Consider the following 127028-nt stretch of genomic DNA (forward strand, 5'->3'; position numbering starts at 1 on the left):
CAAATGCTCCGAAAGAAAACAGGTCCTTACCTCCTACTTCTGCACTGTATGTAAAAACCTGGCCTCGAGTCACAGCAGATCCAAGTGTACACTGTGGAAAAATGGATTCTAAACCGAACACTTCACTCTTCCATTTTCATCCACCACTCAACGCTACAACACAGCAGAGGGTGTGAAGAAAACATGGCACCGAGCGTTCGTTGCAAGCGAGCAAAGCAAAAAGAACCGATCCGGGATACCAACCCTCTTTTTCAGCCCACTCCAGCATTAAAACACTCACTTCGCGTCGTTAGGTCACTAAATTTCGACCGGCAGCCGTTTAACCTGCGTTATGCATTGGGAACTACGACCGAACATTCGAACATTACAAACTATTCTAGAAAAGCAGCAGCAAAAACACCAGAATTCGCTGACCCACACGCAACTTTCTCGATGAAAAACACACACACACGCATACACATCTATCTGTCTAAATTTTGTCCTTTCAACTACCGTATCCTTAACGACACAAACACAACGTAAATTTCGCTTCTGTCTGCGCTTGTGTGAGTGAGGTGCTACGTTGGAAAATCACTGTTCTTTTCCGTTCCGTTTCAGGCGCCGGCCAATGGTTGAATGCTGTGACATATTCTATTGAGCAGTATCATTGAACTATCCAAAATTAACTCGTTCAAATTAATTTCAGTGCGTTTCCACATCTCTGCAGACACTTGTGGTGTGTATCTTCCTTTAAATTTTGATAATTTCCAAGTAAAACATCGAACACCTCGAGGTACAATAAATCATCGCACTTGAATCTGCAATAATCGCGCCTGCTGTCAAATTTGAATTGGTCAGTGCACACGGTAGTCAAAGTGTAAAATTTCCTTAGATTTGTCATCAATCTAATTATCAGATTTGTAATACTCAAATATTAGGAACAATATTACTGCAAATCAATAAATTTTTGTATCTTGATGTCCACAGCGTGGTAAAATATTACCCAGCGGAATCAAGGTACAGGCAGTCCTCGAGATACGTGGTTCCTTTATACGCGGAACAGCGGCCCTACGGTAACTATTGCGATTATTGACACGGCGCTGAACGTATTTAACAGTTTTTAAAAAATGCCTCGCATACATTTCATGGAAAATAACCGTGAATTTCATACCGAATAATAAAAACGCTACCTTGTTCGGAAACGCCTTGATCGGAATTGCTCGCAATTGTCAAAATCAGATGTCAATGTATGTTCCATGATTGTACCAGCTGTCCGAAGTATTTAATTTTGAAGACAAAACAAACACAAATTGAATGCAAAACAGCCTCGAAAACGCCGGGATGGGACGACTAACCCCGTAAATTTATCACCCTCATTCCTTAGTAGTGTAGTGTTGTACACCCGATTGTTTTTCCCGGTTAAAAAAATGGTCGTAACGATTAATGCAAACAATTTTAACTTGTAAGTCGGTTATCCAGTGCGTCAGATCCAGTCCCGGTAATGTCTTCCTTGCGCCAGCACGCCTTGGTTCAGGTAAGGGAAACAAACGCTCCGAAATTGTTTCTCCACTAACCACTGATCACGCCCTCCACAGTATGCACTGCTTGTCGCTGCCTCGCTACTTTCCTACGGCGGTGCACTGTACGGAACGTTCGTGTTTGACGATTCGGCAGCAATCGTAAAGAACATGGACGTACGTAATGTGGCCACACCGTTTCACACCCTGTTGCGGCACGATTTTTGGGGGAATAATTTAACCGACCCGACCAGCCATAAATCCTTCCGTCCGCTAACGGTACTAAGCTATCAGCTGGAAAATCGTCTCCTAGGTCTAAATGCCGGCCACATGAAAAAGGTGAACCTTGCCCTGCATACGATCGTGTGTCTGCTGGTGTTACGTCTTTACCAAACGTTATGGCGCGATACCGGCTCATTCCGTACATCGTTTTGGGCCGCCTTTGTCTTTACCGTTCATCCAGTGCACACCGAAGCGGTCGTTGGTATTGTGGGACGAGCCGATTTGCTAGCATCGATCGGATACATTACCGTCCTGTTGTTATACCAACGTTGGTTAACGAGCGAACGCCGGTACGGTGTGTTGGTGTTTATGGTTCTTTTTCTCCTTACCATGGTATCAATGCTGTTCAAGGAGACGGGCATGACCGCTCTGGTGGCGTGCGGTGCAATCGATTTGCTGAAAAGAATCAATTGGAATTACGTGCGGATGCCTATGCGTGAATTGTTTCAAACGCATCGGGCTTGTTTGGTACGCGTAGCTACCCTGGCCAGTCTGTCACTGGTTGCAGTCACGGTGCGCTTTTGGATTATGGACTTCGAAAGTCCAAAGTTCCATCGAATGGATAATCCAGTGGGGGCGACCAACAGTACAACCACACGAATACTTTCCCAGAGCTATCTGTACTGGCTCAACTTGTATCTTTTGCTCTGTCCCGATTGGTTAAGCTTCGATTGGGCCCTTGGGTCCGTTCCGTTGGTGGAAAGCATTTTCGATGGCCGGATGCTTCTCATCGGACTATTTTACGGAACGGTAGCAATACTAGCGTTCCGGTGCAACGAATCCAAAGCAAGAGAAATCAAAATATCGCTAGCGTTAGCCATTGTTCCTTTTTTGCCGGCATGTGGATTTGTACGGGTTGGTTTTGTAATTGCCGAACGGTTACTGTATCTTCCATCGGTCGGATTTTGCTACCTCCTAGCGGTAGGCTACCGTCGGCTGATTAAACGATCCGTTGTATTCTACATTCCGCTATGCTTCCTGTGTACCATGTTCATCCTGAAGACACAATCCCGTGCATACGAGTGGACCTCGGAAGATGTACTGTTCCGTTCGGCGTTGCGTGTCTGCCCAAGGAATGCCAAAGTGTACTACAACATTGCTCGACTTGCAACCGACCAGGGCGATCGTGAAACTGCCTTCACATTCTATCGGTACGCGATCGAGCTGCATCCGGAGTATGAAGCAGCCCACATGAATCTGGGCAATTTGTATCGGGAAATGCATAAACTGGATACGGCCGAGCGTCATCTAAGGAAAGCGATTGAAATACACGAACCCTTTCCATCGGCCTGGATGAACCTGGGAATCGTTCAGGCGGCTCGAAAAGACCACCAAGCAGCACTGATTAGCTATCAGCGAGCATTGGAGCTAAAACCAAACTATGCGAACTGTTTGTACAATTTGGGTAACTTGGTAAGTGATAATGGGATCGATACGGTGCATAGTTTTGCATTCAACCTTTTATTTTTGTTGCTTCCAGTACATCGACAAACAAAACTCTTCAATGGCGCTGCGGTACTGGCGCGAAGCAATACAGCAAAACCCACGCCATAGCAAAGCATGGGCCAACATTCTGGCACTGTACGATAATCGGGGACGCACGGAGGACATTATACGCACATCAGCACTCGCGCTTACTTTCCTGCCGAACGACACCGCCATCCTGTTTACCCGTGCCAATGCGTTCGGCAAGCTGGGGCAGTATGAAACGGCTGAGGTACTTTACCGGCAGATCATTGCCGCCCGGCCGGATCATGCTGTGTACCGTGCCAATCTCGGCGTCCTGTACCACCGGTGGGGCCAACGAAATACCCAAGCGATCGAGCAGTATCGGGCTGCGCTACGATTAGATCCTAACCTGCGCAGTGCCAAAACGAATCTTTTGAAACTGATGGACTCATCGTAATAGCTCACGTGCTGGCAAATCACTCAAACTAGCTGTAGTGACTGTGAAATAGACTATTTCAGTCTATTTTCTATGTTACTAATGGCAGATATTTTTAATCCTGTTCCATTATTTATTTCTCGAAGGAGTGGTGTCTAACAAGTAGCAGTTTATACAAGCTATTTTCGAAATTTTTAATCGTAACCCTCGTTTTACGTTCACAGTCAAATGTTTTGGCGACGTTTGAAATGGATGAAACAAGCTCACGGGAGGGTCACTAGTTAAGTGAAAACCTCCTTTTACTCGTGTAATTTTAACTATTACGGTACCACGTCGTACTCGAAAAACAAGCAATAACTTATACATCGAATCACGAATAATGCAGCGAAATTAAAACATAATCACGTATTTTACACACAAAAACTCGTGGAGCGGAATATTTTTATTACCGAACTTATTATTTATTCGAGTAATTACATTTGTTAAGAGAGAGACTGCCATGTTGCATCATGAAGTGTTCTTCTTTCAGCATATTTAAATAAGTAACGTTTCCGATTACATTTGACGAAACACTTCAAGTTAAGACTGGCCAACTTAGGTGTGTTTAAGGTAATTTATTCTAATTCCATCGCAGCCAATTCCAAATTCCATTTGAATAATAACAAAAGTCCTTTTTTCGAGCCTCTGACAGTGTATTTCCCTTCAAGATCCGTTCGATACACGGCTAGTTTTGTATACATGAACTAATTGTACTTTTTATCAGTCATTCAGTATCGCGCATAGTTATTGCACACGGCAAATCCCTTTACCAATCATCGGCCCATCAGTTGCCGCTCAACCAACGGTTCTTCGTCCACGGGATCGTCTTCCACCATGAAACCATCGAGACCCTCTGTTTTTATCATATAATCGCTAAAGTTAACAATGGATACGCCTTCCAATTCTTCCGGTGCGATCGTTACCCCGGATGCTGTTGTCCCCTTGTCACCATCCACTACCATGGGCCATTCGACCGTGAGCAATCCACTACCGGAGTCTGGATATGAATCGACAAGTACAACAGTGTCCGATTGCTGCTGTCCAAGCAGGATACTGTTCTCGCGCACCTGATCGTCGTTCGATGCTATTAGCTCATCCTGCAACAATTCGGAATACACGACGTGCGTTGTATCCTGCTTAATATTGCTGTTTTCTACTTGTAGTCCATCAGCATCATCCTTCGCTTCTACGGTCGCAATAAGCGTTTGTGTACTGTGCGTGTTGCAGTGGGATTTTAAGTGATGTGATTTTGTGAACCGCTTTCCACAGATGGGACAACTGGAATGCAAGAAAAAGTTAAATACTATCAATCATCGTGCCGTGTGAGAAAAAGTTGGATAAAATGGTCATAATATCTTACCAGTACTTCTTCACGCCCGTATGTGTGAGACGGTGACTACTTAGAACGTGAGAGTAGGAAAACGCTTTGCCACAAAAATCACACGCGTATGGCCTGGGAAGGAAAGAAATGTAAACGAAGAATAACATTTGATTGCTGGTTGTAACATGAACTCTCAGAAAGTGCTTTCCTACCGTTCGCCCGTATGCGTACGTTCATGTTTCGTTTTGCTGCCGAAGTCCGAATACGCCCGATCACAATACTGACATTTGTACGGTTTTTGTCCCGTGTGAATGCGCACGTGACGCTGCAACTCGAACGCGACGACAAACGATTTTTCACAATATTCACACTTATGTGGCCGATCGCCCCGATGCCGTCGCATGTGCGTATCGAGCGCATGCTTATGTTTGTACGTTACGTTACAGATCTTGCACAGAAACGACGGTTTTGGACCGGCAAGGTTCCGTTTGATGCGTATTACTGTCTCCACACCGGTACCGTCTGTGGCTGGCTGTGAGGTAACCATTTCAATCGTAGGTTTCATCTCGTTCGGTCGGTTTGTTTTGCGGATGGTTTGTAAAGTTTTTACACCTTCCTCTCCCATGGGATGATGACGCTTTTCGTTTAATGCACCACACTTCACCGTTGCTTTCGTTTGGTTTCCAAAAAAGGATTCCTACAATGAGTAATGAGTATTAATTATATGCAACGATATAAATTATAAAACTCACGACTGCATCAAGACTTTTACCTTTAATTCAGTATTCCCTGCTGCCGTTTCCACGACATCCGGATCATCTTTCAGATAGATCAGATATTCGACGTCATCGTTTTTTGATTCTTGTTTCGAATTAGGTAATGGGTCAATCATCATCTTTGTTTTAGTATCAAACTTTACCATTTCTGCCTGAGTGCCTTCTTCAGTATCATCGAAAACTGTATCACTTTCATTGCTCGCTGTGGTTTCTTCGCTGCCTATAAACGATCTAGTCAACTTCACATTCAAACCGGCCGGTGGTTTGTACGTGTACATGACTCCGCTATCGAGATGTATTGCGATCTGGTCCTCATCCTCTGGACCAGATTCTAGCGGCATAACGATCGGCGATAAATCTGGCTGCTTCTCTTCAAGGCAATCGAAAGTGTCCGATCCGTGCAGTAATGCACTCGCTTCCAGACAGTTCAACTGAAATCGGTACGCCACATTAAGATCTTCAATGCATTGCGAACAGATTCGGTTGGGTAGATCGTCCTGCACACGGATGGTCACATTTACACACTGCATCACTTTATCCGCGTAGGAAAGCTGCAAACTTTCGTCCTGCTCGAAGATGGAACGAGATACGCCAGACTGTAAACACGTCCGGCACATGTTGTTCCATTCCGAGCTTGGTTCAGAGCCCGCACTTTCGGACAGTAGCGTTTCTTGGCAAGAGCTCATGGTTTTTCGACGTCGCGTTCAACACAAGGCCAACATTATTATGCCAAACTACGAGATACGATTGTTCGCGCAGAGCAAAGCTACGCAAAATGTTATTGTTTTCGTTCTGGTCGTTCACCGGTGTCAAATGGAACCTGTCTTTATTGCAGGGTTCGGCAACAGTATGCTGAGAAGTTTGAAATGCAGAAACACCAGATTAGAACATATATTTCGTGCGCCATATTGCTTGCAGTTCGTAATGAAAACCACATTGTTTCGGAGCGGAGCGGTAAATATACATTGGCTCCTTCTCAGAAAGACGAATTTAAATCAACATTTTACCCATTTCCACATTTAAAAAAAATCAAACGGCACACTTTGTTTCCAGAGCACCACGCAGAACAAACATGAACTGTCAACAGTCAGCACAACTACCTCACCTGCTACTTTAGAGCGTTCTATCGCAAACGTAAAAAACGTAAAGTAAACTTTGCTGGACATTGACGAAAAGCGGAAGAAAAGGGAAACTAGTGACCTGGCACAGCAACGGAATCGCAGCAAGGTATTCGGTGACATCAGAAATAAGCCCACAAACCAGCGCTTTCCAGCAGACTGTGCGTGTGAGCTGGTCAGCAGAACACCACGGTACATATTTTCTCTGCTGGTCGCCTGCACGAAGTGATTTGTCCTGTGTGTTTTCCTACTGCCATCCACACCCGTTTTGGCAGAACCGTTTTCGAACCGGATTGGACCGTGGTTCCCATCGGCCACCGTCGTAGATTGTCGTTAAAGCACCACAGTATTACACGTCGTCGTCCACATTCATTCCGTCCTTCCTTCGAGTTTCGTACCACCGAGACCAGGTGAATCAGGTGTCGTGGTGCCTGTCAAATTCCACATTATCGCTGGTATCATTGTAAAATTCGTCCAGTTTCTACCGCAAAAACGATACGCTCAACCCGTGCATGGTCAGCTTACTAATGTTAGCAGTGAATGTTTCAGCGCGTGAATAAGTAACAATATATTACGGATCCCCGAGGTGAAAGAGCTGCAGGTTAATCATTAACTATTCACCACTTCAATCGGACGCACCGCCGTCAAGCTCTCGCTAATGTCAGACGATCAGAGTTCACTATCCTCACCAGGTAAAGGCGACGTTTTCTGTTTTAAAATAACGAGTACCAGTGGGGCACGTTGCCCGACAGGCCCGGGATGTTCATTTATTTAAACCTTACCTCAACAACCCTTTGGGCTTGGCTTATTCCCCTTTCAACAGCGACAACTCCATCATCAGCGCGTCCCTTCATGCCACTACCATTGGAATTCAACGGAGAGCGAAAGAAACCGTCCAAGAAGCTCAGCTTTCAAGGATGTCAGGGTGGACAGGCGCCTATGATACCGGATCCAACCCGGGAACGCATACGCATGCAGGCCGCGGCGGGCAAACTACAGATCGCACCGAACCAAATGTACGATTTCACCTCAGACGATCTGATCGACGAGGGTGAAATAGGGCGCGGTGCCTTCGGTGCGGTCAACCGTATGAAGTTCACGCACACCGGCACGGTCATGGCGGTAAAGCGCATTCGCTCGACAGTGGACGAAAAGGAACAGAAGCAGCTGCTGATGGATCTGGAGGTGGTCATGAAGTCCAACGATTGCAACACCATCGTCACGTTCTACGGTGCCCTGTTCAAGGAAGGTGACTGTTGGATCTGCATGGAGCTGATGGACACGTCGCTCGATAAGTTTTACAAATTCATCTGCGAATGTCAGCAAAGCCGCATCCCGGAACCAATACTGGCGCAGATCACATTCGCGACCGTACGCGCACTGAACTATCTGAAGGAAGAGCTAAAAATCATCCACCGGGATGTAAAACCGAGCAATATACTGTTGAAGCGTAACGGGGACATAAAGCTCTGTGATTTCGGCATCTCTGGACAGCTGGTGGATTCGATCGCACGTACGAAGGACGCAGGATGCCGACCGTACATGGCGGTAAGATGGGATCAAATCGATAACCGATAGTTCGATGCAAGATTGATAGATTTTTGTGTTGTCATGTGATCTTTATTTTTAACTCTTCAGCCGGAACGTATCGATCCCCAACGCGCCAAGGGCTATGATGTGCGGAGTGATGTGTGGTCGCTTGGTATTACGTTAATGGAGGTGGCGACTGGCAAATTCCCTTACCCGAAGTGGGGTTCTGTGTTTGAGCAGCTTTCACAGGTATTACAGGGGAATTAACCATAAGTTTGGTGGAAATTATCTCATTGTGTTTTCCCCCCCTCAGGTCGTTGAAGGTGATCCCCCTAGACTATGTACCACCTACAATGGGATGGAATTTTCTATAGATTTTGTAAATTTTGTAAATACTTGGTAAGTAACCTAAGGGCAGAAGAAGAAATCGCCACTGTACGCATCTAAATTTGTTGCTCTTCTATGGCTTTTAGCTTAATCAAAGACGAACGCGATCGTCCCAAGTACGGAAAGTTGTTGCAGCACGCGTTTATTCAGCTAGCGGAAAAAAGTGACACGGACGTTGCAGCTTACGTGAGCGAAGTGTTGGAATCGATGGCCAACAATGGTATCACACAATTTACCACCAACTTACCGGCGGAAGGTTGGAACGAAAGTTTCAATTAGGATGCGTTCGAGAGGGAGAAATTCCGCATGGCAGCACTCCCGTGTATACCATTCGGTTTGAAACTCCTTTTTTGTAATGGTTACAGGTTTACCACCACTTTCTACACAACTTCCTGTGCGATTTTTTTGGCTTTCACGATCCATTGATTTTTAGTAACTTTGACTCGTAAAACTGCAACCTAATAGACAGGGAAACAAAAAAAACAGTACAGCGCAGTCTTGAACACATAAAATTTACTTAGTTATTCGTTTTGTTTGCTCTCCGTAAAGAGAACCGAGCGCCGGATTCAAACGCAATTCCCAGCATTCATAGTTAAGGGGTGGACAATAATGAACTAGAATTTTGGCACAGCGAATTAGTAATTTTGGCTCTGTTCTAGGGTGTAGTAAAGTGGCAATTAAAAAAAAAAAAGAACCCAATTGAGATTTCCCATTAGACGTCGTAAAAAGCGACAAAATACCAATCTATATCTTTTTAACCACATAAAACAAAACACATAAACTCGGACAATACACGTGTATTTATCCTGACCGGGAATTAATGGCGTTAGGTCCACTAGTACTAAACACAACAATACTAGCACACAAACACACATACACTAATAGTATGTAAGTAGTAAAGGAAGAGTTAAATTCCTTGGATTATACATTTTTTTTGTAATCGTGCGATGTAAGAAAGCAGTGAATGTGAAAATGAATGCAGTGGAAAGTGGAACAGAGCTAGCAGATAAGACGAGTGAGGCAAAATAACATTCAAATGTAGAACACATCCTACCTAGTTGGTTGTTGTTAGTTGTTGAAATGAAACATTGGTCGAATGTGATTTGGTTTTCATTTGTCAATGAAAGTCATTTTGTGATGCAGTAAGCGGTATTGTAGTAGAAATAATGGAAATAGTAGCGGATTAGCTATCCGGTAGACAAAACGGCACGACGGCAACTCTATACCTAAAGAAAACTTACGGGGGGCGTATCTAACAAACAAACAAAAAACCCTTTCAACAGATTAAACTTTTTCACACCAGAACACACGTTCACTAGTAGTAATAGCAGTAGTAGTAGAAAAAAAATGCTAGCAATAGTAGGATGAACGATGTTGTCCGACAAAACAGAAGAGCGACAACTTAACACTAGTAAGGATTTTTTTTAGCTGAATTGAATTGTTAAAAGGAATACAAAATATGCCGGCTGTCGGGAATGTTCTTGGCGGAACATACCTTAATAACACTATCTTCCGGTATTACATTTTCACCTAGCAGTCCCTAGCGATACAGATAGCAAACAGCGCCCTCTAAAAACCAATGTTAAATGTTTAGCTGTGCTTTCGTGAAACAAAATTTTTCCCCATTAAATTTTAATCTAAAACCAGATCGGTGCATCCAAGCTAAATGGTTCTCAGCTAGGTGTACCCAATGAACGAACACGAGTCCCAAGCTACAAAAAGAAACACGTTCGTCCTGTTAGTTCATTAGTTCTTCAGCAATGTAATGCCCTTTAAGCAGCGTACAACACGGCGTGCCCCCGGTGGGCACGAGTGCGAAAGTGATGCGCACCTTTTCTACGCTACTACTTATCTACGCTTTTCTACTATGGTTGCCTTATAAAGAGATTAATAAGTATCTGTATCTGTGCGTGTGTGTGTGTGTGTGGAGGGGCGTGTATGGGGATCGTGTGTGTTGTGTGGGAAGATTGAGCGCAGGCAAGGCGCATACCGTGTCCGTAAACCCGAAACACAATAATCCGCAGTCAAAGTCCGCAACTTTGGTTCATCATTCCTTGTACGATTTTAGCATGCAGAGGCCCCTCGATGCATCCTAGATTGTTGGTTACCATTCGTGGTTGAGCATTGTGGAGAACTTGTGCACTGTGTCGCCCGGCAACGTGTCCCAGCTTCACGGTAGCGAAAGCCGCGGATAAAACACGACAGTACTGCACTATTTACACGGAAGTATTTAGCGATAAATACGAGATAAACAAGTAAGATAACACACACCCACAATGCAAGAGCTTTATCGTAGTTGTTTCGTCGCGAGTAATATAGCGGTAGTAAGCGGAACGTTTTTGGCGGGAATTGAACTGGGATGTGGGAATGTGTCCGTCTGCAAGGGATGCATACGAAAGTCAGAAATAGATTTTGCATAAGTTTTAACTGTGAAGAAAAGCTTGAGATGATATATTGAAGGCGGGATATGTTAAGTATGGCACCGTCATTAGTTATGCTGTGTACTAAGTAAGATGTATAACTTAAGAAGGAACGTCCAATACAAACTGCAAACAATATGACCGAACTACCGCGCCAGAGAGCATTCGAAGCGAGCAGCGTAGCAAAACTAACGAACCAACCAATGGGCACGGACACATTTAACGAACAATAATGAAATTGAAACTACTGCTAACGTCAACAAAAACTAACCTAGGAAAGCAACACTACAGAATACAATTCCCCGTTTCGGATCGGATCGTTAACATCACAAGAGCAAATATGTGTAGCGTATAAGAAAAAAAAAACCACACACCAATTAAACGCATACGTTGCCGCCAAAGGTGCAACAGCCGTTCGATTGGAGGAGAAGAAAAAAAACAAAACGGAAAATTAAAGAACACAACATTAAAATAAAGACACACACCCATACACACTTACAAACTCTCGAATATTATTGCTTTTGAAATATTATTGAATGTTTGCATCGAATGCAGCAAAGAATGTTAGCTCACTGACAGCAATTACAAGCACTCGTGGATAACAAAACCTCGTTGCTACCACCAAGGATCTGCGGCAAGGGGATAGGGTAGCTTGTCTTCTTTTCAACCTAGCGCTAGAGAGGGCCTTCGGGAACCATCTTCTATGAGTTAATCCAGATCCTGCCATACGGTGACGACATAGACATTACAAGTCTCCCACATATCGGAGGCTTTTCAAAGGATTGAGCAGGCGGCAGAAAACCTCGAGTAAGAAATTAATTAAGTTAAAAAGCAAGTTGATGGTGGTAACATCAACGACCCTGGTAACCAAACCTAACTTACGCAGAGGTGACGTACAGATAGGTGAGCGGTCTTTTGAAGTCGTCCAAAAGTTCACCTATCTTGGGGCAAAAGTCAAAAACTTTGATGTTGATATACGGAGTGCTAGCTGGCAAAAGCTCTATCTACAGTCTGAGGAATATTCTAAATATTCTAAATAGCTACAATGGTGAGCTCTATGAGCAGTACGGCGATCTTACTGTCGTACAGCGGATTAGACTCGCTAGGCTCCGGTGGGTTGGTTGCGTCATGAGAATTACACCAGATAACCCAGCCCGTAAAGGCTTTTTAGATCGTCCACATGAACAGAAGAGGTGTGGTAAGCCCAAATTGACATGGAGTGATGGCATTGATGGGTCCGCCAGACCCCAGACTCGACTGTGAGCGGTTTAGAGGTCTCCTGAAGCAAGTCAAGACCGGGAAGCAGCGGATAACTAAGTAAGTAAATAAGGAAATACAACTTACGAGTGAGATAGATTTAAATTTAATTCTCTGTTCACTCAGTTCACTCGCTATAATTCATTATTTCATAAAACCCACGTCGGATTTACCTTCGGAAGTTACGTACCAAGACGACTAATAACTCACTCACGTATGAAAACTCTCAAAACAGTGAGTTAAAAAGCTAGCTCACTGTTGTTTCACTCTCACTCTGATTTCACTCACTGTACTGAGTTGTTATTTCCATCACTACTAGATGAAATGTTTAAACCATTATAAACGAATAAGGACTTGAATAATCAGGCCGCTTTGGCATTACGCTATCGCAAAGCATTTGCAGCAATAATGTTCGCTTTGTGTTCGGTTTTGCGAAGGACACACGACGTTCGTTCGTCGTGTTCCTAGTGGGTGCGCGCGAAACCACACCACCACGTGTTCGTTCGGTTTTGATTCGAACCGTTCCGTTCAGTTGCGTTCCGGTCGTTGTCGGTGTACATCCGCAGAAGCATAAGGACAACTACCACTGCAAGGTGTTTAGTACTGCTGAAACCATCGTCACACCGACATGCACGTGGTGGCATTTTAAACGGTGCTCGTTAATATCGTGTGTGATCGTTCCTGCGAGGAGCTTTAGTTTTAGGTTTAGCCTGAATAGTGAAGAGCTCCACAGAATGCGCATCCACACGGCAACGCAGCGTCGTGTACCGTCGTCTACCATGTCGCTGGATAATTGTCTCGATCCGTCCCTGATGGATACGAGTGTACCGGCCGTCTTTCCACCCGCAATTAGACGCTACCCGCACAATGGACTTACTGCAGCGGAAGAATTCCAACAGGATTCATCTCAGCGAACACAGGAATCGGTCGGTCATGGTGTTTTGTTTGGCACCACGCGCACGTTACCAACCGTGTCGGAGCGTGTCGTTGGTTATGGCAGACGATCGAACGATTACGATGACAACGGAATCGAAGTGCAACAGTTGGCAAACGGTGATCTGGCACTGATCGGTAATCGACTATGCCGGGAAGATTCCGGCATTAGTATAAACGATCCTCATCAGCAGGAGGGTCGGTTTGAGAGGTTGAAGAAAATTTGCTCATTTGGAACGCTATCGTCTGGCGGTGTAGGGGGTGGTGGTGCTAGTGGCTCCGACTCGGTAGGATCGAATGGAATTAGTAGGAGTCAGCACTGGATGATGTTGATCACACCCGTAGTGTCGAGGTTAGTGCGCAGGATAGCCAATAGAATGTGGAGCAACGAACAGACCTCAACATCCCACTTTCCTTTCCGCTGTTTGGCAGCTTCTCTTTGGCTCTCGTAATAGCCGCAGTTGTTGGACCTCAGTGGTTACTGACGGAGGAAAAAATACCGATAACTACGTACAACAGCAGTACGCACGGAGTTGGCACGATGGCGGTACCGACCAGTGCCACCACCAACAGTCTCCTTCACAACCAGCAGCTCAACATACAGCATCCACACTTAATACCAGCGACGAAGGACGATGGCACCGGGGCTTTTCTGACCAAGTACACCAAATCCTCGCTCTGGGAACTCTGCAGTAAGTATAGCGGTAAGTCCGGTAAGGTTCCACAGAGACCAATATTTACCACCACGCTCTAACGGCTTAATTTGAATCTAGGTCTTGAATTACCACCATAGTAGACAAGAATTACCCAATCGCCTGCTCATAGCTTACTGAGATTTGAAACTGGAGATCCAGCAACGTGTGTTGGGGAAGTGTACGCATTAACACGAACTCCACTATTTCACCCATCATCGGTGAATGAATCGATGTCCTCCGGAAGTGAGTTCAAGAAAGTGATGGACGATGTCTTGCAGTGAAACAAAGAAAAAAAAACACACCCGCAAAGATAGTGAACCGTGCGCACACAAAGCTAATCATTTAAGGAAAATTGATTTTTGATTACATTTTGCCAGTTCTTGGGTGCTGTTTTGGAGCGAAGAGGAACCGCATAGTCCACTCCCAGCGAGTTATTGGTGTGTGTTGCCTTAGGTGATATCGGTAATATCTTGTCAGAACACTTCTCGTCGGTACGGCAGGAACATAAACCGCCGTGAAACAAACTTCTCCGATGCTTAGACGGCAGAACTCCACAATGATTCAATTGATTGTTACGCATACAGCAATTCTGCAGATTAGCGTTTTGTCTTAGAACAATCATCCCTGTAGTAATGCTAAATCATTTCCACCAATATTAACCTCGCAACCGCACGCTTGAGAAGTTCACAGTGTTGGTAGTAGAACAGCACCGGATGGATGAGCTCGCGCAATACGTTGGCCTTACACCATAAAACGGGATAAGGCAGTACACCAGTACACCGTAATCACCGGATATCGGAAATCGGTAGAAAAAGACTGTACACCGCGGGAATGGTTGGCAGTGGTTTGATTTTAACACCTGTAACGATGCAACGTCCCGCTGAAAGGACCTGCCCTGGACCTGGAAAGCAGAGTTTCTCTCCAGCCGGCGATAAAGATGGTAGTAGGCTTGAGTTACAAGCGTTTACCGCACCGGTACCGGATACAGCGCCCCGAACACATCGGAAATGACACTTTGACGGTGGGAGTTTTCTTTTCCATTTCGTTGGCCACATGCTTTCTTTCTGCACCTTCGGATGCTGTAGTTGAATTTATTCTGTGCTTCCTTCCTTGTGACCCCTTTGCCCCCCCCTAATATCCAGCTGACACTTGTGAGCTGAAGATTGAGAAGCTAAAAAAAAGAACGAAAAATAATAATAATCCCCAAACGCTCCGTTTCTAATTTGTGTGATTTTCTTGCTTTCGTTGATTCGATTTCTACAGGTGGTACGGCCGCCCCGGGTCCGTCATCGCAGCCACAACTGGTGGGGAACGAATTCCACTGCTCCAAAATCGATTATTTCCCGAGCGAAGGGTACAGCCCGGATCCGAACGATTCGACGAATGCAATTCCCTGTAAGTGTGCCCGGTGCGCAAGCAGGAACAGCATTTCGGACGGTGCATGTGTCTCGTCTCGAGTGCATCCAGAGCGCGTTAACGGTCTCGTGCGTGGCATTAATGAGCAGTAAACGGTAGTAAACTCCACCCGAAGCATTAGTTAAAATTCGGCAGCTTTTTTTTCTTTTCGATTGATGTTGGTTTAATGAATGCGCCGTTTTCTTAGGTGGCTAGGTAGTATTTTAACCCTGCATAAAGGGCAACTGGGTGGCATGATGGTAGCGACGACGGTCTGCACACGAACGGACCATACCAAAATCCCATACGGAGCAATCCTCCGTAACAATCAACTTGACTATCCGGATTCGTGGTAGCTAGCAGTGGCAGTCCTGCCATGACAGGCTATAACTTTAGATGGATTTTAATTTAACCACACGTACCTGCCACAGTCAACTCTGGTTCTTCGGAACTGGGTCCCTACGGTGTTAAAGCCCCTCGATACTACCAGTAAATACTTAATAGATGAATGTTTGTAGCAGCTGGAATGGTCAGTCCAGATGATGAGATTCGTGCCACGAGTCACGGTGTATTAAGACGAACTTTGGAGGACTTAGACAAGAAATCACGGAAATGGAACCCCCGCGGTTTACGTATGTCTTGATCTAGTGTTTGATCACCCTATGCATGTTATCGATTACTCGTGGGTAATGTTTTAAGTTCTACGGCTTAAAAATTACACATCTCCATCAATAACGCTCGCCGAACGCTGTGCGCCCACCTGTTACATCTTATGGTGGGGCCCGGTCCACTGTTTTCAAGCGCCACCTTACGGGACACAACATGCATCCCCTGGCTGACCTCATTATGATGTAATATAATTATCGATGGACACAATCCTTTTGATGTGTGGCAACTCTGGAACGGTGCGCACCCGGGGTTCGAGACAACGGTCCTTAAAGTAGGTGTGATGGTACGCTTTAGCCCACCACCCGGCGGCACCACCTTACGCTGGAATGACCAAGTGACCGAGATTTTCCTTTTCATTTGCTACCATCGGTAGACTTATGTTGCGCCACACCGCACCACATCCGCACCCGGATCCAGTTCGCTGTTCAAATGAATGCACCTGACTGTTTATGTGTCAACTCACACTCCTAATGGCACGATGGGCCATTCGTTTCGTTCCCTAGAACTCGCAAAAACACGTGTGGCGAATGATGATTCGTACGGTACGGCAGATCCTTATAATTGAGGACCGTCTGAGGCCCATCTTCGCGTGGAGATGAGATTAAACTGCTGTTTCCGGATACGATGCGCCCCGATGCATAACACGATAGTAGCCGTGATTGGAGCTAGAAAAGATAAGGATATCGTTAAACAGGCTATTATGCTTCGGATTTAGGAATTTTTAACACTTTTGCAAGCATTTGCACTTCACTTTTCTCCCAAAATGGCCCCCTTTTTTTAGTCACTTTTCAATCGAATGATCAAAGGGATTCTAAATATCACTACTGTCTCACTGTAGTAAGCTTTCAACCGTGTCATAAAAAATGGCATAGTTGATGTCAAGTTGATAGTGTCAAATTGACATCCCCCCCCCCCTCCCCCTCTTCCCCCCACCTTAAAAAAAAAGTTCCAGATCCAATGGGTAAGCATTATCGAACGATTCCCCAAAAAAAAGCTGCACACACTTTCGCTTGCTGCGATGTGGCGAGATGGCTAGTAGCATGCACCGATAATCCAATTATGTTTAGAAGGTTGAACGATTCCGGTGTGTATGCGTGTGTGTGTATTTATATTGCCCAAAAATCATCGTTCCCAATCGGAACTTCTCGTTCTCGTCGTTTGCATTCTTGCTGGGCCAGTGTGTATAGTCCAGAGACTAGCTGGACTTGCTTATGAATTTTGCACCGAATTTAGGACAAAATTCATAACCGACCTCGTTCGAATGCTGCAGCAGGAGCAGGGATCTCCACCTCCCCCCCTCTGGTGCAGTGTGTGCCAGGTGCGAAAATAATTATCGGCCACCTTATTTTGCAGATACCGTAACGCATTCGTCACCGTTCTTTCTCGCCTCGAACGGTGTCCTCATCGTAAGCTACGGTCTGTTCCTGGTGGCCATGTGCTCGACGAAGCACAAAATCTGCTACTTCGTCTCCGGGGTGCTATTTATAATATCCGGTAGGTGTCCCTTTTCGTGTTTTATTTTTTTCTTTTCGTTTTTGCTCTTCCCTTCATTCTATGCTTTCGCACTGCAACAAACTGACTTTCACTTGGTGGACTTTCACCCCTCCTCACGGTTAGGGTTGCTGATGCTGATTGGGCTGATAATGTACATCTCAATACTGAAGGCAGAAATAGGTTCGAAGCTGCGGCCAAGGTCGTCGCTGCAGGCGCCACAGTTCACATTCCGCTACGGGCAAAGCTTCCTGCTGTATGTGTTCGGGTTCATCATCACCGAGCTGTCGGGCATCCTGAATGTGCTGATCTACTCGAATGTGCAGCAGCAGGACGAGTACAGTGTGCACGACAGTGGCCACTCGGGCTACCACACCTACCAGAACCTTTCCGGTGGCATCCAGTACAATCTGCACTATCGGCGCGAGCTACCTTCTGCCGGTGGTGATGAGCTCGTCAAGGGCCAGAACGGCCCACCGATCGTTGACTACCGCTATCCCTACGATGGGCTCGACCGTGAGACCACACCGAGATACTACTTCGAGCAGCAGCAACAGCAGCAGGATGATGACGGCGAAGTCGATTGTCGTCTGCACAGACGCGCGGCGTTTGGACGTATGGCGAATGAGGGGATGTCCAAGAGTCTCACGGATCTGCTCTACATGGAACCGAGCCAGGTATATCCCGATCGGGAGCTCGCTCAATCACGTGTGCGTACCAACGGAGACGGACAGCGCACGGATCGTCCGTCACCAATCGCAAACTTGGAATTCTCACACTGGTCCTCAACGGGTAAGCTGACGCGAAGCGTATCAACCTACACAGATCTGCTACCGGTAAGCGATTTTGTCGAGCAAGACACGGTACGCACGCGACGAGCACGTTCCCGCTCACCATCGCGCAGTGATGACGAACCTGCCAATGAAAAACTGAGCAACATCTGTGGCCTTTCCCGCCACTACCTGTCCCGGGAGCTATCCAAGGAAAAGCTGTTCAACGAGTTCTGCAAAAAGGTTGGACCACGACCGAAGCCCAAGGACATCTACTACATCGAGAGCGATGGACGCAACGGTGACAACAGCTACCGTAGCGTGTTTGTAGTGGAACCACCGTCGTCCCCATTTGCAGCTCGCAACCGATCCTCACAGCGAAGGCGCAATTCGATGGCGGATACGCGACGCAGCAGGGTGACTGCTCACGAACCGTTCGCCTATGCGTCCAACTATCGTCACCGCATACATTCGGACAACTCGTTGGATGGTTTGGAGCACGACGCACAAGGCGGATACAAGCGGCGTCGGGATCCGATCGGGCGGGCTCGTTCGGTGGACTACAGGCAAACGTTACCACGCAACTTTCAGCAGCGCCACGCGGGAACCAGCGAGCCGGAGGACGAAACTGGAGGATTCGGCGAACGGGTAGCGCTGGAGCGGAAGCGTGTGTCCGCTAGTGGACTTTTGCTGGAACCCGAACGGTAAGTCAATGAACGTAAGGTTGAAATGTAATCGCAAATCTATAGGCTATACCTTGCTCTTCTAGGGTTAATGTGTCGCATGGAGAACTCTCGTCGGATACCCGAACTGGTCGATGGCACAGAAGTGGAGAACACTTTTCGCTGCACAATGATGCCGAAAGAGACATCAGAGTAGCGGACAAAACGCATTGCCCTAAATATCTGGATCCACCTCCACCGGCCTACACATCCGCGCTGTCCACCACTGGACAACAGCCACAACCGCAAAGAGATAACGTTGCATCCTCATCGCATATGTACCGGAGCTACGGTGATTTATCTTCCCAGCAGGACTTCCGCCGACCAACGATCCTATCGCCCCACGTCTTTTCACCGATCAATCAAACGACCACATCGCCCGCATTGCGTCCCATTCTTACTGTAGTGCAGCAGCAACCGCACCGGCACGTCCATCATCAGCACCATCGCCATACTTCCGTGCAACAAGAGCAGCAGCAGCAGCAGGGTTCGCCAGTGTTCGATCTGGATCGCATCGAGCAGGAAAGGCGCAAATCTCACTCGCAGCTTTTTCTCAACAGCCCAGCCAGCAGTTCGACGGTGGAGCAATATGATTTCGTTAACGGTACAGCCGTTTAGAGAGAGGGGACACGTAACAATCGACATGCGCCACGGAGCAAACCGTCGTAATATCGCTGTCAACGATAATCATGCTTAATCATTCCCTTACGTCTGTCGATATGTATTGTTTAAATTGAAGCTATTGCACTAGTCTATCATAAATTAATGTGAATAAATTCATTGAATTTGAAAACACTTAATTCGGATTATCTGCATACCGCAATGGCCGTTCGCTCCATTTTTATACAACATACAACATTTATTTATACGCATAATACACGTTGCTAACAGGCAAACCATTCCAATTTCAATGCACCACCTTCGCTTTGTAGCACTTTAGTTTTAGGCGGTCGTGAGCATATCGCTACTATATTCATTTAGAGTGCATTTGTACACACGTGGTATTTACCTTACGGAGCGTCTATTTATGTACGCATTCGAATGCCTTCTGCGCCGATGGTTATGTATAGTTGTGTTGCGCAACATAGCGCATACGCATATGGACGTGCTATTTACAATGCTTTTTCCGTCGCGTGGCGCACACCTTCCAGGAAAACAATATTGCAAATCGGGGTTTCGTTGCGACTAAGTGTAAGTGTTAAGTAAAACTTTTGGTGGGTAGGTCCGACATGCTGTGGCCAAGGCGTTCGCCTTCAGCAGCAAGCTTTACCTGAAAACTGATATGAATCGGTATCTTTGTTGATTATGCTCGAACGGATAATAATTTAACTCGGCTAAGAGTGGCCCCAAAATCATCGACTTAAAATGACACGGCTTCAGGTTTCGAAAGCAAATCATATTCTTCTGCTTGACTAATATGGAGACAGGGCTACGATAACTGGTTGATCTTATCATCTGCGACGTTTGTTCTGTTCTCATCATCCGCCGTATCATTTGGATTTTGTGTTTTTCAGATCATAATATACCATCATGGCGTAAGTGATTTTGTACAGAAATGGATAAAGTTTCTTTTCGTCCTATGTTTGTTTAGTAGCATGCTAATAACTCGTGTCTTTGGAAGTGCACTGATCCGGTACGCAATTTTGTTCTAATCACCACACAGACTAATTGAAAGGAAATCGTGGTGGAGTCACTGAACGAAACTTCACCGATCACTGGCAGTTCTAGGTTCTTAATCTTAACGACAGTTAAACGAATCCATCCCCACGTTAATTACACACTAATATCGATGCATGGCACTGCATGAACCGTTGTGAGGGTTGGCGCGTTTAACGACAGTATAGTGTAACGAACAGATATGAAGGCATTATTCGGCGCTTCAAGAGAGGCGTACACCATTGGTACATAGATACAAAATAATTGATTTAACCTAACTTTGATAAGCTTTTTTTTTACAACTATCAATGTAACTGTAACAATTCAAACCCATACACACCACAGAAGGAAAAGCGATGCAATATACGCTCGTTTTGTTTGTTATCTCTCTCACATTTGTTCGAATTATCCGATCAAATGCAAGGCTTTTCTCTATCTGACAATGATATCTATATTTTTACTATTCGATTATTGGTGTGGTTTTTGCTGTTACGTCTTCGTAGAGGCGACGCTATTGCTAGGGTTTATATTACCATGAGAGAACTACGATTACATCACATATCACATTTAAATAATCGAAAACATTGTTTGTGATTCTAGTTTCGCCTTTCAATCGAAACCGGGATTGATTGAATAAACGATGGAAACTAGTTGCACGTGCTGCTCTAGAATGCTTTTCTTTGAGCTGTGTGATCAGATGGACCATGTCTTCACTTTGGTGCAAAGTGAAAGAAATGGTAGCGATGTCGCATTCGATTGGAAACACGTTTCAGTCGTATTGCAAACATGCTTCGCGTGCAACGTAAATGAAACCCAACAGAGGAAAAAAAAACAACCTTAGTTAAACATAACAATAAAAAATGAGATAACCCGCATCACTTCGTAGGCGCATACACGCCTTAAAAGCTAAATAAGTTAGCTATTCGCCGGAAAACATTTCGCACACGGCTATATATCATACGCCGGTAAGAATCGAGAGTTGAGCTCGAGACTAAAATATATCTTTTCCCTTCTACTTTCCCATCGTACTATGGGAGTCTATCTTCCGAACGGTATATGCGCACAGGTTGTGCATTTTTCCGTTTTTTATTGAGCATTTTAATATCCACGACCCTTGAACAATCAAGGTTTCAATTTATGTAACGTTTGGAACTGATGTCTCGTACTGTTGTAGCTTAAGGCTATAAAAGAGAGCACGCGTTATTAATGAACCAGGCAAAACTTCCAGGCAAATAAGCGCAACAACGTGAGGACATCTAGGATAGTCAAAAATAAATACAACTCTACAGACGAAAATCATTGCGCCATGCTTACAGCCTAGATCATCAGTCAGAAGAATCATTTTGTTTAATTAGGGTTTTCGGAGACAGCGCGACTTTCCACATGAAGTTAGCAGAGTAAGCCTGAAAAGAGGTAGAATTTTCTACTGCAGACAAGCCTGGATTTTCTCGATCCATTCCTGCGCACTGGATGCTTCCTGGGCGTAGAAATTATACGTTCGTCGGCTAGTTTTGAGCTGAAAATAGTGAATGAATGTGTTTGTTATAATGCTACCATCGACGAACAAATACCACCGGTACTTACATCGAAAAATGCTCGATCATCAACCTTTTTCGAAGGAGCTGGTGCAGTTTGAGGAGGTGCTTGCGCGACCGATTGTACTTCCGCCAGTTCTGTAATGTAATGTATTAGCGAGAAGGTACAGTATGGAGGGGGGAATGTTTGCCCAAAGCTATAAAACAAGTCGGAAGCATACTAACCAATGTAACCCTTGCAGCTGCAATCATCCATCGTGTCGTAGTACCGCAACTGATGCTTGTGCGAGTCCAGCACAAACCAGCGTTGCTTCCAGTTCTTTAAGATCGCGCCGCGTTTGTACAGGTAGCTACAAAATAATTGTATTAATTATAACAGTGCTCCCAGGACTAACCGTAAATATCCTACACACTTACCCTTCGTGTGTACGATCGTCAGCAACCTTGCTATCATACTGTTCGTAATAATGCTGACTGTTGGTATTTGTTGTGTTAACACTAGACGTTACACTATTATTGTCCCCCTGCGTTCGAGCCAGCGTCGGTTGATTGCCACCTTCGACTGCTTTGTATTTGGTACAATTCTTCGGTACCGATTCCGCACACTTCTCGTGATAGGTGTTTCCACAATCAACGCATCTGTATCGAAAGGAAACATCATTAGCATGTCGCTTCAAAATAAGAAAACTATTATTGCCACATGGCGGATGTTACCTTAAACCATTCAGCAGAGGACCCCAGAGAACGTTACCACAGTGATTGCAATTGACCGGTGCCGAATAAACGTGCTTTTCAAAGCGATGTGGATGGAGGAAGTTCTCCTGATGAAATCCAGCCTGTCGACCGCGCATTAGTATTTCCAGCGTGGATCTAAGTGGCAAGTATCAGTGAAAAGAAACACCATCAATATATCGGTAGGCTGCAAGTAAATCCCTATATGAAATTATACCTTTTGTGTAACAATCGACCATGCGAACGGACCAAAGCACTGCTGAACGACGCATGCCGGGTCAGGGAATCTGAGTGCGGTGGTTCCAGTTTATCCCACACCTGGCGCCACTTTTGCGGCAATAAGCCCCGCTCTGCTTCGGCCGTTTTCAACTCATCCAGCAACTTGGTGAACGCGTCCGCTTCGTAACGGCTCAAACTATCGTAATTAACGGTCACAACACGCCGCCTTGGCTGTCGTAGCATTAGAGCACCTGACGGGCCACCGGTACTGCTCAGACTTCCAGCATTGCCCGCACCACCATTGCCACCGGTTGTTGTCGAATACATGTAATCACAGTCGTCCTCCATATTATCACTACCGACTAGCTCGGGATCGTACGGTGGTCCTTGGGCGAGTTCCTCGCCGAGATAGTACGACCAAATCTCCAACACCGAAATGGAACTCTGCGGCCGCAGCACTGTGCGTTCCGGATCGGGCGTGTACATAAAATTGTAGAACATTGGGGATTTCGCGTGCTGCCGCTCAATGTAGTCAAAGAGCGAGGGGCCAAACTTTTGCGTGTTTGTGTTTCTACCACCCCCAATTACTCCGCTACTGTTCGACGAAGATCCCATGGGGCCGCCGCTACTTCCAACACCGCCCGGAACGCCGTTACCACCGCTTCCTCCACCCATGCCGTGATAGATTAGATTATCGTCATCGGAAATCGTGAGCGCTTCTACAACGTGTTTGTGGTGCGAGTTGAGCGAGCCGCGCTTATCGTCAATTGCCGTTATGCCAAAATCAACCCTTTCCAGCTCACAATCGAACAGGAAAGTTCGAAACCGGCAAGACACATGATGGTACGCCAGAAACCGTAAGTAGAACTCATTGAACTCGAATGCGAGAGGAAATTGAAGCTGTATCTGATGAACCGCATCCAGAAACTGCAAAAACGTTGGTGCAAACGGTGAACCGGAGCTTGAATTCGGCTTCAGATTGCTCCGGTGTCCAAACCTGTGGCCGAACGCAAGCCATTCCTTCTCGATCAACACTCGGAAGCCCTCAATCGTGCGGTAGTACGGATCGAGACACAGCTGCGCTAGGGATGATATTTGCGCCGATACGTCCCAACCGTCTTCGAGCGCCAGTGTTACGCTAGATTCCTGTAAATCCATCAGATCAACAACGGCTCCCGATAACTGTAGCAAACCACGAATTTGTTGCAACCAATCCGACTGTTCAACCAGCTTGGCGAACGTTTGATCCGGCTCGTTCGTATCACATGACGGTAGACAGGCTCGCATTAGTTTCTTGAAGGCGGTTCGCGAATGTCGCACGTCAGTGTAATCGACCGGAATGAATTCTGCATACATTTCCGATAACTTCGCCGATTTGGATTGCGATTTCTCGCCCAGAAAGTAGAGCGGTACGCGCTGGAATGCGTAATGTGCCTGTTGCCCGGATTGCCCAGCACCACCACCATTGCCACCGTGATGCAGATGGTGATGGTGATGGCCGCCGGGACCGTCGCGCTCCCAATGATTCACATCCCGCAAGCTAGTGGAATCGGGACCACCTCCTACCGCTGTCGATGAGTTGCGGTTTGGTTTCAACGAAGTCCATTTGTTCGACTTCCCTATATTCGATCGCATCGCACTGAAACTCGAGAATGAAGAATTGTTGATGGAATACAGACCTCCACCGCCAGTGGAATTTAGACCACCGCCATTTCCACCACCATCATGGTGCGAGTGATGCTGTTGCTTACGGCCAACATCAGGCGTTAGGGTGGAGATATCCGAGCGCGTCATCGGATTGTTCGCAACCAGGGCGAGCGAATCGAGCGAGATATTGGAATCAGACAGTCCACCCCACGCTTGATGCCGAATCGTGCGCGTATGTGGTGTCATTTTGATCACCTGAACGAAGTATCGATCTTGCTCCTGGAAGCTCGTACTATCAGTGGAGGTATTCGCTGACCCTGGATGGCCTTTTAGCATCCCCATCACGCCCTTTGCTTGCGGTACGGCACCACGCAGCAGCGTGGCCCCATTACGATGTCGCCACGTCGCCACCGGTATCCGGTGCTGTTTGTAGCATCGTGCCATACATCGAAGCGAATCATCCGACACCTCCTTCGGGCAAACTATCATCGCCGGGTACGTTCGGCAGATACTGTAGTTGCTGTTTACGGGCGAAATACGATACCCTGTCGTCTGCACATCGCCCAGCCCCAACCGTAACCAGTCACGAACATAACTTCGCTCTTTCAACCGCTCCACATCCTTCACGTGAACACGTGGCAGCGTATCCGTACCATCGTCGGAGACGTCATCATCGTCGTTGTTGTTGTTGTTCTCGTTCATTCCACCACCACCTCCGCCGGAACTGTTGCCTCCACCTGGTCCACCCATACCTAGCAGCCCACCACTAGCGTATGCATCATCATAATCGACCGCACCGGGCAGTATATATTTCCGTTTCGTAGCGCCCGTCTTTTGCTTGAAACCTGCCTTCTTTGCCGTACGCAATAGCGTTTTCTTCGCAAAGTCCTTCAGTGTGGCATTTTTCTCCTTCACTTTATGACCCGGCAAAAGGGCGGGATGGGCCAAACCGTGCGTGGCAAACGCAAAATGCCCAAACTCGTCCTCCGGGTGACGTATCTTATGAACGGCTTTCCGAAATGCGTCCACCTGTTCCTGCGGCACTTCCTCATCGAAGGCGACTTTAATTAGCTGGAAGGTGCAAGATCTCAGCTGCATTCCTTCTGGCAGCACCTGCTCGAGATGCTGCAGGTATATCACCGTCAGCCGTTTTTCTTTTGTAAGCGATGAAATGGGAAACGCACGGACTACGCTCTGCTCGCAAGAATACGAATCGCACGGCGATCCTCGGAACACCACACGGTAGTTGGTTAGGAATATAGCTCCCTCAGCCGGGAGCATCGTGCCACTGCTACCTCCTTCCTTATCTTCCCGCCCGTCCGCCAACAAATACGCCCGCAGCTCACCAATGATCTTTTCATCCTGCAGCAAGACCGGATACTGCAGCTTCGGTTTCTGGATCGGCGGTATACGCTTCGCTTCGCGTGCAACCGCCTCGAGCGTCTCGATGTGCATCTGTATCGTACCGGGTACCATCTGATGTAGATTGCGCACGTGCTCCGCAGTCACGTTACCTTCGGTGCAAACGCGATCGATGAACTTGCACACCATCTTCGTAACCGCACTGCCCGTTTCACCGGGATCATGCTCTTCGAAACCTTCGTCGCTGTTGTGGTCGCTGTTGTGGCTGCGCGATTCGATCACGCTATTCGACACGCTCGTATCGTCCTCGAGATGGCGACCATCCTTGTCACGTTGCACCCGACCCACGGCACCACCAACGTCTTGTGGGATTAATAGGTACACCATCCGGTAAGCGTAGTGAATGGCATGGCTGTACAGCGTACTTTCCTCCTTGTTGGTAAGTTCCTTCTGCGTAACCGAATCCATCGTAGCCCACTTACCCATCTGATCGGCCGCTATCTCCAGCGCCGACGGTTCTTGAGCCCGCGTAAGCATCGAAGCACGGTCGAGTTTATCGCGCGAAATGGATTGTGAAAGTAGCGCGCTGCTGTCCGCAAATCCAACCGTCGCACTTCCACCGACACCGCTCGGTTTTGGCCAGTTTGCAAGCGGTAGATACAGTTCTTTAATCGCCGTCTGAACCTCTTGGTAATACGCATCCTCCCAAAACTGCTGAGACTTCCACACCGGATGATCTTGGATGCAGGTGTACGCAAACTGAATCACGCCCGTACAGAGCTTGCGACAAAACAGAGACGACAGCGGAAGCAATGCGGCCGCCACGCCATACTCGTCCTTCGCCGAATCATCTTGTAGCGCACGGTTCATCAGCTTAATTACGAGATCAAACTGCTGGTGATCGAGTTGCTTGTTGCCCTGTCCGATCTTTGCCAGTTCGCGGCACATAGTAAGCCGAGCTTCGCGCTGCTTTAGTATACGCAGCACCGCTGGGAAGCTTTTGCGTGCCTCCGTTATCTTATTGTCGAAGATGCAACTGATACAGTTTCGCAGCACCTCCAGTTTGCGTGCACTATTATTCACGATGGGGCGTGATTCTTGTGGGGCTGGTTTCAAATACGGTCCCATCGGTACGATACGCAGCTTAACCCGAACCGGTTGCATACGGGACTGCAAATCGTTCGCCTGCAGCCCATCGTTGATAACATTTTGCACTTCCTGCGCGTCAATCAGCGGCATCGGTGGTTGATGAATTCTAGCAAAAGCACCATCCGGAGGGCGCAAAATTTTCTGCTGAAACGATTGCTGATTCGGGTATTCGTTGGTATACAGCTGTTTTGCCAGATCCTGTATGTGACCCAGCACCAGCGAAGCGTCCAGCGATTCGGATTTCAGTAGATCGTTCATTGTGCTGTACAGCTCGTCCCATGCGTCGCACGCACGCCACGGTGGGCCACGTTCCGTCACAAACCCGGTAAAGAACATACTGTCCAACACACGCGACAAAAACTCACAATCAACTAGTTCCCGCGCCCCGAGGAAACCGGCTCGATGAAACTGGATGATCGGCTTGGGGTTAATCCGAATCAGCGTGAGGTAGGATCGATAGCCCTGCAGCAGTTGCGCGAAAAGTCTCATGAAAACTGCTCTTATTTCCTTATCAAGCATTATGTCGTTCTTTTGCTCGCGAAAACTGTACCCATTTGTACCGCCCACCGGCGCCAGGGCCATACTCTGGTTGATGTTGTTGTTAAGCCCAGGACCGTGAGCATTGCTACCGGCCGGAAAGGCGAGATCAGCCAATGCTAGTTCCGGATGCAAAACCATCCGTAGAGCATGTTCGGTTGAGTCCCAAAGCGAAGCCGGTAACCGCGCGATTGGTGGTACGAGTGACTCGGGAATGTGTATTGATCCTCCATCGAGATCGGCAACGATCACATCCAATATTTCGCTTATTTCCGACCGAAGCGAACTGTGGATGCCCATGATAAACGTTGTCGGCATGGTAAGTACTTCCAGCAGCGATGCAGGCAGTATCGGAATGTAGACAAGACTATACCGGAAGGGATACATTAGCGCCGTCAATGCCCGACAGCTGTCCGTTAGGCGCGTGTAGCTGGTCGAGTGAAACAGGATCTTGTGCTCGGTCATGACGGCACAAAACAGCAACATTACGTTCTTAATACCCAGCTGATGGAACAGCAAGCTGACGCAGGAACCCGTCACGGGCAATGTGTTTGAAATCGGTGGCTGCAGGATCTGTTTATCGCCCGCACCGATCGAAAAACGCACCGGAGGTCCACCGGGCGGTGGTACCTGTATACAGCCAAGGATGCTACCGATCAAATAGTGCAGCTGAAATTTGAGGCTCTCCAAGTACACCGTGTAGATCGTGCCGAGACAATTGCGGAACGCTTCTATGTACTCCAATCGGGACACGATCACGAGACATTTCGGTGCATACATAATGCTGTGGTGGGTGATCGATGGTGGCCCACTGTTTGCCAGTACGCCACCACCCGTTCCACCGCCCGACGGTGATAGATTGTCGTCCTCTTCCTCTTCGTCGATCGGTTTGCTCGGTGTGATGGCGATGGTTTCGTTGAAGCAAAGACACGCACAATAATGCCGATTGCCGTCCATGTCGGTGAGAACCGAAACGAAAAACTGTGGCTCCTGTCGGTTGGTAGAAAGGGACCATCCTTGCGGTTGGCAGAACTGAAAGTAGGAAATTAAAAACAACAGTTTAGGTTCATCAGACTAGCCAAATAAAGGGCGATTTATGGAATGCCTACCAGTTCTATTCCCTCTATGAAAGGTGTATCGGGCCAGTCTTTTTCAGGAAATCTTTGAATAATTTTACCACTTCTTGATCCAGTTCCTACAAAACAAAGTTAAATCAAAGTTGTACCATTAGTCAAATTGAACTATAATTAAATTAAGAAATTTAACTGGAATTATATCTTTACACAAAATTAAATCTTAGACAAAGTTCGTCCGACCGATTCGAATAGTTAAATCATAAGTATAACATTATTGAATCCCAAAAAAAAGGTTTTTACCGGTTCCAAAAACAGATTGATCGAGTTTAAATAAACAAAAGACTAAATCGATAGTATCCGTTCTGTTTCTTCGTCTTTCATCTAAACCCACCTTCACCTAACTCGCACAAACTGCACTCTACTCTCCCCGGTACTTGATTTAGATTTCACTCTCTATGCGGAGTGAGTGATCGCTATACCTTTCGCTTTCCATTTGCCCTGCTGCCCCGCGGCTCAGACACTAATGGTTTGAATTACTTTTGACACTGACCGCCGACTAGTCCGTTCCGATGTGTGCACCAGCGAAGATTTCCATTGGCTTGCCGCCAGTGCCTCGGCCAATAAACCATCAACCGCAGCTGATTTTCATTCATTTTCACTACTCTCCAAAGAGCGTCGGTGCGAAGTGCGTTTTCAGTCACAGTCACATGTTTCATCCACTCTTTGTGGTGTTTAGTTTTTTTTCCTCTTTCACCAAGGGTGACGATCGATGGCGAAAGTAAGCGCACCATCATCATCGATCAGCTCGATGGCTTATACACACACGCGGTGCTACGCTTTTCAAACCGAGTAGCGGCGTAAATTATATCTATGCGAGATTTTATGGTACTGACGATGAGTTACGGACGTAACAGCGATTGATACGGCAGATAGGGAATACAGTTGTTGGGGGCATCCTAAATAATGGCGTGTTTCTATTAGTTTAGAGCAATACAGGATTGTATGCTAGTGGAATGGTTTATTTTTACTAATTTGCTAATAAACGTTTCCCTATAAAAAACGAAACGGTAAAATAAACGTTTTCCTATTGGCGAAATTGATATTACACACCATTAACATTAACAACATTATCTCTATTCTGATGAATCAAAAAATTTCATAGATTTATGGATCTTCGAAGATTCATGATTCATCAATGTTTCATGAATCTTCAAAGATTTATGTGTTATTGTAGTTATGCTTTGTAAATCTTTTAATTATACACTAGTACAGTTGCTAGTAAAACAAACTCTGTTCAAGTCTTGCTCATAGGCACAAAACCTCTGAGAAAAAAAAATACTTGCATTATTTCACTACGACAAAAAATGTTACTTTTACGAGCTCAAAATCATAAAACATGAGCAAAATGCGGATTTGAGGACTCATGAGCCTTCGGGATCGATCATAGATCTATAAGCATCCATGAATCCTTCGCGAGTTGTATGATGATTTAATGACTCTCTACAAAAAATCAGTAAATACAACACTAAACATAACATCATTCTAATGCTAGTTGGCAGCAATGATGAAATTAATTAACTTGCTATTAATTAAATTTAAGAAACTCCACAATGCTTCGTTTCATCGGTTTTATCGGTCACCAGGACCGATTAGTTTAGCCAAACTGGAATGTAACGTAGACCGAAGTCGAAATGCAACTTTAAAAACAAGATGAAGGAAAATGAAAACAAACATATTGAGGCACTTTTTTGAAACCATAACACATTTTCTCTCTGTGGAAAGAGGAAGTTTTTTTATCGTGCATAGTTACGTTGTGTTGGCCGTATGTTGCTTTTTCGCTTTAAAGTGAACGTGAAGAAGGTGGAAAAATTGCTTGCGAAACGCAATTTTACGTCGTTAGTGGCCACGGTGGCGGAACAAACACACGCACCGGGGCAATGGCGAGTTGGTAGCAACAACAGCAGCAGAATATGCGATCCGTTACGATCGAAAGATCGCGAAAAGGAAATTCCATGCATGCACGGCCAACCGAACATCGAAGCAGCACCCACGTATGAGAGGGAGGACGATCGCCATCCACATCAGGTGCCGCGTGATATCGGAGTGAATTTATTACCAACTTTGACCGTCTATCAAACCAGCTACAATTAACGCACCGGTAATGGAACACTTTCGTGTTTATGTTCGATGTAATATTTTCTATAAATTGAGGTACAAATTGACCACTCTGATTGACAGTGTATGAAGCAATCTGTATTTAAAACAAAAAGAAAATAACTTTTCATTCTTATTTTTTTTTTAAACAGAAGCCCAGAAAACGAACAAACGCGTTGCAAATTTATAAATGCAAACATAAGGGAAAGTATGCTTCCTCACAGTGACATATGTGATGCATTCTTCAGCAATATTCTGGTATTGCTGTGTTTGTGTATGCCAACTGGAAACCAGACAAACGCAGAAGAATGTCAACGATTGATAGTGACTTGTAAGCGTACAACTAAAAAAAAAACACGATTGGTTTGATTAGTTGTTAGAAGCATGGCCTCGGGTCTGGGGCAACTGGGTCAAATTTAAATGCATTCCAGCGAATGGAAGAACGTAGCAGTGAAACACATGTGATGATTTTTCTTCCTAAGCAAACGATGAGGTCAGACCTACAAATTAACCGTTCTATCGTAGAACAGATCGGAACGATTGTCCGAATGGTACAAGCGTTCAGTCATAGATTCATTCTCCTGTAAAACTTCAAATTCTGTAGTAAGCCGCGTTGCGATTATCGCCCCATTACAGTCTGTTGCATGTCGCATTGCTTCAGTTCTTATCACAGAGGTACGGCGACAGAGGTATTCAGATTATCTTTCACTATCCCATTATCAATAGTCATACAATGTGCTGGCAATGGAGATAAAGGTCCGAGACATTTGCTTAGCAAACAGAAAACTGTTTTCCCAGTAATTACGGATAAACCATCCATCCGTTGGGTGGTATTTAAAGCTACTTCTTTAACGTCCAATACGCAGTGAGACCACCCAACGGCGGACAACGCTTGCACTGCGTGGAATGCAACAAACCATTTGCCGTTTGCGTTGGATGTTTGCTCAAATGTAACACTATCTATCGCTACGCGTTTGCGTTCTATCAGCGAAACGCTGTGACCAAAGGGACAGCTGGTCGCGAACGGCTAGGGATTTTAACTTTGCAAATGGCAAATGATGAATAATGTATCCCCCTTGTTGCGAACCCATAGCGCACCATCGACGAGTGTCCCATCAAGCGTCGAGGGGGGAGGGAGGCTTTACATAGCTCAACTAAAAAATAAACATAAATTATAAGCGCATGAGCATATTTGCAAATATATATTGCCTGAATCTACCGAACGAGAAGGACCGAGCACAAACTACGATAAGGTATATTTGAAGAAACTTTAGATTACATTTAGGAAACAGCGGTTTGACTTACGCTCTTTCTCATGATCGTATCCCACGATGACGAAGTAGTCGGCAAGCCGTGACATTTTCGATTCATTGCGCGAATTATCCATCGCCGCAAAACGTGGAAACCGTGTTACCTAGCACTGTGTAGAGAGTTGCTATCCGCTCTTGCTGATGTGTACGATCGCTTTCTAGCCACCGAACGCGGTACACCGGTGTTCTAGGTTGGTCGGACACATTGGGTACAGTCTGCTATGTATAAAACCGATACAACCAGGACGTCACCTACGACGCGGCTCAAACAGTGGCTCCACAAAGTATGACGAATCTTCTAAACGACGATGATGATTTAATTCTTCTTTCCTGCGTATCTCGTACGCATGAAGGCCACGAAGAAACGAATGTGCAGGCTGTTCTCGTGGATGAGTATGTATTGTTCTGGTTTCGTGTTTTTTTTTCTTTTGTTGGTGCTGCTGCTCTGGCCGATGTCGCTGGTTCAGTAATTAATGCAGACGCGCGCGCTTCTCGTTGCTTTGGTTTTCCGCTTCTCCGGTTGTTCGATGTTTCCGTTGCTATGACTGCACACCGGATTACAATATTTATATACACACACACAGATACACTTTAGGCACCAAAAAAAACAAACAGTTTACGGGCGTTTGTGGTTTCAGTGTGACTGCGAAAGATATTTTTCTCTATCCGCATACGTGTAGTCTTCGATTCGATCACTCCCTACGATAAGAAACAAATTTAACTTCGCATTAGAACACATTAATCACAACCATGAAAAAAAAAAAACACAATGAATGCAGCAAAAATTCAACCACACACACAGAAGGGGGATGTGCGTTTGCACTTGCGGACGTTCTGGGCGCACTTGCAAGCACTCGGGAAGAAAGTAATGCTGCATATCCCAGCAACAAAGGAACCTGTATTCTACGACTCCCAAAATACACCCTCCTCTTGTGCTTGTTTTCGTTCTCGCACACATAAAACACTGAACTAAACCGCTATTTCGGTGCTCGTTATTAGAACCAAAATATGCTAAATGCCACAACGCACAACAGGCCACTGCCCTCTTTTTTTTAAATAAGTGCTAACGTGCGGTTGGTGAAGGGAACGGTTTGATGCTGTTCCCTAACTGGTTGACACTAGAAATTCTTAACAACTGCACGCAAAATGAGATCACGCCGTAGCCGGGATGTACGTTTTAGGCGAACACTTTTCGAATTGCTTCGTTGTTCCAGCTATGGAACACGAAGCGATTCGGTTTCCATTCTGCACACCGCAGAGCAGATGGGCACGGCTAGCAACTCTTTGGAGCAGTCGGTGCGCGCTTGTTCAATAATCTGCCGCTCCTTATTGCTTCCTGTTACCCCTCTATTGAAAGTTGATTTGTTGTTGCTTCCTTAAATTCCTTGACACGCATGCACGGGTGGGCGCGCAGCGGGCGAGATTCCCTGCTCGATGTAATTTGGCTGCACAGCAACAGAGCGATAAGCAAGAATAATCGGCTTTCCCTGCAGCAACTGCACCATTTCTTCATTCACGGGGCTCTTCTTGATGAAGAATTGTCCGCGGCTGCTTGTTTGTATTGTCGATCACGACCGCACCCAGACGCTTTTGTCTTTCTGCTTTTTGGCTATCTGTGTTGATTTTGGGGCAGTAGTTGATGATTTCACATTCGCTAGAATTATGACTACCACTGCAATGCATGCCGTACCAGCACTAACGATGGAATGGAAGTAACACAGCAGAACAATAAAAATTTTCGGTCGTTCATCTAGCAGCGTTTTGCATTAGCACTGTTTTGACAGTTCTCCAGCCATCCAATTCGTGGCCTACTACTGTTGCTGCTGCTGTAGCGCTGCTGCTGAGCGAACGAGAGTAGGCAGAACAGAAAGATATCCAACCGTTCGATGACTTTACGATCCAATCACTTTTCACTACACTGCACTACGCTTAAATCCGCGCCATCGATTCTAGGGGACGAAAAGGGCAAGTACTGGAGATAGGGTAAAACAACTTTTGCTCATACAACGGTAACCAGCAGTTGCCCCTTTGTCCTGATTAGCTCGATCTGCCGCCACCGTTTTCACTGTACACATTTCATGCTGAAATTTACAGTACTCCAAGATGCACAAACTTACAACACTTTTTCCATGGCCGTTCGTTTATTCATCTGACGGCATTAGCACAGTATCAGCAAACGAATCGAACAACCAGCCGAGCGCTAGTTGTTCAGCACTACAACTTCACTCTCTCGCATGCCAAACACAATCAACACAGCCCATAGGAATGGCACGCGTCAAACCAGTCGGAATGCGCTTTTCGTGGAAACAAGTGTACGAATCGACGAACGCAATGACAACGGTTGCAAAGAGTGGAACGAAAGCACACCGTGTTGATTCTCCGACCCAGTGATTGGCAGAGTGTGAAATGAATTTATTCATGTTTCGCGTTTTTAATTCGCAAAAAATAAGCACATCACAATAACTTACAAAGAACCGTATCTTTGATCTACATTTTGTTTTTGTGGATTGACAAACGCTTCAAATGTTTGAAAAGTTGGACAAGTATGATAAAATGAGTACCTTCTCAATACTTGCGTTATATGAACTGATACATCGTGCAATTGAATTGTGTATGTATATTTGTTTCATCTGTTACTAGTTTTAATTATCACATCCCAAATAAACACTCAAGAGTACCCTCCACTGTGCTTCGAAGTAACAGCAACTGTCAAGTTGATCAGCTGTCAAAAAACACCGAGCCAAGTTTGTTTTTCTTCTGTGCGCTCCCACTCGATTCCACTTGCGGAAAAACTTATCGGTCCAAACGGATAACGAAGATGAGGCTGACTTTGCTTCGCTTTGCGCGGCTCAACCCGTCAGTCAAGGAGCTCCGGCTACACCTCTGCCAGACTGGCGAAGAATCAAAGGGTGTACGGTAAGTAGACTGTCGCATCGGACGACAATCGCCCTGGGCCCTGGATGAAGGGAGATCCAATGTTACACAATCGTCTACCGGTGATGGCATTTCCCTTATTTCCACTCTCTCTCTATCTTCCCACCGTGCCCACATAGTGATTTCGTCAACACTCGCTATGTACAATTGAAGCGGGATAATCCCTCACTACCGATATTGGTTCGTGAGTGCAGCGGTGTACAACCAAGAGTCTGGGCCCGTTACGGTAGTGTATCGTTCGTACAGTTTTATTCCCGTGTTGAGCTAGCATTGATCCAACTTTTCGAACCTTTCTAGAACTGGGAAAAGAAAAATCTGTAACACTAACAAACGCTACTGCTGAGGACGTCTCGAAGCATATCGAACAGCTGGGCAAGGCGCAATAGAGCCACCCATCTATCGAGGGTCGTTGGAAGATGTTAGGAAATTGAATGTAAACAACAACAGTACATGGAATAAATCATTTCAAAGGTAAAAAGCAACTTTTTTTTGGAAAGAATATGACCGAAGGCAATCGAAGAGAGTATAACGTTATTATGTATGCTTATTTATTTATTTTTCTTTATTTGCACTTCGACATTCCCAGGCTAAAATCATCGGCGAACTGGAATTGAGGTCACACATCTATTGCTCTTAAAATATGTTGTTGATTTACGTTCTGGCTATTACAGCTTTAAGTGTAATAATGCTAAATTTACTGAGATAGGAAATAGCTTTCCAACGCTTTGTTACATGCTTGCTTTTAAGTAAGGATAAAAAATCTTAATCGATACTCTCTATTTCATACTTTTCATATTTTTTCTTAGTTACACTTGATCAAAATTCTCTGTAACACGAAGTTTTTTCGTGTTCGAGTGTAAAATAAAGTCCACGATTGTATGTGTCATTAAAAGAAATAGAAAAAAAACACAAATGTTCCACCAAGCATTGCACTGATTTCAACGATTCAGTTTTGTTAACAAAATAAAAATAGGAAACAAGCAAAGTGTCAGATTAAATTTCTTCAAATTATGAAGTGCACGATCATAAATGGTTTAAATAGATAAAATTAATGAAATATTTCGTAGACATTATTGATGCGTGTGTAGCTCCGGTATAACTCATTCTAAAATATACCTGTTGTGGTGTCAATTTCCTGGACACCGTTCATACTTTTATGCTACAAAATTCAATGGAGAGATAAATAGACTTTCCGAAAACGGGAACGACAGCTAGCCCTTTTAGTTTAGCCGCTGCGCAATGGGAATCTTCTTACGACGGCGGTTCATTTGCGAACGTTCCCACAGCTCGTAGTATCGTTCTTGTTTGAGCCATTCTTGGTACTTGTACCACCACTCCTCCCACTTGATGTAATCTTGCAAATCGAGATCCCGCAAATACCCGCGTCCCTTGTAGTACTCGTATCGTACCCGTACGTCATCCCACGATGACAAACCACTCGGCCCAGTAGTCATCAACTCTTCGGGGAAGTGTCCGGCCGGGGCTGGCGAATAGCTGCAGGAGGAAAACAAGCGTTACAAATATTACGAGACCAAAAATTTCGATCGGCAGCTTGTACAGCTTGCATCATAGACATAGTTTGGTACGATTAGACGAAGAAGCTACCGTACATATGTTCTTATGCAAAGGCTTACGTGTATCGTGTCGGTGGTGCTTCAAGTTCCTCTTCGATCATCACTTTCAGATCCCCGCCGGACGAGTTCTTCGTGATGCGCATATTTTCCATATTCGATCGATCGACACTCCACTGGGCCATTTTACCAAAGCGCTCCGAAAGGGTCATGCGAGTGGTGGCCGTAAAACGTGGAAGGGAACTTTCGCTACTGCTCGATTCCTCCGAACCGCTTGACGGAGAGCGTGGTCGGGAACGACGTTTCGGCTCGCCTTCAATTTTCACACGGGCGCGCAGTTTATCTGCACTCTTGTCTTTATGATGTTTTTTGTGGGTCGTGCTCGAGGAGCTTGCTGCTGCTGTCGGAGCCGTCTGGGCAGATGACGGCCGGGATGCAGCATCGTGCCCATTTGAGCCAGCCACATCAGATGACGGAGCTGCCTGTTGTTTCGATGCACGGACCTTCGATGGTCGCGTTTCTTCCGGCGCTGGGACAGTGCTAGACGATTTGCTTGCATGCTTTGAACGCTTCGGAGGTGATAAAGCGCGATCGGAATCCGGTGTTTGTGGACGCCTTGTGCGTTGCTCGGAAGGCGGTTGTGGGCCCGATCGTGATGGACGATGATCACGTGAAGTCTGTATGAAATTAATACATCAAATAATCAAATGATCACACTAAGTTCCTGTGTAAACATAGTCTGTATTACTTTTTCTAAAACGCGATGCCCTTTCGGTAGCGGTTCGGGCGGTGGCAGATGCTTACGGCGTGGATCCACTGGCGGTGGACTCATCGGACGCATACGGCTATCATGATTCCCCGCGAGGCCCTCCCGGCGGAATCCTTTTGGACCGTTATTGTGCGGTGGTGATCGAGCCCTAAAACATGTGGGGTTAGCAAACAATCGAGGTGAACTTAGGGAACATTTACTTACAATAAGTAAAGAATTATTTGCAAAAAAGTATTAAAATTACTTTTACCGACGAACATGTTGAGAATGGAACAATTTTTACCGACTTAAGCTCAATATTGGAAACGGCACGAAAATTTAAACATTTAAACTGATACCAATCTTCCCATTTCGTTAGAATTTCAAAGAGCAAAGAAACAATATCCGATATAAGAACGATGATGTTGAAATAATCAAAAACTAACACCTTGTTATCTCAGCATGCAAAATGCTAATCGCACACGTTTTTTTATAATTTACCTTGAAGGACGACGGCGGCGACGACGGTGATCGTCAACCGAACAACCGGAACAGGAATCATCGGAACAGCTACTCATGGAGGCCGAACGGCTCATCTACATTCAGTGAAAGAACATTATTTTATCGTATAACAAATGTACTAAGATATGAAAGATTTTAGATCGAATCGAAAATCAATACATAAGCGAAATCATAAAAAAATGATAACATTGCTTCAAAGAAGTTCCAATAATATTAAACGTATGTGCTGGATTGTCGAATAATACGAATAATTATAATTTGGAATAAGTTGAAAATTGCGGTTTCGTTATACAAAGCTAAGAATCATCCTAAGAATTCTGTGCAGTTCTTACGGCAAGATATTGCATACATACATCCACATCTGAATGTATCTGAATTGGAATGAAGCTATGATTTAAGAGAATCTCCATTTAATGATTTATTAAAGGTGCATGAATCATATACATGATTTTGCATCATTCTAACTGAAACAATGCGAACAGTAGAGTAATCCACATTGAAAATCTATACGAACAATAATACTTACCCTTGGTGGTGGCGAAGGAGGTCGCTTCGAACGTGGTACCGGTGGTGGCAGCCGTCCTCCCTTCGACGGCGGAGGACCCAGATGTGGTGACATACGGCGAGGTACTCTGCGTGGTGAATCCGGCCCCATACCGGGCGGTGATGGACGCCGTCGCATTTCGCCTGGCGACATAGGGCGTCGCATCATCCCCATTGGTGATTTGCGGCGCATTCTTGGTGAGGGCGATCGGGGTCGTCGTTTCAGTTCAGGTGGTGGTGGTTTACGATTGATCGGTGACGGAGATGGAGACCGACGACGCATCGGGACGGGTGATAGCGGCGATATATGGCGTTTGCGCATTGCTTGCATCGGTGACGGTGAGCGTCGATGAGTCGGACGTGGTGATCGCGGCGATCTACTGCGTCTACCGTTGCCATAACGACCACCACCGGTACCACCACCACCACCACCTGGACCACGGTCTGAATCTGAGCTGCTGGGATCATCCTCAATATATAATTTTTTGTAGCCTGTATGGCGCCAACGGTTGGGATCCTTTTCTTCCGCTTCCAAAAGCTTTTTATCCCACGTTTCATTCGGAAAGGCACGGGCCTTCTTCATGACGTTATCGATCTCTTTCCGCTTGCCTGCAGGATGGCTTGGATCTGGATGAAGCGAAAAGCATACACATTACTATTGTTGTTCTTCATTTTCAAAGAGCAAATAACAACACTTACCAGTAATCTTGGCCCGGCTGGGATTCCGATCCATACGAAGTTTGCTGCTGCCACCGAGCGGACCACCGCCGCCTCCACCTCCCGGACCGCGCCCCGGGGGAGGACTTAAATCACGCCGACGTACTGACATCGCTTCACGACAGTTCACAAGTTTCGGTGCAACGAATCACACACGCGTTTGTTCGCTTAGACACGCGCGGCCACGGAGAAATGTGTGGTTCTCGTACAATCGCACCCGAAAGTCACACGATTTGACGAACTTGATCGTTCCGTGACTATTCGGATTCAGCGAAACTAGGACTGTTTTACTGGAACTGCAATAGTCGATGGATAGACCGAAACAGGTGTTTATGTTTTCTTACTGACCCACGGTTCACGGTACACTGAACCTTCCGGATCGACCACAGCATTCAATTCAGAGCGTGTGTGTGGCCAGGGTTTTGCGTGTGAGTCTTAGGATGAAGGATGAAGCGATGCGATAAAATAAGAAAAGCAAGCAGAATTAGTACCACGTCTCGAACAATGTAGAAAGAATTATAGATCTGGCTATCTTGGGGATGGTAGGATGTTCATATCCTTCTGCCAGAACTCCGCGCTCATTCAAATGCGATCCGAACGGCGCCGTTGCTATACCGTTTCCGGTCATGGCGCGAAACAATGAACACTCCTCTAGACTTGAATAATGTTGAATCGCGAATCCGGCCCGACCGCGCCGCGAATTGCCAGGAATCGTATAGGAACCGCACCGTGTACGGATCCAGATCGCGGCGTTTGACCGAACAAGGGATGCTTCATAGATGGTACGATACGATTCGATTATCCCGACACGGAACGCGTTAAGGATCAGGAATGCGAAAGCCAGCCCGATCAGTATGTGGCTCGTACAAAACCCGGCGACGGAATGTTTACACACCGAAAAAATGTCGATATCAGCATACAGCGGAATAAATGCAGCTTCTGATCAAACGGAACTGAATATCAGCGGGAAAAGAAAGAACGATGATCGATAGACGTACGAACGGACGGACGGACGGACGTACAGACGGAAGAACGAACGATAGTCGCTAGAGGAGATATTCAAAAACTTTCGTGAATGCGCACTGTTCGGATTGTCAAATTATCCAAATTCAAAGAGTATGCACCTTCCACACTTATTCCCATTACTTTCGCTAGAACTCGCTTCGGAATACCGCGATATCACCACTTCAAGCCCGAACAAACCACACCACACCACCATTCCGAGATGGGGCTTCATGTTTATGTTGAGCACTCCATCTTTTCGTGCGCCTTGCTTCAACCCGGTGATGTAGCGGAACACCGGAACAGTATCGATTCAGCGCAGGTGTTATCCTGTGCACTCGCACACAGTTTCGAACCACACATTTTCGATTTTATTCGCTGACTGCCGATTAATGCAACACGTACACGACAAAATTTGATAAAGATCCGTCCGAAGTTTGCGTTACTTGTTCATATTTCGACACACTTTATTTACCGCTGAGCAACTAGCACCGAACAAACAAATCTATGGGATAGAGAGCTTGCCTTATTACCTCGTTTTCACGCGCAGTAGAATCGTGAAGTGATTAATACGAGTGTTAAACGTTTTGCAATGGTTATCGTGCGTAAACTGTAGCTAGTTAAATTCGTTTTCGACCATATTTTACCGCAATAATTGCGTTAATTTTCTGCGATACTCGACGCTCTGCGTTGTCGTTTGCTTTGATACCGAAAAATACGCCATCTTTATTTGGGACGACCCGAACAAGGCGTTAGGTGCATTTTGGCAACTGGGTTGCGTTACATGCGTTACTGTATTCGTCGATTTGAATATTGTGTTCAACGCACTTCAATTTGTTCCTTCTCAAATGAATTTATAAAAAAAAACACTTAAACTTTATGCATTTACATTATTAAGAATTAAAAAATGCAACTGCGAGCCGAATAACCAAATGGCTGGTGAAATTTCATTGCTATTTCGGATGTCATGTGGGAGACCGTGTCCTCTTAATGTTGACATATTTCACTTCTTTTTCTCTCAATTCGTCTATCTCTTTCATGTGTCAGCTAGGGAATACCGCAACCAACTTCGTTTTGATCGCTGAACCAAAATACAACCTCGTGCCGCCGCAGTTTTGAAGCACGGTTTTGTGTAATTTACGTTGAATTAAATCATGAAAGAAAAAACAAATATACCGGAAATGTTTAGCTTGGCGGCTGAACGAAACACATTTCTTAAGATCTGTGCTCCGATGGTAAGATACAGCAAGTACGAACCTTTGTCCTTAAATTCATTACAATAGTATTTCTGGTAGCATGGTGATAATTTGAGACACATTCTTCTTCTACAGATTAGAGTTCCGCAGCTTAGTTCGTACATATGGTACCGATTTAGCCTTCACCAGCATGATTATGGCTGATTCTTTCTGTAAGAGTGAAAAAGCCCGGCTCAATGAGTTCACTACAAACAAAGGTAATAGACGGACTGGGGAGCAATGGAAATAGTTAATGCTTGATTTTACTATTTGTCCCGGTTTAGACGACACACCGCTGATAGCGCAATTTGCAGCTAATAACACAATTGATTTTTGGTCCGCCAGCGAGATGGTTTTTCCGTAAGTATTTACGTTTTCGGGATTTCGCTATACTGGTACTTATTGCGGTTGTTTTGTTTTAGTTATGTCGACGGTGTTGATCTGAACTGTGGCTGTCCACAGCGCTGGGCGATGGCCGAAGGGTACGGAAGCGCGCTGTTGAAAACTCCCGAACTAATAGCCGACATGTTAGGTACGGTGCGTCGCAACATCCCAGGGCCGTTCAGTGTGTCGGTTAAGGTGCGGTTACTTTCTAGCTCGAACCTTAAACATACGGTTGATATGTGCCGTCAGCTAGAAGCCACCGGTATTACATTCCTTACCGTGCACGGTCGAACAGCGGCCGAGATGACTAAGGTACCGGTACACAAGGAAGCGCTGCAGGAAATCAAACAATCCCTCACAATCCCTATGGTTGCCAATGGTGACATTTTTACGCTGGACGACGCAGAACAAATGTACTCCCAAACAAAGTGCGACGGTACGTATCCAAACAATCACAACTGTGTAATTGCAGGAGTCAGCTAAGGGGAAACATTGGAAATTTATTCAATTTTGTCGCTTAATCTAAGCTCATGTCTGACAATCTGTTCGAAATGGAGGTAAAAGATGAGGATCCGGACTGGTGTGCGTTATGCTCGTCGGTGGTATTAATGCGTTGGTTTAGCTCCGTGATCGATTGCTGGTGACTGGTAATTTTTTTGATTCCTGCAGAGAGATCACGAATCACTTGGAAGAATGCTTTCAGTTCCGGTATATCTTCCACTGCTTTGGTACGCTGTGCATCTTTCGTTACGACATGCAGCTGTTCGAGCGACTTTGATACATCAACACGATTATTGACATCATCGACGAGTACGATTTCGTGTGATGTTGTTTGCATTGCATCCGCTGACGATGATGCGTGAAGTTTCGAATGGGGCAAATTGTCCGAATTGAGACGTTCGCCTAGGTTTTCAAAAGATATGGATGAAAGTGTTGCTTGAGCGTTGACGAGTATGTTATACGTATCATCCAACTCCATCTGAATGTGGTTAATTCGTTGCTGAATGATATCTTCCTTGGAATTGTTCAGTTCCAACAAGGAAACGTTGGACGTTCCGGACTGCAGTTTGGTCGTGTTTTCCATTTCGAAGAGAAAATGCTGTCTTTTTGAATTAATAAAATACTTTTGTACTAAAGTACTCGTTTTGATAGCACTAGCTGTAAAAGTCACTTCAGCAATACGACCACAAGGTGTTCGACTTGCAGAAAAATAACTAACCGGTTGCCATGAGCAACATAGGCATATGCAATTTCGTCAAACAGTGTGCTTCATTCGCATGTTTGTTAATAATTTCTCAATTCTCGCCTATGCTATTTGTATAAATTTTCGTTTCAGTCATTACAGACCTAGCAAAGAATATTTTTAAATTATTTTGGGCATTTCTGTAAAGTATATTTTTTTGGATGATAACAAAATATTTCAACCACTTTGAAATAGTGTTAGAATAATCGATTGCGTTTAACAAACGAAGTTGCTCTATATTTCAGGCGTCATGGTAGCCCGTGGCATACTTTCCAACCCGGCCCTATTTTCGGGCCACAAAAACACCCCGGTAGAGTGTGTAAAACGATGGTTGAACATTTGCCAGCAAGCCGATACCGACATAACGTACCAATGCATGCACCATCACTTTTCGTTTATGACCGAATCGCTTTTTACCAAGCGATTACGCTTACAGCTAAATAATCTGTCCAAGGAGAAGCAAAATGTCTACGAATTCGTCAGAACGCATTTATCGTTAGATGATGTTGTTGACGATACGTTTATGTACGATTACCCACAAAAGGTAAGCTGCTCCTATAACGATCAAAACTATCGCCGGAGGGCAACGGAACATGAGACAAAGAGTGATAGTATTGCGAATGGTTGTGTATACGATCCGGAAGCGTCGGATGGTAACTATTTCCGGAGCAAACTAGATGATACGCAGTCTACGGATGGTGATGAAGAAGATATCGATGGAGTTAGCTTTTTGTTCGACGAGTAAATTTACAATAAATAACGAATTTGGTTACGTAGCTGTGCTGAATGCTGATTGGTAGTTATATCCGAATGTTATATCGTCGTCGCTCGGTATATCGCTCGGTTTAAATTGTTTCGGTACCAGCATGATTGAACGGGCCGAATGAATTCAAAATGAAACTTTGATTTCCCACCCAAAGATGGCGCTACCTGTTGCAGCAAAGGTACGTTTGGAGAGTACAGTTGCAATATTATTGATATTTTTTTAGAATAATTCAAAATTACCGTATTCTATTTGTATAACCTATATGATTTCCTATATGATTTTGTATAACCTATATCCTTATAAGGGATCAATATTTCCATGCAACGATGATCCCGGATCGCTAGGGATCACAATCCCAATACAAGGGATCACTATTTCCATGCAATAGTGATCCATTGCATCCATTGCAATGGCAGATTTTTGAAGCCTTGATCGGATCGGATCAACCGATCCACCTTCTCATCATTAGTTTCAATACACTAATACACATTACTTGTGGCATTTTTCACAAGTTTTTCGCCTATCGAGCAAATCAAAATGCTACTAAACCACCCTTTTAACGAGTAACATCTCACATAAAAGCTGTTTTTAGTTAGGTTTAGTTAGTTCTTAGTTTTTTTTAGAACGGTCTGGCCGACTTATTTTAATACGTAGCAGGATAGTCAGTCTTCTTGCTACAGGGGATTGGTCCGGATGGGATTTTGGTCCGGTCCGTTCCGATTTTGGACCGGTAGGGTATTTTAACCTGATATGGAATGTTCAGAAGCTGATCACTTCAATGCCATAAGAGAAGCAATAATTAACGTACTTCTGATGTTGAACACTGGTTCAAAGTGGGGAGTTTAAACGATAAATTCGAAAAACTTCTAACGAAGTGCACCGAAGAATTCCCTCGAATCCACCGAAGAACTTGTCGGCAACATTGCAAAAAAATAATTATTATTTCCTCATATGTTAGCGGAGCCATTAGTGGTTTCTCCATCAATATGGGTTTTGCTAGCCACGCTAGCCAATAAACAATGATAACTACATAAATTGTTAACCATTTGAAAATATGAATTGAATGTGAAATATGATTTGAAACCATTTAAATATGTACAAACGAAAATTGTAAAATAATAGCAATTTTCGCTCTGACCTATGCTTTATGTTCAGAGAGTTACTACAGGGTGGCATCGTAGAACTGATACACTTATTTGAGAGCCCCTGAATTGTGTTTACTGTTACTGTATGTCAAACACATGGGTATATTTTGAAAGATGAACTTGTTTACTATGAATGTGCAAACCGTACACTTCGTGTTTAATTAAAAGTTTTTGAAAACTACAATGGATTCAAGTCGCGAACAAGTAAAAATCTTGCATTTGCAAGGTTTGACAAACATCTAGATTAAGCAGAAACTGTCTCATCTCAAGTTAAGCCGATTATTCGTCTACCGGACCATCAAGCGATACGAGGAGACAGGCACGGTTGTTCCAAAGAAGAAACCGGGCAAAAAACGGACTGTCCGAACTCCAGCGGTGATCAAAGCGGTAAAGGAACGAATACGGCGGAATCCAGCTCGCTCGGGAAGAAAAATGGCGCTTGAAATGAATATGAGCCACTTTGCCATGCAAAACATTTTAAAAAAGGATCTAGGCAACAAACCGTATAAAAAACATAAAATTCACGGTTTAACCAGCAAAAATATTGCCGACAGGGTTACCAGATCTCGCTTGCTGCTGAAGACGCACGCTGGCCACAAAATCATCTTTTCGGACGAAAAACTGTTCACTTTGGAGGCACCCTTGAATAAGCAGAATGAATGTGTTTATGGAGCATCTCTTCGGGATATACCAGCAGATAAAAGAGCAATCGAACGGTATCAAAATGCGTCGTCGGTGATGGTTTGGGGAGCTATTCTTACAAGGCCACTTAAAACCATACGCTAAGAAGCTTTTTGGCAACGACAGCTTTTACTTGCAACAGGATTCAGCTCCAGCCCATAAGGCTTCGATCGTTCAGGAGTGATGCAAGGAGCATTTGCCATGTTTCATCAGTGCACCGGAATGGCCAGCTGCGTCTCCGGATTTGAACCCGTTGGTCTTCAGCACATGGGGATACATGCTAGGAAAGTTGGGCGACGTCTAACATTTGAATTTGGACGGATTCAAGACACGGTTATTGAAGATATGTGACAAAATGCCGGATGAAGTTGTGCGTGCGGCTTGCAACGACTTCCAACAGCGCCTACGGGCCGTGATCAAGTGCAAAGGCGAAAGATTTGAAATAAATTAAGTGAAATGTAAGTTTAGTACTAATAGATGTTATTTCAATCGATTTCGAAGAGAAATGCTATCGGGTTCCAATTTTAATCAAATTAACAACTGTCCTGCAATAAAATGATGCACCATTTGTGTAGATACCTCGTGTTTTTTTTCATAGTACTTTTTATTTAAACATTGGTTTTTCCATCTGCTGTTTTTCATACATACATCATCAACACACGCCACACTCGTTTAACACATATGATGTTGTGATATTGTGTTTAGCTTTCGGTTCTGCTATAGCCTTTGCAGCCTTGGATTTAGCCTTAGTTTCTATCTGCTATGCTTGCCTTTGCTCAGATGATCATTACCTTCCAAACCTGGCCAGGACCACACTCCCGTTTGAGCTCCATTTGAGACGTGTTACTGACTGTGTGTTAGTGTGTGTGTGTTTGTTCGGTTTTTGAAGGATCTGTTCTAATGTATTCCACTTTTACTTTTGGAACTCTCTGTTTTTTCTTCCACCCACAGCATCAAACCACTGTTTGCATGCTGGTGCCGTTCCGGTAACATTATTGTTTGGATCGAAAAGTTGTCTTGAGTTTCGACTCACAACGGGGGTGCGTATTTGCGTTTTACCCGGGGTGTGTTGGGGGTTGTTGATTAGAGTGCCTTTTGATTTCTACTGGTATCGCATTCTTCGGTTCCCTTTCGGTTCTGTTTGTTGGGTTGGGTTTTGTTTTATATCAAAATTGGAATTCAAGTATTCTCCCGTCTAGTAGCTTTCCCGTAACCTCCTGCCTCACCTGCACCTTAGGGTTAATGGGGTGGGTAGGGGGGGCGGGTGTGGGAGAAAGGTGCGCAGCAGTGTAACAACAGTATAGCATCAAAACCCTGGGAAATGTTAGCAATTAACCCATACATGGAGCAAACAGAACGCAACACAAAAACGGAAAACCGAACCCCAAGCGGAATATTTTGATTTAGCATGTGTACGTATTTTTTTTTGCATTAAACATGTTTGTTTCTCGAGTATAGTCTTGAGTGTAGTAGTGTATGTGTGTTGTTTCGTTTGCTCTTGTGGCGATTTAAATATTCCGTAGTTTGTGTCGCGTGGTATTGTAACTGTTGGATTATTATTGATTGCTGGACAAACTGACTAACAAGCAATTTTCTTTGCCCATTTGCGGAAAAATGTTACATCCCGTTTACATCTGTCGCTTATCCGCGGCCACCTCTCAGGACTATGCAGCAAGATATCCTTTACCACTTTCCAGTAACTTCGAGTTTTGTCCCTTTCACCGCATGTTTCACGCAAACTTTTCCAACCACCACTCAACACTCGATTGTGTTGCTGGGGTTGAGATAGAAGGGCCGGAACGGGTGTGTTCCTCATTGCTTCCTACAAGATAGCACAGATTAGTGCAGTGTCCGGGATAGCGTCGAAAAACATGCTATCAAATACATACTGCTAGAGCCGAAGCGGTCCCGCCGACTAGCTTTCGAACATGTTGCCTTCCAACTTGTTCCATCTTCCATCTTGGAATAGGGTTTGGCCTCTCCTTCTGAGTGCGAGTGTGTTCACGCTCTTGGCTTTCGCTTGCTAAAGGGCTTGTTGTTTAATTTAATTACACCGGTAGCATGTTTACTTTTGTTCTAACCATTCTTTCCACTCTTCCCAATCTTGTGTATGATCACCTATTAAAACTAATCTGTAAATGTTTACATCATTACACTTATATGTGTGTGTGTGTTGTGTGTTGTGTGTTGCGTGTTGTATATAAATATATTCATACTTATACATGATATATAATCTATTCTATGCACTCATTCTGTGTTTTCCATTGTCCACTTACAACTGTTCCAGCTTTTGTGTGTTTTCCGCTTTCCTGTCCGCTGTTAACCTTCCTAACGTAACGCCATGCTCTCTCGCTCCTTCTCTCTCTTGTTTCATTTCATTATTGTTTTGCCTTCTTTTGCTTCTTATAGTGTTGTTTGCCGTTTAGATGTTTAGTTACTAGTTTTGTTTACGTTTTCCCATCTTGTTTGTTTTTTTTTTGTTTGTTTCTCTATTCTTTATACATAGATTATATATATGCTGTTTGGGTGTGGGTGTGTGGGTGTGTGTGTGTGTGTGTGTTGGGTTTTTTCTCTTTTATTTCGCTTCTTCATTTAGTATGCTTTCTTTTACTGCTGCTGTGTAGGTTTGTTTTATTATTCTGCAATTTGAGTCACTTGTTGTTTTATATTTTCAAAATTTCATTTAATCTGTTTACGAGCCGCCAAATCATTGAACTCTATCGATAGTTGAGACGAGTGGGCATCGCGAAACCCATGTACAACCCAATTAAACTAGTGAAAAGTAAGGGATAGATAAGTGGTAGTAGTTAGTCACGCGTGTAGTGTAAAGGAGCACGAGCAGTACGAGGCCCCTGCGCTGCGCATTTCCAGCCAGTAGCAATGGTTGTAAAAAATGGTGAAAAAAAAACCAAAGGCGATGCACCCCCCATACAGGTGAAAGCTTTAAAGGAAGTTGAAGCCGAGTATAGGTGATAGGTGGTTTAGCGATAATGTAACGGAAAAACAGTAACATGATGCTTTCAAGCCCTATATATATATATATATATATGTGTGTGTGTGTGTCTGTGTGTGTCTGTGTAGTTCACTGACAAAATCAGCGTGTCAGATCAGCGTTCGGATAAGATTGTTCAGCAGCGCTGTTTAGCGAAATTTTCCCTCTTTTTCCCTCTTGCCAACATGATGCGCACGCATTGCGCCAGACATTCAACAAGTGCGCGCAGTGTTGCCAGCACCGATTCCTACCGACGTTTGCTGCCTGGGAAATTGGGAGTTCATGTAGATATCAGCTCTCCACGGCGGAGATACGCGGGTACGGGAGGGGGGGGGCGGGGGGGGGGGGATGGGGACAAGGGACTTAATGACACACTATCGATAAGATTTGTATGCATTTTTGCATTTTGTTTTGTTTTGTTTTGTTTTACTCTCATGTTTTTTTTTCTCTCTCTAACACCTATTTGTTTAACGCGCGTCGCAAAATCCTACAAAAATGGACGAATTTTCTTTGCCTAGGATGCAATTTTCCGACTGTAACCTCTTCTGAGTGATTGGATTGTGTGTTGCGAGTTGTTGTTTCAATTCTTCTACCTCATCATTTTCCCGCCGTACTGTCTTGCTGCTCTAAATTGGGTGCTACCAATGGTGGCCGCTCTCTGCCCGACCTCTCGTGTTGTTTGTTTTCGTTCCGCGTATGCACGTGGTTGTGCACGTTTGTTTGAATGTGCCAAAAGGACGTCTCGAAGCTTCAACCCTTCGCATCGCGGGGCGTTACCCCGGGGTGGGGGCAGGGGGGCAGCATAAATGGTTGAGAGGTGTACGGGCAATGATGGATGCATATATTGCCAATCAGTGCAATTGAGTATTTTCTTTTTGTTCGGTTTGTTCATCGCTGCATTAAAATAGCTGGGGCTGCGCTGGGTGAATTGTCTCGGACTACGGATCGGAAGAAGCTCTCTCGTGTTTTGTCGCCTGTTTGGGCGTACGTACTACGGCTCTATGCTTCGGTTGTAAATTATTGTTTTGGATAACACATCTGTTGCGATCCTTGCCGAGCCGGACAGCGGCTATGGGGCAATTGCGCAAATTCGCGTTTCGCACAATCACATTCGCTCACACATACACACAGCTGCATCATGATCAATAGTTCTCAATGGTCTGTCGAAGGGGGTCTATTTGCGCGATCTTTCTTCACACACGCGGCGGTTGGTTTACAGAGTGCGGGGCAAAGGGTTGGTTAACAGCGTTGGTTGGTTAACAACGTGGTGAATCAGGGTGTGTTGGGTGTGCTAAAAACCAAAAACAAAAAACAAACGGAACTCGTGACGCGACAGCTTACTGTGGGTGGTGACCGCGCGTTACGAAACCATCCTGATATTGGGGCAGGGACTAATGGATTTCTGACCAACATGCGAGCCTGAATGAAATGAAGTGCCTTGTGCACCACTTGACAACTGAGTCCTGTTTTTAATAATGCTTTTTTTGCCAACGCATTAACGCCGCTTATTGTTTCATGTGCCTTTTGCCCGATACTTCCGTCCCTTGACGCCACGGGTTGTAACGCTTTTGTTCTGGTTCACTTGTAAATATATTTATATATATATATATGTGTGTATAGCAGACGCGTTTGCCACTTATGCTTTTTTTTTGGTTCGTTATTGTTTTGTTTTTTATAAGGTAGTATAAATATGAAATTTCAAAGCGTATAGCAGGTGTGTATTACAAAAAATATATATGTATATACTTCAATAGCTGTTCGTTACGTTGCGTTACATACTGTTCTTAGGTAGTTTGTCGCCTTTTTTTGTTTGTTGTTTACTGTTGTTTGCTGTTGTTCTCAGACAAGTTATGCTTGGATTGAACTGTATGGTTGTAATTGTTTTGGCGTTTTGGCGCGTCTCTATTTTGTTGTTTTTGGTGTTACCTGCAGCGAACAATCAAAGCACCAAGCGCACCGGAACGCATGTGCGATGGCATATGTACGCACCAATGCACCATCAAAGCACCGCGAAGCGAATATATAGATCTAACTGCAATTGGTTGTATAATGTACGTTTATTTATGCATGTATATTCTTACAAGCTTATCAAATGAGAAGTAGTGTGTATTGTGTGTGTGTGTGTGTGTGTGTGTGTCTGTGTGAGTTGGCGCATTCTCGTTTCGCGGCACCGTCCGCCCACAGTCTCCACCCTCGACGGTGTGTTTGTAAGCATGGCTGTTTTGTTTTCTTAAAGGGCCCAGTGAAGAGCGTGACTGCCTGACTAACCTGAGCTGCATAACCGATCGGTTTGTTTTTGTTGTTGTTGTTGTTGTTGTTGTAGAAAATTAATAACTAATTAGCTACTTAGCTATCTAACTATACTGCGCCTGGGTCCTAAAGAAATGGGTGCCTGTCGGTTTCGGAATGGGCTGCTCGTGATGGGGGCAAAATGGGGAACCGGGGGTGTCCTTTTTGTTTGGGGTTTGTTTTGGGTTGTTATTGTTCCTGGAGCTATGTGGATGTGTGTTGCGATTTATGCCTTTTTTTTCCCCCCCCTTTCGCTTCGATCATTGCGAACGTTTCTTTGCTACTAAGTCTATAAGAGCGCAGCAAGAGCTTCAACTATAATTAGTGACTGTTGCTTTTTTTCTTTGTTTATTATTATTCTTTGCTTCTATTCTTTGGTAGCGTCGTGCTCTACGTCTGGTCTCGTACAGTCGAGAGTGATAAAGAGAGAGGCGTATAGGTTGTAAGATAGGTGAAAGGAAAGGTTTGTTTGTATTTCTCTTCTTCTTCTTTTTGTTTTTTGTTTGAAATGATAACTCGCAAAAACGTTGCCATTTTGGTTTTTTTGCGATCACACGCACGATCGCGCTATAGTAGTATCGCGCTCGGTTTGTTTGAATTTAATAGTAGCTACTTTAGATGCTCAAACACTCCCATTTCTCTATACACGCGCAAAAGGACACTCAGTGTGTGTGTGTGTGTTTTGGGTTTGTTTTTGCTTTTCCTGCACAAAACCTTTCACAAATGTAAGCATTTCGTGTGGGTTTAGTTTTGCTGTTACGAAAATTGTTCTTTGGGTGCAGCGAGTTGACAGTTAGTAGCTGTCGCTGACGTTTTACTTCACACATACCGCACGCACACACAAAACCCCTTCCGAGCGATCGTACTTTGTTGTGTTTGAAGATCGTTTTGAAAAAAAAAAAACGCGATGTTCGGCGTTTCGTTGTGCCTCGTCAAGAGCACTGAGACTGGGCATGAGTGGGCAACAAAGTATACAGATCAGTGTGGACAGAAAAAGGAACCAATCCTACCAACGTGTGTGCCGGTGCGTGTACGTGTGCGTATGTCACGCTGCAGCACAGTTTAATGTTTAGTTTTTACATGTTTCTTTTTGTTTTTTTTCCAAACCCAAAATGGACAAAACTACGCATATGCATAACTGTGTGATAGTTATGTTTTGGTATAGCTGGTAGATAGTTTGTTTGCAGAGCACCCAGTTGATGGTGGTGTGCCTTTTTGTTTTTTGTTAGTTTCTGTCGTTTGCTGTGTGTTTTTTTTTACGATGTGTGTGTTGCTGACTAACTTTGCTTTTGTCCTTTCTTTTTACCACGAATATCGATTTTTCACCTTCTAACTGGTGCCGCTGTTGGTTTGCTTGACTTGCTTCTGTTACATGACATTAATCGTACCGCTCAAGGATCTTAGCTCTCAAGTACTTATCTTCTTTTGTCTCCTTTCAACTCGCCCACTGGCAGGGGCCAATTCGAGTGGTTTGCGGCCCGGACCGACAATGAGTGGTTTGCATCCATTCTGTGGGAATTTATTCCTTGATCTCGAAGTACTTGTAGGTTGGATTTTCGTACCCATTAATCTGCATGTTGGCCACATGCCGTTCCTCTGGGGTGACCGGTGCACCGACCGCCTGGAAGAAGGGGGAAAATAGCTTTGCATTAAACAGCTGAAACGGTTCGACTGGGCTATACACCGATGCACCGTACCTGATCTACCTCGACGAATCCTTGAGCATGAGGTGACCGGGAAGCTTTCCATTTGGCAACAGCGACACCAACAAACACCGCAGCCATGAGGGCCACTCCGGCGAAACCGACCGTGAAGTACACGTTCTTGCTATCCCGTCCGCTGGAACTGTAGACTTCGCGTCGAACTGAGTAGCTCTGTTGGTGGGAGGGCAATAGTGCTCAATTATTTAGTGCTAGCGTTGGGTGAATCATTTCTATTTTGATAACACTTGTACAGTAATCCATGATTGTTACGAGATGAATACAATTAGATGACTGAATAGTTAGGACGAATGAACTACGCAGAATCTTTACTTAAATCTTAGAGATTAATTAATCTCTAAAGATTAAAAAAAATCATGTCCTTCAGTATGTTGGTATTTTTCTTGCTTCGTTTTCAAAATTAGGAAAGTGTGGCACTATTTTTTTAGAAATCCTGGACATTCGGGATATCTAAGGAATAGCAATTCAAATTTTCCATGCAAATAATTTGTCTTTTCATTATTTTCTTCACATTATGTGCAGGAAAATATTTTTACGTTAATACAATCCTTTATCGAATCCTTTAAAATGTTAGTTTTATTACTTTTTAAATGCTCACTATTTCGACTTCATTTCGACCGGCACTTTGCACAATACAAAACACAACATAATCGACTAAAAGTGCCAATGACCTACGAAGCACTCCGAAATTATCATCTGATATCATTTAAAACATGTGTAATCCTTCCGTTTGACAAATACTGCTTTTAGGAAAAAGAGTATTTGTACGTATCGGTGCAAATAGACATGCGGCGATTTTTCTCAGTGCGAAATTTCGCAATGCTATTCGATGAAATGCGATGATAAGTTCACATATAAAAAAACGGCTTGTCGATGTAATGATTTGACAGCCTCAGTAGGCGCTAAATTGTCTCGAAATGAGATGTGGGGTTTTCTGCAAGATTGAGCTGCTTCTGCGAAATTTCGCACTGAGAAAAATCGCTGCATGTCTATTTGCTCGGGTAATGGGATAAATATATGAAATATCTGAAGTATTGCACGATTTCGATTGCATACAACAATTTAGCTGCAGTTTTCCTAATTTCTATAAAATATAAAATAGAATTGTGGGTAAAAAAGGACAATTTTGGTAGATTCGATCCATTTTTTGGGTGGTATTGAGTCACATTGAGATAAAGTTGTTGGTTCCTCGAACATTAAGGCCTGTCAATTTTTCCAAAATTATCCACCTTTTTAGGTAATTGTTCCATAGCATGCGTAAATAGTGTGTTAAAATTGTATCTAATTGGCTTAACGAACAATACAGTTTTGGTAGAAAGATTTACGACACTTCTCGGAGACTTCGTATCAATTGGAACGGCGAATAGAGCTTAAGAGATTAGAGACCTTACGATAGCCTCGATCTTTTAATGGTTTTGGAAACTTTGAAGCTTTATCATGGAAGCTATAAAGCTGTATCATAGAAGTGCAAATAATCCTCAGAATCTGTGAAGGATTGCATTTCAAGTTAAATAAATGCTTCGACAATCGATTCACGATTCAAATGATTCTTCACTGAAGCTTTATGCTAAACGATTCCTCTCGATAGATATTACTATTTATAACTATTTATAATGCTTCCTAAATCCGGTCCTAAACGCGATAATACTATTTCTCAAGCATCATTTCCTGCTGATAGGTTTGTCGTTGCAATTTGCACTGTTTATCGCGCGAATGCTGCTAATGAGTGTAACGCAACAATTTACTGCCAACGGAAATTTGCCTCTTCTTCGTTGTATGTTTTTGCTCCTTAGTTCCCCCCCCTGAAACACCCATCATCACTTACCGGTTCACCGTGGCCAATGTCGTGGGCGAGAACGTGTTGCATCTTCGGTTCGGCTTCCTGATGGGCGACGGCCGCAGCAACCTCCTCGACGGCGCGCTGTACCGCTTCGTCGTCCACGGTCGGAAGAGCCGTCGGCTGTGGGCTCCTGTTACACGGCAGCGCGGCCACGGAGGAAACGAAACAAAGTGCAGTACAGCAGCACGCGAGTGATTAATTAGTAGGCAACAAAACGGGACTAGCAACTAGCAAAAGGAAGTCAATCGAGCTAATTACGGTTCGCGTTGCTCGCATCCTGCCGCGACCGTGCCAGCGACGGAAGCGGTGAGATGTTCCTTTTTGTTTCCTCTTCTCAATGTTCCCATATACTTACGTCACGGCCGCTTCCTCGGAGTAGTCCTTGGTGGTGTCAGTTTCCTTTTGGGCTTCCAGGTCCGGCTGTTGCTTTTGGGTTTGGGGTTGATCCGTGAGCGTCGGTTGCTGGGTTTGCATCGATTGTTGCTGCTGCTGCTGCTGCTGCTGTTGCGTTGCTGCAAAGGTGGCAGCAACCATTTGTGCCTGTTGCTGTTGAGCCTGTTGTTGCTTTTGCTGCTGTTGCTGCTGCTGTTGCTGCTGTTGTTGCTGTTGTTGCTGCTGCTGCTGCTGCTGTTTGTAAGCGGCCTCCATTTTCTTGGCCTCCAGGCGTAACTTTTCCTCGCGTATCTTCTCGCGCTCCTGCGCCCGTTGCTCCTTGCGCTGCTTTTCCGCCAATCGCTGACGCTCCTTTTCGCTGACCTTGCGCTCAATCTCCATGCGGTACTTGTCGAGAATGGTCGCCTCCGCTTCCTCCGTCATGGCCAGCATCGAGCCGGGCGTTTCGTCCTTGGAGCGCAGCGCCTGAATGTAATCATCCATCAGCTGGGACAGCTTCACCGACAGTTCCGGGTAGCGTTTGAGCATCGCCATCGATTGATTCACGGCCCGGTCAATGTCGACCAGACGCTCCAGCGTGCGGGGACGCTCGGATGCGGCCGCCTCCAGCCCGCCGGTACCGCCCGAACCGAGCAGATGCCGATAGTGCGATAGCGCATGGGCACGATCCTTGTGAAGAGCACGTAGCAGCTTCTGCAAACACTTTTCCACCCGATGGGACTGTTTTGTAGTGGACAAAGCAAGGGGGAAAAAAGGCGGAGAAAAATGATAAAATATACATCCATTGTGCAATGTGCGCCAATGCGGGAGGGGGAATTTGCAATCCAGTTCAATAAGGTTCGCGATCTGGCGCATTCCGTTCGTCATAGTTTAATGCTAAGTTTAATTACAGTTTACTAAGCGAATCAGGCACGAAATATTCGAAAAACATGTGGGTTTGAATATCGGTCGCAGAGAGCTGCACAAAACCATAGGCCATATTGTTGGTGCATCCCAACGTCCCTTTGCGCTATATTAAACCCCGGACAAAATGACTTCCCATCGCACGGCACGTTTCTAACTCCCATCACGTACACACATTTCGCCATTCGCCACTGGCCGCGAATTCGAAACCCCGAGAACAACAACTACAACACTCACACATACAGAACTTCATCAGTTTTTGTGGCCCGCTCGCTCCCCCGAAAAGAAAGTTCATTAAAATTGTGAAATAAACGGATTTCCATCAAAGTTGTACGGTGGTGCGGAACGTGCCTGGCTTCGTGCGGGCACCACGAGCACGTACGCGCGCGCACCGGACGACGGGATCGCCTTTCTCGATGCATCGACGACGATTTCCAAAAACCGGGCGGAAAACCCCGAGAACGGGGCCCATTAGTTATGAGTGGCATGGGAGTTGATATTTCTTTGCCGGTCTCGGATCTACCAAACAACCGCGGACATCCGCAAACACGGGGGGTGCTGACACACACACAAATGTCACCCGTACCGCACCGGTTCACCGGCTTTTTGCTTTGTGAGAACTTATGAAACGGTATAAACTTACGCTCGGCGGTTGCTCCGTGAGGGCTTGGGTGTAGCAGGTCATCGCTTCCCGCTTGCGCTGGTTGATGTGGGCGAGTACGCGCTGCTGATGCATGGCCGCCAGCTGATGCTTCTCGGAGTTGCCTTCCTCTTCCAGTGCCTGCACAGAAGTCTAAAATATTACACGAACGGAACGGAGGTTGGCCATGCGGGGGATGGCCAGATTTTAGTTACGAACGAACGAGACCGTTAAACTCATGTCACCAGTTTTGAAGGATTTGTAGCCTGCCTGCTATGGTTTTTTTTCGTTGTTATTTTGGTTTGGTTTTTGTTACGCAATAAATTAACTACGCAGCAAAACCCACAGACACGGTTCTAAAACGGGCGGCCGCAGCAAACGAAGCGAACGAGTGCGCTAGGGCAAAATGGCGTTTGAAGGATAACGAAAAAAAAACAAAACATTCAAACACACACACACAAAGAAGCGTGCTACCCAGAGTGCAAGGATTGTCATTGGCTTGGCGCAATAATCGTTAGTTATCAGGGAATGCAATGTTACGGGGCACAACGACAAAAAAGGCATCAGCGCGGGGAAGGCTCGGACAGAATGTACGCGAATCGTTTCGGATCGGTATTTAATTGCTTTTGGGACGCTTAGGAAAAAAAAAACGGGGAAACACTGGCCTATGGTTCGCGCCAGCAGCAAAACAAACCAAGAAATTGTAATAAAACTCGAGCACTGGCTGGCAATATTTTGGGGAGGGTGGAACACCCCGTTTGTTTTGGGACCGAAGGGGGATGTTTTTCCGGGTCTTTTTTTCTTCTTCTTCTTTGGCTGTTCCTTTTTGACAAAAATGCCGACAGTCGACAGTTAATTTAAATTGCGCTCGTTCGATCATTTGCCTTAGCCACGGCACGGGACTGGTCGCTACGTCTACGCTAGTGTGCTGAACAAAAGGTTACTACATCCGCGACAAACCACCTATCCATCCGCCATCATTTGAAGCGAAATGAGCAGTGAAACTTTCGCCCGTACCCGCGCAACCAACCACCACGGCCATTGTGTGCGATGGCGGCCGCGCGGTGTTTTGGGAAAGCGTTTTGCCATTGCGCTACAAATGCAAATCAAACGTTCGACTCAAAACAGGACATGATTTTTACTGTCAGCTTACGTTTTTTTCTTTTTTGTGTTTTTTTTTTGGGAAAGTGTGTGGATTGGGGGGAAAACCAATGTGCGCTTGGACCATGCGCCATGTACAACATGCAGGAGGAAGTGTTACGCGGGCAACACAGGCGCAGGATGAACAGAAAGCCGCAAACAAGCAAAATGGTTGCCGGGGGGGACATTCGGTGCGTGCTTTTGTTTTCTCTTGAGAGAGAGAGAGAGAGAGTGAGGGAATGAGAGAGAATATTCTTCTCGCTTCGCTTACCTGGAACCGGGCCGTCATGCGCTGCTTGAACGTTTGGGCCGACTTCGGATCGGCCAGCCGCATGTCCTGGTACTTCTCCTCCAGATCGGACCAATCCTTCATGACGCGCGTCACCTTCTCCCGGTGGCTCTCCTCGAGCCGCTGCTGGGCTTCCTGAAATTCGGCGTGCAAATTCTACGAACAGCATATACAAAACATCAATTTCGTGGCTCGTACATACCTTGAAGCTCTGATGCTCGTTGCGCGGATCGAAGTGCGTAAAGTACGGGTCCGGTGTCGGGATGGCCGTGATCGGTGTCGTCACCAGATCGAGCGTGCCCGATTTTTCCGTCGAGCTAGCGGCGTACCCACCGGCGGCGTACAGCATACCACCGATCGGGCCACCAATATCGGCCTGCTTCTTCTTCGGCCCGTCCTTGCCGGCCGCGGCCTGTGCGGGGGGTGGTGGCGTCGTGAAGCTGTCCCACGCGGCCGAACCCGTATCGATCGCGTCCGCACCCGAAGGTTTGTCGCTGCCCGAATCGAAATCTTCGTCCGAATCGTACTCGTCGTCATCGCTCTCGATCGGTTCGTCGCCCAGCATCTCCTCGTCCTCCTCGTCGTCGATATCGTCATCGTCTTCGTCATCCTCGGAATTGTTGTCCGAAACGCCATCCGAACCGCCATCGTCCAGTGCGGGCAGCATGTCCGTGTCCTGTGGCAGCACCGGCAGATCCGTTTTCTTCACCTTCATCGGAACCGCTGGGGGTGGCAGAAAGAGAGCAGTGGAAAAAAAGGAGGCGGAGAAGGTTCATTAAACCATTCGTCAGACAGTCGCCGTTCAGTTTGAAAGTTCTCGGTTGTCAGCTGCGCGGCCCTTAAATGATCACCACCATAAAGCAAATCCTACCCCAAAAACGATAATGATGATACGATTCGATTAAGCGGTAAAGTGTTGCCCATTAATCAGCACGGCGCAACCATTAATAGGGGCTGTTCGTCTAACGTTCGGCACTGGTTGTCGGCAGCAGCTGCGCCATCATCGTTCCGCCGCATCTTACAACGAGTCGCTCTAAAAGTCAAACGCGACAGCACTGTACGTTTATCGGCATCACATTGCGGGTGCCTTGATTTTGTGAGCGTCACAAACATCGATGTACGTCGATGCCACTTGGTACCCCGTGCCAACCGTTCAAAGGGAACATCGTTAAAGAAGTACCACGAGAGCTGACTGTTTGGATTTTTATCCCAACACAGGCGGGATGCAGACAACAACTTCTTCCGGTTGCTGTACTTTCAAAGCGGGAGGGGTGGTTTAAACGAAGCCCCAGAATGGGCTTCCAGATGGGCAGAGGAGTTTGCGAAAAAGTTCCCAGCGATAAACAGGAGGAAACAAAATATAGCAAAACGAACTGTCAAGCCCATTAATCGTTCGCACCGTTCGGGGGAAAAAAAATCCGTTCGGTTGGATACCAAAATCAGTGGGCCAGAAGCTATCCAACCCAATATTGGTGAACGATTTTTTTTTTGCGAAATGATTCGTGCTCGGTTCAATAATCGAATCGATTCATCAGCCTTAGAGCTTTATGCAGAGTGTGCGAACGTCCGGCCACCATCGCACAGTGGGCAGTTCCGAACAAATTTCGGTCGAAAACTATCGCGGAAGGTGGAATATTTTGTATGTTGTATAAAATATGTTATAACATCATTTTAATTGCTTCCTTTGGATTTGACAAAAATTGAATTAATTGAGTAAATTTAAATTATACGTCTTTGTGTATTTTTTGCATAATCTTTGCATCTGTGCAGTGTTATAGAACTAATGGAGACGCCCAGTAGCGCATGCAAAAAAACTATTTTACATACTATTTTACAAAAACTCTAATAATTCGTAAGAATCAATTTCGAGAAGATGTTTTTTCCTAGTACTACAACACTACAATAGTTGAAAGTTCGCTGTAATAGGATGTCATGCTATGTGATGTGACGCAAATTTGTTATGACAACTAAAATTTGTATAGCGATTTCACGATTGGATACTTCAAATATCACTTAATGAACATGAAGCCAACTAAACAGAATCTTACCATAAAAGTATCCAACTTAAAAATATTACGATAAACCTTTTTAGATATATAGCCATTTAAAGTCGACACGTTTGTTCAACCGAGTTTTGTCAATTTTTTCTTCGAAATATCTTACTCTGGACGCTCATAGCAACCAAAGTAGAAGGCCTACTTTGGGATTTTCTTAGTTATATGTTCTAGTTTTGAAAACTGTCTTCGGTTTTGGCCAAAATATGATACAGCTGTCGCCCAGCGCAACAGCCCACTGTGCATCGGAGAGGTTAAAATATTGACGACGAAAACGTGTTTTTTTTCCTTGGTTCGAGCGGGGTGAAGACAGTGGACAGTGGGTGATCCGTAACAAAATCTGTCCAAGTCATACACCACACTACTAATGCTACTACCGTTGCGAAAGCCAGATCGTTGTTTGTTTCGAGCTGTTCCGAGCAATGCAGTGTTGCCCCGCTAGCGTCACCACGACACGCTCGGTGCTTGTTTCGGGCGGTGGGTGTTATGCTCCATCTTTTTTTTTGTTTTTTTTTTGCTGTACCGGATGGTCATCCTTCTGTTCGAACCATCAGCAAGCAGTCGTCTGCACGCGAAGGCAGGAAAACAGTGAACATTTATTATTATCACCTTCTATATGTGCCGGAAACTGCAATTTTCCGGTCGTGGATTGGAGGGCGGGGGTGTGTGTGTGTTTTCACCCTGGCATCGACCAGTTTTACGATCGTAAAAGAGTGGCTGCAAAAAGCGAACCCGAACATAGTGCTGCAAAGCATTACACATACACACACAGCGGGTGAGATAAAGCGTAAAGTTGCAAAGGAGCGTGTAGTTGTGTGAATGTCCTGACGAGAAGGTAAACCACCAGTTTTGTCCACCCATCTTATTCGCAAGCTTTTTTGGACTTTTGTTTTTTTTTTGTTTTTCGTTCGCTCAACATAAAATCAACCTCCTCATCCTTGCCTAGCGAGAACGATTCGTTCGGTTGCTCGAATCGATCGTTGTCATATTTTGCGCTCGAGTGTGTTCGCTCGCTGTGTGTGTGTTTGTATATTTCGCGCATTTTTATGGCTGATCGTAGTACCCTTCGCGGGATGAATGTTTTCCCTTTTTTTCGCGTTTTCGAAGAGTGTATTTGCTTTTTTATGGTTTGAATGGGGCAGGACTGTACATTTACCTTCTGGAAGGACGCTATCCTCTAGCTCTTTGTGTGTGTGTGTGTGTGTGTGAATGGCTGTATCGGTGTACCAAATGCCAGTGAAAGGAAACTGTGGCGAGATGATAATGACCTAACCTACGGTACACGGTGGATGGATAGCGAAACCGAAGCGCAAACCCAAGGATAGCCCTCGCCGCGCGAAAGCTTTCCATAAACACCCCTGCACTAACGATGCCCACGGGCCGGATGTTGTACGAAGGAAACCAGCTGCCACTGTCACTTCTTCGCCACATCGAATGGACGAATGTCAAAGTTTTATAACCGAAAGGATATCAATGGTTGTCATTAGTCGGGGTATCGTTTTTATTATCATTACACCACCACTGGTCTGGATCTGGTGGAAAGGGTAGGAAACAAATGGCGTGTGTTCGTTTCACTGCTTCGACCGATCATTATGGTCTCCATTATAGGTTACCCTCCGCAGTGATTGCGTTAGTGTTTGACTGATAAGTTCGCTATGGTTCCGTTTATTGGTGAATGTTTTTTTTTTAAAAGTCAGAATTTTCATACATACCAGTGACTTTATATCATATTAACGGAATATAAAAGCACCACTAACCACCAACCATAAAAGAGGTAACTATCTGCTTGAGTTTTGTACCGATTTCCAGTCGAATCTTCAAGGATGCAATGTACTGTTTAGAGCAGAAGTAGAACCAAACTTGCTCGCTGTGTGGACGCCAGAGTACGATATTAAAGATATGCAAACGAATCACTTCATCGTACAGTTTGGAAAGTAATATACCATCGCAAATGGAAGAGTGGTAACACGAGTGGTGAATGATAATCCAGCCACCAGGATGGTGTACTGCGAGCACTCGGGCATTAAAGCAAACTTCCGTTTAATATACTGACAACAGTCGTTCAACGGTGGTTCGTAAACTTTACGACATAACGCGTGTTCATTTGCGAGAATTCCGAGTTGAAGGACAACTTGCCCGCTTTACGCTCACGCAATCAGATGGAGCAGAAACTAGCAACCATATTTACAGTGAAAACCATATTTCCCAGCACGATTTCCGTTGCTCACCGCTGGTGGTTGGGTAAATACTGATCACTTTACGCGCAAGGAGCGGCTGAAAACTTTCACAGAAAATCAATAAGTTTGTTTTGTTTAAATACGTGTACCCATCGAACGCTCCAGAAGATCTTGAACGCTAAGATGCCGAAAGAGGGTGGAATGGTCCCGGGGTTGCTTCAAGAGGACTTTGGATTATTTCGAGATAGCCTGAAAGTAATTCTGAACGATACGATATTTTATTGATTCGTATCCATTTGCTATCGTTGCACTTTAAATCAGATTTGTCGGACATGTCGGGCATTGCCATCCTACAACGTGCGATGTCAACTGTTAGGCCTGGAAACACTGAAGCATCGGCGGAAAAAAACATCAGGCTACATTTATAGCAGGACTACTTTTAGGAAATATTGACGATCCTTATTTGCTGGGTGCACTTCACCTGACAACACCAAGACTATCGCGCCGCTCAAGGCCATGATTCGTCGGTTTAACGAACGCTACGATGAATTCGATTTTAATATGTCTCTGTCTTCGTTTAAAGAAATGTTACGCGTTACGTACTAAGTCTCACATGAATGTTAAATATAAGTCACACTTGTAATGCCTCGTTAAGCCGTCTTCGCCGAACGAACAATAAACAATAATAATAATAATAATAATAATGTTGCCATATCACGGAACCGCATCACCGTGACCGACCGACCACCATCGCACAGTGGGCAGTTCCGACCAAATTTCGGTCGAAAACTATCACCCAAGGTGGAATATTTTGTATGTTAAATAATTTTTTTTATAACATCATTTTAATTTCATCTGCTAGTGAGAACTTCTGAAACATATCTTACGCGGTAACTAACCATATCATATAACGCTAACCTCAATTACTGTGTATTGTAAATTTTATAATGTAGGACTGACGGTTTTTTTAAATTTTCCTAAAAAATTTAAGGGATAGATAAAAAAACTTGAATTATTTGTGTAAATTAAAATTATACGTCTTTGTGTATTTTTTGCATAATCTTTGAATATTTATTAAATGTTATTGGACTAATGGAGACGCCCAGTAGCGCATGCAAAAAAAACTATTTTACATACTATTTAATAATGTTTAAGAAGCAATTTCGAGAAGATGTTTTCTTTTAGTACTACAACACTACAATAGTTGAAAATTCGTAGTTGAAAAACTTTCGCAGAAAATCAATAAGTTTGTTTTGTTTAAATTTCGGAGCAGTAGAAGCTTACGCTTACGTGTACCCATCGAACGCTCCAGAAGATCTTGAACGCTGAGATGCCGGAAGAGGGTGGAACGGTCTCGGAATGGTTGCTTCAAGAGGACTTTGGATTATTTTGATATAGCCTGAAAGTAATCCTGAACGATACGATATTTTATTGATTCGATCCGACATTCGTATCCATTTGCTATCGTTGCACTTTAAATCAGATTTGCCGGGCATGTTGGCATCTCACGGGCCCGCATGAAACATGCAAGCAGCAGAAAAGGATAAAATTATCCAATGTTTTAAATACGCATACGGCTACGGCTAGTACATGTATGGTAATAAATTTGTGTCCCGCTTAAGATCCCTTGCCGATAGGCTAGCAAAAGATCTTTAAGACCGGACCGAAACAAGAAGATGGTGTCTTCTTGGTTCTTTCATCTAGGGATTCTCCGCAAAAAGCGTTAGCTTTACAGCGTAGAGCGTACACGAGGCGAAACAAATGCGCACGCGGGTAGGTAACATCCCATGTTCCAGTACAAACTGTTATCTCCCCGTGGAATATCCGGTGGTGGTCTCTCGATTGATATTACCAAATACTCTAGAAGCTGGTACTCTCTGCATCACCATCTCATTTCCGGCACGAAGCGGAACGCTCCACCACCGGTTCCACCGTATTTCATCGTGGCTAAAGTCAACAGTGTGTGGGTGTGTGTGTTCCAAGCTCACCGTTACCGCTAGCAACCGTACGTCCGTGGGGGATAAAAGCAACCGACAACCGAGCAAAACCGGAAACGGCCATGAAAATCGTCTTCGCTTCTGCTACAACACCGATCAGCTTTGGAGGTTTGTGCGAGGTTACGAGACGGGCGACAGTGACGGTGTGCACGACAGTGCGTTATGAAACCTGAAGTTTAAATGCTTCAATGCCTCGTCCGAAGAAGCGGTGGCCGTGGGGAAGCGCACAACCTCAGTGGAGTGGAGCACTCAGGAGTGCGCACACAGAGCCGAGTGGTGTATATCGTATGAAATAATCCCCCAAGCTCTCTAGGGGTTGATTCATTGCATGGAGCATTATATGCTCCAAGAGCTTCGATGCGGATCCATTCCTCTTTACTGTGTGTGTGTGTGTGAACGAGCAATTTAAAAGATGCGCATTTTGAACAAGGTTAAGAATATTAAAGAAATTCTGCTATCGTAAGCTAACCGGATGGTCGTTGCAAATATCCGGCGACGAAACGTACGGGCAGAGATTCCCATCGTCCTGCGAAACGTACTTGAGCTTACCGGGGCATAAGATTAGCCCGGGTTGGACTTCATCTCGGCAACCGTTCCGTCGGGTTTCCCTGCTTTTTCTTTTTTTTTTGTGGGTCAGAGTAGAAGAAATAAAACGATGCTGTTCACTCTATGTTCCAGTTCACCTGGTGCGGCCGCTCCGAACCGCCGCCGTTCCGTTCCGAGCAGTGATTTATGGGGAAAACTTTAAAAACTTTCCCTACATTTGCGCTTCGTTTTGCCGGAAACGCTTTAGCCCTCGAGTATGAGCATATTTTTCCCCGCAAAACTTTCTTCGCATCTTTGCGCGAGTAACTTTTATTTGCCACACGCAGCGGAACCACTGCCGTTCGGTGTTGAAATGCTTCTGTCAAACAAGGCTTTACGCGGGCAGGTGGCTAGCTGTCGATGCTGAAACGTTCGCGTATACCCGGGGCACTGCACTGCAGGAAGAGTTTGGCGCAAACAAATTCAACTATGACTTACTTTGGCAACAAAACTTTGGCACATTTATTTTACACCACATCCACCCCCGGACGCTCGCCAGCTTTTGACCCCCCCCCCCCCCCCCCCCCCCCCCCGGTCGGTTAAAGGGGGGCGAAAGTGCTTTTGCATCGAATCTGCGTACTTTTAGATTGATTCTCAATATTGATTTTGCTGTACAAGTTTGTGCTTTGTAAAAATGGGTTTTTGCTCTCGGTTTTGTTGGTTTGCTGACTGTGAAGCGTCTTATCCGAAACGACAACCATATTTCATTGCCTTAAAGATTGTGTAGCTCCTCCATTGCCGCTTGTATGTGCGGAACCATTTGCTCTTTGTTTGCGCACGGGTCAACAAGTTCATCAGTAAAATGATGGTCAAACGGTTTTGTTGCAAAATCATCATTTTTGAATGCTTTAGATTTAGATATCACAGAGCGAATCTGTAACATTCGACCATTTGTTAATTGATGCTAAACGAGAAACCTGCCCGTGCCTCAAGACAAGGCACATCCGAGGTTTTTTTTGTGTGAGGTGTTTTTAATGCTGCATCAGTGTTTGCGGATCGCTTTCAACAGCTTTTATGGCGCCTATTTCTTTTTTACCTTGCGGAATCGATACCATTTTTACGAAGAAACAAAATCATTCAGCTTAATGGTGTTTGGGCCCCTTTTTCGTTGGTGGGATAAAAACTGTGCGTACTTCCTACTAATGAGCAATTTGTAATGGATATCTTCATGCTACAGCAATAAAGGTAATAATAAATATGTTTTTTCTTTGTGTTTTTTTTTTGGTTCAATTTAATATTCTGCTCTTTCAACCTCGATGATGAACCGTTAATGTGAAAAGTAATAACATATCAGTCAGCTTGGCTTTCTTATTCGAAGAGGAGTGAAAAATTTGTTAAGCTATTTCTATCATATTGTTAACAGATAAAGTCCACTGACGATACTTTCAAGTAATTGAGCTTCATAAAAAGATCAAGTTTGTTTGGGTTTGTTTATTAATGTGAAAAAATACCACCGATGTTAAGTGCACATCAAAGGACATTTTTTACAAAAGGGAGCAACATTCTTTGCAATACTCTCTCTATTTTTGTTTTATTTCCTGATTTTTTATTCACCTCTCTACTGTTTTATTAATCGTTCTTCGTCCATGAGTGTAGTGGCACTGGTTATTTGAGTGAGATGTTTTTTAAGTAAATGTTTTTTCCGAGATGGTTTTTAGTAGATTGGCATAGTAATAATGTTCACGGCTTGTAGTAATATGGAAGTATGGCGGTATGATTGTTCGAAAAGAATTTGGTTGTCGGTGGCAGGATACGACTCAGATCATGTATTAAAACGAAAAAAAAATAGCAATTCTGTATCGCTTATAAACTAGAACGTGTAGATATTTTTGAAACAAATACGTAAACCTTGGTAAACCAAGGCGCTGGGTACCTTGGTTCCTTTTGCAACCTTGGGAACCTAAGAACCTTGAAGCAATGTGACAGAAGAAAAATAGACGAGAAGGTGATCGTTAACAGACGAAAGAACGTCGCTTTGTGCTTTGTGAAAGAATAAAAGAGATTTACAAACGTGTCTAAGAAATCAAGCAACGGTTATTATGCACACGTTGAAATTCACAAATAATCTTTTTAACGATTTTATGATAGAAAGGGATTTGTTATTGACAACATGTTCTATGCCATTTGTCACGGTATTTCAAACAAGAATATCGATGAACCTATATTAGCTTCCTATGAGGATTGAGAACTCGTAGCTACACCAGACTCTTCTAAAAAAACCTAATCAACTCATCACTATTTGTCGATATTGACTCTGACGATTGTCGAAAATCATATGTTACCCGATTGTATGAATTGAAAAGAATTAATATTCCTTATCAATCATGCGTAAATTACTATTGCGCATGTAACAGATCGTCTAGAAATCGAAATCGCCTGAAACTCTTGCTAGTTTGTATGAACTTCATTAGGACAACCATCGAAAAGCGTTACAAAAAACTAAGCATGACTGAACGAAATGCTTAGGTTTTAGTTGCCATCAGTTATTTTCAGGAGTACCAGGACTCGGTTATATTCGCAAGGAGGAAATGCCTTGTGACACTTGTTATTATCGCTCAACACAAGCGGTGTTGAAAATACGGCATTGTCGTCATAATATAAATTAAATTAAGGACTCGGTTATAGTCAAAACACAGCTCAATTTAAAAAAAATTTTAAAACAAACAAATTAATCCGCTTAAAACTTGGTACAAAAATGATTAAATGCTTAGATATCACCGTGCATATTGGGAATAAAATGAGGTCTACGGGATAGAAAATGAGGAGAGCTCCAAACTCTAGACCTCTATAAGTGTTGATTATTGCTGTGGGAATATTGTAAAAATTATTTGATTCAATAAATATTTTTGGCGAGCTGAGGTACATAACCCCTGATTCATAAGCACCCTCTCGGAGCTTTCAGTTCAAGGAACACACTCTGGTTAGCGTTCGTGTGTCGAAAATAGCAGAAGCTAAACTATATGCGATAATTTTTTTTTCGCTTATACCGGAAAGGCATACGTTCAATGAAAAGAGCCTGCTTTTGATAGCGGTAGCTACTGTACGGTTGAATAGAGTGACCTAAAATATGCAGCACAATGCCTGGGCTAGTAACATCAATGCCAGTACCATCGGTTAGGTGGTTGAAAAAGGACATATCCATTGAATCCTTTACGGTACGCTCTTCTAACATTACCCGTTTTTTTTGTTATTTGTTTCCCCCTTTTGCTCTCCGACGGATATTCCCCGGCGTGCTAGAATTGTTGTTCCATTTCGGTTCGATAGATCGATTTTTGCGGACACAAATACCGTTACAGCGCAGCTGAAGGACATACCGCTTACATGGGCTGCGGTACTAGTTTGTGGTGGTGGATCCCATGTAAAAAGCTTTGTGTAATGGATACAAGCAGCAATGGAATAGCAAAACGTTTCGTAAAAAAGCCATCAGAGGCAGAGGTTTTGGTTTTGATTTTCGTGTGTCTGCTTCTCTTTGGTAGTAGTTGTTGGTTGCGGATGGTTAGCCTTCCATAATTCATGATGATGAGTTTTCTCACCCATCAGCCTACTCTGATGCACCGTGTGTACTGCAAATGGCGGTTCCTAAAATTGTTTGCTAATTGGTTTGCACAGTTTCGAGAAAAAAGATGTTCGTTTTGGGCAATTTCATCTGCATTATCCTTGCTACAATGTATTCAACATTTATTTTTGGCCCATAATTACACATCAGCTAGAATAAGTAAAAAAGCTGAAACGGGAGTAAATGGAGGCGCCTGGTAGTTTGTAAAAAAAGTAAATTTGAAAACGATCTTTTCGGGATGTTAATATCTATCCGCATTTCTTGCAAAACCCGGTTTTATATTTACCACGAGTATTAATCTTTCATTGTTTTCATTCCTTTTTTCATAATAATTTATCGTTAGATACCAACTGCCTGTTTTTGTTTGTATTAAAAATACAACTAAAGTGCAGTATGCTAGCCAAAGATCCCCCCGATGTTTAGCCGCTGTAATGTAAATGTAAAAAGAAATACATTCTGCCGGTATGCTGCTGCGTATTATTCACTTCACCCCCCGTCATATACGGCTGCAAATGTAATGGAATCGGAAACATAGACCATCAACATAAAAATAATACCAAACCGGTTAAGTGATAATTAAAATCGGTTTATATGCACGGACCGGAGGTGTGGTACATGTGCAGCAAAGTTTCCCTTTTTTAACGGAAACCGTCCCATTGTTTATGCATGGGGCTTCTAGCGAATCGAAGGTCGGTGACAACACTGGCGCAGATGGTAATTCCACCACGAGCATTCAAGTGTTGAAGGTCCATTTGATTGTATTTTTGTGGCTGTTGTTGTCCTACCAACTTTGTGACTTTCATAAAATGGACATTCCCCCCCTCGCATCCGTTGGCTTACATTAACATCGTGCGCTTCAATATGCATAGCCGGGGCTTAACCGTTGCGCATTATAATTCTTCGTAAATGGGGTTACGAATGAACACAACAACACACCAGATGGCCAGGCGGAAGAAGGCAAAACAAAGAAGAGAAGCAAAAAACGAAAACAACATCAACACGAAAAACGGAAATAAATGAAACCATTTCGTCCACTAATGTGCCCATCCATGGGTCGGTATTCAACAATGCCGACCAAAACCGTTTAAGCGAACTGTACGGTGGATTTTGTCGCATTTAAAAAGGGTCATATAGTTGTGCGTGTGTGCGTTTTTGTGTGCGGGAAATACACGTTGGGGAAATGGTGCGCGAAAGCTTTGGCGTGAAGAGTGAAAAGCACAAATTAATCACCTAGCAGCAACACGGCTGGAAAACAATTAATGGCAAACAAATGAAAGCAGGACCCGCCTGGGGCTGGCGAGGGATAGCGGGATAAATGCAAGCTTGAAATTCTGGCACTCTGCCGAACCCGCTCTCGTATTTATCCCAAAAAAAAGGTTGATTTAACACAAATAGAAACGCTTACGGTGTGTTGCGTACGCGCAGTAAAGAATAATGAAACAATTGCTGTACCGATCAGTGACCGGTACGTTGTCCTTTTCCTATGAACCATTTCGACTGTTGGCGATGGGTAATGCCGAAATGATCCTCTCTTTTCCTAGTAAGGATCGATAAGGTTTTTGGGATTGCAAAACATAAAACAAACTACAAATAATCGAGTGCGTTATAACGTGTTTAGCAGACTACATGCGTGTAGAGGGCATTTTCCTGCTCTTTCTGCTTTAATCGACCAATCGACCGCCCAATGTGCCATTTGCAGAGCTTCGCAAAGAAAAATGGCTGACCACGGTAGTGGTGGCATGGGGAGGGACTGGGGAAATTGGAAAGGTTTCTCATGCTCACTGACCATCTCAATTACACACAAAGCACACCCTGCCCGTACCATGGTTTTTCTTTTTGTTAGTTCTTATGTTTTGTTTTCCGGATTCCCTGGATTGCCGTACCCCTGCGTGGTGGTGCTCGCGTCACCCGGGTGGCATGTGGCTGCCAAACGAATAATGTGTCCCCGGAGAGATGCGGAAACTCCGCCTGGCAGGAAATGCCAGCGCGGATAACAGATGTGCACCAAACAATGAACAAATGGTTCGTTGGTCACTAGGCTAGCGTTCTGCGTTCGTCGGTGCACCGTGCGTTCGCCAAGAGTGGAGAAACAAAAAGAATACACAAACAAACATAGCGAAGCAAAAATGTAGAAATGAATAAGAGAAAAAAAAACCCAACCTCCCGTACTGGTGAATGCTGGTGGAAATATGGTGGTCCAAACAAACGAATAAAAGAAAAATCACTTTTTACCTCCACGTACGTACAAACTGGTTTTTCATGCTCGGAAACGAACTTAAAATTCATACTGCATGATGCGTGTTGGAGTGAGTAAGAGAGTGAGGAAGAGAGAGAGAGAGAGAGAGAGAGAGAGAGAGAGAGAGAGAGAGCACGTCAAAGATGACTACAGCACCGTGCATGTGTTTGCGTGTGTGTGTGTTTTTTTTTATTTCCGCCGGCATCCTTCGAGCCTTTTCACACGGATGGTGGCGATCTGTCGACATTGTCTGTTCCGGACAGCGCCCCGGCCGGGAGCAGCAATAGCCGGGTGTTCGGTCACTTCCTCGGTTGACCGTCTCCGGTGTGTGTGTGTGTGTGTGTGGTCCCGGGGCAGTGTTTGCTGATGACACATTCAATGTGCAATTATGTTCCATTTTGCATTCGAATTAATCATTCCACGTCAACTGATGGCGACAGTAGCCGGACGTGAACCAGGAACCAGGAAAATGTTCGGCGGTTTGCTCCGAGGGAAGCGGCACAGAAGCGATACGTCGCTCGTTGTTCGAGTGGGCAATGGATAGCCATTTGCAACGATGCTCTGGCAGGTCGGGCTGCCGTGCTGTGATGCACTAGCACAGCTGTTGACGCAACAGAAACACGGGGACACTAGCTGTTCCCGCACATTCGCTCAGGGGCGAGCGCTGTTTGTCAGCGCTCAGCCCCCAACTGAACCGCTTCCGAAGGACGATGTGGGCTGCTCTGTAGCTGCACGTGTTACCCTCTGGTGCAGTGCATCAGTGTATCAACCTGCTGTGCATGGACCGGCTTTGTCCTGCCTCACTGAGTTGACCCCATTCCGGTTCACCGAGGACATGATCGGATGTAGCGTCGGTGCGTTTATGAGTGGCGATATGTGTGTGTGTGTGTGTGGTGCCGCGGTGGATGGTGATGAAAGCCCCTGCCCAAAACCTGACATGTCGGCGATCACATGCAACGCTTTTCAGTTGTATACCGTTGCCACAGCAACCCGTTCGGTTGGTCCCAGCAACCTGTCCCGCACAATTCATCTCTCGATGGTGCGGCGGAGAGTGATTGATGCTATTTATGCCTTCAACGGCATCAGCATGAAGTGCACGGTTTTGGAAAGCGAACAAGGACACCCGTTAAGCCGCACCGAACCCGCAAACGGTGCTTCTCCGCTGCAATGATACAGCTCGTTTAGCGCTGCGCGCCTGTCCGGGTTCCTTGGTTTGATGTCATGCGATGACATCTTCGTGGATATGTGCCCATCAGATCAGTACCATTTTTCTATGGCCGCTCCATTGGCGTGTGTGTGTATGTGTGCGGGTTGCATCGCAGGCATTTGAATGACGAATTGCGATGCACCGGAGGTCGCCGGATGGACGCTGGTTGCGAAAGATGGACGTAATTTATATCATTAATTCATGCCAACCGATTAGTCCGGTGCAGAACATTTGCAGCCAAACGAATGTGGTGTACCGAAATTTATACTTTCATCATCTTGAAACGAAGCCCATTTTCGTCCTTTTGCATAGCGAGGAAGGTGCGGTCGTATGTTGAAGCTTTGAACACTTTTTTCCGATAATATATTCGAGTGTAACATTTAATGAACGGATGATTATTGTTTGTAATAAATTAAATTAATTATCTTTTTTTTCTCAAGGCTTACGTCTTAACGAAACGTGCTTGAGTAAACAATCCGGTGGCCCGTTGACACTACTGTTATGCCACCTGGGCATAATTTGGTGACAGGTTGTTTATTTGAAATGTTACTTGGGAATCGAATTGAATGTCAAACATGCAGGGAAATAAAAGTAAGAAAGCATGTAGTGAACGTAACGAACGGACGCGTTATCCTTTTGCTCCTGAAATTCCACCTTGGGTTTTCACCTAATACAGTTCACACGAAAGGACAACTACTGTTGTATTTATTTTTTGTTATCCGAAAGTTTGAGTTTCTTCTTCATTCAGAAAAGATATGGCAAGTGGAAAACACTAACAAGATACAAAACACCATGCAAATGATACAATTATACGCTCTTTCATCGACATTCCCATTCGCCAGCTCGACATCACACGAAGCGCTTCGCATAAAAGGATCTTTTTATAGAGCGCATATCTTTCCCCCCCCTCCACGTTGGGCGAAGATCGTCAAGCTGATGGTTGGCCGTCTTTTGCCGCTGGTGTCGCACGACTGTTTGTTCTACGCTTTCGCCAACATTTCAAACGCGCCGGGGCTAGACGTCGATGACGACGCCTGTTTCATAACTTCGTCGGAAGCAATTTGTGAAAATGATTTCATCAAAATGGCGCTTTTATTCCACCATTACCATAGACAACGGGCTACTTACATTCGCACGCGCTCGCGGCAAACATCCATCCGCGGAAGTTAATTCAATAGTTAAAAAGTGACGTTTTCTTCCGGGCGTCTCCGTCGGTGGCTAGAAGCCGCCCCGGCAGCGCGGAAAACCACGATATCCTGGCGCTGGCGTGGCAGACGTCACCTTCCCGCGTTCCATGATGGTTGGCTTACTTTCATCTTTCGCAGGCTTGGCTGCCGAACGAAAAACCGCCACTTGCGCGCAGCAGGAAAACCGGGCGGCCGGATTCTAGGGGATGAGGTTTTTCGGTGCCGTTTTTGGATGGCGTCTGTCTAATTAAGCGTAGCTCGCCTCCCATTTCCTTCGGGCGGATCATTTTCCTTCTTCATGTCCCACCCTTCCCCTCGGCACGGAAGGAAAGGAAAATTTGCTTCCGAATCCCCGCAGTACATGGGCACACGATGGAGAGCTTCATCATTAACAATATTAACTTTGCTTCCTACGGTTGTCCTCGCTTCTTCGGTTAGCTGCGATGGTGTACGCGATGGCGTGCTTTGTTGGTAAAACAAAAATGAAAGCTTCCATACCATTTAGCAAACGCCTGGCTTCAAGCATTGGGCGAGCATTCCCGCCCAATCTCCACCGCCCCAAAATTTTGCCTCCAAAAACCACCAAAATCAACCAAACAAAACGGTCGGCATTTAGCAAGCGAGGCTTTCTAGAGGGGGAGGGTCAGACTTTCCTTCCGTCAGTCAGCCATTTTGCTGTCGGTTCAACTTTCCCATACAGGCCAAAAAGCTTTACCGAGCGGAAATGGATTGGCACGGTGCAGCGAAAACGTTTTCCATTGAATGTGTTGGGGGAGTGTTTTCTACAATATGGAAACGATGGTATCTTTATCATGCCATATTTGGGAAGATGAGTAAAATTTATCGATAGGTGAAACGATTCTAGCCTACTTTGATGCTTCGAAATACAACACAACAATTCACTTTCCCCAGAACGATGTGTGTGTTTTTTTTCGGCTGAGAGAAATTTAGTAAAATGACGCAGCAAAGCTAAGCTCTTCATAAAGCACATAAGCAATATACAGCAAAAATTGGCAATCTCATTGGAGCTCTTGACTTAACACTGAGGCCATTTGTAAGAATTTATTTGTAGCACGATGACGTGCGTGTTTATTGACTGTTACTGAAATACGAATCCCAGACAAATCGTATCGTCAGGGGCTCCGTTTTCCCTGTGTATCTGTGTTGTGTCATTGTTTGATTTTGTATTCCCATGAACTATTTAATCGTTTTGATTTGCGATTTTTATTTGTAATTGTTCGTAATGTAATTTTCATTTGATTGTCTTTTAGTTTGTAAATTATCAAGGTTGAAATCTTTTAACAAATATTTAAACATTCGAAAAAAAAGTATTACATTCAGTTTTCAAAACTGTACCCAAAGCCAACACCATGCTCACAAGTGAGAAACGTAAACAGACATGAAAGAACATGCTGCAAATACGGGGATAAGTTTTACGTTCACAAGCTGATTAATAGTGCTAGCGGGGGTTTTGCGCCCTTGTGTATTTTTTTTTGTTGTTGTTTGGGCGATAGCAGCAAAACTTGCAAAAATAACTTTTAGCCAAATTAGTGAAGGCTCAAAACCCCCGCACACTTGTGTGTACGCGCTGTTGGTGCTACCACAGCAGTGACGGCCACCGAACAACGTAAAATTAACATTAATTTGCTTTAAAACTCCTAATTAAGGGATTTATGATGTTTTCTGAAGTTGTTTATTTGAAGTTTCTGCGCTTGAAGACTACATTTTACAAGTTCTGTAACGAAGTAAGTATTTGTTTTATCAGTTTTGCTACACTTTTAGCCTTTTTGATTCTTTCTTCATTATTCTTGGCAGTGGAAGGGAAAGTTTACTACTGACAGAAAATCAGTAAACGTTGCTACATTTCTTTAATTTATTGTCTTTTTACAATGATTTGTATCATGATGGTTTTTTTTTCAACTAAGAAAAAAATAATTTTATATTGAAATGAGTAATCTTGCAGCTCCACAATACACATAAGGGCTTCAAATTTATCAGACTTTGGGGTGTGCCATAGGGGCAAGTGAGCCGTCTAGGATTTTTTCAACAGATATTTTATTAAATGCTAAAATGCTGATAACACGTGAACAGCCATTATTTTGGATGAAATAAATAAATAAATGCTAAAATGGGAATACTGACAGGTTCGTTACTATGACAAGCTGTAGTACACCGAATTTAAATAAAATGTATATTTTCCCATAAAGAAAAGTCCGTAAAACAGAGAAATTGATTCGTGGGGTCTGCCGAAAAAATAAACAAACATTTTTTCACGGAAAGTAATAAACAAAAAACATACCTATGGGGGCAAAAGAACCAACACTGTTTGGGGCAAGAGTGCCACCCATTTTTCTTTAAAGTGAAGCTGTCAAAAAGCTCCGTTTGTTAGGCCCTGTGCCATTGTGGCAGAATGGTGCGTAATTAGAAACGGATTTGGCCCCGAAAATGTGTTGGTTTGGTTTAAATTATAGTTCTCTTAATGACAGTGTGTTGGTATTTTCTATCTTATTGCCCTTGACATATCCAAGTGCCACACCTGTTGAAATTTTACATTGTTCATAAAATTCATTTATTTCATACAAGTAGCCTCGAAATGTCATTTTAAACATTTTTGGAACGCTTATAAAACAGTTGTTATTGCATGTGTTTTGCCTAATATTTATTATTAATAAAAAACATAAGTATAAAATTATAATAAAAGCGGTGTTAGCGAAGTTAGCGAATGTATGTGCTGTACCCAGTCCCACTGTGGCCATTTTACCAAACTAGCAATACAAATCTTTTGCTAGCTGATGTAACATATTCTATACAGCTTCATTCTGTAGGTATGGTGGCAATAATGTTGCCGTCGTAGAAACTAAGTAAGCATCTACGCTAAAGCCCATGTATCACAAAACGACGCACACAGTACTCGTGTCGTTCCATGTTTCATTCCCATTGTTGGATGCCTAGATTTGATTGAGGCTCTTATCCCATCACCCGGTAGTTGAGTTAGCAAGCGGAATGGGTGAAACTTAACAGTGAACAAAACCGGGTCGGAAATCAGGACGTGATCTGAGATGGGTCGATACGATACGCGGGAAGGGGAGGAACGGAGGCTCCATTTCTCCGTTTTATCAAATTCCTGCAACTGATGTAATACAGCATGATTTGATTGAAAACACTCTTCAACTGTTCTTCACTTTTCGGCAACGTAGTGGTAGGTTGTCTTTTGAATCGCTTCGAACCTAAACCTTAAGCCTCCCCCGTGCGGTGGCGAGAATTTGTTGGTGCTGGTAGTCAGCTCTGTATGTCTGTGTGTGTGTGTGTGTGTGTAGAATGGCAAATCTAACCCATTTCAATTTGAGCTGGTGGCTTTCTGCGGCCTGAAGAATGTAGAGGGAATTACTGACAGCCATCACACTCGTACCGGTTCGACATGTGGCACTGATTGCCGTGTCAGTGTGGGTGGGTAACGTTAAAGCGGGTGTTGAGGTTTCTTCCCTTGCGTGGATTCTATGAAACTCAGCTTTATTATCTGACATTTAGAGGACAAAAGCATGTTCGACAAAAAACGACCTGTCCGACTTTAATCGAGGCAGAAGTCATGAGACTGATTTGTTGGCATGATTAACGACGTAGCTAGGGTTGATAGCTTGAAAGCTTTTGTAAGGTGGTTTGGTGCTTTATTTAGATTGTGTTTTTGTTTGAAATAGTTTTGTTTTCACACGGACTGTGCGTGACGTTTCAGAGAGTATAAAACCATGTAAAATAAATAACCTTTCCTAAGAAAAAACTTTGAAATGGTATTATTGCTTCAATGAGCTTTTTTACTTCTATGAGACTTTCTTTACTCATTCTATTTATGCTCATCTCACCTCATGGAGGCGCCCAGTACTTCTGGATGCTGTCATGATTCTCATCACCTCTCAGCAGGTGTGAGTGTATGTGTCAAAAGTATTAAAAGATTTTATCTGAGATATTTTTTTATTTGGAATGGCTTTGTCATAATGACAAAGCATGTTACAAAATACATCTGAAGCTTGCAATGAGGTCGCTGGAAAGTTCTTGTTCTTTCAGGCACTCATCACAATGTTCCATGTTTTTGTCTACAGGAACTTTTTCATCCCCACTCAACTCGTGTGTCAAAACCGGATTATAAAAGTACAACCTTGTGTTTGGCGAGTGTTTATGTCCAAAATCTACCTTTGGGTCATTTTAGCAAAAAAACAATCATTACACGCTTGCATCCCACTGCTCCAACTGGCCAACTTGATCATGGGACTGTGACTTTCGCGCGGTAGCTTTCGATTGATCCACCCTGTGTACATGCGATTTCCCGCTACATTATTCACGCTGAGCTTCCAAGCTTTCGCGGAAGTGAGTGTGACATGTGATGAAAATATTAAATATGCATTGAAAAGGCTTGTTGCAAGCAGCTTCGCTTCTTCGGTTAGTCGGGAGTGTGCAATTGGTCAGTGAAATAGTGGAAATCGATGTCGTAGAGCCATGATTACGCCTACAAATAATGTAAGCAGTACAGCTGCTGTGACTGTAGTATGTGCGAGCGAGCGATTAGAAGTTTGTATTACTATTGGCCGTAGAAGCCAGCACAACAACAGATCAATAAGCATCAACTACAACAAGGCGCTAAATGATAAATGATTGAGCCGACTCTGGGACGGTCTGGTCTGGTCTGAAAACAGGTTTGCCATATCGCTAATCATGTAGCTGTTTGGGAATAGTTATCCCGTGTTGCGTTTCTCCCGTTTTCGGTATGGTTGCAACTTTACCGCCCGGCTACTAATGAGTGCATCGTTCATTTTGCAGCAAAAAAAACACTGCGCGTGTAAATCTCGGTCGCTACGGCAAACACACCACAAGACCCCAGCATCGTCCTGATTTCGTCGGTCATCAACTCTCATCTCTTCTCGCTTGTGTTGTGCTAGCGCCCCTCTTTGCCCTTCCACTGTTCGGTGCGATCCGGTTACGGTGGACCGAATGTTCGACTATAGCGTCCCGGGGAAGATGGGGAAATTGCTGTCAGCCAGAATTAATTGCTCAGCGGGACACTGGTGCTACTACCACTACTACGGGGCACAATTTATCGCTCTGCGTTGCCGATTTAACGAGCGTGAGACTGGGGAGCTGTATAGCAGCAGGGTGGCACACCGTAAAGCTGAAGTGCTTGGGGTGCGGCCACCGCGTGCACATGACATTGGCTTTTGCCAAGCGGCTGGGAAGCGCTTGAAACTCCCCAGAGAATCTCTCCAACCAAACAAGGACCAACGATTGCTTCAGGAGTCTCAACTCCCAAAAAGTTGACGGCGAGCAGAATGTCTCTACCAATGTCGCCTGTTCCCCGAGCCAGTTCCCCGGTGTGGTGGGTGCAAGGAAAGAAAACAGATTTCCGATAAAATTAATGATGCTTTCGATTCGAAAATTACGAGCAATTAAACAGTGGCATCTGCCCTCCGGCTTTTGGTTTCTGTGGTTTTTTCGTTCCGGGCGGTTTGGTCAGGTCGGCAGCCGGGATGGAAAGTATGACGCGGGATAAAACTATCGACTGATTGCAATGGAAAAAGCAAACTATGACTCATCCCCGTATTCTTATTAGCACTAGGTGCAAATCCGTTTGCTAACTTTCATGCGTTGGTTTTACGAGCGGTACGGCAAACGGAAAGTTTTCTTAACTTCGAATTCTGCTGTTTCAGCTTACGATCAATGTTTTAATTTTCGATGAACCAACCTTCTTTGCCCTATTCACTAGCTTCCAGTCCTGATGTTCGAAATCCCTTCGCCTTAAACAATAGCGCTATTATGGCGCTATGATTTTGGGCTACAAGTTGGGAAGAAATTTAATCATCCAACTATTTACTAGCTTGCCACCAATGAGAAGGTTAATGAAGGGATACTCGGCACGGGGATATACACGAGACCAGCAGCATCCAGCGATTCTGCCGCGCGAGACACTAAATTTTGAACCGCACGATTTCATTCCACGCTAAACCCAACGGAAGGAAGAACGCGCCGCGTTTGGTGTTCAGTTACACGGTGAGTTAATGAGTTTTTGAAAGGGCTATTACTTATCCTTTTCAGGGAGACTGAATTTAAGGAGATTGTAAGGAAAAAAGCAGGAGCGTGTTAAATCTCATAACTGTACAGGCTGTTCTCCCGGTAAGGTATTGCTCGCGCAACGACTACCTTTGTAAGTTATTGAGGTTTATGTGCCGACACAATCCAATATTAATATGAATGGTGCAAAAGTCATTTTTATTAAGCTTCAGCCTCGTTTTCAGCGACAGAACAAAGAACAAGAGGTCAATTCATGTCTGACCTTCTTAAACTTTTATTTACTCGCAGTTGGATAGTCTCATGCGGGGGTTGATCTGCGTGGGATTTTGGACCGGTCCTATCGTGTGAAATCGGGAGCACACAACAAGCCTACTTGGTAAACAAATTTATTATGAAATATTAAGGGGGCAAATTATATGAATTTTTCGTATTTTGTTTTAGAAGCATAAATATGTTCACCAGGATTTTAATCGATAATTGTTGCCTTTGTGGTAACTGTCAAAGTTTTTGATTTTAGTGAATCGAAGTTCGGAACGAATGACGGAAGAGGGCGCCACCGTCAGTGTGGATAAAAAGGGTTGCATTTCGAGGATCGAGCCCTTTTCCTGTTACTGACTAGTAAAAACGCAGTAATAAATTTTGAACGTCTCTCACCGTAATCGACGCTGTTAAAGATTTTACAGACAAAATCCGAAAGTTTGCAACAGTAACAGCTGGTTATAAGAGGATTCAAAATATTTCCCAATATGTTCTTCTAGTTTTGTCCATCTCTCATGTAATTTATGGAATTTATGGAGGAAAAATGGACGGCTGTTTTTTCGTTTTCCACCAACTGATTGAGCTTTTCATTTCCTTATAATAGTTTAGAGACTACCTACTTATAGCACGTTCTGTCTGCCGAACCAGAGAGTAATCTGCAGAAACCATCTCCATGTTATACAGTCGATCTAGTAGGATTTGAAAGTTTCTTCAGTTTCCGGTACAATTTTACAGGAGCCGCAACATATGGCAAAAGCATTGTCATGCTGTAGAATAACTTTACCGTTCTTTGCCACGGACGCAACGTATTTCTTTAATCCAGCCACAATTTATTTCTCGCAATGTTCCTGATAAAGCTGATAATAGACTACATCCTGCAGGTCTCACCAAATACAAGTAAATTTCTAGCCCGGTTGTCAATGATGTGGTTTGGATTATTTTAATGGACCGATTTTTTAAACCTCTATAGTTTTCGCCATTTGAATAGTTGCTCACTAGTGAACAAATGACATTCGACGTCTCTTAGGCTCAGTTCATATTACCACCTTTCAGATTATTTGCATTCCTTTGAAATGATAACACATACTGCATAAGATGTTACTCTATAGAAACAAGTTATTCGGTTTAAAAGTTTCCATTTTTGGAGCACACAGACATTATGTTGTATACAGATTTGCAGATTTCACTATCTTTTTTATCGGTACAATAATCACAAGAGGTCTGCCTAAGACCTGCCATTTCTGGCTTTTCTTGACTTATATTACGTAAAGCTGGATATTCAGTTTTGCTTACCGGAGATTGATCCGTATAGGATTTTGGGCCGGTCCCGTTGAGTGAAGATCGGTACCACATACACTACCGACCTGCCTCACATCTTCTCATTTATATTTAGCAAATAGCGGTGGAAAAGAATACTCAACGGTGTAAACATAGTAAAAAACCAGATTAAATAAACATATAATAACATTTTGTACTCTCATTATGAAGTTAAATTAGGCAAATTAAGTTTCATATCGCAACAGAAGTCAATTGTACATTAGAAGCATTAGAATGAGATGCAACCGAAAGTGTGTAAATGGAGGCACCTACATCACCAGCTACATGGAACTTTCAACGCGTAGATTAAACAACCGTCTTCGGTAGCAACCGTTCAGCTAACACATTCGGTAAAATTAGATCGTTTCAGCGCACAAGCGTGTCTCTACTAGACCTAGCAGCAACAACAAAAAACAGACACAAACATTTCGCTTCAGGACGGAGTGGATAATCAACTCAATAATCGGGACGCTTGCCGTCAGGACTGGCACCACCGGAAGCTTTATACACGCCGGCATTCGGTGGACCCGGTGCTACCGGATCACACCACGATAAGAAATGGGGGCCACGATCTTAAGGGTGTGGAGTGTGTGATTAACACTGCTTAAACTCGTTTGTACCCGCTTTTGCCCACATTCGCATCGCGCTGAAACCTTTCGAGCTTCCGGCAAGAAAAAGGGGCCCGGGAAGCTACCCGAAACGGGCTGTGCAGCTTGCACCAGCGCTGCTTCGGGAAGAGGAACAGATTTTTCGGAGATTTATTTGCATAATAATAACATTTAAATTGTACCCGAACCCGACCGTCACCGAACCGAACCGGGGTCGACCGTAGCCCGGTACGGTAGGCAAACAGCATCCAAACAGCTATTTTGCATCGTTTGTGTGCGTAATCGTTTTTGTTCCGGTCCATGTGGCTTTGTGTGGCACGGAGGTGCGGCGAACGAGTTGAAAAACAAAAAAAAGGGACTTTTGGCTCATTTTTCCCTCCCTCTGGGAAAGAGAACTGAGAACTGGGTATCCCGGAGGTGTCGTGACGGTTTACTCGCGTCACAGCATCAACGTGCATTTATGCATGTCTTCATTGTAAAGGGCATGGACATGGAAAATGTACACGTGTGGCTGTGTGTGAGTGTGGTTTCGGAAAAGCTTTGCACACGCCCCAGCAGCAGGATAGGGCAGCATCAAGGCGCAGCTTTCATCCGTTCAACTATCTCACATGTCCTTTTACCACCCGAGGAGCAGTGGCACATCGGGTGAAAGGTTGCGTTGGATGAACCACACCCATTTTGCTGTCGGGCTCGGACCGCTCTACCGTTTCTCCGGGGCACAAGATTGAAAGATGACGCGATGCGAGAAGGGTAATATTATGCAAATTTGATGCACTCGGAAAACTTTTAAAAGACAATCCAGGGCTCCAGGGATCCAGGGGTGGGGATGGTTTTTTTTCGTCCCCTTTTCCTTTTTTTTTGTAGAAGAAACACTACATCACGGGTGAGCTGTGGCTGGAGGAGGTCATGCGATGAAGTTTGGCCGTTTTGTTTGTTGTTCGTGGCCCGGTTCGGTTGCCGGGGTGTGTGTGTGCGCGTGTGTTTGTGAGGGTATGTACGAGGTATTGGTTCATTTCTGCTTACTTTCAGTGTCCATTTCAGTATGTTTTTTTTTTTTCGTTCGTTGGTTTGTTTGTCGAACAGTGTCATTATTATGCCACTACGCTACTCTGTTTTATGTTTCTAACTCTTTTATCATTGTGTTAGCATGAAAGCTATTTTTCACTCGGTGGTGGTGGACAGCATCGCGCAACCCCGGAAGGAAAGCTTTTCCGAAAAAAGGCCATTTGTTTTACGTTCACCAGCTAGGCAGGACGCTATTGGCTGGCGCGAAACCTAGCAACTTTAACGGGTGAACTCTCCGACATTGTTGTCCCGGTTTTGTCGAGTCATATAATTCATATTTTCGCCTCAACTAGGCGGTACGAAACAGTCAACCTTTTTTTCGTGCTGAAAAATGTTTCCTTCCGGAACGCCAACAAGTACGATTTTTCATCTACGTTCTCTTGCGCGCTCGTGCCCAATTTTGTTTTATCTATCGATAACACATCGAGACAAAGCGAAAAAGATGGAGTCGCCAATTCACCGTGTCGCTGTGTCGCATTCATCTGTGATTTTTGTGATAGCGCGTCCACGGTACGTGTCGGCAAATGGCTTGCGGAAATAATTTCCGGAACGCGTGTTCGCGCATCGCGCAATGCTTCCGCGCTCGGGAAGTGAATGTAGCTTTTGTTTCTCTTTGCTATCGCTGGTCAGTATCATCATTGGGTCGCGCTTTTGCTTTATCGCGCACAGTGCGAAACAATCAAATCCCCGGGGCGATCCCGCAACCCGTGTTTCGCAACTGACCCTTTTTTTTTATTTCGTCTCCACTCACTGCCACTGATTGGCACCCCTTAAATTGTGTCCCGGCGAGCGTAAAGAGCTCTCCAAGCAAATGATGAAGGTAGCAGAAATTTGCTCACCCACTTGAGCTTGGGCCAATCGTTCGAACCGGAGCGGAATGGCGTTGGATGTGATTGGGAGCGATCGCGGTATTCATCACCTACCTTTGAAGTGCTTCGGACAGCAGACGAATTCAACGCCGGAGAAGAGCGATATGCCGCAGGGCAGCAGCATGGCAAAGCTACGCATCTGCATGTTGCGATCCTGGCAGGCGGCAGCACCGGTTTGGTTCCACCTGACGAAGGGCCAGCAGCGGGATGCGTTGTGGATGTGATCGAACAGGCAACCTTCCGGTACGAGCAGCGCATCCGACTGGAACGGTCCCTCTGTGGAAGAGTCGAGTGGAAAGAGCAAATAATAATACTTTTTTGTCGTGAACGTGCGATATTGTTTGATCGAGTGGCATTCTCTCCGTTAATGTAGGTCAAGCAAATTCTACATAAGGTTTTTGGGGAAAAAACGAGCAGTTTGATGTTTAAGTTATTGGTAAGGGTGGGTTTTTATTTTTCAAACATAGAAATTAGGATAAAAATAATAAAAAAATAATTAAAAACAGTCATTACACAGCATAGAATAGAATTGTTTAATTACTCGAAGTGATCTTGTATAATTTTTTTAACGAGTTTTCTACCGATATGGGACAAACCGTTTTATGCTTCACCTTATGGTATGATAACATTATCAGCTAACGTGTAATAATCATTACGGAAACAGTCGAATAAGAGCGCTTGATGGTTAAAACTAAATGCTCTTCACCGAAGTAAATAAATTATACATTGCGATGTATTTCGCATTCACGTTTTACAGCACATATGGCTTTTTTATTACCTTTTCCCTTCTCGAGAAAAGGTCAAGTGTAAAGGACCCAAAGGACAAAGAAAGGCTTAGGCAACGTGATATTTATTGTACGAAAGTGTTTGTCTAATCCTATCGCATCTGAGTAGCAAGAAATCACCCAAAAGGAACAGCTGAAAGTCCGACTTTCCTCACTAAGCGTCGGTCGTCATGGTGATGAGAGTAGCAAACTTTAATGCAAACTTGTAAGATGATTGTGATGTATGTACATCTTTTTTAATCTTCAGTTAAATCGGATTGAAATTACAGAATTTTAATAAATCTCTGAACTAAATCAATGCATTTGAATATTTATTCCAAAGTTTTATGAATCCTCAAAGATTCATAAACACAGAATGTACAATTAATATAAAAACAGAGGTTGTAAACCTTTCTTTAAGCTCCATAAATCTATAGCGAATCATGAGTCACGAATCTTTGACTCTTAGAAATCTTTGAGGGTTGATGAAGCTTTTAAGAGTAGACTCGTCCTAAAAGATTCGTTAAGCACAACGCTATCACCATTCGAAATTAGTCCATTTAATAATGCATACTTAAATAATACTCTCAGCATCCATCCTTTAAATTGGATGTAGAAATAAAAAAAAAGTAAATAAATTCAAAAGCCACTTCACATAACAGTCACAGCACTGGGCGGGATTCGATCAGCTCAGCCGTTCGACAATCAACACGACATGATACTTTCATGTCAATTCATTACCCCCAAAATCTACGACACTGTCGGCTGCGAACGGGTCACACTCGTTCTAACGTTCGGAATGTCCAAAAAGGGGAAAGAATCACACCAGCTTTAACCGTGCCGTTAGCTTTCGACCGTCACCATCAAAGAACAACAATCTCGGCTAGTTCGCGGCGCACGATGTGGCTGAATCTGTCGATCACCAACCGGTTCCCGACCACCGGAGCACTGGGATTTGTTCGATAAATGGACCGCAAGTGAAGTGTGTCGCTGCAGCCAGTGGTACGTAGCGCACAACTTTGAGCTTTGAGCATTATTGCCACTATTTCAACGAAAGCAAAGGAAGATAAACCACCATACGGCGATGCTGCACCAAAGAGTGAACGGTTTCTATTATTCTGCCCGTATCTTTCGTATGCTTTATTCATTCGCGTTTCGTTTAAAAGCCAATTATGCATTCGCTCCATTACGCAAAACCGTCCATTGCGTGCTGTTGGCCACATTAAAGCTTCAAATCGTACCGCCTGTAAGGGGCTTACACGCACCTCGCGCATCTCATAACACATCGACTAACGAGCACACAAGTGCTTTATCGCGTATCGGTCATTTGTGAGCGATAGAATTTTTCATACCCATCAAACTGTGCGCAAATTAACTCACTAATGCGTTTATGGGCACAGTTTATGATTTCCAATTAGTCTACTTCCCATACTAGTGGGGGCGACCCCTGTGTGCGTGCGTGTGTCCTTTGGTTTTTTTTACTTCGCTCATGTGCAACGTTCCGAGGCAACCTTTATCCTCGCCCAGTCCCAGCTCAACGACCGATAACGCCCGAGTGACAATTGGCAAAGCAAACGTACCGGTACCGCTGACGGCCAGACTCGCCGGTTGCATAAACTGTTTGGCGGCGGAGGTGTCAATAAATGGATTGTGAATGGAAAGTAATTCAATTACGGATGATACGAGTTCAGCTTCTGTGATGCTTTTATTAAAATGTAAATTGGTTTTTGTTCGCGATTAGATCATTGATTGGTGATAAATTCAATTAGGCTACCGAGCGAACGCAGTAGCCCATTTTGTGTTAGAAATGATGCGAAGAGCGTGGGCAGACAGACATAAAAAAAAGATGCCAGGATCTGTATTTAGACGTGCTTTGGACGCAACGCTTACAGCATAATTGCAGGATAGACGACTGTGCTTGCACTTCCACGCTGATGTTAGAGATTGTAATGTTTGAAACGTGTAAATTTTCTACCAAGCGTTGGGAAAAGGTCTTGAAGTTACTAGAATTGTGCTCGATGGGAAATAAAACAACCGTCCGCACTGTGTGACGCGTCACGCTGTCAGCAAGAAAAGCCGGCGCTATCACAGTCTATCGTAAAACGGGACGCGACGGGTTCACTTTTCTCAGATCACTAATTTAATAATGTGCGCTCCATATTTTTACACTTCTTCCGTACTGCCGTTTGCGACTCGCCCCTTTTTGCTTGACAGGAACACGCTACATTACATTTGAATTCTATTTCCCTTCTGTTAGTCAAATCCAAGGGCTGTGTTTTGCCATGTTGGACAGATTTAACCGCACGGTGCGTCGTACGCATGGTGACGTGATAAAAATACTGTTTCGTTCTTATGTTCTTACCACTACGATACCACCTTTGCAGGGACTGAGCTCGCCACCGAGGGGCTCACTTTCTTCCAGTTACTACAGGAAGCGTCTAAAGAAACATTTCCGCTGACTGTACATCTTTTCGAGTTTAAAGCGCTACTGGTTTTTTTGTGCCTTTCGATAAAATCATTGCGTACAATGAGTGTACGCGTAAAAACCGGGAACGCCATTGAGCAAACAACACAAGCGTACCAACATTTTACCGAACCCCAGTTCGGCTTAAACATTCAGCAGCACCGTTACGGTACTAATGGGAAAAGCTAGTATCTCGCGCGCAAATTATGGTGCGATAAGAAATGTCTGAAAAAACATCTTCCCCCGGACGGCGGTGTGGCAATGTCGGTCGAGGATTGCGAACGGAAGTTGGAAGAGAAGAAAAAAAAAAAACAACGACAAATGGTTGGGTTTTACTGGGTGAGTTTTACCTATCCGAGACAGCGAGATAAATTCAATTTGATGTTAGACGTTTATATTCGTTTCGCTAAAAATGAACGAAGAAAGCCCGGCTCATAGCCAACAACGAGTTAAAACAACGTCGCGTTTATCTACTTAAATCAGCATTAAGCGAATGTTCGCCCCTTACTGTTACCGACGGTAAGTAATGTCTCTACGGCGGTGAGTAAACACCATTTTGCACAGCGAGTGATCGAACCATGCGAAACTACTTACCGAGACACCGGAACGGTTTAATCCACCGCTGAGCTCCTTTGCACTTGGCTGCATTCAGTGCACCCTGGCGGCACCAGCCACCGATCTTCTGGTAGTGCGAAGACTCCACAATGTTTGTGATGTCTCGTCCCGGGTATACCTGGAGTAGCGTAGGGAGTAAAGAAAGGGAAACCAATCGATGAGCTTGCAATTGAACAGTGGAGATTCATCGGAAAAGGTTGATTAATTTCTGCACCACTGAAAACACGGTAGCACTGGTCGTGTTGAGCCAGAAACGACTGCATCCCAATTATGGTTCTATTCCAATCGCATGGAACAATCTTGTAATATGGTGAGAACAGTAATGAATTGGTTAAAGAATTGAGTTTGAGGATGATGGACAAGGTAAACGTTGACAAGGTGGCACGGTGCGTTTTCTTGATGAAACAAATTTCTTTTTCTTTCAAAAGTGGCCGTTTATTAGCGATTTCGTCCTTCATACGCTCCAATAACTTGATATAGTAGTTGTTGAGGCGCCCTGTTGCCTCTAAGTCGAAAATAATCTTTTAATAAGACACACTCAAGGAATTACTCTTGCTTGCTTTATTTTAAAGTGCAATGTGTGCCGGTTCTAGTCGAACTGAACTTTCGGAGGATTTTCGTTCTCCTTTTATACCATCCAGGATCGAACCATCTCGAAACCGAACCATCCAGAAAGAGCATCCTGTTCGATCTTGCATGCAATAATCGTTCTCCCTTTTCACTTGTGCTCTCTTTTCACCTTTGCTCCCTTTTCGCCTTTGCTCCTTTTTCGCCTTTGCTCCTTTTTCACTGTCCTTATTTTTACTTATTCTGCTTCTCCCCTTTCGTTCGTGCGCGTCGTTATAGTGCGATTTGCAGCCCACACACACACTCAAGCGAACTATCTACGTTTTGGTAGCGAACAGTAGTCGCTGTTAATGGTCTTTACTTTCTCGAGATAGTCGATGAAGATTATTCCTTGCGATTCCCAAAAATCTGTCGCCATAGCCTTGCCAGCTGATTGTTGCGTTTTTACCCGCTTTGGAGCAAGTTCATCGCGTTCAGTCCACTCGTATGACTGTCTACTAGACTTTGGAGTGAAGTGGAGAAGCCAACACTCATCCATGGTAACATATTGATGCAAAAACTCGGATTTATTTCGCTTAAACAGCTCCAAACCATCAACTCGTTGTTGTTTTTGGTCAAATGTGAGCTCAAACGGCAGCCATTTTGTACAGAGCTATCTCATATCCAAATACTCGTGGAAGATATGTCCTATACATTCCTTAGACATCTTTAGGGTGTCAGCTATCTCGATCAACTTCACATTACAGTTACTTTTAATAATTTTGTGGATTTTTTAAATATTTTCACCTGTAACCACCTTTTTCGGCCGTCCACTGTGTTCACCGTCCTCAGTGGTCATTTCACCCCTTTTAAATTTAGCATACTAATATTTGATGGTCGATTTTTGTGGAGAATTCTCCAAAAACTCTTTATAAAGACAATTTTTGACTTCAACTGTATTTTTCCCCTTCAAAATGCAATACTTTATCATCACACGAAGTTCCTTCTTTTCCATTATTACTCAAAACACAAAAGTTGCGTCACACAAAATGCTCTAGCCTACTAGGATATTGTCCGAGTGCTGTCAGATTTTGACAGAATTCGTTTAAAGGTTGGTACAAACTAAAAATGATATGGATTTAAATCTACTTGCGCGATCTATGTGTTAGGCCAAACAATTAAATGTAAATGTTAAACGTAATTAATAAAATTAAAATTGGTTAGAAGGCCACACAAGTCAACATTTAAACTCGTGCCAATGAGTTTGTATTTACTTTAGACAATATTCATTCACCCCTCACGGGTTTGTGACAGTGCGATTGTTATATTTCACACCATTTTTCATCCGAACTCAAATTAAATCAACACTGACATTATTTTACGAAAAGGCACAACGAGTACGACCGACTTAGGGACGCCACCGATTCCCTTCCCCGGCCCTTGGGCGCTCGCTTACCGCACACTTTTCCCGAGGCTTATCTTTAACAACTTTTGGTCCGTAGGTCTGCTATCGTTTCCCTCGTTCGCGCAAAGTTTATGGCGTTTTTGTGACTGCGTGATAGTACGATTGTCTGACAGGACCCGTTGGTTGGTTGGTTGGTTGGTCTAGTCTGCCTTACTTATCGTTACATGTCACTCGTTTGCAAGTACGTTTTTTTTTCTTCTGTATGGCAAAACACCGTGGTTCGCGAGTAGGAAAAACTGCTGCGCGGTTTTGCATTTCATGGTTTGCGATATCGCTCAGCAACAGAAGCTCATGATTCACGACCACACTTGGCCGTGGCCGGAGAAAACTCCGCGGCACCAGCAGCGAGGGAAAGCAATTTAACGTAACGTCCTGTAGCACAGCACGTCTACCGCGCTGTCTACCGCGAACTCTGACATCCACAGATTCACACTGTCACGCCACGACCACCACCACCCCCAGCCGGCAACGGAACGTGGAAGCTCATCTTTATCTGCCTAGCAGGCGTGAAATTAAATGATTTCATTCCCACCGGGGCTGTAGGCTTTTTGGAAATGCTGCACAACGCACGGCAAGCACAATAGCTCAAAGGTTGGTACAGGGTTGTGTTGGATGGTGTTTTCGCGTTGTTTTCCCAAGATGCAAAATTAGCAGAGTATCTAAAATGTCGAATTACGTACTACCAACACAACGCATCAGTCAACGACAACAGTATCGTGGTTTTTCTTTAACGATTCTCAGCACAGCTCGAATTCCTCTACCAACGCCTTAAGCATGACGACTGTACGAATCTCACTGTTAGAAATCACCAAAACAAGATATGGATACAACATTGTGCTTTCGTCGTAATAATGAGTGATTAAGCCCCAAGATACATCAATACTCCCCGAGGCGAAATGTTAACACGGTTTCTGAGAGATAGTGAGCACGGGAGTTGTACATTAATTTACTAGCGTTGGTGTATTACATTTTCATAACTAAACTCATCGTTAGTAGCAAACTTTAATAAAGGACCTATTGATAGTTAGCTAACCAAAGCATGTAAAATGTATTCAAGTGAAATGTCTTTAAAGGATATTCATTTTGCCAGCCCATTTCTTGCAATTCTCTGCGTCACGAGTCCTGCAATTATTCTTTAGAGCTATAATTTGTGAGTAACGCTCGAGGGATTGAAAGTAACAAAATTTATATCTTAGTTCCTTCAGCTCTGTACTGTACATGACCGAGTTAAAGCGTTGTCATTACTTTTTATGCAAATTAAATTAAATAAGTGTTAAAGATATTAATGAATTTAAATTTTTTAGATTAATACCTTCATGCATACATTTCAGAATAACTTTAATTGCGAGTTATACAATGTTTAATGTTTTGTTTGATAATTTATGGCAAATTGTTGTAAATGTATCGTTGATAATGAATATTATTTGATGGCAACCACTGATATATGCTACAGGAGTACAACATTACGAACATTACGTCTGTAGGTAGCAAAATATCAACAGTGGATTGATTGATTGTGGCATGTGGCAAATACTCATCGGATATCGATTTCGTGATTATGTACGTGTTTATAAATAAACATACGTTCTACCTTAATCAACAATTCTGCAACTTTGATTCGTTATCCCAAACGCAGAGATAGAGCTTCCTGTAGGAAGTACAACGGTGGAACAGGATGCTCCGTGTGTCGTAACAAACCGAGCGAAACTTCGGAACGGTTGTTCGACGTGGTACAGGCACCGTATTTCCGTACGATTCGTGAGCAATTTTGAGAAGTAATTGAAAGCACTGATGAATATTCGCCGCAGCTTGTAATAAACTCGTACGCTTTCGATCGATGAATTGCGCATCATGCAATCACGCCCGGTTGGCTGATGAAAACTTCTTACGTCTTGTCTAAGCCGAATCTTTCCGCACCGGAACATGGGCGGAAGAAATGGTATTGAAATTTTGTTGATAATAATGTTGCGAATGATTAAAATGTCCATGTTATTGTGTGTACGATAAAAGCTGCATCGTTGCACGGTAGACTTTTTTTATGACGCTCTGCTTTTAATCAACTGTAAGCAAATTATTCTATTATTGTGTGTATATTGCAACCGATTGAAACATTGTTGTAAAGATTCGGATTTCCTCAGTAAATCTTTAACAGCCTCGTCTCTCTAATAAACATAACATTTGCAACATTTTCAAAAAGTATTACTGGTCTTTTACTCGTTTGCAACAGGAATAGGGTTCGATCCTCGAAATCGAAACCCTTTTTATTTGCATTGACGGTGGCGCCCTCTTCCGTCATTCGTGCTAAGCTCCGATCCTCTAGATGGGCAGGTTGTGTCAAAAACTTTGACAAACATATTTAGAGGGTTTTATCAATATAGAGATGGTGTTAACATTGGCGCTAGACAATTTCGGGAAAAATCGTTTAATAATGTCCATGTATGTGTTTGTTTTCTCTTGGCTATTTATTTTGGATAATTAGATTTAAGCAATACAACCCAGCCGTCCTTCATTAATACAGAAAAACCGAACCTTCCGAACCTTATCTCCCGAACTTTGTAACATTCCGACAAATGGTACAAGGTTGGGGCTAAATTTATGCATAGCTTACAACTTAATCTGATAATATAAAAATACTTGTAAAGCATAGTTCTTTTCTCGAAACAGCGGCTGTGTATTTAGAGCAAGGAGATAGAAACTGTTTCATTCTATTTCTATCGCAAAGTCATTGCAGACAGCTAAAGCAACTTCGTGTCTAGTAAAGAAGTGGTCATGTTTGTGTTTGATGATGTCTTTAAGACTATCTTTGTCGTTTCCAGGCTCGTTTGTTGCACTGTTCCGGACTCCGGACAACGTTTCTTCTTCGGACTTCTTCAAACCCAGTTGGTTCGAAAATGTAGCAAATACAACAGACTACAAGGACATGGTAGACGCAGCATATGTTGATACGCTTGCCCTCCAATACCATTAATGCCAGCAGGATTATACGAAACAGTTACCGAAAGGCTTGGCTGTTGCAGCTAGCAAGTGGGCGAATGATAGCCACATTTGCTGACGACTACCATGGAAATAGTATCATGTGTCGAAATTAGGGCAATTGGGGCCACTTTGGATTGGATCGAGGTCTTTTATTCGCACACGGCACCATCTTGCAAGTTGGAACCCCATTTTCTAAGCTTTGTGTGCGCATTTGTGCGCCATCAAACCGATGCTTCTCCCGGGACTATTTGACCCCACTCGGCTTCGGATTCGGTTTCGGGTTGTTGAACCAGTTCACTGGAAACCCGTTTTGCTGTGTTTTGTGTCAATTTCCCGCCCAATAATTTTCATTTCACAAGCGCAACCAACGGATCACGCAAACCGGGCTAGGAAAGCCTTTAAAGCCATAAATCCGATGGAATCTGATTAATTTATTGCTTTATGATAAACAGCACACAGCGGACACATTCCTCGTTCCATTGTTTGCACTCACCACCCACCCTACGCCTCCCCTCCCCCCGAAAAATACACCGATGGCCATGGGTTGTGTTTTCGGGACAGTGCCGTACCGTAGTTGTTGGTTTATCGTATTAAAAACCAATAGTGTGGATGCCCGGCAAACATTTTCATTCCGGTTTGCTGACCGACGGGGAGAGCCGTGGCTTACGCAACCATTAGCACGGCTGGGAGTGGGTTTTCGGGCAGTGCAGTTGTGCATGCCGGGCTGGGCATTCATGCGGTCAGCAGTCGGAAGTTTTGATCCAATTTTCCTACACAGAGCGAACCCGATTTGCACGCCCATGCAAAGTGAGGCGTAAACCGAGAATATCGGTTAACAATTTTCGGTTCATTTCGTTTCGGGCCAATCATAAATGAATGCCGGTCGGGTGTGGGTCGGTTCTGTAAAGCAGAACATTTCAATACGATCACAAACAGGGTTTTATATCGTTAAAAAAGCAATCAATTCCAATAATACTGGAAAACATGATGGTAGTAGCTGAGTAGAACGTAATGTTAAACAAGTTTCCAAGCACATTCTATTGCTAGAACACTGTTTTAAAAGGCCAATCATGGCTTTCTAATCCATCATCCGTCAATGAAATGTCAGTAAAACCGTATCCGCAATAGGAAAGAACGCAATTTACACAAGAGTATGGTTCACATACTCCTCGGGCGAAACAAGCTCAACCCGATTGTGTAGCAAACAGTCGCAAATAAAATAGTGAAATTAAATCAAACCACCAGATCGCAATATCCCTTCCAAACAGAAAGTACTCGAGGACGCGTTCGGCATTATTTGTTTGCCCGCGGTCGGATCAAACGATCAGTGGCCATCGTTGGGGTTTGTTGGAGCATAAATTTTAAACGCTAGGTAGGCATAAATTATGCCAAAAACATCAGTCGTTCCACTTTATCGGTTTCGTTTACCTTCCATTCCGTGCCACAACCCCCGACCGTGCATCTCGGTTTCCACGGGTGGCTATCAGTAGCTTTGCCACTCGGCACCATTCGAAAACCTGGTGGTGTATCCAGGCCAGTACTAGCAGAAGCTCTAGCTATTCCGGTTGTGGCAGGTGGAAACGTGAGTGGGATCGGAACTGAATGTCGAGTGTAAGTTTATTAGAATCCTGCAATGATTTATTCACCCACATTTCCCGCATTGTGCGATACGGGGGCCATTGCCGGTGGCCGGTTGAAAGGTGGACCGGCGATGTACAGATGCGTTCAGATTATTTGGCTGCCGACGCGTGCAGGTTGCGTTTATTTTGTGGGCAGAGTCCCGGTACCCTTCGCCCGGGCCCATTTATTGCCTTGCCCCTGGTACCGGTAGCAACGGATGTGGTAGCAATCGGGGCGCAAGAGTGAGCACGCTTTATTTATGTTTCACACTTTGATGTTTTCCTGCCATTTACCGCGGGCCATTGGAAGCGTTGCGTTCGGTTCCGGTTCTGTACCGGTGTATGTGTGGCAAGAAGCCACAGCTCTTACCTTTAACAGGTATGGAGAAATTTAATAACACAGAAATGGCACGGCGCCACAAACCATTTCGCGTTCAAACGAACCGTTCAAATGATAAGCAATAAATCATTAAGTAGTCCCACCACCGGTACGGGCATGTCCAACTATTCAGCGCTTACAATCGGTACACTAACGATCCTGGAAGCTTCTTATGAATTCTCTTATCGAGAAGCGAGAGCATCTTTCCATTCTCGCTTGTCGGCGACTCGGGTCGGTTGAAGATTTGAGCCCGTTGCAGTGGCTATTCAATCTTCTCCGATAATCAGTTGCCGATTGCACGGCCACTGTACTGTCGGCCATTGCTGGAAGTCGGCCGTTACCACTCGGCAACCACAACAGTCCATCCGGAACCGGTGGGCGGCATGCTAGTGTATCAATTTCTGGTAAGCTGGTAGCTTAGCATATCCCAACACAGCCCAGCCGTCCCGTGAGCTACCTTCATCGGATCAGACCGGCGTGTATTAGCTCGTCTCGTTTGTGGATAATATGGTTGCAGGATATATATGCTCGTTCCCTCCCCCTTCTACCTCCCGAGGATCAATCGGATTGGCGCTCGGTCGAAGATTTATGTGCGTTTTGTTATCCCGTTGATGTGTATTGCGCCGAACGACCGTAATACCACAAGATACATGGACTAGTTCCGTGTGGTTCCCTATAACAGGGAAATCTTTAGCACGTGCGTACACATTGTCATTGCCACTGCCCCGGACACACACACACACGTCCACAGGGATACTGGGATTCGAGGAGCAAAATAATTGAACGTAGTGTCCTGCATTTCCCGTCAAAGCGAGCTCGAGGCCGAACGAGGCTGACATCCGTTCTTGATTCGTCTGATGCTCGGTGGAATATATTGCACACGGAACGGAAGAGAGTACGATAGATTTCCGCTCGATAGTGTTATTAATTTTCATGAAGTTTCCCACCCGCCCACGGAGGGAATTTCACCTGAAATTATCTTTCATCGCCTCCACGCCGGGCGAGAACGGGAAAGTAATTGATTGTGTCTATCGTTTCGAAAATATTAACATATTAGCTTGGTGTAAATGCGAAACGCAATCGGCAAAACATTTATCAATAATGAATAAAATGAAAAATATAGATATCATATTGTTCATATGATTACACATCCAGAGGCAGCTGCTGAATCCGAATGCTTCCAGTTATATCTCGTTTCTATTAATCATTTATTTGTTTAATAAGTAGATAATACAATTTATGGGGAGTTGTACGTAATATGAGCAATAATAATTATGAAACACTTCGATTGATAACGAGTTCTACTCGAAAATCTACTTTTTACACATCTCAATCAGCATGCGTATAACGAGTAATGCACTTTGCATTCATTACACTATGGAAGCAGTCCATAGGTCAGTCCATCTTCAGTGCCTATTTGAAAACACAGTTTGGACAAGGCAAACAGTCGGTATGGTCACTGCTGTCGAACATATCCGACACGGTTCGAATACTAATGAGTCTCCGAATTATTTACCGGCCAGTATCGAAACATTCGGTGCTTGGTTGAATTGACCATTGGTGAGCATTGATATCGTCCGAAAACAGTACAGCAGCAACGGCTAAAAAAAGCTCTCACACACACACACACACACACACGAACAAAACGAGCCTACCACAACTCACCAGAATAACACACGCATTCTAATCATATTCACGCCAGCACGCTTATAATTGTATGCAAATTGGTACCATTCATCTACCGCCGGTGAACAGAATGAAAGACCGAGTCGACACACGCAGGGCCACATCGGTTTTCGCGCAGTTCGGTCTCGCGGTTCTACCGTAAGAACTTATTTGAAATTCATACAGCACCGCGCAGTGTGTGCCTGTTTGGCCCTATGGGTGTGCCTCCGTAGTCGCAAACTACACTACCAGCCCGACATTGATTATCGACATAACAATGCGCGAGATGCCGAAAGAAAGCACACAAACGTCATTTACAGATGATGAGCGTACAAAGTTATGCCGGAACTCGTTAAACCGCTGCTCGTCATGGAAATTCAATATTATTTGCATAATAATGTACTTAAAAAAATATATATATGGCATGTCGTACGTGGCTTTTAAAAATTATGATATTATGAAACTAAACTTTTTGGACTTTAACGAATGAAATATTAAACTAGAAAGCTAAAGAATTTGCAAAAACGAATTCGATCGAACCATTCTAAATCAATTGACGCTACACGCAACTACGCATCTGTTGATGTATTTGTTCCCGTATGTACTTCCCGCTGCATTCAGTGCTAATGGTAAACCACATTCGACTGCAGTCGACAAAGCAGTCGTGGTTCGTTTCTAAATTAATCACTGAACAGATCCATCGCAACCGCTAGCCGCTTTGGTCGAGTGTAAAATAGTGTGTTATTAAATTTTGAGCATGCAGAATTGAGCATGGTGAACTGTTCGCACTTCACACGCCTACAAATCTAATTTACCACCCGCAGACCATTCTTTGGCCTTAAAGGGGATAAATACGGCTTTCAAAGGGAACGGCATCAATTCCAATGCATAATTGATTGGTTCGCATCATTCGGGCCAGAAGTTGTGCCGCTATTATCGTCACAGCCTACTACTACTGGTTAGCTTTTGATGTCGCATATGAGAGCGACAATAATTGAATTTTAATGCGGAGATGATACTTAATGATCATTTGAATGGATTCAAATAGTTTTAGATGAATATATGTTGCATTTCCCTTTTTAATTTAACTTTTCGAGGGTTACGGTAAAAAGCATTAGGTAGCAGTACCACATGAACAATATCACAATATTTCTGAATTTCAAGAAGAATTTTATGATTATGATCATTTTTTACAAGAGTCTCCTACTTCACGGTGAAATAAAAATAGTTTATCCATTCAAAACATCTGAACAATTGAATCCCAAAATTGAATATTTTCCCAGTAATAGAATTATTTCAGATTTAATCATCGTTATGTGCTTCCTGCAAACAGCCACTAGAAACGTTGGCCATCGTCTACATTGAAGGTCCTTGGAAAGTTCTTTTCTTCAATATCACCTTTGCCGTCGACATTATTCCGTATCTGTGGGCAACGATACGACAGTGACTACATGTGACATTTGGGCACAGGTAAGTCATGGCACTTACACTCTACGCCGGACAATTCCAGCCTGTCATTCCACTTCATTGCGATCCTTGTGATGTTCAAAATGGAACCGTAGTATGGAACTGTTGAAGTGATCGTGAAGCACAGGAAAAGCAGTTTGCAAAATGTTAGATCCTACGGCGAACCTGCAAAAGGTAGGTAGCATTCTCGCGGTGCCGACAAAAGTTGAAGGAAAGCTCTTGTAATCTGATTTTCCCGTGCATGCTCCATCGCGAAACATCAGCTTTGACAGTGGAAATGGCAGTGGTAGTGCAAAAAAGGGGAACACACGGAGCGATAAAACATAGGAAGTACCATTGCTGCTCGCACTGCTCTAGACTCTCTGTGCGAATGTGAGCGTATTCTGCCATGTAATGGATTTAATGGAAAAGCTCGTAGCTGTCTGACCCGTACACCACCGCGTAAAGGTAGTCACAGATCGGAGAGTAAAACTTTGAATCGCTCCTGTACAGCGCACCGGCACTCGATACGCCATCATCTCGGTGATGTCCAGCCTACCCACGTGGACGGTGATGTCTGTTTCCATTATCGCGATCGCGATGAAACTCGGCCACGCTCGGCATGGCCACTTGAGAGCCTGCTAGCCGTACCGCTAGCGACTTGTTGGAAATAAATTGAGTTTGACAAAATTTCATTAAACGCGTACTATAGGCAACTTCACCGTCTGCTGTAAATACTTTCACAGCCTTCATACGGACGGTGGTGGTTTCCGTGTGCCGGTCCTGCTATGGTCCCGCGTGCATTGGCCAGCGTAGTGTGCCCGTCGCCCATAATGAACAGCCAATTAGCTCGAACAAGAGCTTGAACGATCAATTGTTGATTGAAAACATTGGATAAAACTGGAAGGACACATTTGAGTGGGCTGCGTTAGAAAGGAAGCCGAAAACACTGAGATTAGCAATGGTTAATCGAATCAGTGAGTCATTTGATGTAGACAGTGTCATTGTACATTGCACGTAGTGTTTTGTCTGTATATGCTCATTTTAATTTATCTTTCTTTGCGACATATTTCTCCAGTAAGACGCATACGGATCAAGCAAAGCAAGAGTTTTTTCCTTGTTGATTACTGTACTGCGGTTGTATATTGCAAACCCACACGTACTCCAGTGTTATTCTTTACCCGTGTATACCACGCAAAGCTTTTCATGTCGCTTGTAAAGGTTTAAATAAAAACAAGCTGAAACCTGAAGAGACTGTCTTGTTTACCTTATTGTCTGGCTTGCGGTGATTATCCGAGAGATATGCAAATATTGACGCCCTATTGAAACCTTAAACCATCGCCAAGAATCACCAACGATGGCAAAGCGACCAACGCTGGTGGTGCTGTTTCAGAGTTGCTACACATTACACGCTTGGCACTTTTGTTTGGCCACGATGATGAACTTGGATGGTGTTTGTCGATAGCAAAGGGTGCAAAAAAAAAGCAGGAGAAATGAAAATAGACGCAGAAATTACCTTCGGAGAGAATTATCTTCAGTTTTACGAGACTTCTTTGAAGTTTGAAGTATGGTTGCAGATAGTCATCTTTAAGGTTATTTCAAATTTGCTTAACAATAACTGCTCATGTACTTATTCCTTTGTACACTATCAAAAAATAGTTTTTTTTGGTAATATAATAATAATAATAATAATTGGTAATATCACACCATCTCATCATATCAATAAAAGGGCAGTAGTTGATACGGACTGGTCGCTCGAACGACAAAAAAGTAAATGAAAGTGCACTAATAGTAGCTTATTTAAAGAACTTTTTAAGTTTTATTTTTATTTAGTTAATAGCTTTAAGCTAAGCTTTAAGTGACTCTAAAAGGGTTATGCTAATATTTACCCAGGCATGCAGGTATTTTGTTTGAAATGAAACCAAAAACTGAATCACTCACGGGGATGGATGCATCCAACCATGCCCGATAGAACGCTTTTGCAGCTTGTGTATGCTCCATTACAAAAAAAACCAGGCCAATTTGTGCAATGAAATTGAAACAGTTTTCCAATTTCCTGACAACCATTCCCATGCATTTACCATTAGCGTATTCGAAACCGTGGCCCACTGCAGGAGTGTGAGCCTGTGCCCGGGGAAACGCCCCGCGATAACCTGCAAGCTGAGCACAATTTCATTTCACGCTGCGTCAATCAGATGCCACGAGGGGTTGGAACGAAAGGAAAAAAACAAAAACCAACGAGGACAAAAAGCCCTCAGTCACACTGCCTGGGGTTAGCGAATGTGACGGTTGACAGCACGCGGCCAGCGCAAAAAGCCGAGCAAGAGATGCGAAAAAGTTGGATACTTTTCTGACAGTCCGCTCAAAGCATGTCCCCAAGAAGATGATGAAGATGATGATGATGATGATGATGGTAGCGTACACATACATTGACTGAAATGACTTTCACAAACGGACATCCTAAATATGTGCCCGCAGCAATTGTGCAAGGATGTTCGGGACATCCTTGTGTGTTCGTTTCGAAGGCACAGTGTGCTTATCTCTGTTGCTTCAACTGCGCACACAGAACACTTGCGCGCCGGGTGTAACGAACGGGTTGGATTTTCGGAAACGCTTGCAGCCAGTCCGTGGCACCAGTCCGAGGCGATCACATTTGGAGGACAAACTGTTCTACACACTAGAATGTAACACAAACTATCATTCATACACGCTAACCATACCCCGTGTAAGCAAACATTCATTTGAAATGCAAAATTCGACCGTATGATGTGTTAATTTACATCACCTCCGGAATCACTGCGCTTCGAGAGCGTTACGAACGGGGCAGATCCGACTGGGACGACTGATTTTTGAGCGGGATGTAGGGCGATAGTTGATATCATACACTGCCATGCCGCTCCAATTGTGATGAAATTCGTAAAATTGGTATGATTTCCGTGCTCTGTAGTGTGTCTGCGACTGCAGTGACGGATGGTGAAGCAACAGAGTTGAGATATTCAATTAAAATCTCGTTACACAGCGGATGTTGACTTGTTTTACGGGGAGTTCTCTTCAAATGGGAAGTATCGCAGTTGTATGTTGAGCTTTCTGCTGGTAAATATTTAGTGTAGATACGGCAGCAACAATGTGGAGAAATTCTGATAATGCTCAATATGTTTAGGCTGTATATTTGTTTTGTAAGAAATAGTAAATGTGAGATGATGTAGTAAAAATAATATTACATTTTACTTGTAATTTAACAAATCCAAAAAAAGCAGACAAATGTGTAGTTCATTTTGAAAATAAGTCATGCATTCATTCAAAACATGTTATATAAAGAAACTTCAAATATGTCAAAATAAGTATCTTAAAACCATACTAAATGTCCCACCATGGCATAGGACGCATTTAATTCACCATTCAATAATATCTAACAAAACTAATCTTGAATTACAACGTTAGGAATATAATGAACTCCAATTGATGAAATAAGATAACATTAAAAAATAAAATCACCACTATCCGCATTCCCATATCCTATCCGGAAAATCCCTTATTACTATTTTAAAAAAGGGTACCTAATCTCCAACATAAAAGCCAAAAATAGAAAAATAGTGTTGCAAAACGATAAATAAGATAGGTTAAGATTAGCTACGATTAGAACTAAGAATAGGATTAGACTTAGATTTTGTTTTGTTTCTTTATTATTATTTTTTCCCTTACGTTTCCTTTAAACTAATGCGGATTTTTATATTCATTTTTATATTTACTTTTTCCCCGCACAACTCCCGTCACAACGCCCAAACAGGTAACTAAAATCAACAACGACTAGCTCAAAGATTTGTTACAAATAACGAGGAAAGACAGATTCGAACCCCGTTACATAATTATCAAATAATGTGTACTAATGAATGTTGCAATTAAATATATTCTTCTACTACTACTACTACTACTACTACTACTACTACTACTACTACTGCTACTGACATTAGTTGCAGTAATAAGACATTAGTAGCGATTATGTATATTATTCATTGTTTAGCTCAGTTTTGTGTTTTTTTTTAATCCAAGTACAGTTTATTTTAGTAATTTCCAACTTGTGTGTATTGTGCTCCACGTGTTATCCAGAAACCAACGCTTGCTTCTTTTTTCCCTGACTTATGTCATTCCACGATGCCAAACGTCAGACGGTGGTGACTTCTGGATACTTTTTTAAAAAATTCGTTACGCCCTTTAAGAAGGCATAACGCACATTCATATTTTATTAAAATGTTTTAAGATAAGTTGTAATTTAAATTCAATTTAATCAATTTTTGCGCGAGATAAATTACTATTTGAACAGCAAATGTAAGACGCAACACAAAAGGGGTTTTTACAAACCAACAAGGACTTGAAACCGTCACTTCAGAATGTAGCTGATGGTCACTGAACTGTTACAGTGCCAGGGAACCACGATGTTGCTGTGCAAAGGTTATACTGGTAAAGTGCTCTTTACTTGCTTCGCTGCAGACTATTGCTGTGCAGCAAAGTATGCCCTTCATTATAACGAAATCATTGAGTCAGTTTTGAGCGGGCACCCATGACACGAGTCGAAGGAAACCGGACGGGAAGCCACCGGAACAGTAATTCACGTGGAAGCGCGATAAGCGTTTTATAACGAGGGTAAATGCCATCGTCAATCTCGATGGTGATGGTGTCCTCGTGTACCACCAACCAACCAGCCAACAGTGCGTTGTTTTATTGTTGCGGGACTTGCGTTGGGCTTGCGCGTCTCATTTGTCGCAACCCTGCGTTATTGTCTTCTCCTGCTAGGATAGTAGCAACCAGCAACAGTGGCTTAGAGAGCATCAAGTGTACGAAGGTTCGCAGAAATGGCTGGAAAGGACATGCCCCAGTACCCCACCTGCTCAACACATGAAGCCTCGGTGCAACAATCCGTATTCAAAACGAACTTCATCACGAACCTTGGTATCAACGGTATGGCAATATTTTACCACTCGATTGTCATCCTGATCCTTAAGCACCAGAAATTATTTATCCTCCGGCGACCAAAACGGCCGAGCACCGATGGGCAAGTTACACAGTGCATTTACTGCACACACGAGAGTGTGTGGTAGTCGACCACAGGCAGGACGATACTCATTTTGCAACTGCATAACGCTGCAGTACTCCGCTGGAAGCCTCCGTCTGAGTTCACAAAGGTAAAAGTCTTCTTACACTGCTGCATAGCGCTCATGACCAAAACAAAAAAAAAATAATGACCTCTTGCTGGCGCCATCGTTAATTTGCTCACAAAACCCAGGAATAGGCTTTTGCAAAAAATGGTGAAAGTCTTTCGTCGTAATTGTCACCGGGGAGTACCCGCACAATCTCTTATCTCTGCGCAGAGCAAATTAAGCGGTATCTATAAAAATAATGATTGCTTTCATTGGCGAAACATTACAGCGCAGAGTGTGTGCCGATTTGTGCCGAAAGAAGGCACTACAGTCACACCCAACGCACAGTGCCTCGCTTCGCTGTTTGAACTTCGTTACGCTACGGCACTCGGAAACCCTTGAGGTTTCTGCTTCCAAAATAACGCCGTACAATTAAGCTTCAACGCGCCAGCATCCCTTTCTGGTTTTCCCTCCCATTTCCTTGCACTTGAACCCCCTTTGACCCATAGACGTCCCATGGCATTGATGTGAGGTTGGGGTTCATCCCCTGCTTCGCGGTGCCTGCGTTGAGTTATTATTGTGCATGCCAAAATTGGTGGGGTTTCCGGTTTCCACCGGCTGTAAATCGTTGTGCCATCGAGCCTCAATGGTGGATAAAGTATAATAGCGTTTTGTCGCATGATTCATACCGGTCCCACCGTTTCCCCGGGGCCAACAACATCACGCTAGCGGTTTCGGTCAGATGGAAATGCTGCTCTCGTAATGAAAATTCAATGCACAGGCATTACGGCACGAGGCGCAGCGAACCAATTTATCCGCAGTTTATTTTTGTGCAAATACACTAGCACTGGCCCCGTACCCGGTTCCTGGTCCGGGGTCTTTGGAGATGCGGTGCGCGAACGAAGGGGATGAAGTCGTCTGTGGACATCGTGTGGTCCGAGATCGGTTGGTCGGATAAACTGCGGACTATCACGGGCGGGGAAAAAAACAAATAATGGCCGTGCCGTGTTGTTTGCATGCTGTGCTTTATGTTGTTTCATAATTTAGTCCTTTTCCTGATGGTCGTAGAAGCAGCCTCAGTGCCTGCAGCGTATTGCGTCGATTGCGAGAAGGATGAAGCGATTTGAAGATTTTTATTGTTCTATCTTTGCTACGAGACGAAGAGAGTCTTTTCTGTGACGTGACTTAGAGAGAGAGAGAGAGCGAGGCACGCGCTATGGGATATTATGAGACAACTAACCAGCAAGTGATACTCGTACTGCATGTCCTTTAGAAGGCAACTCCGTATCACAACAACCCGCCAGATATTTTGTTACCCTTTGCGAAGGTTGTAATTTATTACACTGCTGCGTTTGGATGGCCTTGGCGTGGCGCTGCTATTTCCAAAGCAGAACTGCAGTATAATTAGTGTACCCGGTTTTGCCACGAGGATTATTGCCATTCCGGGATAAATGTTTGAACTACCAACCTATGCACCGACCCCATTTACGTGTAAAGCTCGACTTTGAGTGAAAATCAACTATTTCTCATTTACATTACTTCCACGTGTGCACGGCATTAGAAGCTGAAAAGCGTCGATGAGCATCGTTTCAATTTCTCATGAGGTTCCTTTCCATTCTACACATACACACACCATCATCTCGCTGAATAAATCCTTAACCTCAAAAGACCTTGCACCAACGCCAACGCTCCCGGTTTCACCGCATAAAGTTGAATGTCTGCGAGCGCCCAGGTAACGTTCGTTGGCTCCAACACGTTTGCTTCGTTACCTTTGAGGCTCCACTCCAAAACGGTTCAAGCACTCCAGCCGGCAACCCAGCAACAAAGGCCCCGAGTTGGAGCAAGAAGCATCAATTCCGAAGATGCAGCAATGAGCGAAAAAAAAAAAAGTAGAAGCTTGCTGTGAATAAAGCACTATCGATCGGATACGATTGGACGAGCTTTGAGCATTCTTGTTGATGCGTAAGTTTTTTTTTATTTGTATCTTGTTCGAAAATCGAAATTTCTCCAATCGAGAACAATGCGGCAGGACGAGAGCACTTCGGTAATGTGTAGTAGTGTGTAGCAGCAGCAACAGCAGCAGGATCGACCGGTATCTCAACCCATATTGCTTTAGCATAACCATTCTGTCTTGTATGCTTCCCGAGCATTGCCACACCGTACAACAGGACAGTGAGCCTCATCCTTCTCATCATCATAATCATGATTTCTTTCCGGGAACTGCTACGTAGCTGCCTGTGCTATTCCTGGAGGTTCAATTCGTTCCCTCGCCGCGCACCCATGGCAACGGTTCGGCACTTTAGATTTGTGATAACGAAAATCTACATATTTTTATGCTGATTTCATCATCAAATCAAATGGTCTGCCGGTGAGCACCGGATAGCAACAGCAGCATTACTACGCAACCGTACGCATAACTACGCATGTAGCCGCGCGCTAAAATTTGCTGACTTGACTTGCGGCACACGGCAGGGCATGGTGGTTGAGATTATGGGTGCCAATGTTCCAGTTTATAATGTCGATTTTACCAAAGGGCGTGTCGGCGTACAGCGCGAGTATTACGACACGATCGCAATGCAACTTGCATGAAATGGATCTTCTATCGCACACACACACCCCCACCGCACAGCCCTTTATCAGTATAGTTTAAGAAAGAACATATTATATTTAAGCGAAAGTTTCAATCGATTCTGATGGTACGATATTTTCACGCTCTGCATTGTTTTTGTGTGCGATTGAAGAAATTAATTGCTAATTGTTGAAAAGTTTTTGTGCGAGACTTATCTCTTTACTCGCCACAATGCTATCCCATAGGTCATATTGGTTATGTGGCACTACTTTCGGTGTGCGTCTCCATTTTGCCCTCCAGGGTGCGCGTGGAAAAGTTTCACCCATTACGCGATAAGTAAACACGACGAAACGATGATCCAAGCATGTGTTGCACTGGTTGTTTCGCCTTTCGCTGCGTCTGTGGCGTATAACATCCGACACATACGGTTCTCTGCAAGAAGTTACGCTTTCAACCGAAGTAGCACTGGTGGTTCGAGCGATGTTCAAGAATGTGGTCCACCAGTTCACACCAGTTCCGTGTTCCATTACGGCACTACCGGCACCGGGTACCGGCTCGCATTAATTTCGTGTATCCTCTTCGCCATCCTCTCGTTCACCCCGCACGATGCCGATTGCGTTGGGAAATATTTCAGCGCGTTTGTTTGAGAATGTACGCCCACGTTGTGCCCAACGGTCCCTTATTTGCTCGGTACCCGGCAGTACATCTTAAGATGATGGTGTGAATTTGAATGTGTTTTCCTTTTTGCTTCGGTGGTTTCGAATAGCTCGGGTGGAAAATGAACTTCCACCCTTCAGCGCATGCAGAGCCATGCAACGGTTCGGGCCGAAAAGAGGCTCCTCCCGTCACATTCTTTTATGTGTTTGCAGGGGGGGGGGGGTCACAAGGACACGAACGCCACAAGCAAATGCAGGGAAGATGGTGGAAGTTCTGCCTCCGGAAAGAACCGGTTACCCGTGCTAACTGCTACGTGCTCTTGCCACCCGGGTTTGTTTATGTGAGCTTTCTCGGTGGTTCCCTGAGCGCTCACCGCTCGTTTGACGTTGCTTTCCACATTGCTTTTGTGTGCTGTTGTTGTACGGTACGGTATGTGCCAAGTACCGGATCTTTCTTGAAAATGAAACAAACACTGCTACTATGCTGGCCAGATTTGTGCTACCGGTGATTGTTTGCTTCAAGCAATTGCAGCTGGTTCTTCTTTTGCCTTCGGAAGACGATGCTATCTGATGCAATGCTTACCGGTGGCCATCTGTACCAGCTGCGCTTGGGGGAAGGTAAAAAAGGTGAAGGAAAAGAAATCATCTCCAGGTAAGCGATCGAGGTTCCTCTCGCGTGTACAGCCACACGAAACTTCAAACCGAACGGCATCAAACAAAACAGCAGCAAAGAAATGGCAATGGTTGCAAAAATTCCTCATATAGCAGCAAATGCTAACCAGAACGTATAGAGGCGTAGCCAAGCGAAGGCCAGCCATGACCGCAATACGTGATGGTGGCACAGTAAATTTTCCGCCCCAAAATCCGTAACCGCAAAAGAGTGCTGAAGAACCACTCTGACAATGTGTGGCGGTGGCTTCAATAATGCAAAATCCATAAGGCTGGTTCGGCGGTATCACAACCCTTTAAGGCGAATGCCACTAGGGGGGAGGTGTGATATGAAGAGGAACAATGCATCAACCCGTCGTTGACGCATTGTAGTCCTGCAGCTCGGGGTGCACTTTTATGGGGTACACTTTCCGTGCAACTTTCGCTTATCCTGAAATAAAATGCGAGAAAAATCAACAACAGCATGCACCACCGACACCGAATTGAGATGTGTCGAAATGCCACGAAGGATGGCATCTGAATTCGCCCGCAATCAAAAAGGGTGGATGTTGAACCAGCTGCTACCATACAGTAGTGTTTCTATGTCCGTCGCCATAGCAACAACGGCAACGCTGCTCCTGCACAAGACAGTGCAGGGGAAACAGAAACAGTAGAATAAAAGTCAACGATAGAAAAGATTTTGCCGATTTCTCAGGTCACCACAGCTGGGGGCTCAGAATTCAATTCTTCAGCAGTCCCCCCCCCCCCACCACACGGTTCGGAAAATGCTAAATGCACCCTGCCCCTGGAGATGGTATGCAACATCCACCAGTAGTTGGTGGGTGCTGTTGAATGGGTAGATAATAACAAAAAAAAAGCCGCTCTTCCAAACAGATACAAAAAACCACGGAACTGGAGAAAGAAAATTCCCAGAAGCATTATGCTCGCGCTTCGTAAAATGCACCGTGCGGTGCAATACCGTCTTGTGCGTCGTTTGGCATTTTTGCGCGCCTTTGCGTCGATGGGGCGTTGGCGCTTATGCCAACACAGTCATTACGCTTCTACTATGCACAGCTCTGCAAGCGCCTGGTGCTCAGCAGCAGATCCATCCGAACCGTTCCGATGTTTTGCAACGGATGGCGTGTGGCAGTGGAAAATAAAATGTATTGCAAACAGGGCTTTCATCGCAAAATGCTCCGCAAACACACGCGGAAAAAGCTTGACGCCGCATAGCAGCGCGAAGTGAGGGCACCGTGAAAAGCCCGCGTATAAGATTGGAAATACCTTTCCCAAACGTGCTGATTTGTGAATGAATTTGCTGGTAGTGTTTTGTGGGTGTGTGTGCGAAAAAGAAAAGCAAGAAACAGAACAAAAAACAAAAAAAAAAAGATGCAGATCTTATGAAAACCGTAGGCAGCACTGGAGGTGTTGTTCGGTGGTTTGCACCACGGCAATCATGGGTGAAGTATTGCAGAACAATCAGGAACGACCAGCGGGGGCCGAGAGGCGTTATTTTGCTCTTAATTTATTTGAATTCTTCAGCACGGAAATGCTCAATGCCCCGAAAGCAATTAAGCGACACTCTTGAGACCGTGACCATCGGCAGCAGCAGCAGCAGCAGCAGAATGCGAAACTTTCACACCCCGCCGTGCGGGAAAAGCAACGCAGAAATGAACACAACAAATGAAACGGTTTCGAACGGTTTATCAACTTTGCAACTGGGCACACCTTCAAAGACTTTTTACTCCCCGGTGGGAATCACCCAGAAGGTGATATTATTTATTTGATTGTTCAATTGACCGTTCCGCATTTTATTTTTTTTTAACTTGATTTGTGCGGCTCGATGTCTAAGCTGTTAACCACAGTCAGTAATACAGGGTATGCCACAATTTTTTGACAGTTTCCCAAGGTTTTTTGATTGCGTCCCGAGATATTTTTGAATCCGTCCCGAGATTTTTTGGCTGCGTCCCATCAATTTTTGAATGCGTCCCACAATTTTTTGACTGTGTCTCACATATTTTTGAATTAGTCTCGAGGTTTTTTTCGAAGGTTTACCATATATTTTTGAATTCGCTCCGAGGTTTTTTTTACGGTTTCCCAAATAGTATTGAATGCCACTTTAAATAAATTGTCTTTCGCTTAACCACAGTAACCCGCAATTGTATTGAACCACAGATACCACAGACCACAGATGTCATGTTTGATGCTTGATTCACCTTCAACAACTTTCTTTCTTGTGTATCGGAACAACAACCTCAAGAGGCCTAGACCTATCATTTCTGGCTTTTTTGTCTATATTTATCCGTAGCCAGATACTCTGTCCAGTGTACAGAAAATTGATCTGGATGGGATTTTGGACTGGTCCTGTCATGTGAAGACCGGCGCCGATACCTATACATCACCGGACCGCCCCAATCAAAAAACCTCAGAACGAATTCAAAAATATATGGGAAACCGTCAAAAAACCACGGAACGAATTCAAAAATTGATGGGACGCAGTCAAAACATTGTGGGACAGATTCAAAAATATATGAGACGAAGTAAAAAAAATCTCGGGAAGGATTCCAAAATTGATGGGAAACTGTCAAAGAATTGCGGGATACCCTGTAAATTTCTTTCTTGGGCATGAGCTAAAACAGATTCTTCAAACACAGAAACAGAATTAAGTGGATGAATACTATAACTCAAGAGAGTGACAGCGGTTCACAATCCCATTAATGAATGCCCATTAATGCTAGTAAAGGCCTACCATTATTAATGGTGTTTGTTTCTGCAACGCTTTTATCACAAACTGCAACGAGCAATTGGAAAGAAACACAACAATTGCCGTGCATCTACAGTTGATTATTACGTTCCCATTCCCCACAGCCACTCAAATTCATAATAATTGACATTTATGACATCTGCATCATGTAATTCATTGCGAGCAACGGCACAACAGCATTACAAGCGCTTTGTCCTTTTGCCAGCGTATGACCGATATGTGAACCGGATACAAAAGCTTTTGAATATGCTATTACAGTCCTGCAGACACTGTGCAACGAGTCAGAGAAAGAGATGAAGGGTGGGACAGAAGTTTGCAGCATATCGTTCCAAAGGGAGCTGCTGTCCTGAATCACACTGAATCGGTCGATATCGAAACGGTGTGTGTGTGTGTGTTCGATTTCAAGATATGCTGTGAACATGATCGATATAAAGTGTCGGTACCTGAGAGCGTCTGTATGGAAAACCGAAGCCGGAATGAATGGCCAACGGGTTTGGCCTTTGCAAGCGAGAATTGCATTTCATTGGTTCGTCGCTTAAAACCTAACGCTCGCTGCACGTAACCTAATATTCCGGCAAGGTGAAGTAGACATTCCAGCGCGACATGGCACCATCCCTTTCCAGAGGGCCAGGCCGGTGCAGTTGAATGGTAAATTGAAAAATCTAATTACTCCCCTGCTGTAAAGCTATCTCTCCACCGTTATCCGACGCAAACGGTAGCTACAAGGAGGGTTAGTTGTTCGTGAGATGGGTTGGGTTGGGCTGAGCTACATGCAGGTAATGGAACACAGCGGTATTTATTGCCCACGGCAACGTATCTTCAAAGTTGGAGCGCTGCAACGTTCGCCAGAACTTCAAACACGATTCGTTACTAAAGCTCAGCGCTAACAGGTATGTTCTGGTGGTGAAATGGCTACCATCTGCATAGCTTTGCCAGTTTCCCTTGGGGCATGCTGTAAGTGTTTGGTATCGTTGACATTAGCAAACAATCATGACAATCGAGATATTTATATCCTCAAAGTTACACTTTAAATTTCAATGCATTTAAGCCAATCGTGAGGAATTGCCTACGAAGTTTATTAGTTTATCAACTTTAAAACTTAGACGCAATATTAAATACCAACAGAAAACAGTTTTCATAGATTTTTATAGTAGTTATAATTTTGAAACAGTTTACCTGTTTAGGTGAAACTTCATAATCGTACATTGACAGATTAAAGCTTTTTCTGAAGCTTTTCTTTAAACATCTTTAAGCTTAAAATATGTTAAACATAACATCCACCTCTGTTCGTCGTAACCGTTTGTCAGCTGCTTACCTTCTTACAGTAGTCCAGTAGATCCATCTTGTCACGGAGACATGTCGAGCCGGGGACCTTAATGCTCAGATCCGTTGTCCATCGACCTTCCTCGGACAAGTACTGCGGATGGTAGGTCTGTCCGGCCTCACACAGCACCGATATCTGTGGTTCCCACCGGGGCGACGCAGCCTGCCAGAACGAGAAGCAAACGTTAAGCAAGATGAAACAAGATGCAAAGAATATGAGATGAGATGAGAAAATGTGAGTGTTCGAGGCTGCAAATCAGCGAAACCTGGGCTGTAATCCTCCGGACCCCGGGTCGAGGAAGATTTTCCGAACCGTATAATATGCTAATGCGGATGCGGGATTCATTAAACATTCAGGAAGCATAAAGCATATTCGTTAGACATTCTCGTGACCGTTCGTTACAGGTGCTGCAGTGTGGCCTATTAGTGCTTCGAAGATCAAGGATTAATTGAAAACAAATATTGACCCGGAGATGAGCTGGTGGTGGCGATTCCCACCGTGATCCTTTTCACTAATCACCGTACGATCGCTTTGGAAGCGGCTTAACTTTTACGGTAAATAAGATTGCCGAACCCCGAACCGTTGTCTGGATTCAAGTTTCTGTATCATTAGGGGCCGGATAAAGACGTCATTGTAGGTGCGATTGATCCATCGTGGAGGGACAACAATTTGGCATTAGCGTAATCAACCATTGGAATCTTGATGCCGATTATCGGGGGGAGCTGGCAACGCTAAAGCACTTGCAAATAAATCAATCATGCTTTTGTGAGGCAGAACGCTCCAGAAACTGCGGGGCTTGTTTGTCGCCAACCTGCTCTGATTAATTATCGCTAATCACTTGTCCGATGAAACGTCGGGAACATTTTTGATGACATCAAGCGTGAGGCGCTCTTAGCAATATTTACACTTTCAACAATTACATCTTGCTTTCCTGTGCTTGAGATTGGCACTGTTCATCTATTGATTGTCGTCCAAAGTCTCAAACACCAAAAGTGAGTAAAAACATATAGGTCACAAACAGATATCCTCTCCCCAAACCACCCATAACTCATAACTGTCCTGCAACTAATCATCTTGAGTGTAACCAAGAGCGATGTGCCAGCTGTGCCTTCACTATCCGCACGATGGGTTTCAATTCTGTAATGGCACTTTTGCATGTTTCTGTTTTCGGCATTATTTGTGACGTTGACGGCACACCGGCCAGGGACAACCTCACCAAGTTGTCATCTGCGTTTCTTTGTTGTTGTTGTTTCTATTTTATCTCGAACAGTTGTGCTCTGTTTTGTGGACCAAAAAGATGCTCGAGCAGCACTTGTGTATACTTCTTTGCCCAAAGTTGCAACGACGATGTTGCCAGATGGCGATGATAGTAATTATTCAACAAACACGAGTGTCGTACGTTTCTTGGTCACCAACATCTAATGGTTAAGCTTGTTTTAACAAGAAATATCAATGCTTTAGCTTGATAATAGCAGTACACAATATGAAATAATTTGACTGCTGTAGCGTATGGAATTTTAGTTTAACTTATTATTTATGGCCATTTATCGTACGTTATGTAGCAATTTCCGAAACGTCTTCAATATGTCCGATGCGATATATACTTCGCAATATTGTAACCTTCAATTTCATGACGTAGCGGACATTAACTTTAGATGGAACTTCTAATACTTCTTTGCAGTTAGGAACAACCATTTTCAGCAGGTATTTTCCGAACCGCTCGGTCGACAACGGCACTAAAGCTCACACTCAGATAAGACACCGGAGGACCAAATCCTTTTCGGCAGCGTTGGCATGTTTTAATTAAAAACTCGTCCATCTTTGGCTCAACCGAGGCGAAGCAATCCGTTGCCAATCCGAGAAATTACTACGAGTGTCCTGCGAGAATTAACTTGCTGCCGGCAGCGGGGGAGCAAGACGTGCCGAATATATTTTCATCAACCTGCTTCGCTCGTTCATGCCATCCACCCATTTTAAGCTCTTATCCGAATTGAACGCTCTCAACCGTAACGAAGCCACAGCAAAGGAACAGGAATCGGGTTGAAATTGAAATCGAAAAGCACCAAAGAAGCAAAAAAAGAAATGAAATAATAACTACCGTTAGACCGGGAGACTTTCGAGGCTTCGGGAAGCATATTGTTTATGCTATCGTAGTTAAAATGATGCTGACACCGATTTGCAACGAAGCATAGTGGAAAGTTTAGAACAGCCTGCTTACACATTACAATAGGTACGATAAATTGGCCTTACATTTCATAACGACATCCGAAGTGCTCAGCAGCACTTGAAAAGAACCGAACTCAACTTTGAAATCGTTTGAAATGTTTAAAGACTTTTACCATTTATTCAATAGCTTTATTATAAATGTGATTTTTTTTAAACAAATGTCATAACTTTCCCCTTAAAAGTCCATATCCCTCTCATGATAAGCCCAATGGAACATCTCAATGGTTCTTCTCGGTCCACGGTAACGAATGGGGACGAAAGGAATTTAACACATCCCTCACCGAAATAGGTAACACTTTCTAAGCTGCACTGCACCGACAAAGAAAAAAGAGTAAAACGTAGATAAAAATGTGAACGAAAGTAAAAATAAATCGTTGACGTGTAAAAAATGTGCCTCCATAATAAGCTTGAGAAAAGCCTTTTCCTTGGTGGTGCCAAAGGAAATGGATGAAGATGAAAGGATTCCGCGCCGTTCGGAAAACGTTTTATCTCCCCATGGTAACGATGTGCGATACCTACCTACTGAGTGGCACGATTCCCCAAGCCCACCAGTGCACGTGTCACACATGCACGTACGCGTCACCCACACACACACGAGTGAAATCCTATAACGCGCTCCTCACTCATCGTTCATTCTCACTCTCAGCATAATGTGTTGCGTCCTTTCACTGCGTGGCGGAAATTGCGACAAGCAAGGATGCGGACATGATGCGTGGAAAAGCGATCATTTTCTGCTCAGCTGAGCGAAGGTTTTTAGGACGTGGACGTACGCACGCACGGCCCTCCCCCATTACCCCTTCAACCCTTTGCCGTGGGCAAAGCGAAAGCTCCTTAGCTTTCGCAAAAGAAAATAAGAAAAGAAAAATAAAAAAGGGGAAAACACAACAAGGAAAAAGCCACTTTAGGGAATTCTGGAGATACGCTTTTCGCGAACATACGCAGTACGCGCATCGAATCGAAAAGGCACATGGATGTGGGACGGTGGGTGGATGGAGAGAGATCGATGGCGCTTTTCCGGTGTGGGAGCGCACCGTACGGCACGAATATTGAAACGATCGTTGACGAGGGGCATGACGATGTGGGTCGTAAACTTTGTGGCTTTTTAAGCCTCCCACTGGTGTGAAGGATGAATGTGTGATGGTGGTGTTTTTTTTTTTGATGGCGAGTGAATGTTAGAGTTGAAAGATTTCATCAACCGCCCCCACACACACACACAAGGACGGTGGTGAAAGTATCGAGCGCAGTAAAGGCGATTTTCCGCTATCAATGTCAACTGATTCCCTTTTTTTTGCGGGCAAAATCCCAACCCCAATGCAAAACTTGTATAGGTGCCCGCTCTAGTCCGGATCCACGCAATTCGCTTCACATCCTCAAATTAAAGCACTGTTTTAAGAAAATGGGCTGTTTGTACGGGAGCAAATTGATTTGGAGTGTAAATGTTTATACGAACGGAATATATTTCCAAACATTCAATGGCATTTACGTCGTGTTCGTTCCGGAAAGGCAGAAGAAGCACGATTAATGTGTTTGCAGATTCATGGTGCAAATATCGATTATCGGAACCATTAAATCCACATCATTTCGTTCCGATGGCTCACGGGCACAGGCTATGGAAATCGTAATGAGCACCCGGCAAGTGCTACCGGAGATTGTGCTCTAGAGCACGATTAGAACGCTCGGTGTGTGGCGTCCGTTTGGCGTTAGCCACTCAGCCGTAAAGTTGCTGCCGTATGCTTTTGGCACCTAGACACCTAGCGCTTGGTCGTCTTCATCCATCGCCCCGCCGGGTCTCACGGCCGGGACCGTTCCCCCGTTCGAGAGGTAATCAGTTCCGGATATTCATTTTGAAAAATTAGCTTCTGTCGCCACACGAAACTCGAATCGGTTTTTTGCTTTTTCCTGTCGGTTTGTTCTTCAAGTTTTGCGTTCCTTAGCGCCCTGTCATTGTGCTCGGTTAATGGTTCGTGAAGCGGGCACGAAAAAACATCGCATCGCTCAAACAGACACAGGATGACTACACACACTAATGGCTGATTGGCCGGTGGCCATGACTGTGCCAGCAGAGCCTCCGTTATGCCATTGTGGCCATCTTCGTTTAGTTGCGGCCGTGCCACCCGCGATTTCCCCCACAAAGAGGGGTACCGTAGTAAAAAGATCGATCGATTGCAGGTTCGTGTGAATTGCTGGTCAAAAACGTACTGGGACAGGGATATTAATTGAATCGTTGACATCGGGCTGTCAGAGGCTAGATGTCAGGTTGTCGGTGGTACGGCTGTAAAAACTTAATGTAGCATCCATTTCCCCCCCCTCTTCGGGTGCTCCCGGGTCGTCCCGGCAAACTCCATCAGCTATCGCTCCTACCAAAACTACCATTCGATCTCCCAATCCCTTGTCCACCGCTCGGAGGGATCTTGTATCGGTCTAATAATAAAAAAAAGGAGAAGAGAAATACAATTCCCCGAAGTACACTGCAGGAACTGCTGTTTCATTTTGCCCCCGATTGACATCGTGCACCGGATGTGCCCGTGTTTAATTTAGTTCTTTGAACTTTTTACCACTTCTCCGGTGCTATTGTGTCTCGCTCAGGGACGGGACTCTCGGGCGGGGGAATCCTCGAACGTACCTTAAATTTCATCTTCGACGTTCGTCGCATCCAGCGTCAACGCCAAGAATCACTTTACGGCTGTGCCGTAGAACAGATTATAAAGCAAGTTATTGTTTGAGTTTGCTTAGTTCTTGACTCGCAATTTGTTTTTCGGTTTTGAGTGTGTTTGCGGAGGCTGGATTCCGTGTTTTGTCGGTTGGCACCGGAGGATCCCATAATGAAGCCAAACGCCGAGGCCGGGGGCTGAATTAATATAACAAGAGCAATTGGTTGCGAGCGACGAAATAGAAGCGCACGAGAGCATGAGCTGCAAATGGGATTCATTACGTACGCCCTGCATGAGGCAAGTCTGTTGGGCTGGTTGATGTCGGTGGCGTCGTAGCCTATCGCGAAAATAAACCCCACCTAACACAAGAGACATCCCAAGACGCTCAACGACCGAATGCGAGTGGATTCGGATCCCGTCAGCTCATGTCCACGAGCTGACTAAGCAACGGCACACACTTGCCTTGCACCGTACGGTTGATGTAGGTGAGTGGTCTTACTCATATACTTGCTGGGGGGGTTGGGTGGGTGGGTTTGAAATACACCACACTCGCTGTTATGCAAATATTTTGCTCACGCAAAGAGTGCGAGCCAGCTTTACGACCAATCGGCAATGAAACGAGTAAGTGTCAGAAATGGGTAACACCGCCTGGCTCTTCATGTTCTCTCGCCATCGTGCCGCCATCCCCCGGGCCCCGAACCCGATTTGCCCGAGGAGCTTTGGGCTGAGCGACTTGCGAGGCTTGCGCTGAGAAGGTAATTTCATTTCGTCGTAATGCGAAATGGTACCTCTGCATTAAGTACCAACCGTTTCCGACATTGTCTTCCGCTCCACAACCACAGCCCCCATACTGTCCATATCCTGATTCGCCCATTCGCCCGCCGATTCGGCTTTGGGGTTGCTTATCGTCTTGCTATCCCCGCATGGAAAAGAAACCCAGCGAACGGGAAATATGGCGCAGAAAATGTCATAATGGTTTTGTATAATAAAAGAAATTCACAGGCCTACTCGCTTCCCGTTCCTTGAACACACATTAGACCACAGCGATCCGTGGTGGATAGTTGGTCCAAAACGCGCCCCCTTGCCCTTTAATAGTCCCTTCGAGGTATGCATCGACCGCATTAACCCGTGCTCATGGGGGTTCCCGTTTCTTCTCTTCACTGGTTTCGGCAAAAGTGACAGTAAATTAGGAACGATGTGAAAGCGCTTAGTGGAAAATATTTCAGAAAAGTTCAGCTCAGGAAAGTCCAAAACTGAAAGGCATGCGAGACTAACCGCACTAAAGTAGATAGACTCTAGTCGGGTTCTAGGTTCATTACTAGAAAAGGTTCCACCGAACTTTGTGTTTGTTGTTAACGAAACGGTCGCGTGAAAATACATTATCACACGAACACAGAATACAGATGTTTATCCGGACGACGGCCTTCATCTATTTTATAAAGTATGAACGGTGAAACGTTGCATTCTTAATTAAGAAATTCATTAGTAACATACTAAAGAATATCGAGCAAAAACTTCCATTTAATGGAAATATCCCATCTAATAAATGGAAACAATGTCTATCTAACCTCATTCGGCGAAAACCTGGAAATATAAATTAATATGCTACTATTAATAGCAATGCGAAATGAACCATTACAATCGCTTCAAACATTTGCCATACAAAAGGTCATGTTTTGTTCAATTCAAGGAATCATGGAATCATTTATTTGATTTCATAATTAAAGGAAATTCATGTTATTCATTTAACAATGCTTACTCTCCATCGTATGTACAATACTTGATATAGATTTTCTTGGTACTCCCTAAATGAACTTAAATTTAATAAAATAGCCAATACCCTTTTATATTACACTAATAAGGCCATTTAAAATAAGGTGTAGTGAAGCAGATAAATAATAAAAAGACCTATTAAAGGATGTATGTAAACGTTACAGACATTTCTATAACTTCTACTGCTCGCAAAGTGCTGGAACGACCAACGTTGGCTATTTATATTTTCTCTCCAACTTTGACATACCGTCATCGATCGGTGTCCTTGGACGTACGGTGCGCTCCATTCGTTCGGGTGAGTGAATAGACACTCCAACGTGCCGCTGTAAGTCCAAAGGGATAAAGTGACCAACAAACTTTGCTTTTCCTTTTCGGTCTGAATTTCACCTCTCAAAAGTTGGCTCGGCTGTGTCTCCAAACCCCTGTAAGGAGAATGCTTTTTCATATGTATTTATGTATAGCTTTATAGGTAGCTCAACCGACCTCAAAGGACTAACGACGGCGTTATCGAAGGAGGTCACCGAAAGAATATTCAATGAAAAAACCTGCCGTCTTTTGTACTGGGAGGAACATTTTGGAATGAGTTTCACGCCGAAGAAGGAGCGCTTGTAGGAGTGTAAACGTAAAGGGGAACAAAGGCAGCATTGTAACGTCTACAGCCCATTGCCGAGTTTTAACTAAATTATAAAGCTCATAGTCGCTGAGCCCGTGGTTCCGGCATCCGTTGCGACCCGTTTTCCGGCTCCATCGCTAACCAGGATGTCCTTTTTTTTCTTCTTATCATACAAGAATTCGTCACTATTCGCAGGTTCCAAGGAGGTGTGCTTCTAAAGTCGACGATGTCGAACCTTTCGGTGTCGAACACCGGAACCGGAGCCTTTTCCGCGGGCTATTTGCTTGTACTTTTACCATGGCCATTCTTTCTGCACCCAACTCGAGCGGTGCTTGCGGTGCGAACGGTTTCGGTCGGACTTGCGTCCGAAGTATCACGTGACAGATTTTAATTTATTCAAAGGGACAGTTTTGTTCCGATAAAATTAGGGTTGAAAATGGTGATGAAGCACTCGTACGCACGCCTGTCTGCCCGGTGGCCTCTACCCATAGCATAATCATTTTTGTTTCTGTGGCACATTTTTCTTCATTATCGCGCGGTATTAACGGCCTAAAGCAGCTCTATCCTCCACTCAATGGTTACACATTTCACACACACATTTCCAAACGGCCCCGGGGGCAGTTGGGAGGCACATTTACAAGCCATAGGAATGAAATAACTAGCGTTGGTGCAGTGGGCAGTGGGGAGCGAAAAGAAAGCGAACGAAGGTACACGGTACGGTGTGGTGTGCCAGGCTCATGGCAAGAGTCTTATCGGAAAGTCGAGGAAAACTTCCAGTAGCTTCCATGCCGTAATACTCCTTTCCTTTTGGGAAAAGTCGTCGTCGTTGTCAAATGACTTCCGCTTTACAAACGGCCAAAACGTGAGAAGGGCCTAAATTGAGGGCGATGCTTCTTAGGGATGCTTCTGGCGAATTAGAAAAGGACGCTCATATTATGTTTTTTTTTGGTCGCTGTACCGCTGCCGTCGATATCATTTGGCATTTTAGCAATGGGTTGTAATGATTTCTAAAATGGACAAAAAAGGTCAATGAGAAGGTTTCTGTTCCTCGGACACATCTGAACCTGTTCACTAGGCGCGCTTCATCTGAACTTTCCATCGTTCTTTTGTTTGAAGTATAATTCAATTTTCCATTATATGTACCCAACCCAGCAACCATTGGGCACACTGAATGCTGAGTGTGGAATAAAATCAAGCAAAGGCTCACAACAATTTGTTGATATTCGATATCATTTCCGAAGAGTATTTGCATTGTCTCGTACAAAAGGATATTAAATAGAACATTTCTTTACAAACTTTAAACTAAATACAGGTTTTTATATCGCAATTGAATGAGTATAATGGGTAAAACCATCATTTACTTCCCATTACAGAAAGTAAACAAAAGGATGAGACAAATTCACGGTGACATTTGACGCCAACGACCGTCCAGAAAGAGCACCCTGGGGCCCTTTTTTCGAATTGAATTTTGCTTCATCGTAATTTTATAAAGGTCCTATCACCGGTACGGCACAAAGCCGTCGAGTTTTGTCGAGAGTTTGTCTAATCAATTTCGTAAATCAATTTGTACCATTTGTTTCAACGTCCTCCTCAGTTCATCCTGTAGATTTTAAATCCTTACTAAAGTGTACTGCTTGTTCTTTCTTTGTTTCTCTCTCTGTTTGTGTATACTAATTGTTTGCTGTTTCTTTGTGTTTTATATTACTCTCTGTTACATAACAATTTTGAGGATTTTGGGGAGACCGTTTTGGTGTAAGCATAGCACAAACAAATGAAAAGTAACAGCATGGCAGTGTGGGAAAACGTCCTGGTTAAAAACAAAACCGACCCAACCCATCTCTTAGCTGCTCGAACGCCGTTTCAAGCACATTGCCAACACACTTATGGATGCGAGTTAACTTTCAAGCAGAAATCATCACATTCCGTTTCGGAAAGGAGCGTTTGAAGGAAAGGCGAATGTTCCACGGTTAAACGGAACGGTACGAAGTCGTAATGCCACGAGCGCACCACTGCCATCATGACTCATGCTGCATATTAAAATCCTTCGTCACTCGCAGGCAACACACATTGGTCTTTCACACCTTCCCATGCCAAAACGGACCAGTTGGCAGTTGGATTGTTGAGACAGGGGACGAAACGATCCCACGGCAAAACGTTCCCACGATGGTGCGGCTACGAAGCCGGGCGGTGTCCTGTCAGAGTTTGTGACATCCTCGGCGCAGTGTACGCGACCCGAAGTGTCGAACAGCTGCCTGTATACACCGAGGCGGCAATAATGGCAGGGCGGCTACAGGGAAGACAGGGCAACATACCAACCAGTCCAATTCCGAAATTCTTTTTGCGCAGGACAATCGGTTCGGTGGCGGGCAGCAGCATGGTGAGCAGTGCACCCCCATTCCTTCCGTATCGGATTTTCCTTGCGCGTAGTGGTAGTAGTGGTGTGACGCGTGGAACCTTCACCGGTGTGCTGTTGTGTAAGTACTAGTAAGTGTCGCTTTTTTTTTGTTGTTCCCCTTCGCGTGTGTTCTTGCCGAGTGTAACCGTCCGTCTGTTGGCAGCCCTTTCCAAAGGAATAAACAACGAACAGAAAGCGAAGCAGAAGCACCCTCGGTTTTCCACATGGTGTAGCTTAAAATCGCATGTAAACATACACCCACATTCTTGCCTGCTTGGATCCCATAGTTGCTTCGCAGGGATCGCCTGCTTCGAAAACGGCATATAGAACGAGGTGACTTGAACACACGTGTAGAAACGTTGCTCCATTATCGATTTTTCTCCCCTTTATGTTGGGAAAAGTTTCCATTGACGTCCCAACTGGCAAGCTAAACCCTGAGCGTTCTTCTATTACTTACTGCTGAACGAGAGTAACTGTGACTAGTAACGGACAGGACCAACCGGTGGGGTAAAACCCATGGGTGAAAAATCCACAGCCGTAGGGAGTGTGTATTCTTTTCGTTGCAAATAATACAAGCAATGAATTTGTGGCATTGCCCCTCGTCTCATGAACCTCACTTTGTTGGACGCTCCAGAATACATTGCCGTATGCAGTGGTGTCCAAAGCAATCGTTTGAACTGCCATACGATGGACACTGGGAGCCGCCGTTCCGGGTTCGGCTCGTTACTTGCGAAAGCCACTACAAAGGTTTCCCTCCGTGGTAATCTTATACCTTCAAGTAACGCTAGCGTGCATTACACCGTTGCGTTCAAGTAAAATCTAATTTCCCGACCGCATTCACCTTGCCGAAGGTTTTCTTTTTTGTTCGCCAAGAAGTTTTGCACAAAAACCTTCCGGTCAAGTTGAAGGAGAAGAAAAATACAAAATGCAATCAAGAATGCATTAGAAAAAAAAGCCCCAAGTTGACATTTCAACCCCATTTCTGGGTCGGATGAAACACGAAACGCTTCGGGGGGCTAATGTGAAGGAAGCAACAGAAAAAAAGGGTTCTTTGTTTCGTGTTGCGTGCAGTCCTTTCGAGTTCAAGGTGTTTGTCTCGTTCCACTGCGCTAGTTGAGTTGCTGCCACCCGTTGCCTGGAGACTTCCGAGTCAAAGGCACAGCCTTGGCAGAGGTGACCAAGCCGTGGTCCCATCCGAATTGGAATCGATATCTGATGGTGTACCGAAACGGTGGCGACAGGATCGTGTTATGAACATGCGACACCATGCAAAGCCATACGCTTGCTATTACCGCTTTAATCCATACGGCTTGGATTGTCTGGAAAAGGGGTAGACGATCTATTCGCTGCTATCAGATCAGACAGCAAAACCGGGTGGAAAGATTAGCTTCAACCTACATTGGGCTTAAACCGGTTCTGAAAAATTGCTGCTGAAACACTGTTAGGGTCTTACCTGGCTAGGGCTCGACGAGCATAGTGCCACCAGGACAAATGCGACGGCAGCGGACCACACAGAGGACGACATTGTTGCTTTGCTGTTTTACGTACACTGAAACGGCAAGGAACTACGACACTCCTACACAGAGATTCTTCAACGGTCTTTATCCGTAGTAGTTGCTCTGTTTTGTTTTTTAGCGTTTGACTGATATTTCGCTCTACGTTTGCTCTTTCACACTGTTTCACCTCTTCGTAGCCACTATTGGTTCCACTAGTATAATGTCACTACAGTTTGAATGTCACGACAGCGAGCGTGTACACACGGGATTAGGTTGCGCGTCGGCTGACCACTCCACAATTGCAACCGTGTGCAGCTAATGCACGACGCACTAGGACGGTACGGACTCAACACTCGCTGGTGTATAAATATTCACCTGAAATTATAACGAAACAAGGATAACAAAGTATAAAGCAATATTATTGTAGTGTTTTTATTTTCTTGTTTTTTTATTTTTTTAGGTATTAAGTTGTAAATGGGTTACAAGTGTAAGTAAATATATTTTAAATTATGAGAAAATGTACTAGTGTCCTCTTTCTAATACCCTCCCAATATTATGTCAAACAAACACTATAGTTCTGTTCGTTTCACGCACTGCAGCATCATTAAATCCTACAGCTTCAATATTCGAACACTCTGATTAGCTTTGCACTGGACAGAAACAAGGAACGGGATTTGAAAGCCGATAACCAAACCCGTAAATGTAATCGAACATCCTAATCCCCCACACGGTTTGATAGTTCCATTCGAATCACACCCGCTTGCACAGCCGCGCTTTCCTCTCCATTAGTTACGGCCGCTAGAACTCAACATCCTTCCCGGTAGTTCACTTCGAAATTGGGGTTTGTTGTATTTTTTTTTTTGTTGCTTCCATCTCGTGTCAATCGATAAAAATTACAACGGAACCCAGAGATATCAATGGCCAACGGTGCGAACCAGTGCTCAAAAACAATCCCTAATCGAGAACTCGATTTTCGGCACCCGGATTTGGGTCGAACGTTATTAAATCCTTTTCCCGAGCTGGGCCCCAAATCCGTCGGCTATCGGCCTGCTGCAAGGACTACGGGTTTTAGTATCCTTCGCACAAACAGCGAGCATTTGTGTTGGTTCGTATCTCGCACACACTCACACACACATATATAGCACGTACACTTGTTCTTCTGCTTTTCCTTTGTATTCTCCACCAGCTCCTCTGTTTTCTTTACCCACACTCACACACACACACTGGCACGCGAAAACATACACACAGCTTGTGTGTTCCCTCTCGCTTCATTAGGCACGCACACATTTGCTGATACACACGCTCGCAGCTGCTCATTGTGTTCGCTCAGCTGCGCAATATCATCCCCCTCGTCCATCGCACACAGGCACACGCTCGCATACACACAGTGGAAAAGAGTTTTCCTTTCCACACATTTGCGCACGCACGCCACAGGCGCGCACACTACACCTTGGGTGTGCTAGTACACATTCGCACACAAGCGAGAGCGCACACACACACACACACATACGCGCGCGTACACTGATTTGCTGGGTGGTTTTTCACACAATGGCGCAATGTCCAGTGGGGAGCAATTTACCGACGGATGATTCATACTGCCGATCGATTCATGTGTACACTACGACCTTTGGCCGCACGGAACCAACCGTACTGTACCGTACATTCAAATTTTACATCACACACACACACACATTCACGCAACACACTCGCTCACGTACGTATATGTACTGCGGAAAACTTGTCATGGAAATTCCTTTAGTGGAATGTCCATCATTCCTTTTGCGGGACGATACGACTGGATATGAGGAGATGGTGGTTGAAGCCTACTACGATGGAATCAGTTTACTTTTCGCAGAATTTTTTTGTTGTTTTCTTTTGTCGAGAAGATTGCAAAAGTTCTCGTGCTTAAAGCACTACGCAAACGAGTTTGTTGAAAGTTTTATTTTCCTGTGCCCTTCCCAGAAGTTTGTTAATTTACAGACTCGGTTTATGGAATACCAATTCCGATGTTACATACTCCACTCGTTGGTGGAGCAGAATATGCTAGTTTGATTTCACTTCTAATGGCACCAATACACATGCTTGCGGGGTATCCCTAGTTCTACCGAATAATTCACACCGCTATGCTGGAGAATATCCGGTTGCCTGTAAGCAGTTGGAATCTATTCCCGAACAGTCCTCCAAAAACCTATGCAACCAACGCCAAAACACACATACACAATGAACCCCAGAAATGCACTCGTACCCGTAGGAAGAGAAAGCTCTGCTAATTCTGCTTAATGGCGGTGCGAACCGACGGAACCGGTACCTGCACTACGAACCACTGGGGAAGCTATTTCCGATGTGACTGCGTACGGCACAACATCCAAACTGTCGCTGCACGAGAACGGTTCACCTTCGCAGTTCCGTGTGCTGTGCGAAGGCGACCACCCTATTGGGAAGCCGAAACTTCCCGCACGGAGCATCAAGAGAGACCGTGCGAACCTTTGCGAGAGACCGTTACACGGCAAACTCCCAGATCACAAGCGTAGAGAACAGAAAGTTCCCATGGTTCTCCTGGCGAAGAGCATGCCAAGACGCAGGTGTGCTGGACATCGGGGACCGGAGGACAAGACATTTTACCACTTGACTCCGAAGGACGGGATGGACGGGCTTGTGCCGTGGCCGACGCACTGCCATCGATTGCGACACGATGGAGACACGGGTTTGAAAGAGGCCATCGGTTGGGCTCGACACACTGCACGACGCGTTAGCATAACAAAGGTGTAATCATTGATCCGCTGCAGGAAATCCGAGCGTTTTTCGAAAGGAAACAACTCTCGGAGAGCTACGCGCCTTTGGTGTGCGTATCTTTTATTTTTTTAAAAAGGAAGGATTACAGTTGTGGTTGTTATAATGAAGAATTTACATTCAAAATAAAGCTGTTTGTACTTCGTTTGGAAGCAAAGAATTTACAATACTGTTGCTATTATCGATGGGAAAAGCAGAACAAATCATGACTCACGCATTGCAATCAAAAGGAGAATTTGGAAGAGAACCATCCTGACCGAAGAGCGTTAAGAACGTGCGAGTAAAAGACTCCTTCATCTTGGACATGCGCACTGTTAACCGGTTCCAGCGATTCCATGTTTCCACCATTTTTCATGTTCTGTTCTTCTCGCTGTGCTGCTTTTCTTTTCGGGATGTTCTTCCACCCGTCCACCCTTGCAAACTCTTGGCCGCCAACCCGCCAACCACAGGGTCAGCAGAACGAAGCCAAATACAATCATCATTCGAACGGTGGCTACTGCACGCGAAAGGGATATTCTGGCAGGACATGGCTAATGCTGTCTTTGCGCGTGGCTGCCACACGCTGCGATGCAGTCACTGTAGCAGCTAGTAGCAGCATAGAGATCGATTTAGCTACGTTAAACAACCATGGTTCCTGGTTCTTGTGAGCATTTTTTTGTATAAGATTTTGTGTAACATTTCCCCTTCGAAAAGTGCACGTAAACATCATCAACTGCAAAGCAAAATAACAATACCGTGTTCCGATCCGCTAACATAACGAAGGCGCACAACGCAGCTGCCAGACTTCCTGGGAGGCATAGGAAACGGGCAGAAGCGGCCACATAAAAAGAGAATGCTTTTGGAGACTATCGAAGAAATATCGATACAACACCGTTCTCCGGGGCTGTTCCCATTGCCGGTCGAGGTCGCCATCGTCTCCGACGCTCGTGTGCGGAATAGCGAATTATGGTGGAGCTGAGAACTGGCTGGTAAACCTGCCTGGCAGAAAGCGTTAAGGACGCGAAAGTGGGCACCGGAAAGGGTTTAGCAGGAAATTGAACTCGTGTTCGAGCGACGTTACCATCTCCAATTGTTTCTCTTTTTTCCATTCACGCCAGTAAACGACTTTGTAGTAGTATGTTTAATGTAGCACTCTTCGCAAAATGCAACGCTTGCGGTACAGTCGTTTAATCTTAAATTTGTGACACAAAATCTTGAATTCGTTCACGATTACACAAAGGGGGCATTTATTCCTTTACTTATTTCTTAATTAATCCCATCGGACACCTATAGCTGACATGGGTTACGATACGGAAACGGCACACAAAAAATAGATCAGTTAATAAACAATTAAACTCCGCAACTGCGCAAACGTTGCAGACGTTCCCTGAATGTGCTCGTTCAAACCCTCCGCGGCTAAATTAAAGCTCAGGGATGTGGAGTTTACAACAATTTACAATATTTTGTAAGCGCCAGATAATAGCTCTTTGTACAAGTGTACTAACTCTTCTTTTTAATCTAAATAAGAACCAATCGTGATATGTCAGCGGTTGTTTAATATCCATGTCGATTACTTCCGCGACGATATAAGCAAAAGGTAAAACGTTAACTAGCATTTGCATCTGTAAATACATCACGCACTGTGAGTGAGCGAGCATGACCGGAATGCTTAAAACATTCAACAAGCACGTTATTGTTGGAGAATAGCGGTACTAACAGAATCGATGGAATTATTCTTTTCCAACTTGCAAAGCATAAGATTTAATTATAGTTGAACTTTGGCGTAGACAAAGCAAGAAAACAGATGGAACCTAGCTAGTTGTTGAGTCGGGATCATACGCACGTGTCTATCATGCGTCATGTACGTCTATATTTGAATAGTATGGTAAATACGACAAACAACCTTTTACCAAAAGCTTAATTTAACTTTCACCTGTCTCATTACATTACTATAAATATCCTGGCTATGTGTGGTCTGATTTTTTTTATGCAAAAGTATTATTCTATGGTTACTTCCACAAAGAATTAAAAACACAATTGGAGTTTTTTTGTTAACTGAAATCGATTGCTGATGAAGTTGTTTAAATTATACTGAATAATTGAAATTGTAAAAAAAATAATTTAACGCTCACGGAATTGAGAAATATGAATAGAAAATTGAATTGAATAGATAAAAAATAAAAGAACAATAGATTAAATAGAAAATAAATTTTGTTCTTGAATTGTAGAAATATTACTGTCGATTCTTGTACGAAACAATTTCAAAAGTTCTTTTTCTTCTTGTTCTTGACTGTAGTTCTGTTGGCAGTGTTGTAACAATATACACAGCCACTAGAAGGATGATATAGGCATCCATTCCTTACCCAACCTCTTGGGAAGTTGGGGGGAGCAATACTAGTTAGCATCTGTTCGATAATGAGTGTTCCGACATCAGTTCGATGCCGGTCCGATGATAGTCCGATAACATTCCAAAAAGAGCCCGATAATAATCAAATAGCAGCCCGACAACAGCTAATACAGTTAATGCAGCAACAGTTAATAATCTGAAATGAACCCGATAGTAGTCCGATAACAGTCCAATAACAGCCATCCCATAATAGTCCTAAAACAGTCCGATGAGAGCTCGACAGCAGTCCGAA

General features: G+C 44.4%; 9 protein-coding genes across 11 annotated transcripts; 5 read left to right on the forward strand and 4 right to left on the reverse strand.

The window, feature by feature from the left end:
• The first annotated feature begins 1299 nt into the window (after positions 1-1299).
• Positions 1300-4062, forward strand: LOC128297033 (protein O-mannosyl-transferase TMTC4). The gene is made up of 3 exons (XM_053032583.1): positions 1300-1513; positions 1575-3191; positions 3259-4062. The coding sequence occupies exons 1-3, from the start codon at positions 1481-1483 to the stop codon at positions 3682-3684; spliced, it is 2076 nt and encodes a 691-aa protein (XP_052888543.1). The 5' UTR covers positions 1300-1480; the 3' UTR covers positions 3685-4062.
• A 252-nt stretch (positions 4063-4314) lies between these two features.
• On the reverse strand, positions 4315-6562 carry LOC128305435 (zinc finger protein 44-like). Its single transcript, XM_053042880.1, has 4 exons — positions 5796-6562; positions 5236-5720; positions 5063-5155; positions 4315-4980 (listed from the first exon to the last, which is right to left on the reverse strand). The coding sequence occupies exons 1-4, from the start codon at positions 6483-6485 to the stop codon at positions 4476-4478; spliced, it is 1773 nt and encodes a 590-aa protein (XP_052898840.1). The 5' UTR covers positions 6486-6562; the 3' UTR covers positions 4315-4475.
• A 377-nt stretch (positions 6563-6939) lies between these two features.
• On the forward strand, positions 6940-11664 carry LOC128305442 (dual specificity mitogen-activated protein kinase kinase 4-like). The gene is made up of 5 exons (XM_053042892.1): positions 6940-7609; positions 7741-8465; positions 8556-8696; positions 8761-8846; positions 8921-11664. The coding sequence occupies exons 1-5, from the start codon at positions 7576-7578 to the stop codon at positions 9111-9113; spliced, it is 1179 nt and encodes a 392-aa protein (XP_052898852.1). The 5' UTR covers positions 6940-7575; the 3' UTR covers positions 9114-11664.
• A 1581-nt stretch (positions 11665-13245) lies between these two features.
• Positions 13246-19807, forward strand: LOC128298148 (uncharacterized). The gene is made up of 6 exons (XM_053033891.1): positions 13246-13796; positions 13877-14148; positions 15403-15534; positions 17557-17697; positions 17821-19168; positions 19234-19807. Exons 1-6 carry the CDS (start codon positions 13246-13248, stop codon positions 19802-19804), a joined length of 3015 nt encoding a protein of 1004 aa, XP_052889851.1. The 3' UTR covers positions 19805-19807.
• A 253-nt stretch (positions 19808-20060) lies between these two features.
• Positions 20061-32645, reverse strand: LOC128309750 (myotubularin-related protein 13). The gene is made up of 8 exons (XM_053046214.1): positions 32559-32645; positions 29133-29218; positions 23327-29055; positions 23092-23247; positions 22795-23016; positions 22603-22727; positions 22427-22515; positions 20061-22358 (listed from the first exon to the last, which is right to left on the reverse strand). Exons 1-8 carry the CDS (start codon positions 32638-32640, stop codon positions 22266-22268), a joined length of 6582 nt encoding a protein of 2193 aa, XP_052902174.1. The 5' UTR covers positions 32641-32645; the 3' UTR covers positions 20061-22265.
• A 2652-nt stretch (positions 32646-35297) lies between these two features.
• LOC128310071 (NADH dehydrogenase [ubiquinone] 1 alpha subcomplex subunit 2) lies at positions 35298-38416 on the forward strand. Of its 3 annotated transcripts, none has more exons than XM_053046624.1 (4): positions 35298-35479; positions 35617-35723; positions 35795-35968; positions 38325-38416. In XM_053046624.1, exons 1-3 carry the CDS (start codon positions 35382-35384, stop codon positions 35881-35883), a joined length of 294 nt encoding a protein of 97 aa, XP_052902584.1. In that variant the 5' UTR covers positions 35298-35381; the 3' UTR covers positions 35884-35968; positions 38325-38416. The 3 variants fall into 3 exon arrangements, with proteins under 3 accessions (XP_052902584.1, XP_052902592.1, XP_052902575.1); XM_053046632.1 differs by lacking the exon at positions 38325-38416 and adding an exon at positions 36084-36221 and having other exon boundaries at positions 35617-35726; XM_053046615.1 differs by lacking the exon at positions 38325-38416 and adding an exon at positions 36084-36221.
• On the reverse strand, positions 36592-41260 carry LOC128310063 (serine/arginine repetitive matrix protein 1). The gene is made up of 7 exons (XM_053046601.1): positions 41134-41260; positions 39581-40032; positions 38865-39508; positions 38318-38412; positions 37817-37985; positions 37132-37745; positions 36592-36991 (listed from the first exon to the last, which is right to left on the reverse strand). The coding sequence occupies exons 2-7, from the start codon at positions 39708-39710 to the stop codon at positions 36718-36720; spliced, it is 1926 nt and encodes a 641-aa protein (XP_052902561.1). The 5' UTR covers positions 39711-40032; positions 41134-41260; the 3' UTR covers positions 36592-36717.
• A 436-nt stretch (positions 41261-41696) lies between these two features.
• On the forward strand, positions 41697-44207 carry LOC128310121 (tRNA-dihydrouridine(20a/20b) synthase [NAD(P)+]-like). The gene is made up of 5 exons (XM_053046676.1): positions 41697-41849; positions 41932-42053; positions 42120-42195; positions 42258-42655; positions 43708-44207. The coding sequence occupies exons 1-5, from the start codon at positions 41755-41757 to the stop codon at positions 44205-44207; spliced, it is 1191 nt and encodes a 396-aa protein (XP_052902636.1). The 5' UTR covers positions 41697-41754.
• Positions 44208-48442: 4235 nt separating this feature from the next.
• On the reverse strand, positions 48443-121649 carry LOC128298592 (amyloid-beta-like protein). Its single transcript, XM_053034361.1, has 11 exons — positions 121578-121649; positions 110458-110628; positions 87254-87392; positions 83486-83707; positions 58464-58984; positions 58244-58417; positions 56836-56985; positions 55252-56009; positions 54882-55026; positions 53033-53209; positions 48443-52956 (listed from the first exon to the last, which is right to left on the reverse strand). Exons 1-11 carry the CDS (start codon positions 121647-121649, stop codon positions 52855-52857), a joined length of 2631 nt encoding a protein of 876 aa, XP_052890321.1. The 3' UTR covers positions 48443-52854.
• Between the last annotated feature and the right edge of the window lie 5379 nt (positions 121650-127028).

The sequence above is a fragment of the Anopheles moucheti genome, chromosome 2 (assembly GCF_943734755.1).
Source record: "Anopheles moucheti chromosome 2, idAnoMoucSN_F20_07, whole genome shotgun sequence".
NCBI lineage: Eukaryota > Metazoa > Arthropoda > Insecta > Diptera > Culicidae > Anopheles > Anopheles moucheti.

What these genes read in the sequence shown, in the direction of transcription:
- LOC128298148 (XM_053033891.1), top strand. Translation starts at nt 13,246, where the DNA reads ATGCGCATCCACACGGCAACGCAGCGTCGTGTACCGTCGTCTACCATG. An exon ending in ACTCTGCAGTAAGTATAGCG is followed by an intron (nt 14,149 to 15,402) that starts GTAAGTCCGGTA and finishes CGATTTCTACAG; the next exon opens with GTGGTACGGCCGCCCCGGGT. An exon ending in CTTTTGCTGGAACCCGAACG is followed by an intron (nt 19,169 to 19,233) that starts GTAAGTCAATGA and finishes TTGCTCTTCTAG; the next exon opens with GGTTAATGTGTCGCATGGAG.
- LOC128297033 (XM_053032583.1), top strand. Translation starts at nt 1,481, where the DNA reads ATGTCTTCCTTGCGCCAGCACGCCTTGGTTCAG. An exon ending in GCCAGCACGCCTTGGTTCAG is followed by an intron (nt 1,514 to 1,574) that starts GTAAGGGAAACA and finishes CGCCCTCCACAG; the next exon opens with TATGCACTGCTTGTCGCTGC. An exon ending in TGTACAATTTGGGTAACTTG is followed by an intron (nt 3,192 to 3,258) that starts GTAAGTGATAAT and finishes TGTTGCTTCCAG; the next exon opens with TACATCGACAAACAAAACTC.
- LOC128298592 (XM_053034361.1), bottom strand. Translation starts at nt 121,649, where the DNA reads ATGTCGTCCTCTGTGTGGTCCGCTGCCGTCGCATTTGTCCTGGTGGCA. An exon ending in TACTGGACTACTGTAAGAAG is followed by an intron (nt 87,393 to 110,457) that starts GTAAGCAGCTGA and finishes ACGCTACTCCAG; the next exon opens with GTATACCCGGGACGAGACAT. An exon ending in ACATTGGCCACGGTGAACCG is followed by an intron (nt 53,210 to 54,881) that starts GTAAGTGATGAT and finishes TCCCACCAACAG; the next exon opens with AGCTACTCAGTTCGACGCGA.
- LOC128310063 (XM_053046601.1), bottom strand. Translation starts at nt 39,710, where the DNA reads ATGTCAGTACGTCGGCGTGATTTAAGTCCTCCCCCGGGGCGCGGTCCG. An exon ending in CGCCGCCGTCGTCCTTCAAG is followed by an intron (nt 37,986 to 38,317) that starts GTAAATTATAAA and finishes CACATGTTTTAG; the next exon opens with GGCTCGATCACCACCGCACA. An exon ending in GCACCACCGACACGATACAC is followed by an intron (nt 36,992 to 37,131) that starts GTAAGCCTTTGC and finishes TTCCTCCTGCAG; the next exon opens with CTATTCGCCAGCCCCGGCCG.
- LOC128305435 (XM_053042880.1), bottom strand. Translation starts at nt 6,485, where the DNA reads ATGAGCTCTTGCCAAGAAACGCTACTGTCCGAAAGTGCGGGCTCTGAA. An exon ending in CAGGGAATACTGAATTAAAG is followed by an intron (nt 5,721 to 5,795) that starts GTAAAAGTCTTG and finishes TACTCATTGTAG; the next exon opens with GAATCCTTTTTTGGAAACCA. An exon ending in ACGGGCGTGAAGAAGTACTG is followed by an intron (nt 4,981 to 5,062) that starts GTAAGATATTAT and finishes CTTGCATTCCAG; the next exon opens with TTGTCCCATCTGTGGAAAGC.
- LOC128309750 (XM_053046214.1), bottom strand. Translation starts at nt 32,640, where the DNA reads ATGGATAATTCGCGCAATGAATCGAAAATGTCACGGCTTGCCGACTAC. An exon ending in GACGATCGTACACACGAAGG is followed by an intron (nt 22,728 to 22,794) that starts GTAAGTGTGTAG and finishes ATTATTTTGTAG; the next exon opens with CTACCTGTACAAACGCGGCG. An exon ending in ATGATCGAGCATTTTTCGAT is followed by an intron (nt 22,359 to 22,426) that starts GTAAGTACCGGT and finishes CACTATTTTCAG; the next exon opens with CTCAAAACTAGCCGACGAAC.
- LOC128310121 (XM_053046676.1), top strand. Translation starts at nt 41,755, where the DNA reads ATGAAAGAAAAAACAAATATACCGGAAATGTTTAGCTTGGCGGCTGAA. An exon ending in CCGATGGTAAGATACAGCAA is followed by an intron (nt 41,850 to 41,931) that starts GTACGAACCTTT and finishes CTTCTTCTACAG; the next exon opens with ATTAGAGTTCCGCAGCTTAG. An exon ending in GCCAGCGAGATGGTTTTTCC is followed by an intron (nt 42,196 to 42,257) that starts GTAAGTATTTAC and finishes GTTTTGTTTTAG; the next exon opens with TTATGTCGACGGTGTTGATC.
- LOC128310071 (XM_053046632.1), top strand. Translation starts at nt 35,382, where the DNA reads ATGAGGCTGACTTTGCTTCGCTTTGCGCGGCTCAACCCGTCAGTCAAG. An exon ending in GAAGAATCAAAGGGTGTACG is followed by an intron (nt 35,480 to 35,616) that starts GTAAGTAGACTG and finishes GTGCCCACATAG; the next exon opens with TGATTTCGTCAACACTCGCT. An exon ending in AGTCTGGGCCCGTTACGGTA is followed by an intron (nt 35,727 to 35,794) that starts GTGTATCGTTCG and finishes GAACCTTTCTAG; the next exon opens with AACTGGGAAAAGAAAAATCT.
- LOC128305442 (XM_053042892.1), top strand. Translation starts at nt 7,576, where the DNA reads ATGTCAGACGATCAGAGTTCACTATCCTCACCAG. An exon ending in GATGCCGACCGTACATGGCG is followed by an intron (nt 8,466 to 8,555) that starts GTAAGATGGGAT and finishes TTAACTCTTCAG; the next exon opens with CCGGAACGTATCGATCCCCA. An exon ending in TGTTTGAGCAGCTTTCACAG is followed by an intron (nt 8,697 to 8,760) that starts GTATTACAGGGG and finishes TCCCCCCCTCAG; the next exon opens with GTCGTTGAAGGTGATCCCCC.